At 29.9% G+C, this 144,179-nt stretch overlaps 2 protein-coding genes and 1 non-coding gene across 5 annotated transcripts; 1 reads left to right on the forward strand and 2 right to left on the reverse strand.

The window, feature by feature from the left end:
• Nucleotides 1-4,870: 4,870 nt before the first annotated feature.
• TRNAM-CAU (transfer RNA methionine (anticodon CAU)) lies at nucleotides 4,871-4,942 on the reverse strand. Its single transcript has one exon. It is a non-coding gene; the product is annotated as a tRNA-Met (tRNA).
• Nucleotides 4,943-16,602: 11,660 nt separating this feature from the next.
• LOC142330269 (uncharacterized) lies at nucleotides 16,603-58,429 on the reverse strand. Of its 2 annotated transcripts, XR_012757746.1 has the most exons (4): nucleotides 58,009-58,429; nucleotides 54,202-54,428; nucleotides 48,429-48,572; nucleotides 16,603-18,444 (listed from the first exon to the last, which is right to left on the reverse strand). XR_012757746.1 is itself a non-coding variant. In XM_075375458.1 (3 exons), the coding sequence occupies exons 1-3, from the start codon at nucleotides 58,285-58,287 to the stop codon at nucleotides 48,539-48,541; spliced, it is 540 nt and encodes a 179-aa protein (XP_075231573.1). In that variant the 5' UTR covers nucleotides 58,288-58,429; the 3' UTR covers nucleotides 45,878-48,538. The 2 variants fall into 2 exon arrangements, 1 of the variants encoding a protein (XP_075231573.1); XM_075375458.1 differs by lacking the exon at nucleotides 16,603-18,444 and having other exon boundaries at nucleotides 45,878-48,572.
• Nucleotides 58,430-58,605: 176 nt separating this feature from the next.
• LOC142330268 (uncharacterized) lies at nucleotides 58,606-90,612 on the forward strand. Of its 2 annotated transcripts, XR_012757745.1 has the most exons (9): nucleotides 58,606-58,809; nucleotides 61,650-61,813; nucleotides 62,345-62,486; nucleotides 68,423-69,115; nucleotides 69,606-69,896; nucleotides 73,676-73,784; nucleotides 77,162-77,365; nucleotides 77,831-78,001; nucleotides 80,374-90,612. XR_012757745.1 is itself a non-coding variant. In XM_075375457.1 (8 exons), the coding sequence occupies exons 1-7, from the start codon at nucleotides 58,758-58,760 to the stop codon at nucleotides 77,331-77,333; spliced, it is 1,623 nt and encodes a 540-aa protein (XP_075231572.1). In that variant the 5' UTR covers nucleotides 58,606-58,757; the 3' UTR covers nucleotides 77,334-77,365; nucleotides 80,374-90,612. The 2 variants fall into 2 exon arrangements, 1 of the variants encoding a protein (XP_075231572.1); XM_075375457.1 differs by lacking the exon at nucleotides 77,831-78,001.
• The last annotated feature ends 53,567 nt before the right edge of the window (nucleotides 90,613-144,179 follow it).

Consider the following 144,179-nt stretch of genomic DNA (forward strand, 5'->3'; position numbering starts at 1 on the left):
AAAAAAAACGTTACATTTTACGCGCAATAACTACACCAAAAATAATGCATTTATGTGTTAAACACTCTCCTCACCATTCGCGATTGTAATTCAACAGATGGTAAATTTGACGTCGGATTACACCGCAAGTCTTGGAACCTTCATCCAATAATGCCGATCGACTAAATTTTATTTCTAAAAAAATATTCTTACATTACTGTATGGGTGTTTAGTGTTGTTGCATTTCCACACCACCCAAGAGGTAGCAACCGCAACGGCGCGTTGAGATTTTTTTTAGAGTGAAATCTCTCCCCAGCAGGCCTACAAAACACTCTTAAAAAAAGCAAATGATTTAAAATATAAGCTAAAAATTAAGTATTTTAAGATTATTAAATTATTATTTATTGCATACATTTTTTTTTTCAATCAGAGGTTAATAATTATTAATAAATCAATATATTTAAATAAAAAGAAAAAAAAATGAAATCGGATTCGAACTGATGTGTCTTCCTCCTGTAAGATACAACTATTTCATTAATAAAAAATTTTATTTGGCTATAACTCTGCGGAACCAACGAAAATAAGTACCCCTTATGAAATATCGTTGAAAAGCTCTCAATGAGGGCATTTTACTGCGGTTAAGAAAAAATCCAAATGTTTTGTATTTTAGGCTTTTTTTTGACATTTTCCTCAAGTCGATTTCAACCAAAAAGGAAGGTGCACAACTAGACGTTACAATAATCCTAAATCCAAAATTTCAACATTCTACGGGTAATCGTTTTTAATCACTGGCGGCTGGTGTATAGGCACTGTGTAACTGCAGCACCCCCTATTTCCACTTGATATTATTGATAAAATTTAATATAATGCGTCCTTTTTTTCTTTAATCCTTTTTTTATACTTGTACAATATATAATCCTTAAGCTTTATGTCAGTAGCCTTCCCCCAGTATATGAAAAAGATACAGAAATCTTGGTGTGGAACTATGTGCTTCACAGTTCCATTGGTGTGGTATTTGGCTGTTGTGGGCATTCGCACACAGGAAGCTGCACGCAAGGCTATGACGTAGAGAGCATTGTCTCTCTTGCGGTACCGACCCTGACGTGCTGGTGTAAGAGCTTTTTTATTTACTTCGCGTGCGTATGGAAAGTTCCTTGTTCGTTCTGAATTTCTAGTTTAGTCGATGGAAGGAATATGAAAGCGGTTTAATTGTTTTTTCAGTAGTGATCTGTAGATGGTTCTTTGATCGCCAAATCTGTCCAAAAACATACTGGATGGGTGAAAGAGAAGGTAATTAGTAAAAGCTAATTATGTATTTGTTTCTGTGTACGTAGAAATTTAAATTAAGCATCGATGGACTACAGTGTTTTTAAACTGATATTTTATTAAGTTATTATCTAATGATACTAAAAAATATTATCTGTATTGACATTTTATTATTTATTCGGTTAAACCGAATACAGTTTTTAACCACAACTTCCTTAAAAACTGTGTACCCTTTAGGTAAGAATTAAGGTAAAAAAAAATTATTTTTACCTACGCTTGCTGACATCGACTAATTAACAATAATGTTTACATTACTTAAATAATAAATAATTGCCATAATTACTGAATTTATTATTTAAATACTCAAAACAATACAGTGTTAATTAGACAAGATTAGCGAGCGTAGGTTTGATTTTAAGTTAATATTGATTCCACAGTTTCATATATTTATTTCATGTAGACTGCATGAGCTACTTGAATGGATGCCTGTTTGTTACCATTATCCAATAAAACTGCTTTATTTTTTCTTTCTTAAGGATGTCTGCATATTGTTTAAAAGTAAAAATACAAAAACCACTCTGAACTGTAACGAGCAGTTCTTCAAAATGCTTGTTTACGCTCTTCTGACCACTTTGGTCTATACCGTTTTTGTTGCTTTGATGTAACTTCCCATTTGTTTACTTTGTATCTGAAGGTGTCTCTTTCTAAAATGTCTATTGGACTTATGTTGGTGTTTTTTAGGTCCTTTCGAAGTTTGTCCATCCAAGGTGTTGAGTTCTTGGGCGAGGTTACATATTCTATTACCCTTTTTGTCAATCGATTTTCTGGTGTCTACTGAGATGACCAAAGAATTTCATTCGTCTTTTCTTAATGTCAATTTCGATGTTTGAATACTTTTCTGTTGTTTTGACCGATTTTAGTCTGCAACCATCTTGGGTATATATTGCTCCTAGGATTTTCCGAATGATCTTCTTTCTACTTTTTTAATTTCTTCAAGTTCATGTTTTCTGTTAAGTGTCAAAGTTTCACTGACCCTGACTGCTGGTTTTATAACTATGTTGTAATGCCGGAGTTTGGTCTGTCTTGACATACATTTTTTGTTGTAGATGTTGTGAACTAACCCTAGTGCTTTTTTGACTTTTTGGAGACTATTTTGTTGTGAGATTGTTTCAAAGCCTGTTGGTTCGATGGATTCCCCGAGGTATTTAAAGTTATTTTTATTGTTATTATTAAATTATTATTTATCGTAATTTTTTTTTTACAATCGGTGGTTAGTAATTAATAAATCAATATACTTAAATTTAAAAAAAGGAGAGGAAGTTTGATTCGAACCGATATGCCTTCCCCTCATAACATCCAAATATTTCATTAATTAAAATTTTATTTGGCTATAACTCTGGAACCCATGAAAATAAGTACTACTTATGATATATCTTTGAAAACCTCTCAATGAGGACTTATTAAGAAATTTCCAAAATAGTTGGATTTTGGACATTTTTTGGTCTCTTTTGGTTCAGTCGATTGCAATCAAAAGGGTAGGGGGGGGGGTGCACAACTAGATGTTACAACAGTCCTAAATCCAAGATTTCAACATCTTACGGCTAATCGTTTTTAAATTATGCGAGATCCACACTTACGTACAAATGTCATGCCGAAACTAGTCAAAATAGATTCAGGGATGGTCAAAATGGATAATTCCGTTGAAATCTGAAAACCGAAATTTTTAGCTATCACAATACTTCCTTTATTTCGTACAAGTAAATAAAAAAAGGTCATGTAAATATGAATCCTGGAACGCTTTAATTTCGAGTTACAGCTTACGAAAAACTTCGTCCTGATTTCTGTTCTAAGGGTAAAATTAAGCCTTGATGAAATTCTAGGAACTTTAATTAAGTGGTAAATAGTAGAGTTTCGTGTAGTTTTTAACCTCTTTTCTTTTTCCTGTTTAGCCTCCAGTAATTACTTTTCACATAATACTGTAGAGGATGAATGAGGATGATATGTATGAGTGTAAAAGAAGTGTATGTAGTCTTGTACAGTCTCAGTTCGACCGTTCCTGAGATGTATGGTTAATTGAAACTCAACCACCAAAGAACGACGGTAACCACGATCTAATATTTACGTGTAAAAATAACTGACTTTACTAGCTTTTGTACGCTGGAACTTTAACCTGAAAATGAACTTTAACGCCAGTTTTTAACCTTAAAATTTTAATACAACAGATTTCAGAATTGTTTTATCTACTAATTTTTGAGAAAATGATTGAAAAACAAAAAAATTCGTGTCGCAAAACACAATTTTTTTTTGTTGATTTGACGTAAAATAAACAACATTGATAAATTCTCATTAAATTATGAGAAAATCTGTGTAACTAAAGTTAAATAAACATTAAAAAGATTTAAAGAAATTTGATTTTTATCAAGAACTGAACAGACTGAAACTTATCGCAAATATATTGTATTTTATTTTACAGCAAATCAACAATCATTTTAATATTGGAAAGTATATAGGAGGAAATTCAATTATTTTAAACTTAAATAAAAAAGTATCATAAACTTACCAGTACGGTAATTGTTTGAAGAGTTCTGATTCGCGTTACCCACAATTCCTCTATAATTAACGGCAGATATGTAATTTTAAATATTGAATTTATAAAGGAAATTTCGTTTGCCTACATTCATTTTTATTTATTAAAATCGTATCATTTTCTCTTTTGGTAATATTTCTATTATCATCGTTTGTTTTATATTGTTTTTTTGAGGGCGAAAACGCTTGTGCGTTATCATCGCCCGGATCCTTTTTTTTACATAGAAAATTAAATGTTTTAAAACTATTCTAACAGATGAATAAAACTTACAACTAATATGAAAGGTAAAAACTAATATAAGATCAAAGTAAATAGAATTTTATATTGTGGATTAAATTTGAAGCCTTCTCCTTTTTTTGAAGTTGGTTAATAAAACGAATTCCAGTTGATAGTTTTAAATAATTAAAAGTTAAGAAATTATACATTTCATAAATTACAATTTTTAAAGAGGTTGTGAGTACTTTAATTAATCATTGAAGATTTTTGAAAAACCAATTAAAAAAACATACAAGTATAATAAATGAAAGAAGTATATTTCTATCGAAATATAACGTACTTTTAATATTTCTTTAATAAACAATGATTTTCTCTTACCTGTAATAGAATCAGTTCTCATATGTTCAAATTACTACGACGAATTTCTGATTGTGTAGAATAAAACATAATAGAAGTCAAAGGCCGGCATACAACATACGCATACCTTCAATGTACGAGTATATGTAAAATTTTTTGACCAATATTTTAGTATTTTTAAACTCAAACTTAAAACGCAAGACAAATATTTAAAAAATCCTCGAAAAGGAATATTGCTTTCTCAATAAAAAAAATAAACATTTCCTCTGTTGCACTATAACAGGCGAGAGAAATGTTAATTAAATACTGATCTCATTTTAGGATGACAAAGTGCCTAAGACAACAATAAACTGCGGTCCAGTATAATTGTTTTTAATATTATTATTAAGTATTACGTCAGCTTAGTTTAATGTGAAATGGTTTAGGTATACAATTATATAATTCTAAGAATTAAAAAAAAAAAACTAGCAGAGCGTGGTTTCGATCCACGGACCTCTGGGTTATGGGCCCAGCACGCTTCCACTGCGCCACTCTGCTTCTACCTATTGGACAACATGTACAAATTTTTATTTTCTATGGTTCGAATTTACGTCGAGGTTTTCATTATCACCATGGTGATAATTTAATCGCCATTTGAAGTGAGGTCTGCTATTCTTCTGTACCCTGTTCAGAAATCTACACAGACTACTCTATGATGTTTGTGTTATCGGCATACTTTTCTGCACACAGTAAATATTCTGTTATATCTTATATTTTTATGGCATGTTGTGTGGTATGAACACGTTGTTCAGATTATGGGGAACTATAATTGTAACTAGTCCTGCCAAACCTGTTTGTTTTTTTCGTCGTTTTTCTTTGGACTGGCTCTATATTTGATATCTATTAAATATGTTTTCTTCTTTTTATTTGTTATAATATTTCTTTTCCCTATTGTTTCATTTATTAGTAGTGTTTCTGAGTTGGATTTCTATCATCATACGTCTGTTTGTATATCCGATTTAGATTACTCCGTCATGTCAGCAACCTTTTTGTTTCTGACTTTGTCCTTGTATTAACGAAAGCTAACATGCGTTTGATATTTACACGCTTTTTCAGGTGTCTGATTTTTTATTCCCATGTCTATATTTTTATGTTTCTATCTCCTTTTCTGCAAAGTAAGCTTGTTATGTTAAGAATATATAATAATTAACGATAAAGATAGTAATAAAATACAACCTGAGGACTTTTATTTACGGAAAATAGATCATAAAAATAGGTTGGCACTTATTTACATGCTGAAGTTATACTATCGTCACTGTAGGCAAGAGGATAAAAAACCGCGAAAAAAACACAAAATGTTAATAAAAAGAACACAGCACAAGTCAATTCTTTTTATTTCCATTCTGTATTTTTTTTCTTCGTGGTTATTTTATCATCTTCGGTTTCGGTTCATCCCGTCAGTAACCCACCGGGTTGGTCTACTGATGAACGCGACTTTGCATATCAGCTGATTTCGAAGTCGAGATCCAACGTTCAAATCCTATTAAAGGCAGTTACTTTTATATTGATTTGAATACTAGTTCATGGATACCGGTGTTCTTTGGTGATTGGGTTTCAATTAATCACACATCTCAAAAATGGTCGACTTGAGACTGTACAAGACAACACTTCAATTACATTCATACATATCATCCTCACAAGTAATACCTGACGGTGATTCCCGGTGACTAAACAGAAAAAAAAGAAAGTAAAACCCCGACGTAAAATGTTGAGAAAATGAAAATACTAAGCAAAGGGAAAATGAGAATGGCGCAGTGGAAGCGTGCTGGGCCCATAACCCAGAGGTCCGTGGATCGAAACCACGCTCTGCTAATTTTTTAAAAAACTAAAATCATAAACATCATTTATGATTAAACTAGCTGACTTAATACTCAATAATATTAAAAACACTTAAAATGTACTCCAGTTTATTTTGTTTTATGCATAATGTCATCACATCTAGATGAAATAAGATCAGAATTTAATTAATATTTACTCACTCGGCTGTTATAGTGTAATTGAAGAAATTTTTGTAATCGTTAAAAAAATACTCCTTTCAAGGATTTTTCCGACTTTTCGAAGAAAAATTATGGTTACTTATATATATATGTCTACGTTTAAAGTTTTGCGGCTCGAAAATCTCAAAAACTACAGAATCAATTTTACTGAAATTTGGTAATGCTGTAGTAGTTCTGAAGTCGTGAATGTGAAAATCTGATGATGATTGGTCGAGTCGTTTTTGAGTTACTCTAAATTTAAAGTCAAAAACATACAACAAAACTCAATTTTAGGTTATGTGGACTGTGTAGTGATGTATTTTTCAAAACGCTTTTGCAGTGAAACACAGTAGTGGTTGTTGAAACTTGATGATTGTGTAAAGTCTACTCGAACGTATCTAGTGCGCTGTTCTTTGAAAATCGGTGCGTTCTGAATCTGAAATAGTGAAGGTGTCGGTCTTCTTGCTCAAGAGTTTTTTTTATATTTAATAACTTTTAACTTTTATTAAGCTCAAAAATACTAAAATCTTGGTCACAAATTCTATATATAAATGCGTATGAGTTGGAATTTGGCTGCTACTTAGCTTTTTATCCCGCAAAATCATGAATTCGTTGTAGTAAATTAAATATTTGAGAAACTGTTTCTATTATAGGTAAGAAAGATTAATGATTTGGTTGTAGATACAAAAAAAAAATGTTTTATTTCAAAAGACATGAACTTTTGTGAACATTTTAGATGTGCGAGTATTTTTTTTTTAAGAAACTGCAGTCGATCTTTTATAATTGGTTTTTTATTTAAATTATTTTCAGTTATTAAAATACCTTAACTTCTTACAAATTTTAATTTATGAAATACATATTTCCCAACTCCGAATTAACTATCAACTTTTCTTTTTAGCCTCTGTAACTACCGTAAGGTATTACTTCAGAGGATAATATGCATGAACGTAAATGAAGTGTAAGTCTTGTAGAGTCTCAGGATGACCATTCCTGAGATGTGTGGTCAATTAAAGCCCAACCACCAAAGAACACCGGAATAAAACACTTAAATTTGTTTTAACTAACTTCAAAAAACGGAACAGGCTTTAAACCTAACTCACATGTTTATTTTTAATTATGTAAAAAACTTATTCTTCATAATATTTTGATGATTCTTATTAGGTAGATTTCATAAGAAAGCTATCAATTGTAATGGGTACTATGATTCGACTTCCGGAAAATTTCGACATATCTTCGCGTTTCACATACCCTAGACCCCAAAACCACGGTCAGCTCAAATGTTTTTACACACATTTATATATATATTTCACTTGCTTGTGGACACGAAACTGTCGTAATTTTGCGCCAATCACTTTCAAATTGTTCTTTAAAAATATAACTCGTCCCAAAATTTCGGTTGAGTTTGTTAACGGCCAAAATCGGACCATGGAGGTGGATATGAAGGGCTTTTTTGAAAAAAACAAAATATTGCTATAACTTTCTTATTAAGTAAAATATTGAATTCGTTTAAAGTCCCTACTATTCTTTAGATAAGCGCCTAAAACTTATGTGTTTTGATATCACCTACCACTGGCCTAAGGGATGGGAAAAATGGGGGTTTGAAGAAAAAAAAATCATACCTCCCTTAATAGGCACAGTAACGAATCAGTTTAAAATGGTCGTTAGTCCTGTAAACACCTAAATTTTTTTCTGAAACAATTTTTGATATGACCAACCCTTACGGCAAGGGATGGCCAAAATGTTGCTGGAATTGTAAGAAGATGGGGCTTGTTGTATGTTAAACGTTTTCACTTGCAACCATTGTCGTATCGAGTAAATTTGAAACTTTTCTTAACTTTAAGGAAATAAAGTTAAGAAAATCCCCCTACTTATCACCTGTGAAATCTACCTCCACCTTCCGGCATGCTGAAAGGGATTTTTTATTAGTTTTAAAAGTTTCCTGGTGGTCCATATTTCTAATTGTGGACCAGTTTTTTCAGATCATTGATGCAAGATTATTTTTAATTAAAAATGTTATCAAAAAAATATTTAAATATACTACAAATATTTCTGATTTCATTACATTTCAGTTTTTTATTATTATTACCTAATTAATATATTCTGACATTTAAAATATTTTCTTACGAAAAAATTAGATTAATTTATGATTCATATTTGTATTACCACATCAGGAGGCTTTATTTCACACTTGACTATTTTTAATAATTTTAGAATCATATAGGCTACGTGCTTTTAAAACGCAGTATTCTACATTTAAATAATAATTAAAAAATATATATATACATATATACATTACATATAAAATTATATAGTCATATGTTTAAGAATCAAACTTACTGTTTAAAAACCCGCCAGAAAAGAAAATCCCGCCAATAATGCTGGACTGCCCGAAGGAGTGGCCAGCATTGTCCCGTGATATAAAGTCAAGGATCGGGGGGCGCCTGGTTGCCAAGAGCACGGGGCTTTCAATCAGGCTGCAGCTGGGCAGCGAGGCGGATTACCGGGCGGTGCAGAGTTTCCTGCACTCGCCTTCCACTCCTTTCAGCTCCCGAAGGACAGGGAACTGAAGGTAGTAATACGGGGGATCCCCTATGGGGCTACCGCGGAGGAGATAAGGGAGGAACTGACCTCCCTTGGCTTTGAGGTGACTTCGGTCAAGAAGCTGCTCACAAAGGACGGTCGGGAAACCCCGACCTGCCTAGTGGCCCTAAAAAGGACCCCTAGCGCCCGCAAAATTTATGACCTCAGCGATATTTTTTATTGCAAGGTCGGAGTGACCGCTTTTGTGTCACGAGGGGGGCCGCCCCAGTGCCACAGATGCCAAAAATTTGGGCACTCTTCGAATTATTGCCGGAGAGCCCAGCAATGTGTCAAGTGTGGTGGGGACCACGACACTGCCACATGTGTTAAGCCGCGTGAGGAACCAGCCTCATGCGTTAACTGCAAGGGGCCTCATCCGGCCAATTACCGGGGCTGCCCCTATTATAAGGAGCAAGTCAACAGGGTCAAGGGTATTAAAAAGCCCGCAACTGTTGACGGCCGCAGCTGGGCCCGTGTTGCCGGTGGGGGAAAATCAGCCCCCAAACCGGAGGTGCCGGCACCTGTGGCCAAGGCGGTAGTGAAAAAAGGGGAGGTACCCTCCCCAACACCCGCCAAGCCAAAACCGGCGGCAACCACCAAGAAGGTGGTAAAACAAAAGGCCGCGCCAAAGCCGGCCCCGGCGAAGAAGGCCAAGGCTTCCTCGACGGGAAAGCCTGCTCCGGCTGGGAAGGCCAAGCAGGCTGTTAAAAACACCGCGGCCCCTGTGGCCCCGCGCCCCACCAAAAGGGCGGCCGCGTCAAAAGGCGCCCCCAGCGGCAAACCGAAACCGGCTACCCCGTTGGAGACCACGGGCATGGACTTCCTGTCACAGATGACAGTGAGGGATGTCCTCCCAGACATTATGATGGTTTTGCCACGCCTGCTCCAGGCAAAATTTCTCAAGGACTGTATTCAGTCCTTAATAGAGTGCCTCATGGCTGTACTGTCCAGGTATGGTTAGGCCCACCCTCAGACTCTTGCAGTGGAACGCCAACTCAGTAGTAGGCCGGACGGAGGAACTAAGCCGTCTGGCCGAAGATCTACTGATAGACGTGATACTGTTGTCTGAGACGTGCTTGAACCCAAACAGGCAACTGACCCTTCGGAACTATTTTACATATAGGACGGATAGGCCAGTTCGACCCGGAAATCGCACCTCTGGTGGAACGGCGGTTTTAGTCTACAGACGCCACATGCATACGCGCGTTGTTCTTCATACAAACGTGATGGAGCAAACGTATATACATGTGGAGCATCTAGGCACGGTGTATCGGCTGGTTTCGGCTTATAGCAAGCCGAACGATGCGGTAACCGGCGCAGATCTGGATGCCGTGCTGGAAAATTGGATGGGCCCATGATACTCATGGGCGACCTCAATACCAAACACGTGTCATGGAACAGCAATCTGACAAATCCGAATGGCAGATTGCTGTACGAAAGGGCGAGAGCCCGCCGCTTGGTCGTCGTAGGCCCTGAGGTGCCCACGTTCGTTCATCGCACAGGCAGATGTAGGCCTGACGTGCTGGATATCGCAGTCATGAAGGAGGGTACCCTCCCGTTCATGATTGAAATGATAGAAGACCTCAGCTCGGACCATTCCCCTATCCTGTTGGAACTAGGTCAGGCAGGGGGTGGCCGAGATCCCCCGCCTATACCCCGAAGGTCAGTTAACTGGAAAAGGTTCTACGAGACCCTCCAGCGGGAGTACAGGCCGGTAAATCCTGAGCTCCTGAACACCCCGGACGAAATCGACGACAATGTCGGGCGCGTCACGTCGTCAATGACCGAGGCCCTGGCAGGCAGCTCATCGGCCAAGACTCGAGCAGTTGTTCGAAACGACCTCCCTCCTCATATCTCCGAAGCCATAACGGAGAAACAACGACTGAGGAGGAGATATCGAATCACCCTGTCCCCCGCTGATAAGCGGGCCTTTTATAATCAAACGGACAGGGTAAAACAACTGCTGACAAGCCATCGAGAGGATTCGTGGAACGAATACCTCGCCTCGGTCTCTGACGACATCTCCTCGGTGTTCAGGTTGAACAGGAGACTGCGAGAAGGGAAGAAGCCTCGCCATCCGGTTGTGGGGCAGCGAGGTTTTCTTGCCTACTCGGAGGCGGAGAGGGCCGAGGTTTTCGCCGATACCTTGGAGGAGCAATTCACTCCAAACCCCCCCTCCCGCCGCGAACGACGAGCACACAACCGAGGTGGAATCCTTTCTTGTAGATTATTTCTCACAGGTGGAGGACGCCCCTCTAGAGATTGACCAAGTCACTGAAGCGGAAGTTTCCGCAGCCATTAAGGCCACAAGCCCCGACAAGTCCCCGGGTGTCAACGGGATCAGCGCCCGTGCATTCCGGAACATACCGGCCTACGTGATTACAGCAATTTCGGTGATATTCACGTCCATTTTGTACGTTGGATATTTCCCGAATTGTTGGAAAACGGCTAAAGTCGTATGTTTACCCAAACCGGAGAAAAGTTTACTTTTCCCACGGAATTATAGGCCAATCTCCCTGTTACCGGTATTGTCTAAGTTGTTCGAGAGAATTTTTCTCGAAAAACTGTGGCGATACATGGAGGGAGAAGTGCGGCCCGAGCAATTTGGGTTTAGGGAGGGTCACTCAACTACCCTCCAACTGGTAAAAATAATAGATGACCTTGTCGGAGGCCTGAACAGGAAAGCGGTGACTGCAGCCGTTTTTCTGGATGTGGCCAAGGCCTTTGACAAAGTTTGGCATAGCAGGCTGCTTTATAAGCTAGCGCGATCGGCGATCCCTTACCGCTATGTCAGACTGATGCGGTCATATCTGCTAGACCGACATTTTGTCGTGCGCGTAGGGGAAACGATTCCTCTACCAAAGAAATAGCCGCTGGGGTTTCCCAAGCAGCAGTGCTCTCCCTGTTCTTGTACACTTTGTACGTGAACGATATGCCGCTGTCGGAAGGGGTCAAAACGGCCCTTTACGCAGACGACACGGCATATTTCTACGAATCCGCAAATGTGGATTACGCGGTCCGGAGGCTCCAAAGGCAGCTGGACTTAGTGGAACCGTGGCTCGACATGTGGAGAATCAGGGTCAACGGTGAAAAATCGGTGGCCGTGATGTTCACATGCAAGACACGAAAACCAGCCAGACAGCTGGAAATCTCAGGGGAGAAAATCCCATTTTAGAAAATAGTTAAGTACCTGGGGGTGGTGTTGGACAGGCGGCTTACCTTCGGCGAACATGTAAATTATGCGACCCGGAGGGCTAAGGCCGCCAGAGCCTCGCTATACCCAGTGCTGAACAGTGCCAGCCCCTACCCACTGGCAACTAAGCTTCTCATTTTTCGGCTTTACGTACTGCCGATTCTAACATATGCTTATCCGGCATGGGGGGCAGTGTTGAGCTCCTCGCTTCAAAAGAAGATCGAGGCCGTCCAAAACATCGCGTTGCGGACGATCTTTGGAACTCCGTGGTTCGTCAGGAACGCCACTCTCCGATCTGATGCGAGATTTCAATCCGTGTCCGAGGTGGGGGTGGCGCAGGCGCGCAGACTGTTCGGGAGAGCGGCTGTGTCCGAACACAGTCATCTTCGGGACATCTGCCGAGAGGACCCAACCCCGACAGTTGTAAGGAAGCGGCCTCACGCCGTACTGGACGAACCACCGTGATGGTGCGGTGCGAGAGCCGAGAATCGACAAACCAGGCTTAGGGGCCTCCATATCGCATCAGCCATAAACGGAATAGCGCGTCGGACGCGTTTCCGGGGTCGCGAGTGAATAGCGAGGTATACAGTCTGAAGAAAATACAGCAAAATACGGTAAGTCGCGCATAAAACAAAAACGCGGTCAAAATTTTTTATTTTTTTCCGCGGGTGTTTTGTTGTGTTTCTCTTGTTTCAGAAACGGGAGAAACGTGGATGTGGAACGACTCGTCGTGCCGTCTTGGGAAACGGCCTTTCCTTCCTCTCATCCTGCCAGTCCAAAGGAAAGTAAAAATCAAATTTTTATTTTTTATTTGTATTTATTTATTTTTTATTTTTACTTCTTTTTCTTCGTGTGTGTGTGTTCTGCTTCTTTTGTTGCAGATACAAACAGCCACCACAAAAACAAATGGTTTCTTCACTGCGGCCACGCGCTCCCCCCAACCCCTTCTCGGACACACGTGTGTCTGAAGGTTAATAATTACGTGGAGTGAATAATTTCTGTTTACTTCTTCTAAGAAAATCGCCGCCCCAAAACTGCGATCGCGAATAGGTATCGCCATTTTGTAAGTTCCCTATTACCATCCTTTCCTTTCAAGAAAGAAGAAAGAGGGAACGAGCCCAGCAGCCATCAGCCACTGACAGCACGGAAGAACGAAGAAACCTGCACTTTCCCCCGTTCAGCCCCTCGGGAATTTCAAGGTTAATGGTATGTAACCTCGGTTACTACCAATTCTTGGAAAGTGCAGGCCAAAGAAGAACGAAGAGGTCTTCGGAAGAAGAAGAGGGAGAAGAAGATGAAGAAGAAGGAAGACCAACCACTCGTCTGAACATCACGGACTGGAGACCGGAACAGAGCCCAGCAGAGATGCGTCCTGAAGGGCAGCCATACCAGAAGCGGATGAAGAGCTTCTGCATAACCTCTCTTTTTCAAAACTTACAAGAAAGATAAAATAACCCAGCAATTGCGACTCCTCCGGAAAAGGGGACGCATTGCTCTTTCCTTATAGCTAGTGCCCCGTTGTGGCGTATTCCTGCTAGCCTATTAAGCGTTAGCACCGAAAGGACTTCAGTGGACGGTCTGAAGGGAATTACGTCAGGAGGACAGGCTTTATAAGCCTAGCCTTCCGCGTTCGGCCCATGAAATGGGTTCGATAACGCTGGTTGAACAACGGATTGGAATGCAATTAAATCCGTCTTAAAATAAATAATAATAAAGAAAACTTGAAAAAATTAGACCCGCTAACTAAAAATAAACCTCAAAAACACGCCCGATAGAATCACCCAGCAGCAAGGGACTCTGTCCAGGTTCTGCGATAAAGTAGGGAGTAATAAACTCCCGCCAACTTTGCATTCCATTCCATTCCACTATTATTATTTTTCAATGAATGAGACGTTATAGAAGGAAACATAATTTTTTATGTTTTAAACTGTTATTAGCTCATTTCAAGATAACTTAAAAAATAGTTTTTACTGTTATAACTTAATTAAAAGTGTTAAAATTTCTCCACATCCAAATTTTAAGCGCTTCAAATCTTCTTTCATCCTCCTTCCTCAGTGATCATGTTTCAGAACCATGAAGCTACACTTGTACATAATACTTTGCTGGTCTCTTCTTTAATTCTTTGCTTAATGGTGGTCTATTGAGTAACCTTTTCCTGTTGTTAAAACCTACCTTTACTATTGCAACTCTTATTCTTTCCTCTATTGTACAATACACATCCTCAGTTACTATACTTCTGAAATGCCTGAACCGTTCTATTTGATCTATCTTTTCACCAAGCTACTTTTTACTATCAAACTTTTGTCTAACTCTTATTTATTCTTGAACCATATTCTTCAAACTTCTGGGTGCTAGCATTATTATATTACAACAAATTTAAGACATCCACTCTCCTTTCATTTGCTCTCACTTGTTTCTCACCATTAAAGCATTTTCCAATTATTTCCTTTACATAAGGTTGAACGTAGGAGGTAATATACACTTGACTGACTCATTTCCAACTTCTTTACTTTTCTCCCCATCTTGCTCTCTGGTTCTGGTAAAAGTCTTCTGTTAGTCATGTCTCTCTCTCCCCAATTTATTCCATATTTTATCAACATTCATCAGCCTGTCCCGTCTAAGTGTAGCAAATGTTTTTCTGGGTCAATAAACACCATGTACACAAACTGTAATATAATATTTAACGACTGTAAATTGTATACTTTGGTCGAGTCCAAAACTTGTCAACTCGCCTCAACGTACGTCCTATCTTATAAGATATACAGTGCCCATTAAGTCTTTTCATTATGAAAAGACTTAATGGACATTATCAAGTTTGTTTTACATTGCTTTGTTGCAGATCTCTACCTGCATCAAACCACTGAATCAATGGCACTGTGATTAATTTTTTATAAAATGGCATCAATCAAGGAGAAAGCACAATGTGTGTTGTGATATCATGAGTCAAAATCGCAGAGAACTGTACAGCAAAATTTTAGAAGGGGATCTGGACAACCAGCACGATAGCAAGAGCATCATCGTGTGGTATGCAAAGTTTAAGGAGAGTGGAAGTGTAGTCAACCTTCTGCGAACAGGGCTGCCATCTGTTAGTGAAGAGAAGGTTGAGACTGTGCAGCAAGTGTTTCCACATAGCCCTTCCAAATCTACCCGTCATGCATCTCATGAACTAGGGATCCCCCGATCAACAGTGCACAAAATTTTACACAAAAAACCAAGGTTGCACGTGTATAAAATTCAGATATTGCATCATCTAGCGCCAGATGGGGGCCCTCATCGCACTACTTTACATAAAGCATTCTTGAAAAGTATTTTATAAAATAAGAAGTTTTGCCTTACTTTATATCTTAAAATCACAAGATTGGGATATTATGAGTTCTAAGAAATATTTTATGGAATGGAAGCAAGGGCAATTAAGAAAGGCATTAACAATTGATTGGAAGCATTACTAGTGTCTTGAAATCAATCTGGTTCTATAAAATTATAATGAAGTGCTCAGAAGAATGAAGAAAGAGAAAGAAGTGATCAATACAATTAGGTTAAGAAGATTGTAGTATCTGGAACATGGAATCAGAGGCCACAGGTATATCTTGCTGCAAATTACCATGTAAGGAAAAATACAAAGTAAAAGAAGATGTATTTTTTTGGTTGGACAATTTGATACAATGGTACAAAAATTGGCCAAGCGTAAACTTAACACAATACAAATAAACAGGAATAAAATATGAACGCCATGAAGTAAATAATAACAATATTAATGAATTAGAGTAATTAGAAAAATGTTACAATAACAATTTAAAAATAAACATAAGTTAACTGAAATAACAGACAAACTTTAAGATGATATTTTGTTTAAATTATTAGAGAAGATGCAGTAGAGCTTATACAGGGTTCATGGTTTATGAAAACTATTAGTACCTCAATTAAAGGAGAATTTGACAAAGCTTAAGTTTCATTTTCTTGGCACGTATAATTTAAAATATTTTTTATTTTTAGAAGAGCCCTGGTGTTACAAGTACCACCAACAATATATTATTTATTATAAAATAAAAATGATTCAATAAGGCTAAAATATTATTCTTTATTTTCTGCTTAGATGAATTCAGTTATTTGAATTATGTAAATGTTTAATAATAATAATATGTATAATCTTGTAAAATGGATATGTAATAATTTTTATTTATATATTCACTTTTCAAACAATTACACTGTTTCTACCTTTTTCTATATGAAAAATTAATTTTGTAAAACAAAAAAAATTGCCAAACTCATCCAGTAACTTCTGAATGAAAAGCAAAGATGCTATTATGCTACCATCCCATCTGAGACAATAGCTGAAAAATTGAATTTCTTTATGGCTAGATGTCCTTCCTGAACCCAATCTTAACACAGGTAATGGGGTACAGAAATATACATTAACAGTAGTTAATTTTATTTTGTATAACATTTTTTTAATAATTTATTATCTCTTTAATATTATTAATTTTAACAATACATTTTATTAGAAGAATTGATGATATAAAGTAAAATCATGAATAAACATAAAATTAAATAATGGAAAAAAAATAAAAAGCATATACCAATTGCACAAACATCATACATTGGGCAAACACGAACTACAAATAATAGCATACCAAATAAATATTGCTACTTGGTCATTTAGCAAACAAAAACTATTTTTAATACTAATAATTTGACTAATTTAGTATATATATATATATATATATATATATATATATATATATATATGTGTATATAACTAGAACTGTTCTTTTTAATCAAACTGAATATAGTAATTATTTTTAATTACATAATAAAAGATTTTTTTTTGGCAAATCAAATTAAATTTAATATAGATTTTTCACTAATGTCAAAATGTTTTCAACTGATGTAGAAATTATCTTCAGGAACATTAATGTTAATGTTTTTTGCCAGAAAGTGATGTTTATACCACACATTACTATGTTCCAAACATTAAAAAAATTGAAAAATACAGTACGAAAACAAAAAACAAATTAAATAATCGGCTGTCACCATAACAATTTATTAGCCACCTCCTTTTTATAATATGACATCCATGGCGATATCAATATTTTAACAGGTTATAAGAATCTGAACTGAAAAATATTAATTTTATGCATGCAAATACCTAAAGATGATAATCTGTAACATATACAAGATGTCACAATGTATGACTGACTACACAACAATGTCTGCCAAATCTATACAAAAATTACAGAGGTCATAAAATTGTAACTCTGTGCAGCAAATTATTTTATTTATTTTGTGTATAATTTTTCATCCATTAACAGGATATGTTTTATCTAAAAACAATATTAAAAATTACAAAAATGCGAGTATGATTATTATTTCCAAAATCTGAACAAATCTAAATACACCTGCATTGATTATAAAAACTTACAGATGAATCAAAATGTAAGAACTAGAAGTAATAATACTAGAAAACGGTAAACAAAAAATATTTTTTTACTAATATTGTTTCTACAAGAAAATTTAATTTTTAAGTAACATGAAGTCAAGTTTTAATAACAGCTATACATGTGTAATATTATAAATAAAATTAATTTAAATGATTTGTTAATTGCAAACAAAAATCATGTAGGTTAGCATTTGCTGGTACATAAATAATTTTAAAAACAAGTGATGGTGATCACTTGTTCAAAAAGTGTTCTGAATATTCAAATGTTGTACTGAAAATCTGAAATTCAAGATTGTAGTTGTTGGCGTAGGACTATTACTGGACTTAGCGTTATATTTCAAGGCTGTACGAATTACTACTACTAAAGAATACGTTCGTTGAACATTTTTTCCAGTCGTAAAGAATTGTAATTACATTAAAAAGAATTTTACTTTTTTTTTAATAATAATAATATAATTCTCATGTTATTTTCTATTTATCCCTTTCTTGTCATTTTAAGTTAAAAACAGAAAAATGTTTTTATTAGGTTTCATGTTTTTATGTTTAAATAAATATAAATGTTATTTAATTATGTATTTGATTTATAAAGTAAATAAAGCGTGCCAAATGAAACAAATTGTCATCACAAATATTAAAAAAAAAAAAAAAAACGTTGAACCAATGCTGGCTGAATACTGTTCAATACTTTTGAAAATGCTGGCTCAATACTGTTGCAAATACAGTAGTGGAACTAACTCTGTATAGGCTATTCAGCTTACATGTGGAATATTTAAGAGGCTCCATCTCTGGCAGTTACCATGCTAACAAAAGAGAACTGAAACGATAAATTTTAATTATAAACATAAATTATAAAAAAAAAAAAAAAATGTAAGAATTATAGCATAATAATTCTGCTAAGACTATGGATGTATAGATTAATTTGAACATTAATTTAAAAGTAACAGACAAGAATACTAACAGATGAGAAAATAGACAGTACATTGAAAGTCAGTTTTCTTAAAACTTGAATTGTCATTCAATCGTTCAGTTCATTTTTTAATCTGCATTGAGAATAATCGCATTTAAGCACACAAATTGAGAACAAGTTTTTACTTATTTTAGTGGAAAAATGACAATATTATTACTGTCATCCACGAAGAATCCCATTTGAAATTTCCTATTATTTAATACCTACCCATTAATACTTACATAAGCTCAGCATAAATTTGAAAATGTTGGAGACAAAGCAGGAGGGGTGTGATCAGGTAGCTAAAAACTTGTACTTATGAAAACAAATTACCTATTGCATAGATATTTAGAAAAGAGCACTACAAAATCAACCAAAAAGGTATACACTGGGTAGGAAATACCAGAAAGAGATTTTAATAGAATTTGAAATTTATTATAAGGACAAATGCTGTCCTTCCAAAATAACTTTATATGCTTCATGAAATAATTTTGAGAAGGGTGAAATTTTGTAATATTATTCTGATGAAACACACTCAAATTTAATGGCCTAGAATAATCATGTATATGGATCTAACTGAAATCATTGTATAATTATAAGAAGAAATTTAAATGTACTTTGGGTTCATGTTTAAGGTGGGATAACAAAAAAAGGTGATTGAGTCCATAAGCGATACTTTGAGATACCTTGTTATTCCTGAACTAATAATACTGTGTTTTGTAGCATAATACTCACAATGTTTAGTAAAATTATCTTTTAACTGTGCTCTTAAAGTTAAAGGCTACCTTGATCAAATGTTTCCTGAATAAGTAGGATGCCAAGGCTTGAGAACTTGTGATATTTTTTGCACTAGGGTGTCAAAGACATGATACCCAATTATTTCCTTCACATCCAAATGATCTGAACTGTTTCCAGCTGATGATTGAAAACATAGTTGATTTTATAAATTAGTACAAAGTTTATTGAAAAATATGTAACAGTGATTAAATGCTGTCATAATGTATAAGGGGAGAAGGATAACAATTTAAGCATTTTCTTTCTGTATTAAACATGTAATTATAAAAAAAACTTTTTATTTTTTTATTAATTATCCTCTTATTAGTAACTGGGGAAATTAACTTTAAGCCCACCCAGTACAATCAGGCTAAATAATACTTGGTAGACTACAAAATCTCCAGTCAAAACTTTTCTTTTTTGGCATAGTCAAGGCTTTGAATAAAAATAACATAGTAACTAAGTTTACAATACTTTATTTTAAAATTACCATACACAGTAGAGGCAGTATGTATAATGTACTATTTCACTTAATCTGTGGCTTTAAATGACCTGTATCATTACTACAGTTATATAGTAAACCAAGTATAATAAGAATAACAAAGTAGTAATAAGTAACAGTCACAGTTGCTTTCTTTGTACGCAATTATGTTCTCTACACAGCCAATCCCTATTGCAAACAAAATGAAAGCATCACATTAAAGAAGATTAGATGTAAACTGCATTTGACTAGTTTAAGTATGAGGTCCTATGCTACTGTGCATAGCCAAGAAGCAATAAAAAACAATTATTTTTCATCCTACCTTTTAATATATCTTACAAGGAATAATTGTTATTCTAATGGTACACAGTTCTAATAGTTTTGTTTCATGTTAGGTTATTCTACAAGATATTTGCTTTTAATCAAATAACAGAAGATTTACGATGTCTAAAATTTGAAATTTCCAATTTATGCCAAATGATATGCAATTCACTTCCCCTGAAATAATTTACAGACAAGTCTTTAAATCATACTGCATGGATTTTTTAAGAACAGTTCTGGTTAATTTAATATGATATATATATACTAAACATAAATTACTATAATTAATAAATGTTTTATGTAAAATAATTATAAATGATATTTACTGTTACTGTTAGGATTTTACAGCAACAGAAAACTTTAAATCTCCTTAAGCTAATACTGTTCAGGGATAACTACATGTGTTATTGTAATACTTAAACAATACATAATATTTTAATATTGTGTATTTTTTTAATAATAACAATTAATATATGATTTAAGAATGAATTGTAACCATCTTTAAAGTTATGTTTAGTACTTTTATGTAAATTACATAAAATCACTATTTCATAATTAACAGTTTGAATAATCATGTTGATATAGCATAAATTTAAAAAAAATTTTTACTATACAATATTTAGTATAACATTTTTTCACTAATAAAAAATCAGACAATAAATCTTTTTGACTAAAACGCTATAATAAATTAACTCACTGTAATAATAAGATGTAGATTATTAAAATGATGATAATAGTAAGGTTACGTTTCTGATTGTAAATTAGATTAAGTGTAATACAATCTTTAGGCCAGTTTTAACAATAATACTGTACAATAAATATTATACAAATACTACATTATTATCTAAAAACAAATAATTTCATCAATTATATTTATTTCAGTGGTAAATCCAAAAAAAGAACCAATAATATTATCCTTAAGAAAAATCTTATTGTGCTAAAAATAATTTATAGTAAATATATCAGTTCTAGATCAAGGAGGAATCAGCAGAAAAAATATGCAACCTGAATGCTAATTAATTCTACTTCATTAGGTGTGACATATTTTCTGCCAACTACCTTTTTAAAAGATGTGTCTGGTTATACACCAGACTTAAAACCAAAATTGTATACAAATAAATTCTTAAATTTATTATTATCATCGGAGATAAATTATTTTAAAATTACATTGTATTCTTGAATAATATATTAGTATAAATTTTTTTTTATATTACTTTTGATAATTCACTTTTTAAATTAGTAAGATTGTATGGTATCGGGCAATAATGCATACTAATCTGATATTTTGAAGGGATTACAGCCTCTTTAGGGTTGATTGGTACTCCTCTTCTACCAACAAATTTCTTTATCCTAATTTATTCTTCCCTGGTTAGGAGCAGAGAAAAAATTATTTTCAATTACAATACGATAAACATGCACACAAATTTATTATAATTATTATTTTTTAATTTGATACTGTAGATGACAAAATCTGGTTAAAATTAAAAAAAAAAGCTGCTAATAAAACAACTTGAAACCATTCAGGTCTGAATAAATCAGCCTGCCAGAACCTGATCTAAGCTGGATAGTAATTCAAGATATTAAAAATATTTTTTCCTTTGAAATAAATTTAACTGAACATGTAACATATATGAAATTAAAATTATATTTTAATGCAGAAAAACTTCCCTAATTCGTCACCAACCTGAAATTTTATACAAATGTGAATTTAGCCAAACTTATACATAGAAATGAAAAGAGAGTACATTTATTTTATTTCATTAGGCCTTAATTTTTTATACATTATTTCTTACATCTTTCACTGATAACAAACATTGCAAAGTAATGCTGACTAATTATCATTTGCATCTAAAACTGGGCTATTTATAACAATTTGTAAAAATTAACTATTTAAATATAACATCTGTTTTTTTATGATCTCATGGTGTATAGTTGTCTCCTGCACAGCTCTTGTGATTTACTACCGTAGTTGTGGTTTTTATTTATATCCTCGGTTTTTGTTGGTGTTAGTTTTGTTTATTTTGATTTGTTGTTTGTTTCGTTTTATTGATTACGTTTTGTCTTTGTTTTTTTTGTACTTTTACTGAGTGATATCTGATTTCGATGGGTTTCGGGGTATGACCTCACCCATGGGCAATGAATTTCTTGCTTCCACTGGGAGTGGGATGACTCGTAGACAAGGAAGGGCAGTCCAAGTACCCTGGGGAACACTTTTTGGGGAAAGTACGAGTGACCAGCCTGAGACTTTGGATGTAGAGTTGAACCGATTACTGGAAACTCTCCATACGGTGGCTAAGAGGAGGGAGGACAAATATACTGCACAGTTGCATTGGCAGAAGTGTTCATTGACTACCTCTTCATTGACAGATTGTGACAATTGTTGTGATATTGATGACCTTGGGAGTGATTTCCTTGAAATGTTGGGACCTGGTTTGGCTTCGGTTGTATCGGCCCCCTTGGCAGATCAATATGTGGATAGGGTGGATAGGAGTGAGGAGCAACCGCCGGCCAAGCAGTGGTTGTGTCTTTCTCCCCCCCCGGCTGTAAGGGATGAAAAGAGTGCAGGGGGGATAGCCTTGGCTCGTTAAGCCTCAATGGGAAGGGGGTGATAAGAGATATGTCTGATAGACAGCAACATGAGCCTCGGGACATGAATGATGTGGCCAGGATGGAGGACGTATCTACCGGACTGTAGGGGATGAATTCCTTACTGCCTTGCCAGAGTTGACTGAGCAAGTTCAGGTCCTGGGCCGCCTTGTTGCTGTGAATGTAAACACCAAGGTGGAGATAAAAGAGTATTCTTGGCACCTGAGTGCTTCCATTAGGTGTGTAGACAGTCTCAAAGTGGGTACTTCAGGTGGACAGGGTGGCAACACAAACAGTCATTGTGTATACCCGAGATGGTCAGCGCTCTTATCAGGTGGAGGATGTCGCTACTCGGCGCCTGTTGAGTGTGGCAGCTAAGGTATTCAACAGCCCTTCAGAATTAGCCGAAGGACATTTTTTGGTTTACAGAGATAGTGGAGGACTCAGATGGTCTTGAAGGAGTTTCACAGGCATGGGTCCTCAACCTAATGGCAGGTCGAGGTTACTGTCAGCAAGCGCGGGTTATGCAGAGGGTACTATGGATCAGGCTGTTGGTCCGCAATGACAAATTGAAGGTGAGGAAGGTGGTGATAGAATGGTCCAGTACTGGTTATTTGATGGGTGAATCTTTCGGTTACGGAAGGGATGGTTGCAAGCCTTTTGCAGTCCATCTCTCAGATCGTTGCAGCTGACAGTAAGATGTGTGTTTCTGCAGAGCTGCTTGTAGGGTTGGTTAGCGCATGTGCCAGTTGCAGGTACAGTTGGTGTGCATGTACAGTGGTTGCAGGTGTGCTGATCGATTCTGATTCTTTGTGCACCTCGACCGAATGACGGTGAACAAACACAGAAGGGAGGTGCCCTGGAGAGGAGGCCGGTGGGGCTGCCTACGGCTACCATGGTGGCGAAAGTGGAGGAGAGGTCCTATGCAGATCTCCTTAAGATGGTTAAGAACAGTGTGTTGCCGTATATGTGAGTGGGGTCCTCTTGTCTCATAAAGGTGTTGGCAAGGATCTTCTCATTAATGTATGAGCTGAGGGGAAAACTGTGGAATGGTTCTGACAGAAGAGAACTGAGAAAGATGCATGGTGTCACAGTGTCAGCAGGGAAAGGAAGCAGGCAGGTCCACGTTTTGGTGAAAGATGTGATTTCTTAACTACCAAGGAAGAAGATTTTGTTGGGGACTTCCGCCGAGTTGTGGGCGAGAGTATAATGGTCGAGGTGCTTTCGATGTGGCCGGCTTTAAGGGCCACTCAGGTGGTGACGGTGCTCATACCACCCATCATCCTTGCAAATAAATTGTTGAGGGAAGGTCGGGTCCAGATAGGGTGTTGCGGCAATCTGTGAAGGAGCATTGTTTTCACTGTTGACTGTTGAGGAGTGAGACATGGAAGTCCTGCAGTGGTCCAGATAGGATCGGGCGGTGAGGCAGGGCCCCTGAGGAAGGAGTGTGTGAAGGCAGCCAGATGTCCTGCTTGAAATGTGCGGGGGGCACTTGCTTGGAGGTCTAGACTGCAGGGCTTCGATGACAGCGGGAAGATCATGTGCTGTGACACTGTGGGCAGCCTGGGCAGTTTAGGGCTAGGACAGCCCTGTTCAGGAGGGATGGTATGCTCTGGCATCCCACCTTTGATGAGTGAATAGGGATTCCTTTGGGGGCCAAATGGGGATGTACAAGACCGTAGTCCCAGTGGGGGGATCCCTCTGGGGTCTCCTACTTGAGGCATGACAATTAAAGATCGAGTCCCGGCTCTTCAGGTGGTGATGCTGGTAATGGCTTTACTAGGCCTGGCAAAACCACATGAGAGGCTAAAGGCCATGGCACCTCCCAGGTCTGTGTAAATAGCTTGACTGTGGGTCTGGCCTTGGGAGGCGGGAAAAAAATATATATAGCATTTGTAACAACAGATAAACACATTCAATAGAATGATATTTATTATTAAATTTAAAAGAAATATGTCTAAATATAGGTGCAACTGAAAACTAAATGAAAAAAAAAGATGCTACTGTCATTTAATAATGACAAAATAAAACTACGTCCCTTAAAATCAAAATAAAAACATCTATTGAAGATAATACAGGGAAGAGAGAGTATAAGTCATTCTTGAGAATAAATAATATATGTAAGTAGATGAAATTCACATCTCAACCATCTGCAATAAAGAAAAAAAACCGAAATGATGACGTTTATACATTTAGTTAATTAATTCATTTATTATCACATCTATAGGCTACTGTCCAATTACACCTTTTTAAAACAAATAATTGCAAATACAGTAAACCTTACTTTTTGGGATGAGAGTTAAACTTTTTAGTGCATGAAAAATGCCTAGTCTGACTGGGATTTGAATTAATAACATCGATAGTAAGGTACCAGCTTCCTGTAGAAAATAAAAAAAGCTACTTAGTGGAAAATACAATAGTGACATTAAAAAAATAAAACTTTATAAATAAAAAAAGAATAAAAGAAAAAAAACATTATTTTATAAAAAGCATTCTTTTTTTAGTTATTTGCAAGCATTCTAATATTTTTAAGTACCTTATATTATTTTTAACAGGCTTAAACAAATTTTTTTTTAATCTTTTATACTTTGTATTTTGCCTTCAGTTAAATAAAAAAGTCATACAGTAACCCTGATTTCCTTTAATGTTAATGTAAAAATAACTAAATGTAAATAATACATTTTCTGTAAAATTATGATAATGTTAAATTACTGCACATGTATTTTTTTAATGAGAATTTATTATATACATGTATTTATCATATTCCCATTTTGTCACTCACATAATCCTAAAGCTGACAAAGTATGGTGGTTTTATAATACTTTTATATGCAGGAAATTAAAACCCTTTTTAAATGACATCCTATCAGTGCATATTGCCTGCTCTGGTGATTATAAAACTTCTTTACAGCAATGCTAAATACAATCTTCAGCTTTTTACTTTTTGTCAATAACTCAACATAAATATATATTTAGTGACTAAAATATTAATAGTAAAGTAAAATATATTCCTAGATATACACCGTTTAATAACTATTTTAATGAACCTATGATAGTCATATACAAAATATTAGAAAATATCATTAAGATTGTGCATTTGTTGTGCGACAAGTTTACAATCTTAACAATACCTTTAAACGTTACGAGTATTTTTTTTGACTAGAAGTTTGTCAACTAGTTAAACATAGAAAATTAGTCACAAAAGAGTCTGCCTTGTACTTTTATTATAAATGATCTGAGCTTTTTTTTCCATTAAATAAATTTCTGAAAACAAACAAAATATCTCATTTAAAATTTTTACTTTTAAATGTCAGTCTAACTGATTTAAGTTTTGGTAAAATAAATGTTATGATTTAAAAGCAACATGATGAACTGGAATTTCTCTTTTCATCTAAACTATAGAAATGTTTACATAATATAATTTTAAGAGTTCACACTTAGAAGTTTTTAAATAAAATCTATTTGTTACTGTTTTTAATTCTCAGTTTTTAAAATATGTTTAAGTTTTATGATTTTTTTACTATTTTTGTCAATAATTATTATTCCATGGTCAAATTCCTATTCTCATACTTCATAGATTACGCATTACCAATAATAACAAAATTTATTTTGGAAAAACAAATTCTGAATAAAACTGATTTGTCTTGTTTTTAGTATATTTTATTATTTTCCCAATTATTATTGATATTTCTCAAGTAAATTCAAGAAATTTACCCATTCATTTATTTTTAGATTAAAAAACAATAATGTACTTGAATTAACATTCACGAAAATCAAATATAAAGTGTTTTAGTACTTCCTATATTTATACTTATTGCTTTATTTTTTTTCATTTATTATATTAATAAATTTTTATGTTATAAAAACTATTTTTTTAAATAGATTTTGTTTTGTTTTCTTACATGTTTCCTAAAATTAAGCAAATTCCCATAAAATTATTCCATCATGATTTAACCCATTTTGTGTAACAATTATTCTTATCAGAAATTTGGTCAGATTGTGAAAGTGTTGCGTATGAGTTTTACTTTATTTATACTAAAGTCCTAAATAATCTATTTCAAAAGAAATGTAGGTGCCATAGATTTCACATTATATAAAAATCAGCAATTGTCTGTATTCAATCACGTCAATTTTTAAAAAAACTTTTCAAGAATTAAATAACTATTTTAGATCATTCTGTCATAAAGTTAATATTTGTATGCCAATTACTTGCTCTTTATACTAATAAATATTACCTAAAACACAATCTTATGAGTAAAAGTAAATTATCAAAAAAAAAAGAAAAAATGTAATGAAAGTAAAAAAAATTAATAACCTATTCATATGCACAAATATAAATACAAAGACAAACAAGTTTATTAATATTAGCCAATAACACCAATAAAGCACATTATTGGTATCTACATTTTGTATAAGAAAATTATCAAGACACTATAAAATTTGTGCTCTCCAGGCCCGATCACAAATATAATACAAAATCAATTGATTTTAATTATTACTATTATTATTATTATTAAAAATTGATATAAAGTACTTAGAACAAATATTAAAAAAAAATTAATTCATTATATTGTTCACTTATTTATACAAGTATATATGATAATTACAACTTACATTATATTAATTGTAACTAATTTCAAAAGTTAATCATTTACAACTAATTATTAATTACTCCTTATTAACAAAGAAAATCTAATAAATAATGAGGTTTATAATAAATGTTTTATTTGTATGTAAAAAAAATATATATAGAAAGAATGATGATCATATCAATCTCATAAATAAATATATCTATTTGCAAAACAAGTAGAATGATCTATTCATTACCAGAAACTTTATGAAAATAAGGAATGTAATATTAAAACTTTTTTTACATAATTACTGATGTGATAAATACCAGTTTTTTTTTTAAATTTAAATATTAATTAGATCTTAAATATTTAAATAAACTTTGTATTCAGATACCCAAATCATTGTGTAGAATCTTGTATATTTTTGATTTTATTGTTGAATTTATAATTTTTTTTTTTAGAACCTAAACAGCTGTTACAACAGCCAACAATGAAAACATCCCACTTCCTGCTGTAAAAATTTATTTAAAAAAATTTCATCTTAACAGTATGGCCTACTTTTCTCTGTTGAATGTTATATTCTATGGTAAAGGCAATGTGGTGTATATGGTATGATATTTAAATTTTACATAATGTATATTATTCTAAATTTTAAACATATTTTAGTATCAACAATTCACAAATAATATTTACCCGCTGCTAGTAAATTACCATTAGTACAGATAATTTTCACAAATTTGGTGGACATGTTATATTTGACAAGCCTGTAGATAAAATGTTAATTATAATATACATATTAATGCAAAAACATAAGCTTTTAAAACGTTTTGTAATCAATAATGATCACCTGCAAGAAATGCATAAAAAAATTATTTTTTCTTAAGTTCCAAACAAATTTCGTTGTTATTGAATATTAGATACAAGACGGAATATTAGATATCAACGGTATTGTAACAAACGCATTAAAAAAAAACTATTTCTTGATATAGTAATAGTCTTTATAAACAAATGGTAGTTCTTACTGTTTTATTTTTTGCAGTTAATAAATAATAAAACTAAATTGATATAAAATAAAACATTTTTGCAACTTTTATTATGGCCATTTGGATAAAGTTTAAAATAACAAAACATTTCTTATAAAAATTGATTCAAGTTACATTCAAGTTTCTAGTAAAATAAATTCTGAGAGAGTAAACATTATACTTTTAAAAGACTAGTAAATGAAAGAATTCCCTCCAAGTATTTTATTTAAAAAATATATTAGTCATGGCTTGTGCAAGTTTCAGTGAAATGATTATTGCTCCCATTATTACATGAAGAGAAAAAAAAACCCATACAAAATTGATACAAATGTGAGGGTTTACATCAATTTTTTTTTTTCAATAAAATTTTAATTACAAAATTTAATTTTATAGTTGTTTACAATAATAAATGTTATACTGACTCCAATACATTTTTATAAGCATTATTATTCCTACTTACTTTCAGAATTTGAAAAGTAAATTTGAATCATGCACATACATCTAACTATATAAAAACAGATAAATTTAAGTTAGACCAAAGAATAAAATATGGTAAAACAGCTGGTAGAACAATAACAAAATGTTTCTTACTCTTAAATTACAGTACAAAGTTAATACTTTTTAATGAATTAACATTTAATTAGAATAGAGAATTTTTGCTCATTCAAAATTTTATCAGTTGCACAAAAGTAGTTTCAATGACCAGCAGCTACATTGCTTTGAAATTTATTAAGTTGGTTTTTATGAATATACAATTTTAAAAATTCAGTAGATAAGTGCAATGAATGTATACTATGTCTGTTTTTAATATACTGATGCTTGATGTTATGTATTTTTATATGTTGTACATTGCTCAAGTATAATAATATGCAGTATTTTAAATTAATGTAATTTGATCAGTTTCTAAGAAAGTGTTGTCAAATACAAATTATCAGAATACATCAACAATAAAATTTAGGAAAAACTTCTTTAGTATTTATTTATCTTTATTTATTTATCAGACCAGCCAACTGATATGGTCTGGAATTTTCTACTTACCATTTCATCATCTACACTAACATATGTGTATGGTATGCCCGCATGGTTATAATACTAAAATAATTAATAAATTTTGCCCGCTTTTTACAGGGACTCATAAAAAATATTCTTCACGACTGGTACAGAAAAAAACCTTAAAAACGGTTTTAAATTTACATATAGATTCAAACTAAATATCTAGCTTGTATATTAAACTCATGAGTAACCTCACTACGATCCATTATTTTTTGAAGTGACAAAAAGTATTTTGTAATCACTTATATTACGTATATTTCTTGTAATCACTTTTTTCTCAATTGGAGTGATTATTGTTGCTTAAAAACTGACTATAAGAATGTCAGTGAATGACAAATATGATTTTTTTTTATTCTGAAAAATGAGCTTCATAATTATAAATGAATGATGAGTAGTTTTGATTTAATGTGCGTTCTGTAAACATAGTTTTATTAGTAATTAACCAAATGTTACTCCTATTTATTAATTTCCTCTTTCTATTTTAGTAAGAAGTCTACTGAAATATAACTTGTATAAAACAGATAATTAAAGTATAAGATTTTAGATCAATTCATAATTGTTAAACTTCTATTTCAATTATAAAAATATATTAAAACTAACTTTACAATTTAATACTAAGCAAATGAATATTTTTAAACTAAAATTTGTATGTGAAATACTGATTACCGGTTGAATGTAAATAACATTTCTAATTTTTTTTTTAACATGCTACATAGATTAAAAGCTAATTAAAGAATAACAAAAATAAAATTCTGTTATACCGTATAACAATTATTTTAAATTTAATTTAAAATAAAATCATTTTTTCAAGTAATTTTGATTAATTACAAAAGAATAATTCATAAATGCAATTAATCATCTTTTTTATAAAATAGACTTTGCAAAAAAATATTTTTTTAAATACATCTATGCAATACAATCATATTTTTTTCTGTCAATAGGCTAAATCATTTATTATACATTTAAGTTGCACTAACACTGAATTTCATTCATAAGATGTCAAGCTTAACATTATTTTCTAAGAATAAAAAAAATATTAAATGAAAAAATAAAAATATAACATACAAAAAATAAAAATACAAACAGGAAACTCAACAAAAAAATAAAGCTTTTTGCGTAAGGTTAAAATATTCTCAGTCTTAACATTGTTTAAGTACCATATTTAGATTGTACAACCTCTTTTTTAATTCTTAAAAAATTTCATATAACATTTTTTTTGCAAACAGCTGTGGAATAATCTTAATATGACTGAACCTAAACCTATTTGTCTATGTACATGGAGATAAATTAGTGATGCAGTAAAAAAAAAAAAATCACATTTCATCACTAATGATACATAACAGTGCACGTTTTTTATTGCAAATGGCCATTTTACAATTATACTTCAACTGGGAAAAAACTGTTAAGTTAGATTTTCACATCAGTTACTACAGTAATTAGCAACTACACTGGAGTTGTTTTTCAGGCCCTAGATGAAATCAGACTTAAGAACTTTTGAGTTAACAAAAAAAAGAAAGAGTTAATTTAATATATTTTCAAATCAATTAGACAGACTACCACTTCATTACAATATAGTGGAGAAATAATTACACTGAAAAATGATATACAAATGTGCATACTAACAGTAAATGCAACTAATCAGTGATGTAAGCTGTCAAGCTCTTTGACAGCCTGTATTCATGTCAGAGTTGTTACACAACTGAATGCTCAATGAAATCAGTCTTAGTATTCATAACATACTGTTGACCATCTAAAAAAATTGTACCGTAATAAAATATAAGAATAAATGGTGTATATAATCTATGCGTTATATTTTTATTACATAAATATGAATATGCAACTTCTTGTGAAGGTGATATTTTCATGCATTATAAAATGTTATTCCAACACAATTATACATTCACATTTATGTTCATTTTGAATATTTCATTTCCATTTTGAGATAAAAAAAAAACCGAAAGGGTGTTGTAGCTATAATCAAACTGACAACTGATCCAAGAGTATTATTCTCAGGCCAATACTCCTGACATGGTGTTATTAACTTAAAATACCTTAAAATCTAATAAAAATTAACTATACCTGAACCTAAGGTTCAGAAATATCACAGAACAGCTGAATGACAATTACCTTGTTTTGATGGAAAGCACAATTTCATCATAATAATGGGGCACAACAAAACAGTACTGTATAATGTGTTCAACAAAAATGAGTAACTTCTAAAATATCTTTTATTAATTATATTATTTATAAATAACTGAATTGATTAATTAAAAGGTATTTTTTTTTGATTGACTATATATATAAAACAGTTTCATTTCAGTGATTCTAAACCAGAAAGATTCTTTCTTTCTTTTTCCTGTCTAGCCTCCGGTAACTACCGTTTAGATAATTCTTCAGAGGATGAATGAGGATGATACGTATGAGTGTAAATGAAGTGTAGTCTTGTACATTCTCAGTTCGACCATTCCTGAGATGTGTGGTTAATTGAAAACCAACCCACCAAAGAACACCGGTATCCACGATCTAGTATTCAAATCAGTGTAAAAATAACTGGCTTTACTAGGAATTGAACGCTGGAACTCTCGACTTCCAAATCAGCTGATTTGGGAAGACGCGTTCACCACTAGACCAACCCGGTGGGTATAAACCAGAAAGATTGTCTCTCTGTACCTAATCTGAAATTGTTAATTCTCAAAGTACCTTATATTAATCCTATTCACAAAAAAAAAAATTATAAAAAAAAAACGTTTGTATTGCTTCTATAAGACAATAATTTAAATATAATTAAAGTGGCACAATTTTATGGCATGACTAGGTAACGCTTTTATACAAATTTATTCATTCAGTAATAATTTGACAATTTTTTTTTTGGTAATAATTTTTTAACTGTTTTTGTCATATAATGTAATAATAATTCTGACTTTTCTAATCATTTTTTTCAACCTTAAAACTTCTATACAAACAAGATCTGTGAATCCAATATTACTGTCAATTATCTTGTAAAAAAATTATTTAGAAATGATTTACAACACAAAGCTAGATTTGCTATATGAAATGCAATATTTATAAATAAATATATGCCAACCTCCATGGCTGATTGGTAACGTCTCTGCCTTTCAACTGGCAGGTTCTGGGTTCAAATCTGGTAAGGCATGGAATTTTTCATACACTACTAAATTTCAATTTCATATTCCTATACAGTAGCTTTGAGCTTGTGGTGAATAATAATAATAATAATGATAATAACAATAACAATAATAATAAAATACTAATTTACTACTAAAATATAGTAACTAAAAATAAGTACACTCATATGTAGAAGCAAGTTTGCATCACTGCTAGGTTAGTAATTATTAGCGTAGTGGGATTGCAGTTAAAAAAAAAATGATCAATATATATAAAAATATTAGACTGTTGGTAGTATAAAGGACTTAAAGTTGGCAAGGATAATTTTACAGGAGAATAAATTTTGTCATATTAGGTAAAATATATTATTATACCGATTTTTGACTCCCCCTACAACCCAGTTTTTTTGTTTCGTAATTATGTGAATAGAGCTCAATATTTTAAATTATTAATCTGACAGTACACAGTATGACAATTATATTTTGTAAAAGGTTCTTAAGTTATTTTAACAGTCGTTATAAAAGATCCTTTTCCTAAAATTTATTATATAAAAAAAAGAATTTTTTCCTGAAATATCTTATACTCTTTAAAGGTAATTCTATTACAATGAATTTATATAATAAGTTTTTACAATGATAATCAAATCACATGCCAATGGAAAAATTGTTTTTTTTTTTTGTCAGATGTATTCAATTTACTAGTGAAAGGGGAGGTATGTTTTTGTTTTAGATTCTTTTTCAAAGTAAAATTTATAAACAATGGTTTATAAAAAAAGTAAAAATTAGTTTGAACATATAAATGATTATTCAGGTGGATTATCACATGAACAACACACAAATTCTACTGTAACAGATTATTTACAGTATACGTAATAAAAAATATTTTTAAATAAGATTAAGGTTTTTTTTAAATTTGAAACTACTTTTTTACATATCATGAAATTCTGCAATTTGAAAATGTTCAAAATTTATACTTTGTTACTGCAAGAAAAACTGAAAATAATAACTGTTAAACTTTGTTTACCAGGTCATTTACACAAATTTTTTTCTTGTTTATTAAACATAATATTATACTGACTTTTTTTTAATGTTTAATACTTTGAGGAAGGCTCAGTAATGAAAGTAGAAATTAAATCAGACCAATTTAAATACTATCAAAACATATTTACATTTGTTTACAACTAACAATAAATATGAACAGTGGATTATACATTCTAATTTAAAAAATAAAATGTTCGTTTACATCAAAAAATTAAAACCTATTTTAAGCATTAATCTTTATTTTTTTTAGCCTATAAAATTTACATAACGGAAAACTGAACAATACTTATAATAAAAATAATAGGTAATTAAAAATGATAAAAAGTTACCATGGTCCTATTTTTAAAAAATAAATTACATAACATGAACATACTCTTTCAGAGTTTCATAATGTATTGTATCAAATCTGACAATATTACAAAATTGTATGTTAATATAAGAATCAATAACAATGAATTATATTATAAAATGACATCATTATATATAATTTTTATATGTACAATCTATACAATGTACAACTAATAATATAATAATTATAACAATTAATTCATTATTATAATTTTTACAGAATTATATAATACATTAATATTATGCAGATGAAACATAATTAGTAATCGTGATTCATGAAAACAAAAGTTTTTATCAAAAGAGTAATAATTTATGAACAAAGTATATTAAATGTGAATTTTAAATACACAATAGATTTTTTTTATTCATAATTTCAGTAGTGATTGTGATAATTTTTTCTTTTACCAATGACATTGAAGGTTACAAATTTAAAGTAAATTTAACTCACTTTGACATAAACTGTTTAAATTGACAACACTACAAATAATGAGTTTTTGGTATAAATTATTCAACAAGTACAAAAATTCTTATGTTATAACAAAATCTGACAGTTAAACAGTTGCCATACAATGTGTTTTATTTTACTTAGAACAGGTCAATTCTTATTGACAAATTTAAATGGTGAGTTTATAAATATATATTACTGTAGGACAGCAAATGCTTGGGCATTGAGAACAAATATTTATCTTGAAATTTTGTACACAGAATATCCCTTATTATTAAATAAAATTTAAAGTAAACTGAAGCAACTGTGCCTATACGTTGATTTTTTTTTTAATCTGCTACTGACTTCTAGACTATTATATTTTCAAAGAATAGAATTTAATCAACCTAAAAATGCTCCCATTAGGTCTTAAGTCATTCATTGTGTTTCATAAGTCTTTCTCTGACTACAGAATGATATAACATACTCTTGTAGATAAGCTATTATAAAACATTTAAGTTTGTAATATACTATAACTATATTTCCCAAATCTGTTTTAAGTTGGCACTAACCATGTAATGTATAGGTAATTCAGCATGAAAAGAGAGAAGGTTATTGACAAAGGACGTGTTTAGTAGTGCTTCCAACTGTGAGATTTAAGTGGTATAAAGTGAGAAATGTATACTCAATTAGTGTAAAAGTGTTAATAAACTACGAGATCTCTCTATACTGGCAACAGATTCAAATCGAACAAAGTGAGACTTAAGAAAATTTTCTTAGTCTCATTAGGGAATTTCATAGAGAAAAAATATTTCTCTATATCTAAGTACCAGGGTTCCCGGCCCCAAAACCCTTAGGGTCCCAGAGGAGAAGGGTTACCAGATAGAGCAGAAGCGCAACAAACATAATAGCTCTCACAGACATGCAAGAAATAAGAGAACACACTAGACACACTAGCGGCCAGACATCCACTGATGGCATGGATCGTAAACAAATCTGGAATTGAAACTGGAAAAGTGATTTTGGTCGCGCTAGAAGCCAGGCTGATTCCCGAGATAGCAGGGGAAGAAAAGCCAGTTACTAACACTATATATGTGGCATTTGTTGATAATACTGAAGGAGCTGAAGAAGTGTAGACACATTGTAGATATACAAGACATGATATACAAGATTGTAGACATTTTCACCAAGATGAAAACAGTCCACGGAGACTCCCTAGGAGCATTACAAACAGAATTTATTAATTGCATTTATGGAAAAAAGGTTACAACATACATTTTGCAAGATACAGGAATATGAAGGGAGGAAGAATGGACAACAATACCACCTCACTGTGCCAGGAGACTTCCGTCAGTGTGGAACAGTAACGAACAAAAAGAGGTCATGTATAAAACACAGGTGGTGGTGGTGGTGAAGTCTGAAATGCAGATCTGCTGAAATCTGAAAGAACAGAAGTAGTGGTCTATGAAACATCAGGGAAAAAACGGGGAATCCTTGGAGATCAAGGTTAAGGAAGAAAAACATACAGTGGGCGCACTCAAACAAGCATTAAGTACGGCTATATAAGTTGGAAGAATTGTCACCAAAGCTAAGACAGTCGCTATAAGAATAAGGGACTTAGGAGGTATAGAACCTGAGGAAATTCTGAACAGACTGAAGTTGGCAATTTTCAGGTTCTCCGGTAAGGCAATACTGGAGAACTTAAAAATATCAGTCAGGCCTGGATACAGAGGGTCTGATGTAGCAATGTGCTGGATACTGGTGGATCACGCTGCAGTAATAGCTCAAGAGAGCAGGATAAAAATTGGACTGATCTCCTATAGAATAGACATCATAAACTTGCCACAACGCTGTTTTCGATGCTTAGAAACAGGGCATATTACAAGATACTGCAAGGCCAAGAACAGAGCAGGTGCCTTTTTCAACTGCAGAGAAGCAGGACATTGTGCAGCTGAACAAGCTGAATGCAGAGGAAAAACAATGATTGACCTGCAACAAAGGACATTATACAGACAGTACTACATGTCCAAAAAGAGCAACTAAAAGACACAGCAAAGAGAAGTGGGGGAGGAGCGGACAAAATAAAGCTCACTTATGGAAATTGTAGTACAGGTCAACATGAGCCACTCGGCCCTAGCACAAGATAAGCTAAGCAGATATATCAGATGAGCGCAGACCTAGTGCTTATCTCAGAGCCATACGCCCCATGCCCAAGGCTGGGGTGGATCATGTTGAGAGACAGAAAAGCATCCATCTACGCACTCAGCTGCGGGTAAAGGAAGTATTACGAGGAAACAGCTATGTCAGGGCGAGGGTGGAGAAAAAAAAAGTATATATACTCCTGCTACTTTTCACCCAACTTAAGCACAGAAAGGTACATAGCAAGGATTACACACAATGATGTGTGAAGCAGCAGACTGACGGCTGGTGCTCCTGGTGGAAGACTTTAACGCATGGTCGACTGCTAGGGGTTCAGTCAGGACAAGTGCTTGCAGCAACATATTGGTGGACATGACTCCGGCATTAGACCTCATATGCCTAAACACAGACAGTTACATTCATCTTGGGAGGGACTACTAGCTCAGTAGTTGGTGTATCCTTTGCCACACCTGACTACAATGATGTGTGGGAAGGATACATGGCCAGTGACTATCAACTATAAGGATGATGAGGAATGAAGGCAAAAGAAGAGGAGGCGGCTAGCATAAAACTGAAGAGTGGACTACAAGGAGCATGGATCAGCCTGAGTTCATAGAGGGACTAAACTTCAGAGCAGTAGTGGAGACTCTTACAGCAGAGAAGGCCACATGGTTGGTGGATTGCCTAAGAGTGGTCTGTAACAGATCCCTCCCTAGAAGGCATAAGGTAAAGAAGCACCCTTCAGTGTATTGGTGCTGTCAGGACTCTACACTGTGCAATACAAAACGAGTAAGGAGCTAAACAAATTAATAAGGGAATCCAAAAAGAACTGCTGGAAAGGGCTTCTGGCAGAAGTGGAAAACGACCCAGGGGGGGGGGGGTGACCTTACAGGATTCTTGTTAAAAGCGGACTTAAACCTAGATCCACTCCATTACAAGAAGAATCAGAGATCAGAAACATCATAGATGGACTCTTCCCACATGGGAACGTGCTGATTGAAGACGAAGGAACAGACGCAGGACCCCTTAATCCATACATGAATGCTGAGCTTGAAATGGTAATAGCCCATATGTCAGCTGACAAATCTCCTGGCCCAGACCAAACATGGTGACCAAGGTAGTGGCATGGGCCTGGCCAGATAAGGTATTAGAAGTATACAACTCACGTCTAAAAGAGGGAGTATTCCCAGGTAAGTGGAAAAAGCAAAAAAACTAGTACTTGAACAAAAACTGGAAAAAGGCCCAGAACTACCCTCCTTGTATAGGCCTCTTGCTATCATAAACGCGCCAAAGTGTTAAGAGAGAATCGCAATCGAAAAAGGGGATGGCCTCTCTGTGAACTAATATGGTTTTCTGAGGAGCAGATCTGCTCTGGATGCAGTGGCAATTGTAAAGCAGATGGCAGATAGAATAATCCGAGGAGGGGAGACCAGGACTAAAGGCAACTTATACATATTTGTAACACGTGACGTGAGGAACATATTCAACAGTGCTTCTCACGCTGCAATAAGTAGTGCCTTATCAACATGCGGAATCCCTCGGTACATAAAGAAAATCATAATGTCATATATGACCGAGCGCAAATTATGTTAACATTGAAAATGGGATGATAAAACAAACTATTGAGAGGGGAGTACCACAAGGGTCAGTTCTCAGACTGATGCTATGGAATATCACATATGATGAAGTATTTTGGCTCCCTCTTCCCCCATAAATTTCTATAATAATCTATGCTGATGATCTGGCATTAGTAGTCGAAGCCAAAAGCAAAAGAGAAGCTGTGGAAAAGATCAGCAGCGCCTACAAGACAATAAGAGGATGGATGGATGAGGTCAGGCTGCAGATGGTACTAGACAAGATGGAAGCCATCGTGATCACCACTGCCTAGAGGAGATCTACCATGGTGATCCCTCTGGAACATCAAAGAATTATAACATGACTGGCAGTCAAGTACCTGGTCATCTGGATAGACGTCCAGCTACACTTCAGCACACATGTCAAAGAAGCGTATGAGAAGACCGAAAGGACCGAGGAAGCTAGTTGCTGCCCTACTCCCATCCACCAAGTGGACCTGTGGCAACTGCCGAGAACCAAGGCAACAAAGAAGGAAACTTCTGGTAAGCACAGTATACTCTACATTTTACAGAGCAAAGGTATGGGGAGGAGTAACTATATACAGAAAATACCAAGAGATGATGTAGTCTATACATAGAAGATGCTGCCTAAGAGTTGTAGCAGCATACAGGAATGTCTCAAAGGATGCAGTAGAGGAACTTACGAGACTCCTACCCGTAGATCTAGCAGTAGAAATATGGATTAGACTATGCGAGTTAGAGGTTCTCTCCTCCACAGATAGAAGTAGGCTGACCAAGACTCTGATGGAAGAAATGGAGAACAAATGGCAGGAACTGTGGGACGGCAGCACAAAAGGGGGATGGACGCACTGACTAGTGAAAGACATAAGGCGCTGGTGTGGGAGAACTCATGGCTCGCTGGCCTACTGCCTCACCCAGTTTCTAGTGGTCCAGGAGGGGGAGGGTGGTATAAAATATACCTGTATAAGTTTGGTCTCTATGAAAAACAAAACTGCTTAATGTGTGAAGAGGAAAAATCAGCATATCATGTATTCTTCCTTTGCCCAAGATATGAAGAACTCAGGACAAAGTTACTGGTGTCTTTGGGAAGAGAAGAGATTTTCAGCCGGGGGAACTGCTCTATATCATGCTGGGAAATGAAGAACATTGGAAGGTTACATTTATACGAGATAAAATGGGTGATTTCAAGGTGTGGGAAGAGACACCAAGACAACATGCAATGTTGGAGGGCAGGTTCCCAGCTGAGAATTTAGGAGGCCCCTGTACATGAGGGTCATCAGGGTGTGATGAGGCAGGGGCATTCTGGCAAACAAGTCAGACTTGTATGCTGGTCAAGTATATACCAGCAATGATGAGAAACATATTATACTTATCTGACTTGAGAATTAAATGAGCCATGCTAATTTAAGTGACCTTGGTTCCCTCTTAGAAATGTAATACTTGATTTATTAAATTAACCATTCCATATACTCCATATAACCATTATATGGAAGCTGTTCTATTATACATAATATACCTGTAGTAATTACAAAAAAAATTACATTGTTATAATATTATGCTTACTACATTGTTGTATATATACAAATATGCTGTACTCATTGTCAGTAATGTATTGATCTTGTATAAGTTTTTGTATTTCATGTTTTTGCACTTCACATGTGACACGTTGTATGTTAGATATCTGTATATTACATATATATTATATAATGGGATATATACTACATTTTATGATATATATTTAGAACTGAAATGTATTCATATGTATTGCTATGTAATAAGATATTATATGAAACATATTATATCAATTTGATATTGATACACGTATTTGCTATTGACATGCATATTGTAGTTATTGTATTTAGTATGTAACATGTATATACGTATTGTGTATTATATATTTTTATATTTATGAATATACTTGTAGTATGATGCGGTATATGACTATGTGTTTGGACAATATTCCCCTGCCTGATGGAATGCTTTATTAGTAAATATTAATATATTTATTATTTATACATAAAACCTAGCGGGACCTGTTAGCGACCTCGACACTGCTTCAGCATCTGTAAAATGGATTCCTCACCACTATTAAAAAAAAAAAAATTGGTAATTCAGCATTCTCCATGTTTTTGAATCCTGAAAAGATTCACTGGGTTTAGTGATACATGAAAGAAGATCTTCATAAAAATTTAATGAAACTTCCAGACAAAGGATTTTTAAAATATAGATAAATATTAGATTAATTATACCCAGTTTCGAATAGTTTTGTCAACAAAATAATCTTACAGAAAAACTAAGATTGAAAAAATTATGAAATTTTAAATGCTATAGCAGACCTAAATTTTTAATGCATTAGAAATAATTGTCTTTAATGTTTGGATGAAAATAGTGCAATCTTTTTGAAAAAATGTACATTTTTAAACAAATGTATTAAGTAGTTTCTTTACATTATTGTTATAAGACAAGTATATTAGCCAATATACTTATATTGGCTAATTAAGTTATTAAATTATATAAAAATTACAGTAATAAATACATAATTTAAAAAATAAAAATGTACTAATTTAAAAAGTCAAAAGTATGTAATGATTTAAGTAAAGTATTATTTTATTTTTTTTTTTAGTTATAAAAATGACCTGATAAGTTGTTTTTTCAAAACAGATACGACAAAAGCTTATCTAATTAGATATATAGCAACTGATGAGTTTATTGCTGGCCTTGTTCTGAAGGTAATCTAATCTAAATAAAGTAATAACATTATAAAACTTGAGACTAATTATATTGATAGATATTGAAAAATTACTTACCCAGAAGGAGAATATGATTTTACTAATAGTGAAAACTTTTCATTTCAACCCCATTATCCCTATGGTCTTAAATTAAAAATAAAACGTCTAGATTTTTTTAAAATTAGTCAAAACTTAGTAATGTTATTTTAGACACGAAAAAGCTTCATTATGGTGAGAAAGGTCTGTTTTGATTAATCACACACACAGACACAAATTGAGCAAACAACTACTTTGGTTTTTCTTTACTGTGCAGTTAAATTATTTTTCTTACTAAAAGAAATAATTTAAAGATAAATAGATACAGGGATATCCGTACTTTAGTTCAATTAGTCAAAACACACAGTATCTAATGTATACTCAAGACCTGGTACCAGTCAGCAAATTGGTCCTGTTCACACAAATCTAAGAATTAAAAAATTTGTTATTTAAAAATCTTTGTTAATATTTTGAATGCCATGCACATATACTACAGTTTCATCAAATTAAAACAAAAAGTGATGCACCTGAAACATTACAGGTCATCAAAATTTTAAAAACTGAAAACCTCAGTATATTAAATATTGCGGAATTCAATTAAGATAGCGTAATGTGAAATATCTATCTTAAAGACATATTAAATTTTTAGTATAAATAATTATTTAAAAAATAAATTGCAATAAAAGTAAAAAATGGTTGAATAAATAATTTTGATTTAATGAACAATCTCAGTAGTATAATCAAGTAATACTGATAGTTATAAAAATAAGTTATAACAGAGAAAACCAAAGCTTATTGGTTAGAAAAGTAATTTACAATAATTAAGTAGTATCTAAATAAGATAAAAAGTTTTAAATAACATGTAAAGAAACAAAACAAAATAATCTAAACCAGTCTAACAATCTTATCTAAAATTACAAAAAACCAACAGTTATCAGGTCTTACTTAAGCCACCAATATGAATATATTCAATATTCTGTATTATGTGGTTTATATTAATAGAATTTAAAATATAATTTAACACTACAGTGGAACAATATAATATTCTTAAAAAGATTAATTTCACTAAAATAATATACTCACTATATATACTCACTACAATGTAAAAATAATAGTAGTAACACAGTAACCACAGTTGCAACTAAAACATACATAAAATAATAATGCAAGAGATAAATTTAGAAATATGTTGTACCATAAAACTAAACTAATCAACAACATTTTGATATATTACAAACTGAATATTATAACATCATAAATCAGTTGATGGAAAGAAATTTGCTTTTTAAAATCTTGTTATCTACTTTATTATTATTTTTTGAGAACTTCAATTTACTTGAGAAACCTACAGAAATTATATCAAACTGCTTAAAAAGTAACTACCTGCTTTTTCACCTATTTTCTTGGTAGTGCAGTTTTATTCCTATAAATATCATTTAGTCATTAAGAAATTAGTGCACAAGTATATTTAAGAATAATTTCATCTCTCTCTGCCCCACCCACCACCAAGTTAAGTCTAGTATTTGTAAAGATAAGTTTCCATAACAAGAAGTATTTCACAGAGGAGTATTTGGTATAACCGACTATATATGTACATCTATAATAGAAGTTCGAGATGGCAAACCCATTTTAATAGGAATTCTTTTCTCAATTTTTTCATACTTATTCAAATTATGAAACTATGTACGTATCACAAACTAACATAAATACAATCTAGGTACCTGGTAAATACAATTTTGTTGAAAGGCATATTGTTCAATATAAAATAAAATCTTTACTGAAATTACTTTTATTTTAATGGCTGCTGTAATAGAAAAAACAATGGAAAATTTGTTTACATACTTAAACAGGAGACAAAACCTTCTTAACTACACTGCATACACTGATTTCATATAATCTGATATGAATAATGGAGTAAAAAAATACCAGGAAATCCGTTAAAAAAGGAATATTAATTTTTTTCCATCAAATGGTTAAGATACAACTTTACTAAAACAAGCTTTTTTTATTGCACACTAATCTAATAAGTAAATTTTTTTATATTTCAAAAAAAAAATTAAACATTTACGAATGCAAACGACATGTGTTGCTTTCTATTGTTCAGCGAAAAAAATACAATTTAATAATATGAGAGAATAAAAAATACAGTTAATTCTCACAAATAATTTAAAAAAATAACATTTCAAAAATAATAATTTCTTCTTAATGAGAACATTAAGAAGAAACTTCTTTTTGATATTTTTCAAATTACCTTAACAGAGTCTAATAACCAATATAATCATAAGAATAGGTTGATCTGTTTGTAGACATTATCCTGATATTCTTTACACCCAACCTTAACTCACAGATGGTTAAAATATAAACTATCATATGTGTACTTCTCAGGAACAAAAATAGTATCACAAGAATATTCAGCTGCTAACATTAGCTGCTAATTATCTATACTATTATTGCACTTACATTTTCTATCACATTTCTTTTCTTTTTTTTGAGAAAATGATGACAAACTATTTTAAAAGTACCATAAACGTGTTCAATTTTTTAAATTTCCCAGTATTTTAATAAATGTACGTAAGCTGAGAAAAAATTGTAAAAATGTATCAATTGCGAGAGTTAATTTAGAGAAATTTTTAAAGTACTGAAATATAAAGTGTTAGCAGGATAGATTAAATAAACACCAAGAGATGAAGTGAATATCAGTATAGTTATAAGAAAAGATACTGCATGTCACAATCACTACAATATAGATACGAAAAAGTTATCACAAGATAAAAAACTAGTAATAGTTGGAGGTGAAAATATAAATTGTGTGGACAGTTAAAACAATGGAAAGAACTGGTTCAGTAGGAAGGGATTTTGGACTGAAGGTTAATTTGGTAAAACATACGAATTGATATTTGACAGGAAGGAATGAAATTAGAACAGATAACCCAATTAGTTTCCTAGAAACCTTAAATAAGAGTGCTAAGGGTATAATAAAATACACAATTTACAAAAACAAAAACTGAAAAAGAAACATTTCCCTTAAGAAAAGACTACAAAATTACAAACGAACTTAGAAGTATAAGAAAATTTTGTTTAGAATAAGGATTTATATAGGCTGGACCATCAGGAAAAGTAAAAGAAAATATCAGTGAAGTATTAATATAGTGGGAAAATATAGCTGAATAGTAGAGCAGGAAATAATTTTAAGAAATTTTGGTAAAAAAAGATATTAGGTGAATTAGAATAAAAATGTATTAAGGAAGGATGAAAGAGAAGAAAAAAGAGGTGAAAAATATTGATTTTATTTAATATTAAATATTAGATTAAGAGGTAAAATAATTAGATTATAATAAATCACATGAGAAATGAGTAAGTACACAACTCCATGGGGAACACAGAAAGGAAGCAAGTAATTCCTAGCACAAAGAAAACAGTATGGATCCAGCAGTTATTTTCTTATACCAGCTATATAAGAAGATACAAGATATATGCATGGATACACACATATATATGCATATTTAGTAAACCTTTCTGAAGATTTTTAAATAAAAGCCCGAGATAATACCAAAAATGTTATTGTAAAACAAAATAAAATATTAATAAAATTATAAATGATTAATCGATAAATAAAATGCATTTTGTAAAGGAAAAATATAAAAATAATATCAGTAGTTATAACAATATTAATCTATGTTTTTATACAACTTTAAACTAAAAGCTCATCATTTAACACATCCTGAATTATAACAATAAAAAAATCATATCAATATATTGGTAATGAAGACACACCACATACAGAAATGTCAATATTTTTTACAAAATCAGAGCTAAACAAAATAAAAAATCTGTATCAGTTTGATTGCATTTTAAGTGTACTAGTCCCTACTGATCTATGTTAAAAATATAGCATATTACAATGCAGTTTTTGTTATTAAAAATAAACAATTTAAAATGTTGGATGTTACACAATAGGAAAAATATAGTATTTTTTTTTTCTATTTATTTTTCTATATGAACGTTAAACATCTGCCTTTTCAAGTAAATGGTTGTCAGGCTGAAGACTAGCTGTATGAACTAAAAGTTATTGACTCCTCAGCTCTGTCCCCATCATCTATATTTATTGCTCAAGTCATAATTTATAACACAACCTAGTCTTTAAAAGCTACAATTAATATAGTTACATGTACAAGAGATGAAGTTACATACAGTTTCTGAATAAAAACAACAGCAGCAAATATCCTAATATATTACAGATTATCATTTTTGGTTCAACAAAATTCTACAGAACTGCTTTATGAATTTTTTTTATACAATTGTAATAAATCTGTGAAATTTCAATTTTTTTTGGGGTATTAATTTTTCCTCCTATTTGTGTTAGTGTATATGCATATCGAAAAAGTTGATAAGTTTAACCTATCAATAATTTTGATAAGAATATAAATATTTAATTCCATTTATTAACTTTTGTATTTACAAAATGATTTTTATAAACTACTTGAATTTAAAAGGCAATCTAAAATATTATAAAAATGTATGTAATATATAAATATTCTTACGTTAGTTGAACCAATATGTTCAGTGACTTCTAGGATTTAACTTAAGATATTAGTATGTCTTGTTTTTTTCAATTACGACCTATTTTAACATTAGTCTTACAATCAGTTTCAATATATTTTAAATTATGAATGGATATGCTCTGGAAATATTTTAGGAAGGTATAATTACTTAATAATATGCTGCTCTACCTACATTTATTAATAAACAACTTTTATTACACATTTCTTAGATTACTGGAAGGAAAAATACCATTGTAAAAATTAATAAATTTTTAACACCCATATACTGATTATTTATAACAATGAATTTTATTGAATAATTAATGAATTAATAATTTTTATCTTGCTTTTCATTCATCTTTAAAATAAAACTATTCTAAATAAACCTCAAGCAATGCTTATATACATACAGATTTAAGACATGCATATATATATATATATATATATATATATATATATATATATATATATATATATAAAAACTAGCGAATTTATGTATAAATAATTGTAATGTAATTGTGACAGTGTAATGAATATTTTAATATTTACATACATAGGTGTGGACCTATAAATGAAAATGCTTTATAAATTATACAACATATCATTTTATACAATATAAGTAATTATACAAATAGGCCTCCATTGCCTTATATCACAAAAAATGTTATTTACTTATTACACTTGCAATTATTATAAAACACTATTATTAATATATACATATATATGTTTATACAAATTAATATTTTATTGTAATATTGTAAAACATTAATATAATAAAGTAATTCATGGCAAAATAAGATAAAACAGTTTAAAATTTGTATAACATTCAATATAATAAGCCAGTCATAAATTTTATTCATATCTAACATTTATATACCTTTTGATTTAATGATAACACCATTAAAATTTAAATAATTAAGCTTAAAAAATAAATCTATTATACAATTCAGTCAATATTTTGTTATTTTGGGTTTATGATTAAAACTTATTATGATTAAGTTATTTTTAAAATTATAATCACTTGAAAAATAGAGGGTACTTACGTAAAATAAAAGTGTATTAAAGAAAGTTTTTAACAACAGTATATATGTATCAAATACAACATCAATTTATTCTCCTTCTTAATAAAGGAAAATCTCACATGTAGAGTAATGCTGCAGTTGCTGGCATAAGAAAGTAACGTATGTGGTAATTTTTTTTATAATTTAGAGTAAGAGCCTTGTACACACTACAAAATAAGTATAATTAATACATTGTATTAATTTTGATTAGATAGGAAATGGTCCGTATGTATAGGTGGTGTTATACCAATTTATGTAAAGTGTAAATTACATGTAGTTTTTGAATGAATTTTTTAATTAAATAGTCACACCGTATTACTGCACAACAGTAATCAAAAAAGCAAGTTACACATTTTATTAATGATTTTTTTTTGCAATAATTTAATTCATATTTTGTTTTTGTAATATTATATATATATATATATTTTTTTTTATAAAACTTAGATTACTACTATATTTGTTAAAAGAGTTAAACTCATTAATCAACAAGTTTTTTTTGGAATACGGAATTATGTTGCATTATCTTATAAGAGAAATCATTATCATCATAAAGGAACTCATATCATCATTGGTGATGATATGATGAGCTTGCAATCATATTTGATAGTTCACAACTAACAATGGTTGGCAATTTTCTTCATACAAAATCAAAATTGAAGTTTAAAAAACCTAAAAAGTGTGTAAAAAACTTATCATAATACAATCAATTAGTTTTATGTATAAATATATATGTATATATACAAGCATGTGCGCGCCAGTTTTGGCTAAAATAAAACAGATTCTGCTATAAAACCTTTTATTCTTTACAATTTTAACATTATCCCCCTCAATATATTGCCCTCCACCGTTCCACATGAATTTTCCATTGGTCAAAGCAGTGTTGTAAGAAGTCATTTTCAGAAAGCATATAAGCATGTTCATGGTCTTCATTGCTTTGTTTTTTACTTAATCTCCATAGCATATTATAAATTATAAAAATTTAACAAAAATGAAATGGGAGTTAATAAAACCCTGATAAGCAATTATCATTACCACTCATAAATTATTAATAAATATTGTACTTTTTTTTAATATTATTGTAATTCTGGTAACATTTACAAACAGCACAAACAATAATTGTTTTTTCAGAACAATTCTGATTATATATATATAAAATATATTAGCTTCTTTCTATAATATTGTTATTTCAACTAAAATTATACTTTCATATATATTAAGAGTAACAAATTCTAAGAAATGCAGATGTAGAAAAGAATATCTAAGGTGAAGTTTCAATTTAGTAAAACTACATTAATTTGATGGTAAAGCCTTTAAGATAATACAATTAATTAAAAATAATTTATCAAAATAATATACATTCAGTCTTGAAATTTCATAATTCAAAATGTTCTGTTTTATTAGAAAAGAAAAAAGTATTCCTTATTTCTTTCCAAACTTGTAACCACTTTATAGATGGGTCTGATAAATAAGAATAACATAAGACTAACAGAATAATAAGTCTTAATAAGACTAACACATGCTGACTGAAATCAAATAATTTTAAGAACAGAAATTATAAATTACTTATCGATCTTAAAAATTTATTTTTAATACAGCATTAATTTTAAATTTCTTCCTTCATATTTCAGAATAGATTGAATTATTGACAGCACCATTAATCTACAACGAAACTAAAAATAAAAATTATTGGCCACTATATACAAAGTTTCAGTTAATTTGCATAAATTATATTCAAACATTTAAATACAATATACATTACATTTTAACTGCACTTGTTTTTACATTAGATGACAAACATTACTTAACTATTAAATAATTTCTTTTTGTTAAGTGCACCAACAATAATTTCATAATACTGAAATAATCAACTACTGCAACACTGAATATACTACATTTTTTTATAATATATACATAAAGTTTATTTTAATAAATTACTGTACAATTAATGTAAATGTATTAATATTTATTATTTATAGAGGATTTTAATAGATTAAAAAAAGTATCACCTGTCACACCATATAGTTTAAAATTAAATCAGAAGCAGCATGCAATCTTCACAAACAACTCATCTTGTTTTAATAGCAGAACTGTTTAAAAGAGAAGATGAATATTACAACTATTCATTTTCTTTATGTCTTAAATCTTCAGGACTGAAAAAATATATTACAGAAACATTAAACACAAAATATATATCAATAGACATGAAACCAAATTAGATAATTAAATTAAAAAATAAATACACACAGAACTATCAATACAGAGAATAAACAAATTTAATCATAAAGATGGGTCTTCCTGGGCTGTTTATTTTAAAATAAAAGTCCAAAGAATACTCTGACAATTTTTCCATCCATGAAAACTACTAGTAAATATCTTTAACATGCGGTACGATAAGTAAGGTTATTTCAACTTAGCCAAAGAGTTATACTAGAGACGGATAGCATTTGCATACCATATTTATTTGTATTAATAGTCCAGTCACATTCACAGTAGTTAAAAGGCATAATTTAATTGAAATTGAGTGCTAAAATAAACAGAACTACAAAGTATAAAGTCTGAGCAGTAATTTGTTTCTAAACGATGAAAAACAAATGCAGCGTTGTTTGTGTGAAGGTAGAGTTAAACAGTGGTGTAACTCCAAATGTTTTGAGTTCAGTGATTTACAAAATTTTAATGGAAATTAGGATAACAGAAACTTGTGCGACAAGTAGATATAAAAGATGATGACAAATGGGCACAAGGAAAAAGCCTTACTATAGCTCAAATTTTTGAAGTGTTACCAACATGAAAGTGATGGAACTGTTTAACAATGTTGTGGTAGATATGAGACTTTTACACTAATGCTGATACGACACTAAAGCATTTTCTTGATATTGTGTACTAATGTTGTACAGTAATCAGTACAGTGCAACATTAATCATCAGTTCAAGAAATTTAAGGAAGAACATTTAGTCAGGAAGCTTACGGGCAATGATTTTCAGAACAAAAATGGGTACTGCTAATTGAGTTTCTCAATCATGAGGTAAATGCCAATATATGTTATACCTTGTCTGATTTTGACAAGATGGAAATAATTTCTAGCAATAAGTTGCCAGTCACATGTGATGAAACATGGCCCATCACTGCACTCTTGAGATGAAATCTGCAAGTATGCAGTGGAATAGAAGTAGAGTGCCTTGCTCTGTAAAAGCGAAAACACAACCATCAGCTGGAATAGTCCTTATAACCTTCTTCTGGGATTGAAAAGGTGTATTGTTTGTTAATTCTTATTTTGCTTGATGAAATAATTTGTCACAGGAGCTTGTAAGTGGGAATATGGAAACTGAATTTTGTAGCATAGCAAAAATGCCATGCCAGACTGGGATTTGAACCTGGGATCTCCAGATGAAAGGCTGAGACACCACCACTCCATTGATTTGTTTTCTTCACAAACATTGCAGTGTGTATTCACATTTTGTCCAAGAACAGTGACCACAGGAACAAAGGATGCCATCAGCCAATCAAAGATATAAACTATTTCACAATGCCAGACCATTCAGATTCGAAACTAAGAAACCTTAAAATATTTCCCACACAGTCCAGAGATTTATCCCCTAGTTTCTTTCTGTTTGTCCTATTGAAAGAGGTGATGAAAGGTCATGGATTCCAGAGCAACAACAAAGAAAAGTTCATACATAATAGGCTTGTGACAAGTCCTTGAACTTTTTATGAAGGAATCCACAAGTTTCCCAGACGTTGGGGAAAATGTGTGAAACTTCAGGGAGACTACGTAGAAAAGCAATAAATATGTTTTGTATTTTTTAATCTGTACTAATAAACGATAAAAATAGAAATCCAGCTTATATTTGACTGAACTAGTAATGTACCATTCACTATTGTTTTTATATCAGAAGGGCATTACTCAAAAAAACATGCTTAGTTTTATTAATGCCTAATTATACTCAGTAGGCATTATGCCTTACTGCTTACTGCATGGTCACCAGATAAGTCAACAAACAATCTGTCTCTATTAGGTCACATCAAGGACGTACAAATGCCTTATCTTTGATAATGACCCAGGAAGAGCCTGAACCCCAGAAAATACCTCATCCGATGAACACCAGTGGTCTACTATCAAGTAAGTACTCATCACATCAAGGACGTACAAATGCCTTATCTTTGATAATGACCCAGGAAGAGCCTGAACCCCAGAAAATACCTCATCTGATGAACACCAGTGGTCTACTATCAAGTAAGTACTCATACTAACTAAATTGATGAGGAAATTGAAGCATTTTATAAAGTTGTAAGAAATGAATCTCTGAAAGATATTTTTGTATTGAAAAGCTATTCCTCGATCAGGATATTGAGAGGTTGACAATTTAGAATGTTTATATAATTACAGTTTATTGGTTTAAAATGTTCAAACTTACAACCAGACAAATTAATAATAATAACAATGGTGATAAATATAATAATAACAATAATACACAAATTAATAAAAAAGTAGTAAATACACACATATTAATATAGTAATTACAACCAATAATAGTAGTAAACTATAATAATATTACAATAACAAAATAAACCATCAATACATAACATAGTACATGACATAAAACCAGAGCGTAATAAAAAAACATTAACAATCAAAATATTACACATAAAATAGCGATAAATATCATTAGTAAATAATAAATACAGATTACACACAAGACAGAGTTCAAAATAAATAATCGTTTGGAATTTATTCCAGGTAGATAAGTAGAAAATTAGACCCATTAACAAAAGAAACTACTAGTCTTAAGCCTTTTTAATCACTAGTCTTGTATTAACAAACAATCTTATAGTATTCACTTGGAATAAATTGTATTAACTTTGCTACCTACCCTAACAGTATATGAATGAAGTTTATTGTATTAGTTCTTTCACTTAAAAATACACAGAAATACTATCGGTGAGTTACAGTAAAACTGTAACTCACCGATAGTATTTCTTGTTTACTGGAATTACTCATATCAAACTGGATTTAAGACTCTCCTCGCTGGACTGATATCTTGAAGACTCACACATGTGACTCTCCTCGCTGGACTAACGTAGTAACATCTCGTTGGGTTGGTTCACAGAACTCTGCTGAACCTACACAACTTGCAGCCTCTCCTCACTGATCTTCTCATAGAATTGCCCTTGCAGGACTGACGTCTAATGTCTCACAGACTGGTTCTAATAGAACTCTTTTTTGCTGGTCTTACTGGACTATTTATACTGTTAGCCTCTTTAACTGTTGGACAGGAGCCAAGTCAAAGCGTGAGAACAGTGACCAAGGCTTTTGTATCTGAGAATTCTAAACCTGGTCTCTTCTACCATACAACAGGTATTTATTGTTTGTCAGCAGGCAGTATAAAAAAGGATGATTGTTAAACGAACCTATTCTTTACAAAAAGGGTTCTCCTTTCTGGATTCCTCCTATTATTATACTTTATATTACTTTCATGATAATTTGTAGGAATCTGTTATTCAGGCCTGATATACTGGTCATGTTACAATATTAATTATTATTACATTAATGATGAATTCTTCTGTATATTCTCTCTTCTGAATTATTCAAACTTTCATTACCCGATATTCAATACGGCTTGACAGCATGGGGATCAGCTGCAGAATATCTCATAAATAAAATAAATTTAATACAAAATAGGGTCCTCAAAGATATTGCTCGTTATGATTCTGACAACAATTATGACACGAATTTAAATAATCTTACAAGGTTTCTGTCAGCTAGAGGTCTATTTAAATTCTTAATTATTTTTAAGAACTTTTACAACAGTGAATACAGGGTAAATGTAGAAAGTGGATACAATTTGAGAGCAATTAGCTTTATTACAGATAGATATAATAATACTAATGGTAAACGATTAAAGTAGTATGTTGCTCCTGCATTACTTAATTCTTTACCGAATCACCTCAATAATGTAAAAATGAAAAAAAAATGATTTAAAAAACTTCTCATTGAGTGGGCATTAACTATAACGTAATAGGTACTAACAGGATTCATGTTGGATTTATACTGGCAGTCCAGACAATTATAACAGGATTATAATTATTATTTTAATGTTAATAATTATTATAAATCAATAAATAATGTATTGTTGAATGGTTAAAGCTTAGTTATTTATTTTCTTTATGTAATTGTTGCAACAAGATATTAATTGTGTAATTAGTTGTTGTAATTAAGTATAGTTTTGTTTCTTGAATATAGTTATAGTCACTAAATCTAATACATAACAAATATTAAAGAAATAATTTGTTCATTAGTTTTTAAATATATAGTTTAATTTTGTTAAATTAATTTTTATAATTGTACTACTATTATAACTATTAGAAAAACTAATAATATCTTTAGTTGTTACATAAAATTGATTATTGCATTAACCACTTAATAATGTAATAATAATTCTTTAGTATATCTGTCGACAGACTTAGGTCTGGCGGATGATCACGTAAGTTTTAAATTGTAAATAAATAAATAAACCCCAATATCATACATATCTTCAAAATCATAAAATATCTTCCACTCTAAATGACTTTGTTGGTAAGTTTATTTAATAATATGAAAAAACACATTAACATAAACCATTCTGCTTTGAATACTCTAACTGCTTGTAATATTTTTAATACATAATAAATGGTAGTTTTCTTAATTATTAAAGAAATAGTGAATATGTTACAGTGAATTTCAGTTTATCTACAACTGTCCTTATAACTTCTCCTCACAAGAACAAAGAGAACTGATTCACTATGCGTTCAATGGTTTACCTACTAACCACGACTAATTGTTAATTGGTAATGACCAAACAATAAGTCATTAGCATTAGATGCTAATCTAATGAAAATGACATCCTACATTTAAAATTTGAAGTAGTCAAAAGACCACTGTGCATCTCAAAATTTATATTAGAGATGGAAATTTTTCAGTTTAAATTGTAATTTAAGAGGGAAGTAACCCCAGAAGAAAAGAATTATAACAGTAAAATTTCTCTGAATTTACATTAAGTGGGATGTTCATATAGATTACATAGCAAAGAAATAATCAATATCCAGAAACCAAACAGGTTTTAAGGGATCTGTATTCTGCTCATACTCAATAGCACATTGCGTATGGTACTTAATTTTGGAAAATGATACTTATTTCAAAAATCGTGTTTACTTACAAAACCAAGCAGTTCAATTTATTTTTTTTTTCATTGTAAACCCTATTTCAGAAATCTTAAGAATTTTATAAATCTTTCTAATACATATTACTTTTCACATTAAATAAGGGTGAAGAAATTCAGGTTTTTTTTAATTTATTAATTTAAAAATTCATTTTCATTTTGGCGAGCATATATTTTTTTCTTTAAATGAATGTTAGTTCTAATAAACTCATCAATAGATTACAATCTGTAAAACAATTGATGAGAAGATATCAACTGTCATCATTCTTAATAAATTAATAATTTACAGTAATTTAAAAGTAAAGCTCTTTGTTGTATGATTAAGTATTATCCTACATAATAAGTATTATCATAAAAATAGTTGTCCCATGTTCAGAAATATTTCTTTATGGCAGGATCTGTCCAGTTTTTTCTATAATGGTCATACAAAAATTAATAAACAGCAATGTAAACATAATATTCAATAATGTATATGATTGATAACAAAGCTTCTAGAAACTGATGACTTCTAGGGTTAAGCTCAACAGTATTACTAAGAGTAAATATGATTTCTAATCACTATTCATTATTAAAAAAGAATACATACTTGCTGAGAGAATGTGATGCATTACAATCTAAAACTGTTTTTAATTTTTCATCGATAAGGAACATAGCTTCTTCATAAGATGGAGGAGGTGCTTCAGATGGACCACCTAAACCCCCTACAGCACCCATTAAGAGATCATATGATGGAGGTAATGTCAATGTGCTTGAATTACGCACTATACAAGGGCCTGATTGAGAACGTGATTGATGAGCCATCTCTTGTAATCCCTTTGGGCAAACCAAATATTAAAAACAATTTAATATTATTCAACACAAATAAACCATATTATTTATTATTATGATATTAAAATAATATGCAAGTTATTATATAAACATGATTCAGAATTTGTTAAAAATTTATTCTGGAAATTTAATTGCCCAGTACGTTTTCATTTTACTGATACTTAATAAATTATAAGCATATTATCACTTCACTAAGTATAAATTATGAATGATGAGTTGTTACTACCAACACTACTCAAATATTTATATTCTATCTACATTTTATTTTTACTTCCTGTTAATTAATCAGAAATCATATTTTATTATTCTGTTCATTTAATAAAAATGTATTACCCTCAGTAGAAATATCAGACACACAAAATATAATAAGCCTCTATAATATAAAATAAAGATACTGTTGACATACAGATAACATGATGTGCACAATTATCCACACGCACAGTTGCATGTGTGACTTGGAGGGGATCGAATACACCAAACCCAAGCTATGATTCCTGCGCTTAGAACATATCCTGCAACCTTGTTTTGCAGACAAATGATAATGGTTTAATGGTATATGTGGCTGGCTGCCATTTTTAAAAAAGTGGCTTACAATCATATTGTAGGATTGGCAATAACACTCAAAATGATTGTGCTTCCATTGGAAAAGGAGAAATTATTATGAAAAAAAAGAAAATGGGGTTGCCCATCTACAAACAAGAAGGCACTGCTAGCATAATTAAATAGTTAAAGTTGAAAGTAAAATAATTTTATGACTTTTATGTGTTTTTTAATGAAACTATTTTAGTTACTGAAAATAGATTTTATGAACAGTAAATTAATAGTTCAAGTGATGTAATTTTTAAGTGACATAGTTTTAGTAAAGAATACTGTAAGAAATAAAAATAAAAGAATTTATAAAATCCCCGTTTCTTTAATTTACACAACTAGTTTTAATAGACCATGTTAGGTTACTGTATATGTACAATTGAATATATTATAAATTAAAATGTAGCTGGTTTCAAAGTGTCAATAGATTGGATGCTTGGCATGTGTTATATTTAATGTGTGCCCATCAGATCTACTGCATGTCCATTACTTTACTATGCATATATTTTGTCTATTATACATCAAGTATTTTTACATGGCAAAAATAATCACCAATTAATTAAGTAACACTATTATAAATTGTATTTTCAATTTTTATACTGATGTCTTTTGCTGTACACAATATATAATATATTAGGAAAATAATAATTTACGCTGTCCAGTTTACTACAAGCCAATATTTAAAGCGTATAGCTTAATGTTGTGAAGAACCACCACAACAGCAGTAGCATATTTATTTGAAGCAATTAACAGTTGTCATACAACACAATTAATATTAGACTTCTCTACCAGAATTTATGAAAGAGTGACCAACTAATTTTTACCCAAGAGGCACCATTATAAACAACCTGTTGGTCCATGTAGTCAGATACAAATACTCTCCAAATAATTTTAGAAAAATTGGATTTGGATCCACAGCTAAAAGGTGAATTTTAATAGTCTTTGTCAAACTGTCAGAGCTTCGTTCTACCCATACAGTGACATCTGTTGTATGCAGGTGGTGTAGCATCCATTGTATGAAGCACTCATTTGTTTACTGATTCTTATCTTTTCCTTCTGCATCATAAAAAGTGATTTTCTAGTATGTAAAAGAATGTTTTTTTTTTCTTCAATATGTAATATTTAATATAAACAAAAATAATTAAAAATGTTCACTTAACAAGTTTTTCCACTGATAATGCTTTGCCATATTTTTTATTTCATATGGTTATATTTTAAAAAACAAAAAAAAAACATTAAGAATATAACAATTTATACTCTACTATTTAAGACTGGTTTGTTACATATTACATATTTAGAATTCTTTGTGGGAATGGGAGTACTGGTGTATGTATTTTTTTTTATAGGGTAGTTAGTTGTCTTGTTGAAAAATTATTCTATTAAGCTAATATGACTAAATATTCCTATTTTAATAGTATACATAAATACAGCCAATTACAACGTAGCTATTATAATGATACCAGTTTTACAAAACATGAAATCATAAATGTTCACCAGTTACATATGGGGATTTAAAAAAGAAAATTATACTATAATCAAAAACATCTAATGTTTTTCCCCTTTATATTCCTGACAGTTATCATTTTTATTAAATAAATTAAATTAAACAGGAGATTCTGTAAGTCAGAAATTCTATTGACCAATGTGTTAAATGTAATTTTTTTAAAAATTATTAAACAACTTGTTTTCAAAATGACTCGGAAACTGAAAATTCCGTAAGTTTTTTATAGGGCTAATAGCTAATTATGCAGTTTCACTCCTTGAAATTACTGAAGGCATTATTTTTAAAGGCACTCAAAGTGATTGGGAGCCTGTACATAGTACAATATATTTGAACTACAGTGCAACAAATATGTTTCTGAGTGACTCTTATTACTGCCATAATATATGGAGGCTATCTATCAGAGATTGATACTTCACTTATAGAATATTAAATTTTATATAAAATTAGAGAAAAAAAGCAACCAAAACAACTGGAATGTTTAACATTTTTAATAAGGAAGAATTTTGTAGAAAAAATAGTTACATCTGAGTATCATTAATGATTGAAAATACATCATGAATTGGTACAGAATGATGGATGAATAGGAAGACTGTCTTTCAACTTCCTGAACTTAGTAAATTTTTTTTGAGTTATATAAACATCATACCAAAGCAGTATGATTAGTGAATTTTGAGTTGAGCTTTTGGTATGTAAGAAAGTACGAGTTTGTTTAAAACCGTTTTTAACTGTATATTTTGTTATTTATTAACAGTTTTATTTTTATTTGAAACTTTATTTTGGAATCTGATTTTACCTCAATTATAATGTTTTTGTTATTATTTATATATACATTGACAGCAGTCTGATATGATATTGTTACACAATATGTCATTATTTAGGACCCTTCTGATAGTATTTGTTTGATATGCACATAAAAACAAAAAAAAAAGGATATGGGTATGCAACTAAATATAAGTTACATCTAAAGGAAACAGATTTCAATGGATTTAATGAGTACATGTATGCATTAAAATGTGACAGTAGTCTGGTTACAATATACGTTGTGTTAATCATAACATAATAAATTGTGTAAATTATAAACACAATATACAGATAAATACAATTACTACAGTCTACAAAAAATGTTATTAACAATAACTTTAAAAAAAACACTACATAACATTTTTCTCAAGAAAAACAACATAATGTTATGAAACAAAACAATGTATATTTCAACCAGGCAAACAAATGGCATGAATACCAATGGTTAAATTAATATTTTCTACACCTTACAGCAGTATGCATTAGAAAATTTGATGTATTTAACAAGAAAAAATGCTAATATTAATAAAACTATAAAAAATTGGGGCTCATTAACACATCACTTAAATAGCAGTAATAAATGTTAATGAAAATAACTAAAATTATTCATATCACTAATCACATGGTTTAATTCTATCACCAAAATACAACATGAAAAAGATTTATAATTACCCTTAAAAGGGCTCGCTGACGTAATAACATCTGAATAACACTTTTCCTTCTCAAATACAGAACAGTTTTTATACCCATCATCATCCCCGAACATATAAATAACGGGCCAACTAACCACATATGTCCTAGATGAGAAAAAATATAGTCATCCGCACCACCTAAAGCTACGATAGTTATAAAAGAACCAAATATTGACAACACAACTGATAAAATAAGATATGAATAAGACGTAAAATCACAATCTCCAAAAGTAGTCGGTTCTGGATACAACTCATCCATTTGTCACTTTATTTTGAAATTATTAGTTACTTTCAACAATTATATTCATTTTAATACAAAACGAATCAAAATAAATTGTGTCAAGTATTTTAAAGTAATCAAAGTTAAAAACTAGTACACTATACAGGTTAAGTCAAACAGATGAAAGTTATCAGATTGTGCGACAATCTATTGTTCTTTTGTACTATGAAATTTTATAAACTCCGATTATATGTAAAACATTTTGCTGAAAAAATATGTAAGAAAATATTTGTATCAATAACGTAACAGATAAATTAAAGTTTAAGAAGACATGATGCAGAATTAAACATATAGTAGAATTTAGTTCCTTGAAATGAAGTAATGATATTGCTATGGCACTGAAATGCATCCAACTGATTTTGACATCATAAAGAGCAACTTATTCATGAAGGTATTGGGGTGCTGCTGAAATTGTTTTGATTATATGGATTTATCTTAAGTTAATAGTAATGGCGAAAACTATTCTGATTTTATTTGTATTTTATTGTTGCCTTAATTTAGGTAAGTAGAGTTAAATTGATTATTATATAATTTGTGTATATTTTATTACGTTTAATAGAAAAACTGGTACTTTATCTAATATTGTTAGTAATCTCATAAAATTTCCATCTATTTATTTAACTGTTTTGAAGTCCTACTAAAGAATGATAGATTGTTAATGTTGTAGTTGTTCGAAAGAACGTACTCTGATATTTCTTCTTTCTGTTTACTTATCAATTTTCATTTCTCTATAAATCCTGTTTGAGATTGGCGTGATATTCGCCTATAAAAACACTTCATTTTTGTTTTATTAAAAATAAACAAACCACTTCAACTTACTTTGCTGTTTAACATATTTGTTCTCTATGGTAGAAAATGCGGTACGGTACTCTGAGCTACTGAAGTATTTAAGGTTAACTATTAATTATCATCAGTTTTGTGTTTACGTATTTTCAAGGATTTTATACTTTTAAAATCGTTATGTTGATACATATAACATTGATTAAAATACATCCCACATAACATAATGTTTATATATTCCACATTCTTCCACACAATAATTTAAAACTTATAAAAATCATGTTAAAACTGGAGCAACTACAGTTCAGTAATAGTAATCTAATCTTTAGACTTTAAAGTAGTCTGTACACCCCAATCCAAATTTATTCATACAATATCCATATAGCATATATTAGCTTATTAAGAATATTTTACACTTAACTGTATTATTGGTATGTCAAAGAAAGGTATAGCAATTAAGATTTTATAACATGTACCATATATTAAAACTGATGTTTTGGTTTTTAGGATTTAAACAGTATTAAAAAGAAAAAAAAATGTTATGTTTTTCTTAAAGTAAATATGCATTTTTAATTGGTTAGTTTTTATTAGGTTAGGTTACAAAGTGATGTTTTAACATTATTGTATGATTAATGATAAACTTAAAAAACTATTGTAATTGACAAATAGGAAAGACTATCACTATACATGTACATTTAATTATATATATTGATAATCATGAAAATTAATCATGGACATATTTTTACTCAAATTTCAATATTTAGTTATTGGTGGGGGGGGGGGGGGTATCGATATATTCTGTTTAATTCTCCATATTTTTCACCTGCCTTTATGTAAACTTTAATAAAATACATGCATAACCTAGCAAAGAATTTAAATTGCCTCATTTTATAACCATGATTGGTATTGACTGAAAAGAGATGACTTTATATTCTGTTCACCAGTGTTTCAGTAAAACATATGTGTAAATACATTTTATGTGTTTTTGTTTATGAATAAATGAAAAGCACAAGCTTTGAGTTTATTTATGTTGTAAATAAATCACGTTTATATATACAGGAAACATTTTTTCCCCTCCCCTTTCTGGGACCACTCATGAAGAACATTATGGCTGGTAAAGGGGAGTGTCATGTCATCAGGCACCTAAATACAGAGTGCCTACCCATATATTGATTCTGCATTTGCCATTGCCCACTGCCTCATTGCGCAGAGGCGCAATTTTTACCCACATGGTCAGGGGCTCCCTAAGCACTCAGCCGCAGACCTTCCGGCACCCTCCAATGTATCATTTCCTGGCAGGACTCTTCATAAATATGTAGCTTATCCATCACCTTCTTAACATAGCTCTCAACCGTTTTAGTATAATGACAAGCACCAGCCGCTGGCGCTTCCATATCTGGGAGAATACACCTTCCATGAGGCAACTGTTGTAAACCTCAATAAAAACCTCCATCTCAGCCCAAATTGCCCTCTTGACCACTGAATTCAGCAGCCAGTCCAGATCTGGTGCCTTAGCCAGAGGTAATTGTGTTGCTGCCTCCAAAAGTTCAGTTAAAATGAAAGGAGGAGGGCTCTACAGAAAACATTCTTAGTCTAGCTTGTATTTCTTTAGCTTACCTCTTCTCCAGATTTTCAGCACTATTAATAATAACATATCACCTTTAACATAATAACCATGTGACATCCAATGGCAATTACTTTTTATTGGGTGCCCAAGAATTATCTGAACAACTTTGATGTCATATTAGAAAAAAGGTTATAGTCCTATTAATGATTAACTGGGTTAAATAGGCAAAATAATGGGTTTCCCCTAAGCAAGTACTAGATAGCACAGTGATTGCATTCACAACCACTTATGCCACTTTGATCCAATCCACAGATGAATATTGAAACAAAATCAGAAATGTTTGATGCAGTTTTAAATCGTGTTCCTACAAGTTGGAGCACCGCCAAATTGGGATTTATTAGTGCGTGAATAACAATGTATTGCCACCTTGATCACCTGATATGTGATTTTTGAACTCCATGTGATTTTTTCTTATGGGTATTTCATCAAGGATAATATATACAAAACTCATCGAGTGAATGTTGATGAGCTTAAAGAGAGGATTGTTAATGCATTCAAACTCATAAATGTGAATATGTTAGAACAGACATGGCATGAAATTGATTAACAGTTTGATATTTTGCGAATTACTTATGGTGCACACATTGAATGTCTTTGATTACAGGTAAAAAAAATTTTCAGTTTTAATGTTTTTAAATTAATACAACCTGTTTTTATCATAATAAATAGATTATTTATTCAATATCAAAGTTGTTCAGATAATTCTCAGACAATCAGTATATTTGTTTTATGACAAAATGTAATTTTTTAAAAAATAATTGAGTTACCAATAGTGTGATATATTGTAGTTTAGGAATATATAAGTCAATTGTAGGTAATTCTGTTTCTGTGGAAATTTTAATTTCTTAAAGAAGCAGTATGTTGTATTGATTATGTTATATTTAGCTACCAGGGATTGTTATTTGATTATAATTTTTTTTTTTCATTATTTCAGTAAAATGTTTATTTGTAGAACTTTCAAATGATGCACCAGTTGTCTTAGGAGCCACAGTTAATTTTAGAGCACAACTTCTTGATAGTTATGGACAGAACGTTAGTCCAGATTCATACTTTACTTTTCATTGGATAGATAATGCTATGCCACCTCACAAAGGACAGGTATATTATATAATAAAGTTAATAAATTATTTATTACAATATTACTTAAAAAATTGTTTAATACCCATAAACTTGTATGGCAACAAGGTGGGTAAAGATGATTCACTCATCTTGCAACATTGAGCTACAGATGTTTTTTATCTTTGTTGCTTTTATTTTTAGCAAATATTCATGCTGAGATTTGTTACAGCAGTGTAACAATATGGCTGTTTTCTGAAGTATTTTGTCATCTTGTAACTGCAGTTTTTAATATTCTGTTTTTTGAGATCTACATGCACGCGCGTGTGTGTGTATATGTCCACATGCATGTATGTGTGTTAAACACTACATTAGGTTTTTTTAAACTAAAATATATTAATTTAACAATATAGAGTTACTGTTATGTTATTATGTATTCATGTACAACACTCTCTTTACATTTTTTCTTTTTTTTAATTAGTTTCCATCTATTCAATTTTTTTTTAATGTACTTAATTATAGGTAGTTTTTTACTTAATGTTTAATACATTTAATATTTTATACATTTTATAGACTGCAGGCTACATTGCTTCGTCAAATTGGAATGCTAGCTATTCAAAACCTGGTATTTATGAAGTTGAGGTTACTGTTTATCTCTCTAATCTTTATAGAAAGAAGCTTATTGCTAGTGCTCGACAATTTTTTAATATTTCATGTAAGTATTCTAATCTATCACTTAATATATTATTTTCTATATTTTGAAGGAATTGTAACCTCTCATTATAAGGTACCTATTTCAGATACTTATGATGATAGGACGTTAATTGCAGATCTGAACTTCGTAAATTTGGCTGTTGTGATGCAGAAAACCTTCCATTAGTAATTTTTGTAAGATGTAACAGTATGCAAATTTTTCTACTACCTTTTAATTTTACTTCTGTTTTCTTTACATCTCAAAATGTTTGTAAAACAAAACTTGTTATCCTTTTTTATACCATTTTACTTATTTGTACAGATTGTAATTTACTATCAGTGTAATTGACATTTTTTTTCCTTGAAAAATATTTTGAATTTGCATTTTAATCTACGTTTGTATTTCATCGAAAGAAATGTTCATAACTATTTTTTTAATTCTTTAGCAAAGAAATTGAAAGGTTGAAAAAATAAAGCTTTAGATTTAATCTTAAAGCATATTTTCTAGTAAAAAAAAATAATTAACTTTTTTTTCTGCTTTATTTTCTTTACCTAAACATTTTCATGGCATAATTAGTTGGCTATGGTTGTACTTGGCAAAGTGTAACTATTATCTCATTCTATTTAAGTAGTTAACATAATCTTGAACATTTTTCTGTCTAAACTGAGTAGAGGTAATGACATTTGTTATGGTGAATTCAGGTATGTTTTTAGAATCTCTCTATAATGTAAGAATTTTGGGTAACACCTGCTTAACATTTATTAAATATTTAACTAACATACAGAACTAACTTACATAAAAAAATAGACGTTAGAATTTTCTGCCAGAGTTTGCCTCAAACATCTAACACTAGTTGACATATGTGTGGGACTCCACTTGCCCTATTATTGCTTTTACATATTAAATGTCCAAATTTAATTCTCTCCACGTTCATCACTGACTGTTTGTAGATCTAGTTGAAAGTAATTCCATTGTGAGCCGAAAAGATGGATTTTCAAAGCATGTTCTTGTAAAGTTTTAAAAGATCTTTTGCTATTTGTTCATAGTTATTTGGCTTGTAATTCCCTAAGATGAGTAGCAAACATTCTTAAAGGATTGGTATGGTATTTTTCAGACTTGTTCTATACACATCTTGTTGATGTTTTTATTTGCAATTAGATCTCTTTGAATCCTCCTGAAGGAAGGAAGGATCTCTTTAAGATCTTGGGGAGGTGGTTTGTATACTGATCTTAAGATCAATAGTTCCTTAGAAACTTTAAAAAAGTGCACATCCAGTTAACTATCGTTGTGAAGCAAATCTTCCTATAGATTATATTTAAGATCAGAATTTTTTTAGCATATCTCATTTCTGTTTGTTGCGAGTGTGTGTATTTTACTTTTTCAAACTATACGTACTACTGTATCAAATAAATTATTTTAAAAATAATTATTTAACTCCAAATACAGCTCAAATAAAAGGTAGAACACTCACTTAACTGTAGCATTTTCAGTTTTTTCTCCATCAACAGCAGGCCAATTTGTATATATGTTCTTCATTATGCATTAAAGAATTTTTGAAATTTCATATTTGTTAAGGAATTTATTTTATCTTAATTCTTTTAGGCCATACCTTTTGGGTTATCATGTCATTTTAATTTATAATATTATTTGTTTATCATAACCTACATGTTTCTTTTTCCATCAATAAAAGAATGAAAAGTGTTTTTAAAAAATTATCTTCTTAATGTAAAGAGGTCTGTATCTGTTATAATACAGAATGAACAATTGAAAATTGTGTGTCTGTATATAAAACGGAACTTATTGTGGTTAATCTTCAACAGATATACTTTATGTCAGTTCAATTTTTAATTGAAAAAAAAGAATAATTTTTTTAAATAATTTGTGATAAGTTAAGTGGTAATATGTTTAATATACATAATTTTATCTACCTTGTTCGAGATTTATGTTGAAAAATTGTTTTGTAGGTATCAGTAAAATTATGTGGTTTTGCCTTAAATTTGATATAACTAATGGCGTTTACATTTTTATGTTACATTGCTTTTGGAATATTTATAATACTGACTAGTAATTATACAGATTTAAAGAAAAAACAAATCAAAGTGAATTTAGTTTATATTAAAAGCCATTTTGATGTTAAAAATTTTAAGGATATGAAAATATTCAACACATAATAATTGAATCCTAATTTAGATCGAATTTTTAGTTATTAATATAAATAGTAGTGTGGGGCGGGTCCACTGCCAAATTAATATGGTGTCAATACATGTTGGGGCTGCACATTGCAGGTAACTGTTGCGTGTTATGAAAGATTGAATTGGTATGTGGTCATGTTACTGATGCAATCTTGTTGAAAGATTGAATTTCAACACTTTGTAGAGTGCAATGATGTTAAGGGTATCGCAGTAAAGTAAAAGATTGAATTGTGGAATTTTATGGTTAGTGGTTACTTGAGCTTAATGGGGGATAGTCCAGTGCCAATTTTATAACCATTGCAAATAATTGTTATAATAGAATTGCAAAGTGTTACCTGTACTGTAATAAAAGTAAAGTATTGAAATGATGTGATTTATGGTGTGGTTGGCGTTATTGGTACCATAATAAAAATAAATTTTTTTTAGATGGGTGGCGGCGGGGTTATGTGTATTGTAATAAAAGTAAAAGATCAAAATGGAATGCTTTATGGTGGGTGGTGACAGATTAATATGATCGACATCAGTATAATAAACAAATTGCCATATATATATATATATATATATATAAATAAATTAAAATCCTTAATGAAATTATTGTTTTTTGTTTGTTTTTTTTTCTGGTGTCTAAGGTTAACCATTGTTTTGCTATTATAAATTTACAATTAAATGTTACTCATGCATTCATCAAAATCACTGAATCGATGAATAACATCTATGTATATTTTTGAAGCTTTTAGTTTATATAAGTGAATTTATTTATACAAGCATTATATTTATTTAACATTGCTCAGTATTTTAGTAGGAATCAATTTAAGTTGTTAATGCATTATTTTTTGTAACACCTTCTGTATATATACTAATATATATTTATATATATAACTTAATGCTAATATCAGATTAAATATAACTTATAGTAGGAAGCAATTATGATCCATCCTGCTATAAAAGATAAGACAAGTCAAAATACATCTGTCAACTGTCCACAACACTCCAAGTGGAGTGTTGTGGACAATTTGTGCTCATAAAATCTGCCCAGTATATGTTTACCCAATCTATTGGTAAGTTCATAAGTGAAGAGTCCATGTTCAGTATGTACAATAACAAATATCTGGTTGCTCCAGTTGAACCGATTATGCTTCTCAAACACTCCTTTTAGTTTACTTTTGTGTATGTGATGGCCAAATTTGAATTTCACTGCTTTTATTGAAGCAGGTCTCTTAGTTTTCGTGTTTAATGCGTACAAGTTCTTCGTTCTTTTCGTTTACAACTTTAAGTTCCATTTCTGTAATGCTATGTTTTGTGTTGTATTCATTGATTAATTTATGTAGCAAGTCCAACCATTTATGAGAACCCAGTTCTGGGACTTTCTTCCATATCTTAGTTCTAATAGTGCCATTGAAGTGCTCTATTATAGAGGTTTTCCTCTTGTTGGAATAAGTAGAACAATAATTAATATTGTACTGTTTTAGCAAGTTTTTTGTTTTAGAGTTGTGCCATTCTTTTCTGTCATCTATCTGAAAATTATTCATCTTGTACTTTTTCAATATGGGTTTTCACGCTGCAACTTTATTTTGTGCAGTTTTCCTTTTGATGGGTATTATAAACCAAACTTTGAATAACAATTAATCATTGTCATGACATAGCAGTAGACTTTATTCTGTTTTGCATATGGTATCAACTCTGTACAAATCATCTACACTTTTCAGTTACACCCTTCTGGTCAGATAGTTCCTTCTGGCTGGGTGATATTTCTTTTGCTATCTCACTTCTGATTTTGGACATGTCTATAATTTGAGCTTGATGGATAAGTCTACATAAGATATTGGTGGACATGTTACAGTACTAATAAAGATCCACCTGTCATAAAGCAATCCATTTCGATCTTGTACTTTTATTACATTACAGCTAACTCTTTGCAATTCGATCTTCCATTCCTTTACAGAATTATTTGCAATGTGTTATAAAATTGGCACCAGATCTGCCCCACATTCAGTTCAACTCACCATAAAATAAAACAATTCAATCTTTTACTTTATTGCAGTACCACTTAACATCATCAGCCTCTGTAGCATTGAATTTCAATCTTTTGCAACACGTAACAGTTACCTACAGTGTATGACCATTATTGCATTATTAATTTGGCACCAGATCTGCCCCACACTACTACTGATATAAGTTGAATTCTTGTCTTAAGTACTTAAGTAACTTAAGTTTGAGTTACTCTCAAAAAGTAACTGCCACTTTTTCTTCTTCCTATTTTTCAAATCAACTTCTTATCAAGATATGGATCAGTAATGTCTATTTTGTCCTAATCAAATATTTTTTCATTGGTTTATGAACTTTTTATCCCTTCTTTGGACTCACCGTATAAATTCTGGTAATAGCTGACAATTTTCTCTAAAGAAGCCATTATTTACTATCTACAAAAAAATTTTTTACTGCAGCATAGTTGTGTATTAGCCAATCCAAAATGTTGAATAGTAATGTTTTCATATCATGTAAACAATCCTTGTTTCCTGAACAATTATAGCCTCCTTTCTACTTGTAAGAGGCCTTGAATCTTTGAATAGTGTTATTTGTCATATTTGTCTCTCTGTGGGTAGATCTAGTCATCCCTTTCTCAGTGTATACTATCACCCAATTCCCATGCAATGTTACTAAAATGTTGGTAGAGATAATTATAGTTATCAAATAATATTTTTAACTTTTGATAATGAATGAGAATTGTAGTAGCATTTTTATTGCCTGTAAATTTATTTATTTATTATCATCATCAACAATCCCTTCTTCTCTACCCTAAGTTTTGTGAGTTCCAGACACTCACTGGATTCACATGGTGATCTGTACAGTTATTGTATTCTTTAAATGGGTACTTTCTGGTGGGGATCACTCTAACTATTGCTATATCCAGGGACTGTTTCCCATCCAGTTGTAGTACAAATATTAGCCCTGTGTCTGAAGTGCTTATCAGTTAAGCCACTAGTAAAAAATCTTCTTATGATTAATAAATAAATTATTTTTGTACATGGTTTCTAATTTCTAATTTCATTATTTTTTGTTCAATATTTATTATTCTTTTCAAAAGCCAATTTATTAATTATAACACATTTTAAATATATTTATTATGTTGTTGGATGTAAAAAATTTTGCCAGTATATTTGCTTTAAGATTGTTGTTGTATTACAACATTTTTTATTACATTATTAAAATGGATAACTTGTTAATGTGTTTAATTATAACTTGCATGTTATAAATTGTATAATATTGACATTTAAGGTAGCGTAATCATAGATGTGGATAATATAATATTCCTGTGACAACTTTACTTTTCTTTTAAGATCCTCTTCTTTCACTTGTAAAATATCTTTCCCTCTTACACCACGAAAATATAGTTGGTACTGACATATCTAGCTAAAGTTTGCTTTGTAGTAATTAATACGTTATTTTACTTTTTCTACTACTCTTCCTTGGTTTATTTATTTTTTATCTTTCATCTTAGTCTGAAAGATAATTTGATCCTCTTTTTTTCCATCCTTTACAAAAATAGATGATTTTTGTTTTTCATTTATGCTTAAATATTTTATTTTATTTTCCTTTATTTTTCTCATTCATGAGTTCCTTTCTCAACCGTAAATGTGAAATTTGGTATAAAAGACAATTTGAATCACATCCCCTTATATTTTATTGGTAAAATATGATTACAATCAGAAGAAAATACCATTATATTGTACTTTTTAATTTATTTAATTGTTCTGTTTGTTTCAGTGATGTTGAATGGTGGCATGATTATTGAACAGAATAACAGTACTGTTGAATTAAGCAGGCCTTTTGTTTCAAGTGCTTCGGTTGTTGAGCACAATATCATATTATCAGAACCTGATGCAAGATATTTAAATACAAGTGCTACTTCTGTTCTTACTTATTGGTTTGTAGATTGTGTATATTATGGTGTGACCAGTAATATGAGTTTTAGTATGAACTACACTGGTCAGGTTGGACAAGAAAAAGCTATTGAAGCTTTTGTTATTGCATCTTATGTTGAACCTACTCTACCTCCAACTACTACTACCCCAATTCCAACAACCATTCCAGTCCCGACATCATCAACATCTACACCTATTACAGTAACGACTCAAATATCACCAAATTCTACTACTTCTGTTCCAGCGACTCAATCAACACCTGTTAAAGCAACAACAGTAGCTACTAATCAGACATCAACTATACCAGCTACAATTTTGAAAACTGATGACAATAAGTCTAATAGTACAAACTCTTCTACAACAGATGATCATCAACAGTTTATTCCTAATTTATTAAAAAATGTTACTCTTGTTCCTGGTAAAAATTATTCTAATGACCGTAACTTTCCATACATATGTTCAGTTAATTCCTCAATTATTCCTCCAGGAGGGGATGAAACGTATGGTTATTTTAAAAGAAAAATTCAAATTAGAGGTAAAGTACATACCATTCTTTTTTATTCTTAATTATAAAAATATAATTGTATTTCTAATCAGACTTCCATAAACTAAGTTTTATAGTACTCATGAATTTCAACAGGATCATTGAAAGATTTATTGTATATAACTTGATTATCCAGTTATAAGGTTTATCCAGATCATAAGACCAATGTTTAATTATATAGAGATAATATAATTTTAGGTACTTGTATATACGTATTAGTAGACAGGAATTATTCCTGTTGATGATACATTCTATGCTAATAAAAACAAAGTTCAGTAAATAGTGTTATTGCAGTCAAAATAATTTTTTTTTAGTTTTTTCAGCGTATGTTTTTCTTAATATTGTTTTAACTCTGGTTTTTAATATTTATGTAGTTTGGTATATCCTGTGCAGTAGATTAAAAATTGAGATAGTTTTGTGATTTAACATTTTTTTTATGATTCTTAACACTACTTATTTTTATGATTTCTTTCTATTTCAGATCCTGTCCAGAACGTATCTTTTATTGGGACAAATTGGTTAAAACAAGGTGATATGCTTAATTTGGGAGTTAGTTGTAATGGCTCAGGACCATTTTCAAAATGTGTACAAATGTATCCTGGTGAATATCATGTAATAGGCAATGAAACTTGTGATAATGAAAGATTTTTATCTGAGTGCAAGTTTTCTATTGTACATTATTTTAAAAAAGCAGAAACATATACACTTGTAATTATTGTTAGTAATGAAGTTTCAAAAACAATAACTCCAGTTGCTGTTAATATTTATGAAGGTAATTATCATGGTTTTAGTTTTTTGTGTATGATCATTGTCGTGCTGTATAGCATGACCCTTACTCCCCCATTGTCTGTCATTTTTTCCTATTCATATTGACTTGTATCCTATATTCTTGATATGTCTTTCAATCAGCCTCTTCCTTCTTTTTTCTTTTCCCCTTCAACTGTTTCTTCTAGAGGTGTTTTAATAAGCCCCTCCCTTTCAGAATGTTTCTCATCTTATTTCCTTTATTCATTAAACTGTGTAGTAGTGCTCTATTCTATTGATGTGACTGAAAATATCAAATGGTTTGACTAAAGTGATGGTTCACTTTGGTACAAACTGTTTTTTTTCCACCCAAAAGTAGTTCTGCGTAGCATACACATTGAATCACCAAAAAGAGTTGTCAGCTCCCTCTACAAAAGTTAGAAAACTAAACTGTTTTTTTTCCACCCAAAAGTAGTTCTGCGTAGCATACACATTGAATCACCAAAAAGAGTTGTCAGCTCCCTCTACAAAAGTTAGAAAACTTAAGTTAAATAAAATAGATAAACTGATTAAACTGTTTGCCACTTTTTGAGAACAAGTCATTTGCCCAGAAAACTGTTAATTTATCAATGTTAAATACGCTGTAAACTAACTGCTAAGATTGAACAGTTTCAAATATCAAATAATTCTTATTCATGAAAATATTGCAATATTAAAATGCAAGATAAAAAAATCATAAAAATTTAACTTGTGTTAAAATGATGTATGGTGTTCACTGGTGTCAACCAAAACAGCCTGCAGCCAGTGCATTGAGAAAAATATTAAAATGAAACTGTTGTTTTTAAATGTAAAAACAAGCAGTTTAGCAAAGTAACGGAAAAAATGAGTCGTACATATTAACAAATTAATAATTCAGCCTGTTTTTTTCCAATAGTTAGTACAAACTGTTGTTTTTTGTTTTTTCAGTGGACAGTTCATTTTCATTTACCAGAATCAACAGAAACTCTGATCTCTACTCTGTTAGAGATCAGAGTTTCATATTTTTTTATTTTTATCAGTTTCAAAAATTTCAATTAAATTGCTGTTTAATTGTTTAGCAATGTTTAACAATTGTAACTGTAACACTGTTTAGCAATTGTAACAGCAATTTTTTAGAAAATAAATAGTATTTTTAATGGTAGGGGTTGTAATCCGTTTCTAACCCTCTTGTAAATTTTGCAAATACAGTTCTTTCCTTAAAAAAAATAAAATTTTAATTAGCAATTAAAGAAAAATGATAAAACAATTCAATTTTATTGATCAGGATGATTTTCTAATTAGATGATTTATCGAAATAATCACAAAACTTAAAAAAAAATTAAGATAATATTTATAATATACTTCATTTTTACTTTCCTGTCTAGATAGCAGGTCTAGAAGGGAAAGTATTGTAATCCATCCAATTTGGGCGTATGCGGTTTTTACCAGATCTTGATATTTCGGCACCTAAGGAACCCAAAAAACCAGATGGAAATTTTCTGAATGTTAATAATGTTCATATGTATGTATGAACATTATTAACCTTTACCATGGCCACCCTATAGAACGGATACCATATAGCCAGCCTTCTAATCACAGTATGGCAATGGCGCAGACATCCTTGATCAACTTTCCTCTTTTACGTCCATGATACTTGAGAATGCTAACAGATATATTCCACAAACATCGAGTAACCCTAGACATCCTTTCATTCCGTGGTGGATGATTGCCAAAATGCTATTAGCAGTCGAAGGAAGGCACTACAAAAATTTAATCGCAGGCCTACAACTGAACATCTTAATTTATATCACAGAGCTAGAGCGGTATGCCATCAAGTATTCTTGAATGCTAAGAGGAAGTCATGGATGAAATACATGAACACTATCTCGTGCACTAATCCTAATTTACGAGGGTGTGAGGACCATCACGTTGTACTGTACCTGTAGGTGTTCATACCCGATGTTTACTGCACCTTATAAATGTCAACACACCTATTTTTCCAACATATCCATGCTCATATCCTCCATAGGGAATCAACCTTGTAAATTTTATGTTTAACCTTATGATATGCAATAAAGGTTCAACACCACCTACTGTTGAACCATTGCAACACACAAGTGAGTTTCTGATGGATTTCTAGCCACGTGGGAATTCCAGGTAATTAACGTGTAGATTCCGCTGCTAATGACACACATAATCCACCTTCTTTCACCACTGCTTCTAACTTTAATTGTATAAAACTGTCTCTTTGAGCAAAGTGGCAAGGTGACTGGACAGCTACTGTTGATAATAAATTCCAGCACATTAAAGATTCTGTGTTGCCTTGGGACTCCTCATGCAGAAAAACTCATCGTGAGGAAGTGGGTCTCTATCAGTTGCAGTTAGGACATACCACACAAGAGTTGCAGAGTCACACACAAGTACCTCATGTCAGCAGGACACGCATCACGTACTGTACACATAGTGATTACGCACAGTCAAGCAGCAGTTATATTGTACACATAAACTGCTGCTTGATTGTGGATTGCATATGATATGAGGCAGTGCGTCATAAAATTAAATTACACAGAAATATTCGTTAAATTCTGGGCAATAATAAGGAATGTTTAGACCAGGTGTTGTATTTTTATGAAGTGTGTTTACACAAAATTTAGAACTGTAGTATCATTTTTTGTTCTCATGTTGAATTATTTTAATTTGTTTGTTTTTCTTTTCGTTTAAGTGTTTTAATTTTTATTTGGTATTCAAGAAGGGATTTTTACACCCCTCTAGGACTTTATTGATGTTTTATTTACATTTTATTTTTTTAAGTTTTTTTAAAAATTTTATGTTAAGTTTCTCGCTGTAATACTAGTGTACATTTTTTAGTGATTCTAGTTTTAAGTTTTATTTCACTTTTAATATTTTAATTTTTAAGTCAATTATAGTTTTTTTTTTATTCTTTCTGTTATCCGAGAAGGGGCTCTTACACCCCTCTCACACTTTTTTAAATTCTGTTTATTATTAGTTAAATTTTAGTCTTTAGCTATGATAATTGTAAGTTTTTTGTTTTAATTTTATAAACTAGTTTTAGTTTCTATTATTTTTTATAAAAACACATTTTATACTGGGCGATGATAACGCCTTCCAAAAAAAGTTCCACCATACCCGCATGAATTAAATATGGTATGCACACACGCTTTAGTTAGAATCATTGAATTAAATTTAAAAAATATTACATCTAAATAAAATGATAAATATTTTTAATTAAGTTGTGTGAGTTATGCATCAGAACAACCTGCAGTTGTAGAACTTTGCTGGAACGGAGCTTAGCCGCATGACAGGAAAGTCCTACAGTGGTGTTGTCAGCTTATTTATTTAATTATAATCATTTAAATAGCATTAAATTATTCAATTGTTGTCATAAATTTTCAAATGACATCCCATTTCAAAAATTGTTTAAGCATTTATTTACAAATAACAGTATTTTTGTTAAACAAAAATACAAAATAACAGATAAACTAAAGTAACAAGAAATTACACGTGGTGGATTGTTCATAAAAAATATAAATTGAGAAAAACTACTGTGCAAAGAATTAAAATAATCTCACCCTTATGAAAAAATTACTAAAGTGTCATGGAATGTAATAAATCTAATTTTTCAATGCTGCTAGTTGAGCAAACGAGGGGATTTTGTCATCTACACAGAATCAATTGCTTGTATGATGGTAATTATTGTATATTTATAATTATTAAATTTTTTATTAATCGTAAATAAGTACTATATTTTATTATGTATTGTTTTTTCAGTTACCAAACATCCACAGCTTTCTGTAATAATAGTTCCAGTTGCTTGCAGTGCAGTTGCTGTTATTCTTATAGTATTTGGAATTGCATATTATATACAAAGTAGAAACAGGTATTTATTTTTATTGGTTGTTTTTATTTGCAGTATGATTAATCTGTATATATAATGTAATAAAACCAATTTGTCTGTATAGAAATTGATAAATAGTAATCAATTTAACTATTTGAATTAACATTTGAAGCCTACGGCATCAGGGCGTTAAGAAAAGTAATTGTGATACATTACATTAATAATGTAATTATCATTTCTTAGTTATTTTAGTTTCATTTAATTATAACTACAGTCATTGAGTGCATGTGTGTTTAAAGTAATGATTTTAACAGCTTTGGGAAAACAATTCGATTACAGTTTTTACTTCACTAATTTCTGAGACAGTTAAAGTAATTTTTTCAATAGTCATGCCTAACACCACAGTCACCTTAGTTCTAAATCCCTCTGCTTTAAAAAAAAAGAAAAACATATTTTAATCTTTACTGCAATAAAAAATGTTTTATTTAAGAACAATATAAAATTAGCTGAGTAAATCCAATTTACAGTAAAAGAAACATTTTTTATTAATATCTTTTGATATTTAGACAAAAAGCATTCAAAATTTTTTAACTCATAACTTCAAGCTGTCCAGTCTCATCCCTATAAATCTCCACTGAAAATGACCCCTCCTAAAATAAAAAAGAAATATTCATTCCATTATTGATTTTAACGTTTTAATATTAGCTTAATTATTAAACATACATTGGAATATTATCTACGTTTTTTAATTATCTTTTAATTTATTATTTATGAGTAAGTATAAAAATATTTCATAAAAATATGTCATATTTGAAAATACATTTAATTACTTATAGTTACGTTCTCACATTAAAGAGTTTCTGTTAATAAAAATTATTACTTTTTACTAATTGTTATTTAAAAAAAGCTATTTACTTTTAAACTAAATTTTTTAATGAGTTATAACTGGTATTTCCAATTGATAGGAAAACCTCTTAGTACTATTAAAGAAAGTTGATATTTCTATAATATATTTCTTCCAGTTTGTTTATTCAAATTTTTATTTAATTTAATGTGATATTTATTGATCTGTACACAATATATGAGTCACAATATATAAGTCATACAAAACTCTTCAATTTTGTTAATTGTCAAAAGATTTTGACAGTAATATTTAAAAGATAATGTGAATGAATAAATGTTGTAAAGTTAAATCTAGTACGAATAAAATTGAAGAATACTTTTGTTTATTTATTAGTAATTTACATCTGAGTCTGTTTTATTTTGAAAAACAAGGGCATCACTTATATTTTTTATTCATAAAAACTATAAAATAGACTTTATTATGTATCTTAATAGTTAACCAGGAAATGGTAACCTTATTTACTTTAGTAATATTAATGATTTATTTTTGTTTTCTTAAGTTTTTTCTTATTATGAAATGAAGGTAGTACGGTTGTTATTATTATTATAATATTAAGAAGGTTCATCCACTTGACCAGAAAATATTTATTTACATTTTTGTTAATAGGCTCAGTTGATGCCTTTTCGTCCATTCTATGGCCCCTCTAACCTAAATTGTATTGCTACTTTTTAGGAAATAGAATTGATTTCTTTGAGTTGTGTGTTTACAAAGTATTCAAAGAAGCAGAAATAAAAAATAGCATATATTCAAACAAAAATAAGATTTACTGAAAATTAGTTTACTATTATATTACAGTATATTTGATAAACTAATACACATTGTGAAGCAAAAATTTTATATACAGGTTAACAATAATTCAAACCTAAATTTATTACAATAAAAAAAAAAAGTTGTATTTTCAAGTGTTTCTTTCAATGCCTCAAAAAAAAACAAAATATTGCATACAAAACGTGTTATTTTTTTTAATACAAAATATTCAGTTCTGGAAAATAATAACATGACAGTTGACCGATTAACATGACTTTTACCCATATATTTAAAGAGAAAAATAACTGTCATTTTATAAGCCCATTATTTTCGTTATTATTGTATTTAATGAACATAATTACAAAAAAAAGCTGACAACACAGTTGTAGGACTTTCTGTCATGCGGCTTACACACACATACGCACACAACTTAATTTATCATGTCAGTGCTACACTAGCACTCCTTGTGGTGACAGGGCGGTACTATTGATGCAGTATACCCACTTAGCCACTAGTTTAGAGCATTTTTTGGGGTGTGATTTTTTAAAAAAACTTTTTGAAAATTTTATTATTTATAAAAAATTTTTTAAGTGTGCATAACAAAAACAAGACCTTAATTAGGCAAAATCTCGAGGTACTGAGGGTGAGATTGCTCTACAGCCTCAGCCGCTTGTCCTTTAAGTTGAAAATTTAATGGTATCAACACCTTATATATAGAAGTAATCTGACCAAGTTTGGTCAAAATCGGTCCAGTAGTTCTGGAGACATAAGATGATTTTGAGTGCGACACCAAACACAAACTGCATATATCCAAATTGGACAAATTACTATATTTTCCCTTCTAAAGTTGTAGCACTAGACTGGAAAGTAAAAGAAATAAAGTAATGTCTGGGGTAAGGAGAACATGCACATATAATCATGCTTACTGCTCAATAAACCTGAAGTATAATTTTATACAAGATGTTTTAGCCATACTACCTTACATTTTCTCTGTCAGTAGATTTGTTCATAAAACTGAATATACACATAAATTATGGAGTTGTCTGAATTAGAAAATAAATAAATGAACACATGAGATAAATTTACTAATATTGATGGAACAGCAAATATATTCAGTCATAAAAGTTGAACCTGCAGGTCGAAAAGTTGAACCTGTTTTACTGAATAAAATGTTGTAATAAATAACCTTAGGATGTAAATATCAAAATGTAGATGAGATACCAAATTACACTTTAAGTTTGTAAATCATGAATAAAGGACAAAGTATTTTGAAATGTGATGGAAAAATGTAATGAAATGTTAAAGCTAAAAATCTTAATATTTCAGTAATTATTTACTAATCAATAAAATATAAATATTAATTTATGTTACACCTGCTTATAGATCTAATAATCATATACTTATAGACTAAAACATTACATTTTTCTGTTATATTCTTCTTGAGGGTTTACTTCCGTAGATAGCCTGAAATAACAAAATGATGGCGGTCAAAATTAGAATCTAAAAATATAATTACAGATGTTTGTCAAAAGAAACTGGAGAATTATTATTATTTTTAGCAGGAAATTGAATCACTGATAGCCAGGGTTGTAGGTCACCAATATCTGCCATAAACGTGTGTACTTTGCCATGAAGAAATAATTACAATCTTGTAATCATCAAATTTAAATAAATTGGATATTATAGATTTGACTATATATTAAAAGACAAATATAACTTTTAAGTTCTCATTGTGTTCATATCTTATATTAAAAATTATTTTTTCCAGGTATACTGTGGAAGTTGCCGACTTTGATTTTGCTCAGACAACTGATATGGAGTATAAAACATTCAGTGAAAGATTAAAAGAAGCTATGAGTAATGCTGTTAATCGTACACAGGATTATGTAGAAGAGGGTAATGTATGGTCACCTAGTCGGAAGTATGGTAGCATGCAATAAAATATACAATACATTCATCTCTAATATTAAAAGTAAGTTATTATATGTAAAGTAAGTACACATACATACACACACTCACACACACACTTTTATTTATGTTTGTGTAAATTATATATATATATATATATATATATTTAAATCATTTCCACTTAAGAGAAAAGTATTTTTTATCAATCTACAATAAAGAATCAGAAGTAGATGTCAGAGAAGTATGGTTTTAGTGGATTGCATCTAATTGTTTAGATTCATCATATAATATTTATTATTTTGCATTGAAAAAACCATTGAATTAAATACATATTTTAGTTATTTTTCTTTAATATAGTTTTACTAATTTTTGTTATATTTAACTAATTTGTTATTTTTTATATGATTTTTTTATTTTCATTTTTTACCATTTTTGTATATTTGTACCGACCACTAACAAACTTATCTGTATAAGCTTTGATTAAGAATTAAATTATCAGTTAATTTTTTTAACCCTTCTTCTTTTCAAGTAAATGGAAAATGTACAAAATACCTCTATAACAGTTTGAGTGGTGTGGTACAGTACAGTATAATTTTGAAAAGAACTTCAGAAAATAAAATATGCATGACCTACTTCATTCATTCAGCATAATTCAGCGTGACTCAATACAGCAAAATAATGTTCATTTCGATTTCTGAAGGTATTAATATATCTTAATTGTTTTATAATTAACTGAAATTTAAAAATTATATTAAAACTTTGTGTTGAGAAAGAGTCCTCGAATCAAAATATTATTCTTTGAAATAAGATTTTAATGGTGATTGATATTTCTAAAAAAAAAAAAATGTCACTGGCTTCAAAAAAAGTTCATAAAATATATATATATATATATATATATATTTTTTTTTTTTAACGTAGAATTGATAACAAATAATCTGTCACCTTTCATTAAATCTGGAAGTCTTTTGCATCCTTTGTTAGCGCTGATGGTTGAACAATTTACTTACACATCAAAGATTTTTATAATTCATTTTATTTTGTTTGACATTTTCTTAACATTTGCCTTTTATAATCTTATATATTTTATTACCTTTATAGGATAATTCAGCAGAATTTGTTATCCTACTTCTTTTATAAAATGATTGTTCCCCAAACATACAATTTTCACAGCATTCAGTGTATAGTAGCTCAGCAATTTTACTCTTTGTGATTTTAGGACTAACTGTAACAGTTTTGGTCATTTATGACCATTAGCTGTTATTAACAAAACATATAAGCTATTGAAATTATTTCTACTGATATTTGGTATACTTTGGATCATTAAAATTGTTTTTCTCCTAACAGTTTTCTAGCTACTGCCAGACCATTTCTGAGATATGTGGTTAATTGAAACCCAATCACCAAAGAACAGCATATATCCACAGTCTTGCATTCAAATCCATATAAAACTGCCTTACAAGGTCGTGATTTATAAAGGCTGGTATCTTGATTCAAAAAATTTGATTATTCATACAGCCTTATCATTTGTGTATACCATTTGACCATATTAATTTGTTCTTTTAAGTTACCTTTTTTTTAATGTTTTTTTAACATATATCATTTACTCTTTCCATCAATGCTGTCTGTATTTTTATATTACTGTTTAGTTTTTTAATTGTATCTTCTAAATATTTACATGTTTACTATAAAAATATCATATCTGAGTGCTTTAATCTAGTTTTAGTTTTTGTTTTGTTGTATGTTTTTCCGAGCAATGATAACGTGAAAATATTTTTTGCCCCTCCCTCCCCCCCCCCCAAAAAAACAAGAAAAACAAGGGCTTTAACCTAACATAAAAAATCAGTTGATTTTGTGATGACAAGTTTAACCCCTAGGATTGTTACAATTATAGTTAAATAATTTAATGACTAGAGTATTAGTAATTTATTTTCATTTTTTATTAATATTTATTCTAATTGTTCCAGTAAACTATGTAACTGCTTTACTTTTATTTCCTGTTGCTGAACTATTGTAAAAGTGGCCCACTAATATATACACAAAAGCCCTATGTTTTATATGTGTTTATATCGTTTACATTAACAGTTATTAATTATGTCTGTTAACTCATTACTTGTATTTAAGAAACTAATTTTAAGATATTAATTTGTTGATTTCAATTTTAATCTAATAATTAAATATAAAAAAATTAAATTAAATATTTTAAAGAAATGTGTATTTGAATAATTTTATGTAATTGATTTTTTAAAATATTGGTGTTATTTAAATTTTATAATAGTCAGTGAAAAAATTGAGCACTTATATGAAACAGTAAGTTTATTAGTCAATTTTTTTATGACACTATTTACATTTTCAGCAATTCTGAAGTAGTCAGTAATCAGTTGGTGGTTATATGATTAATTCATGCTCTATTACATGGCCTAGTGCCATGGGAAAGTGGAAGAAAACAAAAAAAAATGTTGGCTATAAAATAAAATTTTTAATGAATATGGTTAGAGTAGGCTCAAAGTGTAAGCAATAATAAAAAATTAAAGATGATGTTTCATTTACAGTTTGTAAGAAAGAATAGAATTGTCTAATTTTATATTCTTATAAAAAATACAGAGTAGAAAAAATACTAAAGGATATTTTTATTCCTACCTTAATAGAAAGAAAACCTTGAGAATGACTAAGAACAAAGTAGATGAGAGGGTATTAGGTGGTTTGAAAAGTGAAAAATAGCAAAAAAGATTTATAATAAAGTAGGGATTCTTGATCTACTAACCAGTTAGGTGATCATTAAAAAAAGTATGATGTTGATGCCCACATTCATTTTATGTGATGTATTTACTTACTAACTTCATCAACAAGTATTACTGAACTGCCTAATTGTTTGGTGATCTGCCTCCTGAAGTTGTTTAAAAATCATCTTCGTTTTCATATCCGTGAAGATTGTACTGTAATAATAAAGGTTGTGTTAATTTATGAGCATAAAAAATTTTTATTGTTGATTGCCTCATAATCTTGCATTTTTTATGTATCTTTGTTTTTTTTTATTTTTCTGATTAATTTTGAATAATTTACTTGCTTTTACAGAGAGAAGACAACCACATTTTATTTATGTCTCACGGACATTAAATTTGTATCTTTACTTGTATACTCTAACTGAAATTCTTAAGAAGATGTAAACAGTGAAAACCAGTTTCTACATAAATTTATTTTTATGGGTCTATTTATTAATTAATATTATAAAATTAATAAAGAAATGTAAATTTTATCAGTAAATTTATATTTATATATATATATATATCTGTGTTAACAGATAATTTTGCATCCCTAGCAGATTTATTTACTAAACTAAAAGAAAAATAGAAATAAATATTAAATCATATCAAATTTAGAAACTCTACAGTCATATTTCCATGAGGATCTTGGGGAACAAGGTTAAACTCATGTTTAGAGGAAATCTAAATTTAATCTACTATGAGCGTACATTAAAAAAAAATTATTTTAAGTACAAATTTATTATAGAGATTATCATTGAAAGAATCTGTACTAGAAACTGTATATCATTAAGAGAGAACACATATGTAAAGTCATTTAACCAATGAAAATTCATTATCCCAGTTATTTTTTGTTAGCTGACTTTTGTCATCCATTGGGTCTATGAACTGATACCTTTATCTTCGTAATGCATTCAACTATGAAATTTTCCTTCTGGTTTCTGAAATTCTGAAAGTAATAAAAATTAAGCCTTTTAACACTTTTTACCTCATAATTTTTTTTCCATTAAAGGAATTATTTTTCTATCTATTTTCATATAGTAGCAAGCAAAAGATAATAACATAGTTTTTAAAATTGGAACGCTATAATTTACTGGTATGCAGTAACACAATAAAACTGTAATACAGATTAATTACTGAAATGTTATTTTAGGCTTGAATAAATAACAAAGTTTATATGTGTATAAACTATCATATATACATTATATCATTTATATTTAAAATATAAATGATATATTTATATCATTTAAATACAAATGAATTTTACTTAAAATACTTTTAATGAATGTTTATTTATTATTTGTAAAAGTTTTTCATAAATGAAATTTAAAAATAATTATAATAACAATTTTGGTTTTCTTTTTTTTTCATCGACACATTACAGTTATGAATCATAAGTTTTGTTATTGTAAACTTTAAATTATATTTACTAATGTTCAGGAGTATTTATTCATATAAATTGGCAACAGTTATTATTCATGTAGATAATTATAAAAAAATCCAACTTCTCCTTTCCCATGATGAATTATAAATATGTGCTGTAAACATCTCATTTAAACCAAATTTTATAAATAACACTTTTAATAACATAAAAGTATTCAAGTGCCCTTGCAAATCATTATAATTTTTAATAAAACAATAAAATAATGCCTCTTAAATGAACTAGTACTGCCTTTTATATGCATCTAAAACATAATCTATACAAAACACATTACTTAGATAATTTTAATATTGCTTCTAATGTTTTTGTTACATTTCTGTAGAATACATTTAAATGAACAGTTTCACATTTTTTCTTGAAAATGTTTCAGTATCATCTAATTAGTAATTTTTATTAATTATATTTTATTTTTAGTTTTATTACTTCAGTTAAGCTTTGTAAAGATATTCATGTTTTGTGTAGGGTATTTAAAAAAAATATTTTTTGTGTCTTTAAATATGATGGTAATTCATTGTCTAGTAATATTGTATTCTATTTTGTTTAAAAATTGAATAGTATTAAAAGAAGTTTTTAATGTTTTCAGAATTTTTTATGGGATAAAATTTGTTTATCATAATTTCTTTTAGGTTTTCTTTTATTTATTATTAATTTAATTAAATAAACTTTAATTATTAGAAAAGCAAAATTTATGTGTTGGGTTTGTTAACATGTTAGTCTAGTGGTGAGAATGAAATATTCAATTGTTTGAGATGTGCCAACATATTAGAGTACATAATTATATTTTTAGTTGGGATTCACTATAGTAAGCTCTCTCTAAAAATATATTTACTACTCAAATACTTTTTCTCTTACGTTTATTACAGTTTGCATATACTACTATAATTATTACCACTTGAGGAAAAATTTCCCCAGTGTTTTATTTTAATGCTTTTTTTATTTCTAAGATGTAACATCTCACTAATAAGTATTTAAACTGCTATTTTAATTGAAGGCGCTGTATGCATAATGTATACAGATCTCTTCCAGGTTTAAATTACAGTAATATTATGAAATGTTGCATATAATACTTTTGTTATTGGTCAATTTTGAAATATTTATCTTCTTTGGAATGTCATAATAGTAGTAACAAATGAATATTATTAATTCTCTGATACTTCTCAACAAAATCCATACCAATCTGTATGGTGCTTTTTTTCCTAGTAATATCTTTAATAGCGACATTGAAAAAATAATCATAAGGAGAATCACTTGATGTATTTTCCTTCTTAAGAAAGGAGGAGCATTGCTTTTATGGTCAGTATGCTTTCCGGTAAACAACATTAGTATTCTGTCTTGTTTTTTTCTAGTTACCTAAAAAAAGATGTAATAAACAACCAATATGTTACATCATCAGATTCTTTTCAAAATATATTGTAAAAGTATTATTTTTATTAATTATGTGAAGTAAAAAATCTATCAAAAATAAACATCAAATATATTTTTGATCCAAAAATGCAACAAATTTATTTTCATTTCCTTATTTGTTCAAGTTTAATAATAATTGTATATAAAAATTGCTCAGAAAGTATTTTTTGTACCCAGGTGGATGAAATTTGAATTTCTTGTCTATTACTAATTACTTCTACCAATTAAAATTTAATTAGTATGTACAAAAATAAAGATTTAATACTTACATTTGTAAATATTAGGTATTTATGTAGAATTCCTCTAACATGTATTATTATATTATTTTAATCTGTTCAATTTTAATTCCCCGATTAGAAGGAAGAAGAATATTGTAGAGACTGTAATGGATATTTTGAACATTAGTGTACTCTGTAAATGTATCTCTGCACATCATGTCAGAAATTTATTCCTCTTTTTCTGGTTTTTTCCTGAACAAAATTCCATCAACATTTTTTTTTTTTTTATAGTTACTGAAAGAAGTTTTAAGAGCTTTTGAATCATCTCACTATGCAGCTCAAGATCAGAAATAACTTTTCTTTATTTTCTATTAATCCTTTGTAACTTCTAATTAACTTGTATTGATTTATTAGCTTTAACTTTGCTGATGTATATAAAAAAAAGCATTAAAGGGAAATTTTTATGGTGAAGAAAAGTAAGCCTTATCTAAAATTATGGCTCCCTATATTATTTTGCTAGTCCATTTTATGTATTATGACAAGTATTACGTGAAATCACTAAATACGTAGCATTTAATGCGTAAGATAAATTTTTAATCTGTATAGCTAGCCTATTTCCATCTACGTTAAGTTTAAATTTTGCTGGTTCAGTAACTTAACAATCTGTTTACAATTGCATTATTATTTATCATATGTTTATATATATGTTTTTTCCGGTATAAAAATAACGTTGCATTATTCTTATTGTTCTCATGTAAATATATATTGTTTGAATTCCAAACATAATTGGGATTATGTCTTAGCATCTAGAGCTTACAGCCAGATATTTTACACTTACACTTGCAAACAAATTATTGTTTATGAAGTACGCTCAATGTGTTCCAGCACCTGTTCAACAGATCTCTTCAATAAAAATATTTTATTTTAATTTTTTTTTTTTAATAAAATATTTTGTTTATTAATTATAATGTGGTAGTCTAACATATTTTTTTAATATAATTAATATCATTGTTTATTGTTATTATATTTATAATGAGTGATAAATTGTAATGTTAAGTTACTATGATGTAAGTATATTTTTATTTTAAATAAGTTTTAATTTTAAATAATTTACCATTTTTTTAATTATATATTGAGCCAGATTTTATTTTAATTAATTATATTTAATATAAAGATATATATATATATATATAGTTTTTATTTTATTTATTGTGTGTGTGTGAGTTTGTGTATGTGCGTGTGCATGCGCACCCATGCGTATATTTACATACTAAATACACACAATTTATTTACATTTTTAGACGTAATTTATAGCAACTTTTATTTTAAAAATGATTTATTAAAAAAAATCTTTTTTTTTGCTATTTCTTCACTTTGTATCTGTTATACTAGCATAATTATTTAGCTAGTTTGCTTACTTATTAGGGAGGTTTTGGTTTATTGATAATTTTTTTTTTATGTATGTTTATAAAATAAAGAGATAATGAGAGTTTTTCTTTTTACAAATTATAATAATTTACTGGGTTTATCTTAGTTATCTTTCTTATCATCTTTATGGTAAATATATAAGTACATAAATTTTGATTTTGAAAATCAAAGTTTTGCATAATCTCATTTAAAAAAATATAATATATCATAAAAAAAAATACAGTTTGCACATTGAAAATAAGTTACCTTTGAGTCACAGACTTACCTGTCAGTGTATTAACTAGAAAATATACAATAAAGTAGTTGAGAAAAAACTTGGTCTATAGATTGACAATTAATAAAATTCAAAACGCATAATAAAATTATTTCATAAAAATAATAAAGGTACAACACCAAATACTGTAATTATATTTATGTGTATGTATTTTCCAGTGCAATAAAAACACAAATTTGGTACCTGTAAAAAATAGAATTTTTTAATTTGTTCTACTGCATTAAATATTTCTGAATTAGATTTAATAATAATAAAAAATAATTGTATTTGGTTATTTAGTTTTTTTATTTAGATTTGTTATTCATTTCTTTCAAAACTTTTAGCCAAGCTGCTAGTTACTTTTACATTATTAGAATTCAACTGATCCTGGCTGCAGATTTAATTGTACATTTACTGTTGAATATCAGTGTAAAATGATTTTTTGTATCTTAGACTAATGTATATGTAAATACAAATTAGTCTAGCCTTCCCCAATCCGATCTATATTTATACACATTATATTGTTTATTAAAATAAACTCGCCAGTTATATTTTGATTTAATTAGAAATATAATTAAGAGTTAACTAAATTATTAATTAAATAAATATTTAATAAAGTAATGTTTTTTAATTTAATATGAGTGAATTTAATTTATGCAACTTATTGGGTAATTTTGTCTTTTGACTGTACGTTTTGAGTAAACATACAGTGATTAAAATATAGTCTGTATTGGTGCTTTAATTTTTACATTTTATTATGTTATTTTAGTATCTTGTGTTTAACTTTTAAGTTTCTTTTATTTATATATATATATATATATATATATATAAAATGTAAAGACTTACAAGATTATTTTTGAAAATGTGTCAAATATTCATTACTTGTAAAAAATTCAGTAGTTTGTAGTTTTATTATAAGGTAGTGGATCATTCTTAATATTGTTCCATTAGTGTGTCATATAGTGTAGGTTTTAGTTTTATTTGTATTATTGTATAATTTTCATGTTACTTTATACTAGTAATAATTACAATTAATTTATATTATTGTATTGTATTACATCAAAATGATAACATTATACCAGTAATTCATTTAGTATGCTGAAAATGATAATTAACCTTCTCATTAGTTAAAAAAAGAAAATATACCATATCTAAGGTTTTTTTGTTTATTACTTTGCATTAATTAATTACTTATTCTAATCTTTTTCTTACTATTATCTCATCATAAAATAAATATATTAATTGATCCAGGGAGTGTTTGTTTATCACATGTTTTCTAATATTCTGCTAATTTTTATAAAATGTTAACAGAATTTGATATACCTATTGTTTATGAAACAACTCCTAGATTGCAATTTTATATATGATAAATATTAAATATTCACCTGAATAAATTGATACTATAAGAGACCGTATTTTTTTTTCTTTGCTTAATTGATTTTAATACACACTAGGATAAGTTTATTTTAGGTGTTTATGAAAGAACTCCACAACTTAAAATAATAATTAATATTATAATAAATATATAATTAAACAATAATAATTAATTACTTAAAAATTATTTTCTCCAGTAATATGGTTCAAAACTCCATTATTGCAAATGTGTTCATAATATGTTAAAAATAGGGATAGAAAGAAAATTGTCTACTCAAAGAACATTTCTAACTTGATCGTAAAGCAGAAAAGAACTAATCACAGCTGTAATAACTATCACAAACGACATGATGACAAGATTATAGAACAAAATTTAATGTGTTTCAATTTAATGTTTAATCCTACACATTTAATGTGTAGGATCACATTAGGATCATCATGATCCTACACATTAAATGGGATTAAATTTTGTTCTATAATCTTGTCATCATGTCGTTTGTGATAGTTATTACAGCTGTGATTAGTTCTTTTCTGCTTTACGATCAAGTTAGAAATGTTCTTTGAGTAGACAATTTTCTTTCTATCCCTATTTTTAACATATTATGAACACATTTGCAATAATGGAGTTTTGAACCATATTACTGGAGAAAATAATTTTTAAGTAATTAATTATTATTGTTTAATTGTATATTTATTATAATATTAATTATTATTTTACGTTGTGGAGTTCTTTCATAAACACCTAAAATACACTTATCCTATATAGAATAGTGTATATGTTGTATAGCTTAGAATAGAATTCTAAGCCTAAGACAATGAAACAGGTAAAAATCTAATTGGTATTTTACAAGACACAGAAAAGATAAAAAATTGGGTTTATTCTACTGTAAACTAAAAACTAAATCTAAACATTGTTTAAATGCCAGTAGCATATTTTTATACATACACCATAAAAGATTTTAAATATAAAAACGATCAGTCATTTGATTTATTGGTTACCAATGCAGGCCTTTTATAATCTCTTATGAGTTTAATTATTAGCAAGGATGTGATATTTTTTCCATCTATCATTTTATCTGTCTCATTCCTAAAAAAAAAAAGGTTTATTTGTAGCATGTCTGTGAATTTAAAAAAAATAGTAATAATTTTAATTGTTTATATAAAGTAAGATTCAACATTTAATACTGTAATAATATCATACTTGTAAAAAAAAACATAATGGAAATTATAATTTAACACATTTTGGACCAGGTTTAAATGACCTTCATTTACCCTACTTCCCGAGCATCTAAACCAGGATCTTTAAAAATTTATGCATGCATTTAGAAAAAAAATCATATCTTCACTCACCATTGACCAAATTCCACGAAACTTGCTTGAAAATCATGAGGCTTAGATATTTCGTCTCATGCTTTTCTGTCCCTTTTACCAGTTGTTTGCTGTTGACTACCATGGATTATTGAAATCATTCTGATCTCTGTTTTATCTTTCCATCCAACAAATAGCACATCACCCTTACGGACAAATATGGATTTCCCTTTTTTCAAGTTTTTCAATTTCTTTCAAAGTGCATGGTAAATCTCTATTCATTTTATTTACAGTCACAACTTTCCATTTGAGAGTATTAGGTGACTGTCTATGCACTCCTATCATTTTTTGGTGGTACCTGTTTGTTTCATTACACATCATAACAAAAAGATCTTCCCCAAAAATTAGTTCTATAATATCATTTATATTTTCATTATTAGTAGATAGAACCCTAACACCTGGAATACCATCAAAAGATTCTAAATTGTGTAAATTGTCCAATGGGTTTTTGTGTAACTTTCCATGGGTTACCTGAATTTGAGTCATCACTCGAAGTGGTTGATTCCGAATCCAAACTAATATTTAATGGCACTGGCCTTTTACAAGTACTTTGCTGTTGTATAACACTACCACTATTACTAGAATCCACATCATCATCATCTTCACTAGGACAGTCTGACAGTATATCATAAAGAAATTCGTATAATTCGTCTTTTTTGTCGCATTTATGATTTAAATCCATCAATTTGCATGATGCCGTTTTTAGACCGGCTGCAAATCCCCTCTTACACAGCTGATATGAACGATGTCCTCAAGGTCAAGTATGAATGGGAATTCATTAATGAAACACCTGTGTAAATGTTCAGAGAATATTCAGTCAAGGCTATAACCTTTAGAACTAATAAGAAGTTCATAAAAAATATAAGAGATGGCATGAGAGTTACTATATTACAAAACCTGGTGATTCTTATGAACGGTCTTTTGACAATACGAGACAAATCATGAGAATTCTCATGACTGGTCTCATGTCTTAACTTTTCTTGTTCTTTATATTGCATTTATATTGTTCTTTATACTACATTGTTTGTATTACATTTAATTTGTTTTCTATATTAATTGCATTATTTTCATCAGATAATTTATTCTTCCTTCACTTTTTAGACCTGGTATATTTTTTCTTAATTAAATAGGTATAAATTATTATTGTTATTACACCACCTTTTACTAATTGCATAATTTGGTTTGGCATCTAAATCATAAAACCTTATTCACTAATACCCTTTTTTGTTTCGTGCATTTTAAAGTCTTTAATAATAAAATAATTTCAGATTTTTATTAATGCAAAGATATATCACTAAACCTTTCGAAAATGGTCATAAGTCATCGAGTTTCATTGAGGGTAAAGAGCAGATAAATTTCCATCTTAATCTGTTATTCATTCTTAATTAAAATAATTGTATGAATAAAAATATCAATAAACTGAAATAACATAATATCAAAAATTAGAAAAAGGTGTAATATTTTTTTAGTGATTTCTTTACCTAGTTTTCATTCTCATGTGTTCAGCTACATAAGATCAATATAAAAGAATTTATTTCATCTGAAAATATTTTTTTGTTAATGGTATAACATTACTGTAAATAAAATTAATATCACATTAGAAATATATTAACTTTTTCTAAAAAATTTTAAACAAATTTTTTTGTGTTAATTATAATTATTAAACTGACGTGACAGTTGTACATTACTATGGAATATGTATTTTTCTTGAAGTAATGTATGACTAACTGTGTGGACCCTTTTTTTTGTAATATTTGATTGTAAAACAATTCTTCATTAGCTATTAATGTTGTTTGCAGCCCCCATACGTCATTCGCACTACATTCATCAGATTTGTAGTTTCAGCATATTGAACACAATAAAAATTATTGAATGTAAACTGTTTGTAAATAGAAAGTAATTAAATGTTTTTTTCTTTGAACTGACTGATCTCCTTTCATAGCTTTTTATAGTTAAATTTTCTTTTATGTTATTTATTGAAATCCATACATTTTCTCATATTAGACTGATTTTTGTTTACAGTAGAGATTAAAATATATAAAGAATGAGAAGAGTTAGTGCTATATGTTTCCTGATCTATAAAATTTACTACTGTAGCTTTATTTTTCTACCTCTAAATCTACTTCTAATTCTACATAATAAATATTATTTTCCACATATTTTTCTGTTTCATGCAATCTTAAAAATAAAAAGATAGTTTATTAATTGACAATAAATAGTCTACTAAAAAAAAAATACACTTTTTTCCCCTGTAATTATTGTTATCTAGCTAATGATTGGGAATTTCTGTTTCCATTGTCAGTCATACTGGTCACCTATGTAAATACATAATTCGTTAATATAAATATATATATATATATATTGTGGTATGTAGTGTGATAATGGAAAATAAATAAAAATTAATGTTTTGTTTAGCTTGGATAAGTGAAGATAAAGTTAGGATAGTATTTTATACAGTCATAGGTGTTAAATATATGTTACAATCGTAAGTGTTAAATTTATCTTTAAGTTTATAATTTTTTTATTTCATCACAGTGTATTTATCATATCATACTGTAGGTCTAATTTATCATATTTTGATCTATTTATTAATGTCTTTCATTATATAAAATCTGCATTATCCCTTCATGTGGAATTTCTCATATAACTTTATAGTTCCAGTGTATTTTTATTTCTTATAGATTTAAGGTCGTGATTTTAATCTCACTACTTTTTTTTAAGCATGATTTTTAATCGTGCTTTATATTTCGTTTTATTAATTTTTAATAGTTAATAATCCATAAATTTTTTTATCGGTTTTATTACAAACTGAGGGATATATTTTTTTTAATTATCTAATATAAATAATAAAAAGTAATTATTATCAGTTTGGCCTTTAAGAAATAAGATTGTTTGTAAATGTAATAATAAAATAATTTTTATGTAATTATATTGTTTATAAATTTTATATATAACTATATATTTTAATACTGCACAAGTAATTTATTATTAAAATATATAGTGTACATATATTGTTAATTTTAATTGTATCATTTACCAAATAAATATGAATTGTTATTTTTTGTATTTGTTTTGCTTGTTCATTTCTTTACTTTGTTTGATACCATTTTGTTGACATTGCACCATTATTTTGTGTTATTAGACTCTATAGGTTTTAGAGAGGTCTCCAGTGCTTTTTTCCCTAAAAAAGACTATTTGATAACACTATTCAATTAGATCCCCTAATTGAATAGAGACAGTGTGTTGTTTGATAATTGGAAACTGTATATTAATTTCCAGTTAACATTCAGTTATGAATATTTTAATTGAAATGAAAAAATTATTTCTAAATGTCTAATATAAAACCTGGATTAGTTGTGTTAATATTTAACCTTTTAATGACCATGCATCTTACAAGTCCAGGAATGTTATTTTTATTTTTTATTAATTACATATCTTACAGCATTAAAGTATATTCTGTACTTACATATTCAACTCTGTTTAGGTGGAATTTAATGGATTTGTATTATGATTTGCATAACTTCTCCAATCAGTCAATTAATCAAATGATACAAACATCATACTTTAATGAGCAAGTAATATAAGTAAATGACAAATTATTTGGTGCTAATTTTTAATTGAACTTGACGTTACTTGAAAGTTAAATGACATGCTCACTCTGGTAATATACAAACTTATTACTCGTTAAACTTTATTAAGCGACAAACTAATTTGAACCTTCTCAAAGCAACCTACATAGACGCAGGTGCTGTTTTCCATATGCACTAAGATTTTTCGACACATTTCTTTTGTAATTCCTTCTTTTCTAGGTATTATGTGTTTTGACAAGAGTCCTTTGAAGTAATATTTATTTTTTTCTTGAAGGTAATTTTTTTTTGAAGTAATTTTTTCAAACATATTTATGAATAAGCCAAGTTTAATAATTTATTAGTTATATAAAGAATGGAATATTGTAACTTTGGATTGGTTGTTGATGGGAAAAGAAACATAATTGTATTACCATTGGATTTATGTTAAAAACGTAATGAATTTTTGACAATTTGAAAGCTTTACTTTTTTATAAATTGTTCTTATTATTATTTAATAATTACGTGACAGAATAAAATGAAATTTGTAATAGTTAATCTTATATGACTATGTTGAAAGCGTGTGTTAGAGAAGATCAGTGCTGCTCCTTTCCATGTTCATATCATTCCTATGTTTGAAGGTTAGGTGCTGAACATATTGAGTGCCACTCGGTCTGACAAAACTTTCCTAAACACCCAACTTTAAATTTTTTTATTAGTAATAATAATTTGGATAAAACAGGAGGTGTTAGGTTTTACTAACATTTTTACTCTATCACCACTTATAAGGCTATATATGTGTACAATCATATATATTTTGTCGAGTGGTTTTTGGTACAGGTATATTTGTATCAATGTCATTTTCAGTTATCTAAATATCATTGTCATTGGTTTCAGTTTCTCTGTGTATAGGTTGCACAGTTAAATGTCAGTAAGATTTTCATGTTCACTCAAATCACTTTCACTGCCCGATTTGACATCAATGTCATATAAATATTCAGTCACTTTTGGCACTAAATTCACTGTTCCTACTCTCATTTTCTAAAATATGTTTTAGTTATTCTGCTAATAGTTTCTTTTTAACATTAAATTGTTGCCTCTTTTAGCGAGATGGACTTGGGATTTCACTATCAGTCATTATGAAAATAACAGAAAAACTTTGGGACCACAAACAATTTTATAAAACTATGTATTCAGTTAATACGCTACATTAAAATTAACAGCTGAACTGAAAAGCCACCATAAGTAAAATGCATTCTATATGATTTATGGATAGGCTGCCATATAGTGCTAATGGCCCCTGATATAACTGCCTAGTGGCACCAATTGGTGGCCATGGTGCTTAACATGTTAACTCTACCAGTTCCTCGATACTGTTCCCAGCCACCATTCTGCTATTGGGCTCTAACTAAGGACGCATTCAGGCCTGGCAATCCATAAATGTAATTAACTACAGGTATACTCATTTACAAACAAATGATTGTTGCTGACTACTTGTTCCTAACCAAGAAAATTGCACTAGGTATCTGGCGATGCCAGAATATTGTACAAATCTAATAAACAGAATAATGAAAACTGTTTAGTAATAAATTTTAAGGAATTATTATATACTCCAGTACATACAATTAATTTTTTATTTTTAAAATCGGTAAGTCATTTTCTGGTGTGCTAACATACCAGTAAGATATAATGTATGTGTGTATCTAAATACATGTACCATTCTGAGCCAAAATTCAACTGTACTTTTTCCAATGTAATTTATTATTTTTGTAATAATCATCAGAATTATATTTCAATCACATCAAATTATTTACTGAAATTTTTTCTTTATAGTTTAATATTTATCGCATGAAAATAAACAAGAACAAAACAAAAGTAATGAAATGTAGTAGAAATAACAAAGATGGTCCACTGAATGTGAAAATGGGAGGAGAAAAGATTATGGAGGTAGAAGAATTTTGTTATTTGGGAAGTAAAATTACTAAAGATGGACGAAGCAGGAGCGATATAAAATGCCGAATAGCACAAGCTAAACGAGCCTTCAGTAAGAAATATAATTTGTTTACATCAAAAATGAATTTAAATGTCAGGAAAAGATTTTTGAAAGTGTATGTTTGGAGTGTCGCTTTATATGGAAGTGAAACTTGGACAATCGGAGTATCTGAGAAGAAAATATTAGAAGCTTTTGAAATGTGGTGCTATAGGAGAATGTTAAAAATCAGATGGGTGGATAAAGTGACAAATGAAGAGGTATTGCGGCAAATAGATGAAGAAAGTAGCATTTGGAAAAATATAGTTAAAAGAAGAGACAGACTTATAGGCCACATACTAAGGCATCCTGGAATAGTCGCTTTAATATTGGAAGGACAGGTAGAAGGGAAAAATTGTGTAGGCAGGCCACGTTTGGAGTATGTAAAACAAATTGTTGGGGATGTAGGATGTAGAGGGTATACTGAAATGAAACGACTAGCACTAGATAGGGAATCTTGGAGAGCTGCATCAAACCAGTCAAATGACTGAAGACAAAAAAAAAAGTTGAATATTAATCTTTTAATAATAAATCTTTAATTTATAATAACAGTAATAAATTTGCTATGATATTTCAATTAATTGATGAAATATTCACAGATAAAGGTAAATAAAAGACCTCTAGCTACCTCTCAATCAAAATTGAAATTTGTGATATTTAAAATGTTCAATTTTCTTTTTAAAAACTTTTTCCCCGTGAATTCTATTCCTTCTTTCTATTCATAGATCTTTTATTCAAAACTGAAAACATATACAGTGCATTCTTGGAAGCCAGTAAATAATCTTTAATATTGAAATTTTGAGTTTTGTTACTTATCAAGGTATACTGTGCCAATCGAACATACAAACCAAGCACTTGCATGATATACATTACATAGCATTATATTGGTTTTTGATCTGATTCCTGGTAACTTTTGTATTACTTTTTATTCCAAGCACCCATTTTTGAGAAACATGTAACATACCAAAAATAATTCTCTACAGAAAAGGATACAATAATTTGTTGCTTTAAACAAACTCTTCCACTTTTTTTTATGGCTGTGACATTGATAAAAGACATGAGTTACAGGAAATACCAATCAGTACGGCTTTTTCTGGAAGTGATGATGTTAAATAAATAAATACGTTATCCAGATCAAAATACAATAATTCATTACATAGAGATGAGCATATAAATATGTGATGGATTTTACATATACATGCTAGAGGGATTGTGAAGAAAATCTTTTGATAAATTCAAAACAACCTTTATTAATGCAAGTAGCGGATTAAAAAAGTTACCTTGTTTCTTTCTGTAGTAAAAAACAACCTAACTAAAGAAAGAATATGCCTGAATTATGGTTTAATTAATAAAATGCCCAAACTAAAGCACTTTACTTTTTATATTATTTATTTTTAAGGACCTATTTAAATTACAAAAAACATACCATTATAACATTTTCCTTTTGCATTTTTATAAAAACACAAAAAAAGAAAGTTAACTTTTCTTTTATGGTTTGTGATATTTCTAATCCGCAATAAAACTATAAAAAAAATTATCTCATGAACATTCTTTTAGTATGAAAGCATTACCTGTACTCATACACTCATAAAACTTTTCTTTATGTTTTGTACATTGTATAGGAGAAGGTGAGCAAGTCGAGGTAATTTCTTATACTAGTAATAAAAGTTTTTGTCATGGGCTATCAAAGTATATTATCCCATGTAATCAAATAGATTGTCAAAAAAATGTAAAAAATAAATTTAAATTTTGTGTCTGGATTCCAAGATCTGTTTATATGTTGAGAGTGAATGAAGTTCTTTTAGCTAGTTTTATAAGGCCGGCCTCCATGGCACGAGTGGCAACATCCCTGCCTTTCATCTGGAGGTCCTGGGTTCGAATCCCGGTCGGACATGACATTTTCACACATGCTACAAATCATTTATCTCATCCTCTGAAGCAATACTTATAAGAGGGAGTCTAGTATAATATTTTTAAGTAATTTGTAATACTTTTATCATTGGACGGTGATTAAACGTTGTAAGGAAGTATGATAAGATGTTAATTAAAAATGTATAAGTGAATTTCTTTTTTCATTAACTTCTCTCTTTCTTTTCAGTTGTTATTCAAAACTAATGAATTTATTAATTATATTTTTAAATATTATTAAATATTTTTGGCTATTTTTTAATTATACTAGTAAAACTGTTATAGTTAACACTAATTCAATATGATACAATTGTGGGCAGGAGAGATACCATAGATTTTTGATGGCGTACTGTTACTGAATTTATATGTGAAACAACATTAAATTTGATGGGACAAAAGTTCATATTTTAAGATGAATTTTTTCAGTTTGTTTATCAGAATTATTGGGATTTGGGAATAGTATAAACTAAAAAGCGCACATATCTCGTGTTTTTTTGGGTTATAAAAATATAAATGACAAGTTTATAGTTGTTTATATGAGTTCTTTATAGTATAATATGGAAAAAAAAAGTTTCAATTTACTATACAATATGATTTTTAAAAAATCTTAGCAGCTCAAGCTTAGGTGTTTTCAGTTGTAATATGGAGAGTATAGTTTAATTTTATTTTAAAAACTATTATTGTCATCTTATCTTCATGTTCCCTAGTTTTATGCAGTGCTGGCCTCTTAGATATTCTCATTTGAATTTATTCCCTAGTTAGTTCTCTGGTCACTAAAACCAATACTATAATTTATGGAAGATTTATGCCTTTATGTTTTTATTTTCTTCCTCAGAATAGTTTGAGGTAAACTGGTCCATATTTCTTTGGTTTGAAAAAGGATTTTATTAGCTTTAAATTAACCATAAGAAAATGTATTTGGCAGAATAACTTGCATAATTGTTTTTGTTATTAAACCAGAGGAGAAATTCCTTTCTTATACTCTTTAATTTAAGTATGGTTATATGTATGAGATAGCTCACTCGTACATGCAAACATGTGCACAGCACATGCACGTACCCAAAAAATCTATTTCTTAGAATATTGAGCGATTTGACAACTATTTACTTTTATCTAAATGTATAAAACCTAAAAAAAATCATTAATAAGTTTAATTAATTGTGGTTTTGGTTGAGAAGAAACATTTATATAATTGATTAATCACTAAATTTTACTTCTTATGTAATTCATCAAAATAAAATAAACTATTATTTTTTTCCAATAAGAAAAAAAAATAATTTATATAAATTTTGTTGCTACAGAAACATTATCAATAAATTTTCATTTTTATCACAAGATTTTCAAATGTCAAATATATAATACTTTTGGAATTTTAATTTTTTTTTTTAATCTTTTAATTTAGTTGTTACATTGCCACATGTACAGAAATTTTCAGTCTATTATATTAAGAAAGAAAAAAAAATGTATTATTGCTAATTTGACCATTGCTTATTGTTTAGATGAAGTAAAATGAAAAGAGGTGATTTATCCATTTTTATATAACAAATTTTGACAATAGATAATGTTATAAATAAATATATCAATAATATATACAAATAATAGTAATATAAATATTATATTAGCACAAGTGTATAAAATATTATCTTTGTAAATACATATAGTTTGCAAGGAGTTAATTAATGTTAAGAAAATATATTTACATTTAATTCATTGTACAATTTGTATAAGAAGAGAATTGCGATTTTTTTTTCAATGAATAGCTCCGGAATAAGATTTGTTAAGTAGTTAACCAATGTAAGAAAATTATATTTTGCACAGTTAAATCAGTACAAAGAACAACATATAGTTACATAAAGAACGTAAATTGTATGTGGTATTATGAGTATTAAAGATGTGTCTCTCCTTTTTTGTTTTTTTTTTGTCTTCAGTCATTTGACTGGTTTGATGCAGCTCTCCAAGATTCCCTATCCAGTGCTAGTCGTTTCACTTCAGTATACCCTCTACATCCTACATTCCTAACAATTTGTTTTACATATTCCAAATGTGGCCTGCCTACACAATTTTTTCCTTCTACCTGTCCTTCCAATATAAAGCGACTATTCCAGGATGCCTTAGTATGTGGCCTATAAGTCTGTCTCTTCTTTTAACTATATTTTTCCAAATGCTTCTTTCTTCATCTATTTGCCGCAATACCTCTTCATTTGTCACTTTATCCACCCGTCTGATTTTTAACATTCTCCTACAGCACCACATTTCAAAGCTTCTAATCTTTTCTTCTCAGATACTCCGATCGTCCAAGTTTCTTGGACATCCTTTTTTGTATGTATATATATATATATATGTTATTAAATCTTTTACGTAGAATTGTTTGATAGTCATAACATTAAACTCTCATTAAAAACTTTCTGCTGCGATAAAGTCTTTGTCTACGAAGTACTGCTTTAATTATACTCTTTTGTATTATAAATATTTTATTGAGGTGCATGTAAAAACACCACCTGATACTCTTATTCCATATTTGAGCACAGACTGTGCATATGAAGAATAATTTTTTTTAATAATGTTTTTATCTTTCAGTCCAATGATTTTATAACATTTAAAATGTGATATTTTAAGTCTTGACACAAGTCTTTAATATGTACTCTACTTTAGATATGGGTCATTGAAAACTAAGTATTTGACTTTTTTGACTATCTCCAAAAAGGACACTTGCATGATATGTGTTTTTATAAATAAATATATTGATTAATTATTCTCTCATATGTGAATGAATGGATTCTTCTATCATTATGACAGTTGCAAGCAGTTGTCATTTTTTATTTGGAGAGAAGGTATTAATACAATTTTTTTGAAATTTAAAATAAAAATATGCTGATTAAGCCATGATTTCACTGTCATAAATTTCATTTCAGCATTATAAATAACATCGTTCAAAGAAGTACTGCTAAACTCCAAAGTGTTGTTATCAATGAATGAAATATTACATCCTAACAAGTTTAATTTAAGTAAATTATGTATGTAAATTAGAAGTAGTATTGGTGACAAAACAGTGCCAAATTTTGTTAAAATATTTTAGCTGGTTTTATTATTTAAGATAAGAAACTGAACTTTCTTAAATAGCTGGTGAACAACTTTAACGATATGCCACAAAAATCTATATCATCTAATTTTTCCAATAATATTGAGTGTGGATGGTCAAAGTTTCTTATTTTGTATAAAATTATTAACTACGATTTTCACAAGTTTGGTTATAGTGTCTTCAGTGCTACAATTTTTTTGGAATTCAAATTGGTTATTGTGTATCATTTTATATTTATTAGATATTTAATAATTTGATTTTTTCCCCATTATTTTTAATAGGTTACTTAGGGAGCTAATATAGAATCGTAATTTGAAGGAAATTTTTTGTCTTTAGATTTGAATAAATGAATCACATTTGCAACTTTAAAATCAGATGGAAAATAGCCAATTTCAAATATTTAATTACTATAAACATCAACGGTTTTATAAGAAAAGATGCTATTCTTTCAAACGTATATTATTTATTTTACCAACAGCAGAGGCTGAGTTGTGTTTTAATGAGTAAATTATTTGAATGATTTCATTTGTATCTGTAGGTTTTGTATAAAACTAGTGACCAATGTTAAACTATGGACATAAGTGGGTAGGATTTAAAAGAGTATTTAAATTTTCATTTGATAGTTTCTGAGCATATGCCTTTCTCACTTGTGAAAAAAATTATTTAAAACATCAGGATCAACTTTTATATGATATGTGGTGTATATTTAATATCTAGCATCTTATTTTTACAGTCCTAAAATTTTTATTTTGTTGTTCCCTTTGTATGATAAAAGTTTTTTGTCGTAATAATTTAATTTAGCTATTTTAATTAGTTTATTAGGAAGATGTCTAAATTTATTATATTTTTGTTTGAATGTAATATTTAAAGATTGACCGTTAAAAACTTTATGCATTTTCTCCCATTTCCTTATAAAATTTATTAAGCCAGAAGTAATCCACTTTATTAAAGGTTTGTTTTTATTAGACACAGTTATTACATTTGACAGTTTTTATATAGTTTTATTGATAAAAGAGGTTATAACCAATTCTAAATTTGAAATCTCATAATTCAAGTTACCTTACATTTTCTCATTTTTCAGTTTTTAATTTTTCACTTAGCTTATTGTAGTCTATTTTGTCAAAGAAAGACTTTATTGGTAGGCTGTCAAGGACTACATCTGTACATCCAATGTGAAAAGTAGCACAAAAATGATCAGTAACATTCATTTTAAGTATCAACCCCAGAATGTTTTCTGGCTGAAAGTTCATATTCTTCAAGAGTATATGATCAATATATGTACTTGTATTATCACTTTAATCTATTTAGGTATTCATTAGAAACCTTTCCACCCTGATTGATGGCAATATTTACATCCCCAATCAGAACTATATTTTCATTTCTATTTACACTTTGTAAGTAAACTTCTAAAATAGTAAAGTTTCAACTACAGTAGAAGGAAACCTGTACACTGCAATCAAAGTGAGATAAACATTTGACCTTTCTAGCTCTAAAACGATGAAATGAATTTTAAGTTATTTTTACAGAGGATACTTCCCCTCTGATCATCCTGTTATAAGTCAGAAATGTAACACAGTCAAGATAGGTTTTCAAAGATGGGTGGGGATTTACATTAATACTTTTTCTAAAAGGGAGTGAAAGAAAAAGGTGGAAAGGTACTATAGTTCTTGTACAATAATTTAGTTCTTCACCCGTTGCATGCACGTAGATTAACATATCTCTCAATACAAAGAAGTACTGCATTAAAAATAACTTAAATGCTATAGGCTCACATAGATGGATGATTAACATACATGCATAGTTTACACTTACATATACTGGGGGATACGATAACAGTTAAACAACAAGTGGGAACTTACACATAGGGGCTCACCTGTCAATTGAGTGTAGATACCAAGTGTGTTTTAACACACTTTTGTGTGTATTTCTGTATCATCACAGAAATATTAGTCTCTTTTCTTTCAAAACAGTAAAAACAAAAATATTAAAAAAATAATAATAATAAATGAATGAGTTATAAAAAATTTGAAAAGCACAGTTTTACTTCACTACCAAGAAAATTTTATGTAAAAAATACCCTGTTAAAAAAAATATTGTTTGAAAAATTATTACGTTTTACGTGAGAAAATGCTTTTACAAAGCATTACAAAGTTATTAAGAAAGGGCAGAAAAACAAATTCTCATTCAAGATGCACCTACCTATGCAATAATTATATTGAAAAACAGTAACCATACTGTTAATAGACTTAAACATTTAAAAGTGAGATTATATAAAGTGTTATTGTACTCTGATCTGAATAAAGTATCTATTTTTTATTCTCCTCTCTTCTAGAGAAAGCAAAACTGATTGATCTCCTCTAGCTCAGTCCTTTGCCACAAAGAGTAAGAAAACATGACACAGTTTGTGTAAAGCAACAAATTAGTGTGTGTACCCTTTTCTGTTGATGATCATTGGAATTTATATACAGAAATCCAGTAGATCTTTCTTTTTCCTGTTTAGCCTCTGGTAATACCCTTCAGATAATACTTCAGAGGATGATTTGTATGAGTGTAAATGAAGTGTACAGTCTCAGTTCAACCATTCCTGAGATGTGTGATTAATTGAAACCCAACCACCAAAGAACACCGATATACATGATCTAGTATTCAAATCCATGTAAAAATAACTGACTTTACTAGGACTTGAACAGAATCCAGTAGAACTAAAGCTAACACACTACACTATCATTCAATCCCTGCTATTGGTTGGAACTCACCAATTTAAAATTGATGCAGAAATATATGTTGCAGTTATGTGACTTTCAGCAAACAGATCCCACAGCTGCTTTTTTTACTTGTGTGAATGTTTAAAAACAAAACTTATGTGGAAAACTGAGGTCTGACAGAAGGTTGCAACAATTATTTCCGATCTCAACAGCTACAAAGTGAGGAAATAGTAAAAAAAAAAAAAAGTTTAATAAATCATTTTTAAAATAAATGTTGCTATAAATTGTCTAAAAATGTAAATAAATTCTATGTATTGGGTATGTGAATACACGTGCATGTGCACACTCGTACGTACAGAATAATTAAAACACGTTATTTAAATTGTATGAACCAACGCAGCATCTGTGAAAATATTATAACTTTCAGTGCTTTTTGTTAAAAAATTAACAATGTTCTAAAGAATAAAATATTTTATTAAAAATGAATGAAGTAAATATATAATCTTCTTTTGGGTCAAATTTTTGTAATTCAATTCATTTTATATGTGTATAACTGTATAACACACATGTATATATGTGTGTCTGTTTAGTTTTCTAATTTGATGTATTGAAACAAGTAGAATGGGAATTAGTGTAAAACTTGTATTTCTGTAGCTAACAAATCTACTGTTGGTAGTCAATTGTGTCATTATTCTAATCATTAGATATAGCCGTGCGGCTGCTACTTCATACAGAATAAATTTGCTATTCATCTAAATTATTGGATAACATTTAAAATATTTGTTAATTCAGTATTGAGTCAGTTAAAACATTCAAGGACTTTCATGTGTTAATTTGAATACATAAAACATTTACGTAAACAAAAGTTATGATTTCAGTAATTTCCATCGGTTACAAACATCAGATATACTTTATGTTAACTTCTTCTACGTTCTCATATTAATATTATAATTATCATAAATAACTGGAACAGGAAAAGTATTCTTTTTGTACTAACTACGTAGTACATTTGATTTTTACTTGCATATTTTACTTGTAGCCTATAGAAATGAGTTTAAATTGAATATTGTGCATTTTGCAAGCTAATTCCCCCCAAAAAGAGATTTCTGCATTTTTGCTACTTTCTGAAATAAAAATCAAATTGTTCATCAATGTTTAAATCAGATATATTTATGACTCAGAAGGTTTTTTCAATTCTTTTAACTACTAAATGAGAAAAAAAATCATATTTGTATACTTTCTGAAAAAGAAATTCTTAATATTTCTTTAATAATTGTGTCTGATAGTTTTCGCAATGTATCGATAAACTTACAATTTGTTTGAAAATTATTTTCTCATTTCATTAAAAAAACCTGTAAAAATTAACATTTATTTAAACAAAGAATTTGAAACTGTTTATTCATGTTTTGTTAATTTTCATTACTTATAGAAATTATTAGTAAAATAATTATCTGGTCATCATATCAAGTATCTGAAATCATTATGAAATAATTTGATTAAGGATGAAAACAAATTATTTTATCAATGATGTTATTTTATTGTTTAAACAAAAGTAAATGTCAAAATCCTAATATTGCTCAGGAACGGCTGAGTGCTAATAATTTCAAATGAATAGATTGTAGGCAGTTCTGTGATTCAATAGATAAAATTATTATTTATAGTTAAAATAAATTTTTCTTAGCGTTTTCATAAAAAGGTTGTCATTCATGCATAATTCCATACAAACAGTGGAACGGGCAAATCCAGTTAATCTGATAATATTAAAATCTGAGAGATTATTGAATCGAAAGCATTGTTGCATTTTTTAGTATAAAAACTAAAGATGGTATGAAACTATAAACCATTATTAGCATTTAACCTATTTACAGTCACTTAAGTTATACACCAAATACAAACATAGGACTCGCTAAGAAAAGTTACTGCTCTCTTGCCTTACAATAAAAAAATCAATCTCAGTGGAGAATATTTTCCATTAATAAATACACAAAATCATTCAAAATATACTGAAATTCTTCCAGGCTGAATATGTAATTAAGTTATTTTACAGACGTGTGTGCATGCGCATGCACACACACACACACATGCACACATAAAGAGAGATAGATAGAAAAACATGGAGAGACAGAAGGTGGTGGTTTAAGATCCATTGTGTGACCCAGAATATTGTATTTAAGGGAGAAAAAAGGTATAATGCGTTCAATCTACTAATCCTTATGCAGAATTATCTTATCTATTCCTGAACTTATCTTCTAATATAGATGCAAAGGTTTTATTTGAAAAGGGGTATTAAGAAATGGTCTAATATTCTAAAGAAGTTCATTTATAAATATTAATGTGAACAAGAGATTGAAGACATTTATCTAGGCATCTAAAATTCTATATTTTAAGTAAAAGCCAACATTTTTTTTTAGATTTCTCTTAGTGGTTAATTGAAACTCAACCACCAACAAACACCAGTATCCATGATCTAGTAATCAAATCTGTATAAAAGGCAATTTAATTTTTATATGGATTTGATTACTAGATCGCGGATACCGGTGTTCTTTGGTGGTTGGGTTTCAATTAATAACCACACATCTAAGGAATGGTCAACTTGACTGTACAAGACTACACTTCATTTATATTCATACATATTCATCCTCATTCATCCTCTGAAGTAATATCTTATGATGGTTCCAGAGGTTAAACAGAAAAAGAGAGAGGGTTCTTTTGCCAGAAATTAAAATTTCAATCGCTATTTGTAGATTGTTAAATATCTTTAAAAATCTATCTAAAAAAAATCTTTAACCTTTATTAACTACTCTTTAATTCCATAATGACTTTCTTTTTCATTGCCAAGAAGTGTAGAAATATTTAAAGGTAATATTTAAAGATACATTGCCTGTAGGTAAGTGTATCTTTATTTATAAAATTTTATCTTACGTGGATAAAAGATTTTCAGTATTCATGTTTTTAATAAACAACATTTATTGCATTATCATTCAACCTATGCGTTCATAATCAATAAAATAGACTTCCAACCCATAAAAAAGTGCTCTGTTTGCAAACATTTGTTTTAAGTTCCATGTGATATTTAGTCAAACAGCTATTTCTTATTTTCAAACAATATTTTGCACTCTTAAAGTTTTATTTTTCCATTCAATATTCTGCTTTCTAAGTATGTATCAGTTAAACCTTAACTTATTTACACAGTTAACTTATTTGCATTATTTATAAAATCTACTTTGTTTTTTGCATTATTTTTATAATTTATTAATTCAAAATAATGTATTTTTATATTTGTTTAAAATAAAGTTGTATTCTATACTGCAAAAATTGTTGTTTTATAAAAATTTATGTTATTGATTTTTAAAAATTAGTATGCATTAACTACTGGTTTTTAATGTGATTTTTTAACTGTGGTAATTTATTTTTTATATATATGATTTTTTAAACATTATTTCAATATTACAGTGATAATAATATAAAATAAGTCAAAGTGTCCCTTAGGTCCTTTGCATTCCTATAAAATGGAAAGTCTTCTTTTATACAAGCCAAAATCAGACACTATAAAAACCTTACATGAGTAGGAGCATCAATAACTAGAGGTACATTACATAATGTTTATGTATAATTTCTCAATTACATTCAGTTTATTTAATATCTTCAACTTTACTGCATGAATTATTTGAAAATTTAATCTCTTATGATTTATTAGTAATGCCATGAGTCTTTCTTCACATTTTTATGATTTATTATTATAATTAATTATTTTACTTACATTTACAGGTAAACATACATTTGAACTATCAGAAAAAATATACTGGAGGATTGTATTGAGAAATTAAAAAAAAACATTATTCATAAAACTCCGTTATTTAATGCAATTAAGTAAACAAGATTAAAAAAAAAAAAAAAAATTAATTTTCTGACTTCCATGATTGAGTGGTATTGTCTGTTCCTCTAAATGTTCTGTCTATATTTGAATTCTGATCAGACAAAGCTTCTGTTTTATGTCGGAAAAATTATTCATTTGTGTGTTATATAACGGGTATAAATTATTTTATTCTGTATTTTAATGACATAAAATTTAATGTTAGTCTTGGTTTTTCATTATTATAAATAGTAATACCGTTAATCTAGTTTGTCTTGTATAATACAGAATTAAAAATTAATAAATGTCTTAGTACTTTTAAAAGAATTTTTTCAAGACATTCATTTAAAATATTTTTTCTAGCAGAAAAAGATTGTAAGTAGTGCCATTTATAATGGACAAATTTTTTTAAAATAATAGTTTACTGAATTGATGACTATGTTACGCAAGGATTTTTTCTTTGTTAAAATTTTTCGTTATTTCTGTTTTTTTTTTCAGTTATACCAGTAACGGTCGCTGCAATCTGAAGATAATATACATCATCAGCAAGGGCTCCCAGTTGCACTCAATACACCGGAAATGATGGAAACTGGAAACGGTGATGACCGGAAAAGAGAGAGTGTGCACGAGTTAACTACCAGAGACTGGGAACGTACAAGAGATCAGGAATTAGAACAACAAAAACGAGAACGTACTGGAGAATATGAAGATCGTTACGATTATCAGAACCCGAAACGTCAACAGTCTGCTTCACCCCCTCGAGACAGACAACATAGGTTACGTGAACACGGTAAAGTAAATGAACCGCATCCGATTGAGGCTTTTAAGACATCTCCTGGAGATATTGAATACGATACTAAAGATGATACGAGAAGTCGTGCTCTGTTAGATATAAAGAAAGGACCGTCAATCAAGAAAGAGAAGAAAGAAGAAAAAGATACCGTTATTGATAATTTTCCAGTTAAGGAAAAGAAACGTGATGGAAAAAAGAAGATAAAAAAGAAAGAAAAGAGGAAAAGAATTGACAAAGCAAAATATGAAGAGAAATATGTTACACCTGTTACCAAATTAATTAATATAAATGCGATTGAAGAAAAGCAACCTGAAGGAATTGTAAAAGAAAATGTCATGCCGATTCCAGTACCTCAACTTTCAAAATGGGAATCGGATTATGACTTGCAGAGCACTGAAGAAAATACCGGCAGTGAAAGCGGATGCATTTCTGGTGATGAAAAAATCGTGACGTCAGAAGTTCTTAAACGGGCAGAAAATTTCATTTTACAGAAAGGTATGTTTGCAATCCGTCGTTATGATAGCGATTCGAGTTCCTATACCGGTTCCGAATCATCGGTAGAAGTGCGTAAGAAACGGAAGAAAAAATTTTCAAAGAAGAAAACGAGAAAAAGAAAGCTCAATGATTGTAGTAGCGAATTTAACACGAAAGAAACTAGTTCATTGGATTCTGATGCCGAAAAAAAATAAAAATAGGAAATAAAAGTAAGAAAGGTAAATGTAAAAAATGGATAAGAATAATCATAAATAAGTTACCGGTAGGGTAGTTAACATACTGTTGTACTAAAAGAAGTCACATAAATTTATAATTTTCCTCTTAATAAAATCGCTTAAGTTTTTTTTAATAAGAGAGAAGACAATTATTATGAAACGAATTAATAAATGTACTGTTTGCTCTATAACCATTGTATTAAAGTATGTTTATATTCCCTTCTGTAGGTTAATTTTTATTGTACAACTAGTGTTTCGTGACAAATTTTTGTCAAAATCGATAGATAATGCTTGGTCACAGCCCTTTTTAAAAAAATTAATTAGTGTTTAGATTATCTCCCAGAATTATTTAATTTTTTGTAAAATTTTTGTACTTCAGTAATCCACTTGTATTTCAATTTTGTATGTTTTGGTAAGTTTTTATCATTTTTGGATTGGATTGTCTTTTTATCGATTTAAACACTTGTTTTACAAGTTTTTCTCAGAAAAAATTTCTATTGTGCATAAAATTAAATGTTTTTTTTCAGTTCACGATGAGTAACGATACAGATTTGGATTTTAATAAAAAAAATTGTGGAATCGTCAGATTGTAAGGATGTATTTTATCTAGTATCTAAATTATTACATCTCATTGTTTATTTACTCTTTTTTATGATATGTTTAACAACTTATTATATTTTTAAAGGTAGTATTAGTTATTAATTTTTTATTGCTTTTTACTGTTTATCTTTATTTATTAAATAAAACAATTGAAGTCCTTAAAAGATCGTCTTAAAAATGATAAAATATAAATAATTATTATTATGCCTTACACTTCCATTGTTTGTTGCTTCTAGTAGTATGTTTTCCAGTGAGATTAAAAATGTAATAATTAGGCGTTTAGAAACCGCAGAGTTAGTTAGAATTGTATTTTGAATGAAAGAGTTTAATGGTTTATTTATTTATTATTTTTTTGTTTAGAAGGACAATAGAGCCTTAGTGCTTGTGTTTAGACCGTATAAAAATAATTATGTATTAATTTTATTAAATAAGAAGTTTCTTGTATGAAAAAATGAATGAAATTAATTCACGAGTTTTAGAGAGATTAGTTTTCTTTTCTTTATTAGGGTGCACAATGAAGATTCGTTATTAGCGCCAGCGATTCTATAATATAGTAGTACAGCTACATGTACGTCGTCAAGTGTTACGGACATATAAACTAACAGATCACAATAATTATTAATACACGACCTTAAGAAACAACAAGACATTGGATAAAATGGTGGTGTTATTCCCTAGAATATTTCGGATGTTACCACCTAATTTAAATTTCCGACGTAATTACGCATAATAGACACAGTCCACAAATATGTGGTGTACCGTCAGTTGGTTGTAGCGAACATAAACAGGTGGATCAGTCTGAGTCATGAGATATCCATGAGTGAGTCTAGAGTGCCTTATTTGCAGACGGCAAAACAAACCTCTTCTCAACGGATACTCCTGTTCAAAAGAGCTCTATGGTGACACAATGTTCTAAATTTATTGTTAACGGTAGCACTCCATTCACTTTGCCACTCATCACAAACCACCCTCTTAAGAAAACATGAAATGATCGTTGAAAATTTTCAAGATCGTCAGAAACAATGCGATTAGTGAAAGGAGGCTGCAAACAAGCCTCTTTTGCCGTACTATCAGCGCGCTCATTGCCTGAAATTGCAATATGGCTGAGAATCCAGCTGAAGCTCTAATTAATCATCTCCTTGGCGTGACGAAGATGCCATTGTTTTCCAATCCAATCGGCAGTGGAGATTGTCCACTGCCGATGGACAATTTTTATTTTGCCGAAAAAAAATAAAAATAAGAAAGGTAAATCTAAAAAATGGATAAGAATAAGCATAAATAAGTTACCGGTAGGGTAGTTAACATACTGTTGTACTAAAAGAAGTCACATAAATTCATAATTTTTATTTTTATACATATAAAATTTCATAATTACATTCATAGAAATAGTAATTTCATGCTGTTGGAATTTTCTGCTGTTCACATAATTCTTCCAAAATATTCCTAAATAAAGTTCAGTGTTATAATCTTTAAGAGTTATATTTCCATTGCTACAATTACTAGATATTTAATACTGTATTTAACGATTATTTCTTTTCATTAATTGGCTTAAGTACACATTGCAGACGAATTTATTTATTTGATAGATGATTTTTTACAACAAAGTATATGTTATTTCAACCATTAGCATTCACTTTTAATTATATTAAACCATCAGTTTTAATTTATTTCTGCCTAGCTCATTGATATTCTGCATATATCGACTGATAGTACACAAATTAGTATTTTTAATATTACGGTATTATTATTTTGTATTATGCCTTTATGATGACTCAGCCCGGGGTGAATTCACAACCTCGACCTCAACTTCATCTTTATTGTCTTCTATGAAAATGTGAGAGTCCACAGGTTGTGCATAGTAAATGTGAAAGCTAGGAAAATTTATATGCACTAAAAGTAGGTTATTGAAGAATTTTTATGATCACAGTAAGAATAAGAAAAAACTGAAATTTAATTTTGTTAATGTTAATGGGATTTCCCATCTCTTATATTTGCCTACAACAATATTTTTCCATGGAGTACATTGACTTAATTATTCAGATAAGAAAATACATGTTTAATTTTGGCTTATTTGTTAAGAAGTGATTTCAGATTTGTTTATTAAATAATCAGGAATATGGAAATAAAAAAAATGTTTAATAATATCTGGTGTAATTTATTAAGTTTGCAAAGTATGAAAATCTTCATTACTTAATCAAACTTACAAGTACTAGTGCTAAAAAATAAAGAATACTTGTTTAGTATTGTAGAGTATAAATGAATAATTTAAAATATGAAAAGGAAAGAGTGCTTATTAGTGGTATAGTTTTGAAGTTCATATTTATCAATTTGTAGTAAAGAAATTTGAATACCTTAAATACCTGCAGGCAGCAAAAGATTCAAATACCAGCATATTATTGGGTGTGGAATTAATGTATTCTGTTAGTATGAAAATAATCATAGTTGGCTACCACATTCTATACAAAAGAAACAAAAAAAAAATTGCTTATTAGTCAGATTGGTAAAGCTTAATCTTTGTTATAAAATGGATGTCAAGAAATAAATCTGGATGCATAGTCTAATTTGATTTAATACGTAAATAATTGTATTAATATGTTTTTTAGTACACTGGATGACTTCTAATGGCAGACATTACTTTGTAGAAGAGCTCATCATATCATCTGTGTTTTGTCTGAAATCCTAATTTTATCTCTATTGTAAATTGTATTACTTACTTAAACTAAAAATATTTACATGTAAAATTTTATGTAATATTTGATTTAATATTTAAATAATTGTATTAATATATTTTTTTGTAAATCATATGACTTCTAATGGTAGACATTACTTTTTAGAAGAGCTCATCGTATCATCTATGTTTTGTCTGAGGCAAGTCACTTATGCCATGGCTGTGTTATTCCTGTCCCAAGTCTACTCTTTATCACCTTGCAGATTCCAATCTTCATCTTGTCTGTTTGCTTCATCCTCAAACAGACGCACCACATTTGTGCTCACTGTGACTGCCGACTATCATCACATATGGTGTGGTGTCAGTGCACCACATCCTTGTGGATTGTATCTGTTATGCGGCATTGTGTCACAAGTTTAAACTAGGAGTTAACATGCAAACAATTCTAGGGGAAACTGAAGTGTTATTTTCTGTTTTATGATTTCTTGAAGCCGTTTGTTAATATTCAAATATTTAAATTAGTAGTAGTATGTTCCACCAAATAGTCATGGCATTTGCTGTAATGCAGATTGCAATTTTATTTTTTTTGAGATAAATAATGTGATATATCTTTAATATTTTGTTTTATTTTGCTTTTGGAATGTGTTACAGGCTTTTTACTTTGAGGGCTTATTTTTCTTGTTGGGGTTTTAGTTTTTAATTAATTTTTAACCATCTGTTTTTTTTGTAGAACAAATATTTACCCAGGCGATAACATGAAATTTTTTTTACCCTGAAAAAACAAAAAACCAAAAAAAAACTTTGCCTACTTTCTCGTTCTACATATCGTTCCCCCTATTCCAGTGCAGTTGTAAGTATTCTACTTCTTCTAACCACATGTCCTAACCAGTTTAATTTTCTTTTGTATAATTTCTATGTAAGTGTTCTTTCTTGTTTAATTCTACTCATTACTTCCTCATTCTTCACTTTAACCATCCATCTTACTTTCTCCATCCTTCTCCATATTTCAAAAGCCACATATCTCAAAAATACACACATTTTATATATGTACACACATATATATCTCAAAAGCCACAGTCCAGTCCTTCTTCCTCATTCTCATTGGTCATGCTTCAGTTCCATTCAACAAGACACTCCATATATAGGATGTGGGAGAACTAAATAGTAAGGGAGTTATATATCTTACCACATGTATGCCTAATTTAATATCGGCTGATGACAACAGTAGCAGCTCAGATGTTGGCTGGAGCACAGTATACGTACAAGCTGGTACAAGCATCATCCCCGCCATGCAGATAACTGCGCAGTTCTCCCACCATAGCGGCACTGCGGCTCCACCATTCTCAGGCTCCAATAAAAGAGTGTGTATGAGATTGAATTTTCAATTCATTGTCGACCATCACCTGGAGAAGACCAAGCAGAAGATGAAAGAAGACAGAAGAAGTTCCCTGGCCAACATGGGACCTCCCGGAGGATGTCAATATCCCCGTCGGAGCAGCAGGCCTGGCCAACCCGCCCAGGGAGCCGCTGGACGCGGACGCTAACTTCCCGCTCCAGCTCGCCGGGCTTCAATCGGCCTGACCGGCGGACTCAGCAGCAGGAGCCGGCCCAGCGTGGGATCGCTCGGGTAGAACCGCCTCGGCCGCGCCGGGGAAAGACGACCCCTACGCCGACCCGACACAGGGCTCTGGAGGCCACCACCACTGCCATGCTGAAGTGGAAACCCAACTGCCACTGAGGGGGAGCCCTGCTTAATTTCAATGGACGAGCCGCAACTCCACGACTTCGCTAGAGACCAACTTCTGGACCCAGCAGTTCTTCTCAGAGCTAACGCAAAAAACGGCCCTTTTCAGGGCCATCATAAGGTTATTAATTACGAGTCGTTGAAGCAAATCAACAACAACAGCCCCATCTCAGGGCTACTACAAGGTTATTAAGGCCACGTGCTGTCGAAGCCATTCGGCAACAATCTATAATTCACTTGGAATTTATACTTTTATTTTTGTTCTATCTCCTTCATATTAAGTTATAATTCTAATAATATCTGTATCATTAATCACATGAAATAGTAAATGCTGCTGTTTTTTTACTTGTATTTATATTATTACTACTAATTTTATTGTAGAAGTCACTCTTGGTTTAGACTGTTTTCATATATTAGATTTTATCCTGTATTATTATTAACACTTAAACTTAGAGGGATATGACACATTTGTAAATTAATTCTTATTTATTTTATTTATGTATAATATCATTATGAGCAAATTTAATAATTTTAAAGAAATTACTTAACATTTGTATTGCAGTAGGATTTAAGTGTTTGTTACTATTCAAATGTTTGTTTTAAAAATTTTGTTGGACATGATTTGATATAAGTATTATTATTACTACAATAAGTTTAAAACAAATAGTTAATAAGTGAAAACTAATGAGAAGCAATGAAAACTTGAGTTTTTAGAATAATGGTATGTGCGTTCTACTGTTATTGAAATAAACTTTTAGCAGAAGCAAGACATCGTACACATAATGTAGTTTTTAGTAATTTATAAATAATTTAGTTATTTATAAGTTTTTTTTTTTGTATTATACATTCTTTTGTAATAATGAATGTTTGTTTTTTTGGATTTACTGCATTAACATCTCTTTCATAAATGTGTAAACATTGTAAAATAAAGTTAGGAAATTTTAAACTTTGGCTTTTTAAATTTTTTATTTTCAATTATTTTGTCTCATGATTTTAAAATATTACATCTTTTAAGAAAGAATTGATGATACAGTATGTCTAAAAATATTTTTCAAAATAAAACTTGAACATTCATTAGTATTATTAGAATATCTTCCTCATAATTTTACCTCTTAGAAGTTCATTTACCTGTCATTTGAAGTTAATCTGCCAAATTTTGTATAAAATGCAATAGTTTTTGTAACAGAATCATAATTATTTATATATAAAAGAAGATATATATTTAATCTTTACACACAAAAATTAAGGTATATAGATATTTACTATTTAAGGTATGTTATCAAAAACTATTAATATAAAAGGACTGAAGGGCATAATATTAGGGTAGAATATTATATCATACTTGAAAGGTCTGACCGCATTATGGTTTAAAAGGGTTCACTGGATTATGTACAAGATATGCTTTAAACCCTGAGGCTGTTTTACCTAAAAACCTCTGTTTACAATGAAACTTCCTATATTTTCCCCCTTTATATTTATACTCATGTGTAGACTCTATTTCATAACTGTCTTATATTTAGAACCACAACATTATACTGTTATCAATCAGTGTTTTGATAAGGAAATTTCCTTAAAATATTTCTGAATTGTAAAACTTTAATTTTTTAATAGAAGTAGGTCATGGGCATTAAAAGCTTTTGTATGAATACTTTTACTCAAAAAATCAAAGTTTCATTATTTTACTTATGTTTCAATCCCCTTTTTCTTCTTTAATTTTTATTACAAGAGTGCTTTTATAGAGTACCTTTTCTTGAATCAAATTATAAAAATAGATATGTTTATTTAAATTATTTAATGTTTTTTTTTTAGAAAATAAGAGAAAACAGAAAAATTATATTTCTAGTGGAATCTATTTTCTAAATTAAAACTTATTACCTACCTGTTTGCATGTATCCCTATCCGTTCAAACAGATTACAGTATTGGAACCAGATGGCAGTTGTTTGAAGGAATCAATAATTTAAAGGAATCTGATAAAGCATTTTATTAGTTCTAATTATTGAAAAATTTTGTTCTTTAATCACCATATTAAGTTCTGAAATAAATAATTATATGATGAAATTAGCCAGTAGTCTCTACAATTTACGTGTAATGTGAAGTACAAGTAAATGAATATGAATATGTAGTAAAAAAGCCAAATGTGTACACCATATGAATATCACTTTCAGTCGCATTATATATATATATATATATATATATATGTTTATTATTTGCCAAAAATCAAACTTTTTTTTTTTGGGAGTGAAAAACGCTTGTGCGTTATCATCGCCCGGAATTTTTTTAATAAAAAGGTAAAATAACACTAAAATAATAAAACTAAATAAGGCTTAAAACTAATACAAATTATATAATAAAAAATTTAAAACTAACTTAAAACAAAAGTTAAAAAAGTGAAATAAAACTCAAAACTAATATCACAGATGGAGTCTTTAAAGTATAAAAGCTAAAATAATAGAAAGGAAACTATATAAAATTTAACTAATTCCGATAGGGAGTGCAAATGACTCCCTACTCCGGAATAAAATCAAACTGTAGATCTCTCAGTTAATATAATTTTTTAAATGTTATGTTTTTTTAAATTTCAGTTTTGATTAATGTATTAAGCATGTGTAATCCATTTTTTATTGTTATATTTTAATATCACAATAAAAAATGACTAAATATATATGTGATGACTATCATATATATGATATTTAGCCATCATATATATGATGACTAAATGTATCAATCAATTTATTTTAATTTATTATAAAACAAATTAAAATATAACAATAAAAAATGGATTACATATGCTTAACACATTAAAGAAAACTGAAATTTAAAAAAAAATTAATATTTTTTAAAACAAGTAACATTTTATAAATTATATTTATTGAGAGATCTACAGTTTCATTTTATTATGTGATTTTTTGAAAATAATAAACACATGGCATATTGAAGATCATTTCTTTCTAAGTTTCCCTAGTACGTATAGCAGTACTACACATGACTTCTGTCAAGTTGACTGCAATCATAACCATTACGGCACTTAATAAACTTAATATTAGTTCTATTTTATAATGTATAAAATAATAATTAGATACATATTATTTTGGGCAATACTCTCTCATTTGTTATTAAGTGTATCTGTTTTTTGCATCATAAGAAACTTTTTTACTTGAGAGTAAAGGAAGCTAAAACTGTCTGTTGTGCAGAAGAGCCATTGGTTGGAAAGAATCTATTATATAAATAATAGTGGGTTTCAATGTCATATAATTTCTGCATGGAAGCTTTGTCATTTAAAAATTGTAATTGTATATTATGTTAATATTGTACATTATTTTTTCAGCAGTATGGAATTTGAATTTATTAATTTATAATATTGACAATTGTTCTATTTTTTACAAGATATGTTTATTTTATTTAAAGCAATCCAGATAGATTTCATTTAAATACTGAAACTTTTTTTTTTTCAAATTTTAAGAACTCATTTCGTTGTCATTTTTTTTACTGTGTATTATATTATTTTATATGCACTTTTTAATTATAGATGTTATCTTTGGATTTATTTTTATTAATTGTTTTAATTTTTTATTATTATATTGCAATTTTGTATCTAATTGTTTTGTTAGTACCATCTAGCAGTGTCTCATTGCTAATAATGCAGTAGGTAAAAAATTTAGTCTTAAACCCATGACCTTACTTATTAATTAATTATAAGTTATTTAATATTAGAGAATTAAGAAGGGAATTAAAAAAAAATTAATTAAAAACTACTTCAGTCTTGTTTTAAACATTTTCTTTTTAGCACAGGTTGCAATAATCTCTCCATGAACTTTGGCCTTACATAAGATGGTTTATATTCAAATAACTTTGTTTGAGTTTATAAACCCACTTTTTCCACTTCTTTTTTCATAATTATAAGTGTTTAAATATCTTTTAAAATCTGATGCCTACAACTAATTATTGATTCATAAATAAATAACGATGTAACCAACCTTCTTCATTAATTTTAAATCTAAAAGACTGTAAACACATTTCATTTCTGTGAATTATTCCTACATATATCTGTGATTTATTCTTATGCATATGCAATGGCTTCCTTCTATAGCCTTAAACCATTTTTAAATTTATTTAATATTTATGCTGTTATGCTGCTCAGGTTGATATTAATATTTATGTTTCTTCATAATATTTACATTTTTTTTTTTAAATATTCAATTGGTATTTATAAGTCGTTGGTATTATAAAGTTTATTGTATGTTCAATGATGTATGTTTTTTATTTTTATGTTTGAAGTTTTTTTTTACAGTTTTATTTATTTATATCTTTTGCATTAAAAATTTTATTAAGTCAATGATATTTATTGTATAAATTATACCATGTTCTATTGTACTAAGTTACTTTATTTTTTTTGTAAGAATATAATTAATTCTTTTTGAAACTACAACTTTTCTACTTTTAAAAAAAATGTTTTTAAAATTGTTTGCTATTTTTATATTTTTTTGTTTTTCAAACAAAAAAATATAAAGATATCATTGTGATATCTTCACAATGATAAAAATTACTGGAATTTAAATTTTAGAATCATTTAAGCCCACACAACATTTTTATGGTAACAATGTTTAAACAAATCTATAATATTGAAGTTCAAAATGACAAATCAGCAATATGTAACAGTAGTTGAATGAAAAAAAAAATTAAAAACATGGCTTTTGTAATATATTCTGTTTCTTTTTAGTTATCACCCAATAATTTTTCTTTAAAAATTAGAATAGAATAATTTAATATTTAGTGTAAATTCTTTTGTTTTAATTTTCAAGATAACTATGATATGAATATGAACTAAATCTTTTTTCATAAGAATAACTTTTTGATTCATAAGAATTTTATTTAGATCACTCCATTAACCTGATTTTTAATCTCCTGGAAGATAGGATATTATTTTGCATTCTGATGGGAGCTTTTTAGGTCTTTTTTTCATGCATATTTCAGTAATGGTCTTTCAGTATTTCTTTATTTTAAAATGATAAAAAATTATAAACATCACTTTCAAACTACTGGAACTTGTTCTTCTGAAATACCTCCTTTCAGAGTTATTTAGTACTGTCTTAATAAGTAGTGTGGTTGGTGGTTCCTCATATATAATAGTACTACTGAAGAGTTGCTGCTGCTAACTAGTTCAGAAAAGTCCTTTGGAATAACAAGTTCCATTAATTTGAAAGTGAGTTTTCTTTTTTTTATTGATGATTAATTCACCACATAATGTAATAAAGTAAATGCTTAAGTGAGGGAATATGGAATGAAAAATGCCATGCCTGACTGGGATTCAACCTGAGACTTGTGTTTGAAAGACTGAGTCATTACCATTCCATTAAGGAGGTTGAAGGTTGAGGTTTATAATTTTAGATTTTATTTTATGCTGTTCAACAATTTTATTTTCCTATTTGTTGTATATATTTTTTATTCTATGAACTATTTTCAACTATGAATAGTATTTTTAATGATATTGATATTAAATGTTGACACTGGACTGGGTTTCATTACTTTCTTTTATAAAGGATAAATTTAGTTTGTATAATAATTTGAGACTTGTTTTCAGAGAGATTCCTTTATAGCCCTTTCTGTGTACGTTTTTGACTCTACTATAATTATTTTTACAAATTTTTTTATCTGAAACTTAGTCTTTTTATAGTCATGTTTGATATGATTTATTTTTTCATTTTTACTTTTTTTTAGAAGATTTAGATTTTTCTGATGGGGAGTCTTATTTTTTAAGACTTTGGGGGTTGGCGACCCCACGGCCCTAGCCTCTGCAACTTCTCTTCCCACTATACACAGAGCTGCAGAACACTTTACACTATACACAAACAATACACCAAGAACACTACAAATTACAACATTTACCTTTATACAACTACACAACATCCTACACTATTTCTTCTTACAATTACACTACCGGTGGAGTTGAGAGATCTTATGGAACACAACCATAACCCTAGGTGGAAATTATCATGCTGATGGTTGAATGGTTCTATGTAGTGAGTCTTGAATGAATTCCTCTGGGTACCTGGATGAACCCAGTTGTATTTAGTTCTAGTTCCAATCTGCGCTCTACTGAAGTGGTCTGTTATATTGCTGGTATTCATGGGACCAGAATTATTAGTCCACAAGAAAATCCTTTGATGGTTGGTTGTCCACCTGAAAAAACCACCAAAAACAGCCTTGTGAAAAGGTCCCGATCAGCTTTGTCTGATGAGAATATAAGTAACATGGAACACAAAGTAAACTGTGACGCACCATGTCCACAAATTAAAAATATTAGATTTGTTGTTATGCAAAATATTCAGGAAGGTGGCCCCCTTCACAAGGTCTCGCCCTTCCTGATCAACAAGGTAGTAACAAGATCATGTGGCTCACCGAAGAACATCAAAAAATTAAGAGATAGATCGATATTAATTGAAACTCATAATGATGAACATAGTCGATCTTTCTTACGTATTACTAATATGGGCAGTGTAAATGTAAGTATGATGTGCCACAAAACTTTAAGGACTAGCCGGGGAGTAATTTTTTGCAGGGATCTTATGAAGCTGGACGTAACAGAAATAGCTGATGAGCTACGAACCCAAGAAATTGTAAATAGCTGATAATTATGAACCCAAGAAATTGTAGATGTGAAATGTATAATGAAACGGCAGAATGGAAGGGAAGAACCAACACCTTCTCTTATACTAACATCTAATTTCCCGGTACCACCAGAGAAGATTAAAGTGGGTTACCCGTGGTTCAAGTATGTTCATTCATACCCAACCCAAGTCAGTGTTTCAAATTCCAAGGATGTGGTCACATTACAGTATCTTGCTCGAAAACGGAGATCTGTGCTCGATGTGCTAAGGAAGGCCACAATGACACTAACTGCCAAGAAGATGAAAAAGGTGCAAACTGCGATGTTACATACATACATACATATTACATACAGCCCGCTCCCAAGATTGCCCAACTTTTAAAGAAGAAAAGGCAATTCTCAGAATCTCTACTGAGCAGAAGCTATTTTTTCCGGCTGCACACAGAGAATATAAAAAGAAAATTAACTCATGAAACCTGGTTAAACCAGGTTCCGTGGTTACACTGCTACATCAAAACAAGCTCCTGTAAATGTAGGTAATCAGCAATGTGGATCCTGCAATGAGCCAAACAAACTTATTCAGATGTTATCTGACCAAGTTGCTTCACTTACAGCCACTATTTCAAGCTGACTAAAATGAACAGAAAGTTGTTAGCTGCAGTTAGTGAAGCCAACAGTGGGATCCCAAGTTTCTGTCCCCAAAGTTTTACCTGTATGGGCAGGAGTAAACACAGTTAGTGGTAAGCCATTTAATAAGCTCCCTGTTAATAGAGCACTCACAACCATCCCCCCTGTCTGGGATTTCATCTATGACATCCCATCTTTCAAAATCTCCTCTTCCATCGCCTCATTTACTGGAGGATATAGTTTGAGGAACTGCCTGATCCCAGAACTTCGGAGTTCTTTAAAATAAAAAGAACAATAAAGAATTAGTTGTAGGATCACCTACAACTAATTTTTTTCATATTTGCCTGCAATTGTATATCTATATCTACCTTTACTTATGAATATTATTCAGTGCTTCCAAGGAACAAATCTTCTACAACAAAATCCAGTAACACTCAGAGTTTATTATTGTGAGAAATACAACTGTCTAATAGACAGTATAGAGAGTGGTGGAGTTGCTAGTTTCTTGCGGAATGAGGTGTCGGCTACAAGGATACTACTAGCTACCCTTATTCCTGTTGTTGCTGTGAAGGTCTCTATCCCCTCCAAGTTCAGTATCTATCACCGAACTGAGTTCAATGCATTTGGGTTCAATGGGTCCTACACATTCATGTCCTTATCATCTGGTACATTGTCCAACATCGATCTCTCTGTATGCTCAGCAAGTTTACTTCTTCATCTTAATTGGACTGTCTGTGATGACTTTCATGGCAGTGATTGCAGGCCAATTATCGCTTTTCGTGTCATCTGTGAAGTGAAAAAATTGCCACAGAGATGGATTGTTAGAAAAGCGGATTGGAACGGATACCTTAAAGGCTTCCCATCACAGTATAACGATGACGCAGATGTCCTTGATCTACTTTCCTTTTTTACGTCCCTGGTAATTGAGAATGCTAATTAATATATCCCACAAACATCAGGAAACCCTAGATGTCCTTCCGTTCCTTGGTGGAATGATGATTGCCATCGAATGACAATGATGAAGAAATCGATGACAGGCATTACGCAAATTTAACTGCAGGACTGCAACTGAACATCTAAATTTGTACTGTAGGGATAAAGTGCTATTTCATCGAGTATTCTTGGATGCTAAGAGGAAGCCATGGATGAAATACATCAACACTATCTTGCACACTACTCCCACATCTACTGTGTGGAAAAAGATCTGTGCAATCTATTCTCAGACTTATTCATGAAGGAGAACTCCTTTCATCATCTTCTAGAGTGGCAACTACCTTAGCAAATTCTTTCTGCTCAGTGTATGTCACTTCATCATATAGTAATTAATATATTTCAGAGGTGCAAGATACAGATGTCAGTTTATCATTAAACATTAGTGATTCGATCGGTGAATTAAATGCTTCTCCATTCACTTTCAACCAGTTGTCACACACACTTAAAAACTCACATGACATCTCTCTGTACCTGATATCATTCGCCTCGGTATGCTGTCACACTTTCTTGATTCAGCCCTGCAGCATCTATTGAGCATTTATAATGGTTTATTCTCCAACAAGTCTTCCCACCTGTCTGGTCAGAAACCATTATTGTACCATTAAACCTTGTAAAGACAAAGTAAGCTATCACCCTATCTCCCTGACAAGCGATTTGAGAATGGTGAACCGCAGACTTACATGGCCTTTAGACAGACATTGCCTTTTAACTCCAGAGCAGTGTGGTTTCTGACAAGGATGATCTTCTATTGACCATTTAGTGTCATTGAAAACAGCTATTCAAAATGCTTTCCTACTACTCCTCCAGCACCGCGTTGCTATCTTCCTTGATAACAAACAGGTCCTGGAGAATGTGGTTTTCTAAACACCCTCAAAGAATGGGGAGTCAAGGGCGTTATGCTTGCTTTTATTAGGGGTTTTTTAAATGACTGAACTTTCCGTGTTCATAATGGAAATTCTTTATCGGGAGCATCACCATGAGGAATGGAATGCCTCAAGGAAATGAATTAAGTGCCACCTTGTTTGCTATAGCCGTTAACAGTGTTACTAAATGTGTACAGCCACCTGTTTCATGTTTTTTATTTTTTGATAATTTTGCTATGTATATTACGTACCATTCAACACCCACAACAAACTACTACAGAACACTATATCTCACCTTGAAGCTTGGTCCAAGGTTACTGGCTTCACCTTTTCACCTGAGAAAAGAAAATGTGTAATCTTTTTAAAAGGTCTTGCAAGACCCTTTTATTCCGCAAATTTTTCTCAATGGAGAGCTAATTTCTATCTCTCCTGATGTTAAGTTTTTAGGTTTATTTTTTATTAGCCATCTTACGTGGATCAAACTTATCAAACAATTAAAAATTAAATGTTCCAAACTTCTAGATATGCTGTGAGTCCTTAGTAACACCACTCGGGGGAGCCGATCAGTCATGTATGTTGTATTTTTATTATTCCTTTGTTCCCGTATTGATTATGGTTGATTATGGTATTGATTATGTCGCCCACTCTTCAGCGCATCATACTGCACTGAAGATGTTGGATGTTATGCATCATGCTTTTCTTCATCTTGTTACAGGTGCTTTTAGATCAAGCCCTGTCACTAGCTAACTTGTTGAGTGCGGTGAACCATCACTTTGGGATAGATGCGACCAACTTCTAGCATCTTACTTTGCCCCTCTTAAAGAGCAACCAAATCACCCAGTTTTTAACGCAGTTCTTGCGAATCCTAATTTACAAAGGTATGAAAACCATCCATGTTATACTGCATCTATGGGTGCAGTGTAACTTGGCACCAGCATTTACTACTACTAGTAGTAAATGTTGACTCGCCTTCTATCTTCTTTTTTTCCAACATTGTTCATATCCTTTGTTGAGAATTACCCTTATAAATTTTATATTTGACCTTACGATATACAACAAAGAATCAACACCACCTATCGTCTTTAAGCAAGTGTTTTTCCATATTCTCTCCGAGACAAACCCAGATCTAATAATATACACAGATGGATCGAAACAGAATAATACCATTGGATGCACATTTTTTGTTAATGGCAGAACCTAAATGTTTGGTTTACCTAATATTATAAGTGTATTTACAGCTGAACTGTATGCTATCAATAAGGCTTTAAATATGGTTAACTAAAAATATCACCATATCCTTATCTGCAGTACACGTGCTGTGCTCTCTAAGCTTTAGAAGATTTGTATTCTAAACATCCTCTCGTTACCAAGATCTATAATACAATTGCTGAGTTGAACCATCGCAACACACAAGTGAATTTCTGCTAGATCCCTAACTACATAGAAATTCTGCATAATGAATGTGCAGATTCTGCTGCTAATGATGCATGTAGTTAACTGTCCTTCACCGCTCGTAATACTACATCTGACTTTATTAATTGTATAAAACACACTATTTGTGCAAAGTTGCACGGTGACTGAATTGCTATAGTTGGTAACAAACATCAACGTATAAAAGACACTATGTTACTATGAGCCTCCTCATGTAGAACAGTTCAAGAAATACAAGTTATTACCAAAACTGGCATTCTGAGAGTGATTGATATATCTAGTATATTTTTCAAGCTAACAATTTCTTATTATTGACTGGGTTAACTGCAACAGTCATTCTACATTTCCATGAGAATCCAGACTCTTGCCAGGTCTCAAATTTGATTCCCAGCAATGAATTTTCATGGAAGGTAAAATATTTTTCAAAGTCACCCTATTAATAAGAACTTCAGAAAGGAAATTTTTCTTCTTTTGTTTTAACCAATTTTTTCATTTTATTAATAATTTTCTTCATTTTTACCTTGATTACATTTTTTAAACTTATTTTTTTTATACAGTTGTAAACTTTTGAAAGTAAATTACTATTTTTTTGTTATTATTTGATATGCCAGTAAGATAAATAAAGAGGGATATTCATTATTATTATTAATTGATATTTTGTATAACAAATTTATTTATTACAAAAAGGATTATGATTACTGTTATCAGTATGAAAAGAATTAATTTACTAAATATTAAAAAAGTTTAATGATTAAGCCATCCATATATTTAACAGTTTCATATTAAATTTTCATATATAGCAACTCATTATAAAGGTATTTCAATAGACGTTGAACTATAACAGTAAATTTTTTTCATCATAGATTTGTGCCCATGCTTAAAGTTTAAATACTGTACTGCTGTTGTTATCAGCACAGTCACAATATCTTTATTATAATAATTCAACAGAGAAATGTTTGACCTGTTTTACAGTTATGTTGCATTATTAAATTCCTTGAATACTGAGAGAGTGAGACAAAATTCTCACATCATATGGTTACTAAAAAGGGGATTCCTTCTGCTGTGAAATACATTATTTTACAACTACCTATTTTGTAGACTCTAGTTTTCCACAAAATATTTTGTTACGGAAACACACACACACACACACACACACACACACGCACACACAAAAGCATCCATTAGTTACTGACATTGGTAGGAGCTTCACTTTTTGGAAAAAACAGATAGAATTGATCTATCTGTTGTTAGCTTGGTTGCTGACAAAAAAAGCCTATGTAAATTTTTTTCACATTCAAAATGCTAATTCTGACCAAGATTTCAGTCCTGGTATGTCAATGATAACCATCCTTATATATAAATGGTAGAAATATTGACACTTTACCACAGACGTTGGTAGAAATGTGACCAAATTATACACTAGTTTTCATTTCAAATTTTCATTCATATTCTACATATCATATTTGAATTAATTTCCATAACTAGACACAGCCTTTTTAAACATAGAAAATATCATGGGATGACCATTTGTATAACACAAAAACCTATAATACTAAAATAAACATCTTAATTAATGCATTGTAAAATAACACAACAAAGTAATGCAATGTAGTAGAAATAATGAAGATGAACCACTGAATATAAAAATAGGTTGAGAAAAGATTATGGAGGTAGAAGAATTTTGTTATTTGGGAAGTAGAATTGCTAAAGATGGACAAAGCAGGAGCAATATAAAATTCCGAATAGCACAGGTGAAATGAGCCTTCATTCAGAAATATAATTTGTATATATCAAAAATTAATATAAACGTAAAGAAAACATTTTTAAAAGTATTTAAAGTGTAGCTTTATATAGAAGTGAAACTTGGACGATCAGAGTATCTGAGAAGAAAAGATTAGAAGCTTTTGAAATGTGGTGCTGTAGTAGAATGTTAAAAATCAGATGGGTGGATAAAGTGACAAATGAAAAGGTGTTGCGGCAAATTGGTGAAGAAAGAAGCATTTGGAAAAATATAGTTAAAAGAAGAGACAGACTTATAGGCCACATATTAAGGCATCCTGGAATAGTTGCTTTAATATTGGAGGGACAGGTAGAAGGGAAAAATTGTGCAGGCAGGCAACATTTGGAATATGTAAAAAAAAATTGTTAGATCTGTAGGAGGTATATCGAAATGAAACGACTGGCTCTAGATAGGGAATCTTGGAGAGCTGCATCAAATCAGTCAAATGACTGAAGACAAAAAAAATTTAATATTTATCATATATGTTGAATTATGTCAATAATGTCATTGTTTATTAAGATTACATAAGTCTTTAAGGGATTATTTTTATGTTTTAAAATTCCATTAGGTTTTATGACCATTACTTGGTATCCGATCAAATCGGTAATCACATATTATGTTTAATTTTCTTAACATGCATATATATATATATATATATATATATATATATATCAGTAACATATTATCTTACTCACAATTCATATTCTTACGTTATTGGTTCCTTTTCAGTGTCTGTTGAAATTAAAAAGTTGTACATTTTTCTAATTTTAAATTGAACATTTATTTTAAAAATCTGCAGATGACACAAATAAATTTTGTTATGGTTTTTAAGTTGTAGGACTCAACATTCTCACATTCTTAGTATAGGGAAGATCTTCCATAGATTCATTCAGGAATATTTTACATTTAGCTATTTCACAATAATTTATCTCATGTTTTGGCAGTTTTATGGCAAATTTAAAAAAAAAAAATTATTAAAAGTTAATTTTTCTACCATTTTGGGGTTACACTTGATTTACAAAATTGATATTTATATATTTTATGCATTTTAGTAAACCGTACAGTAGTGCTTTTGAACCAACTTGATAGCTAACACAGTTATTGAGTAATGATTTTACAAAATTTTAATTTTTCCAGCCATTTTGAGGTGAACCCGACAGCAAATCATGGGCATTCATGCACTTTTGTAATCCTCTAATGATACTTAATCTGAGTCTGAAATTGAAATCAAAATCTGGGACAAAAAGACATACACATACATTTTGAATCAATAACAAACTGTTCATTCACTGAGAATATAAATGATAAAAAAGGAACATTAAAATCATAAAATAAGCATATGATTTAAGAACAAAAGCGAAGTAAGAAAAAATAAAATTAAAAAGAAATTATATAAAAAGATACAAGATAAATGAAAGAGATTAGAAATAAGAGACAGAAGCATAATAAAAAGATTAAAATGTATCAACATACATAGAGCAAATGCAAAATAAAAATTATTAAGAAAAGAATGCTATTTAAAATATTATATACTCCACTGCATTCTGAATGCACAAGAAATTTACTGTTTACTAATTAAAAAAAAATAAAATTAATAGGTAAAGTGAATGACAAACTGATATAAAATATGAACCTTGGTTTTATATATACTCATATATTACAGTGTAAGTAAAATATATCATGTATATCACAGAGAGAGCTGATATATATTATATTACATCATGGTGTAGGGAAAGGTGGATTTGGAGTCATATTTCTACTCATCATGAGGACTCACTTTAGTCAATATGAGCATTTTATGCATTGAAAAAATTAACATTATTACAACAAAAAATAAATGATACACCTTTAAATTAAATTTAATTCTATTATATCATATAGATACTAAAATAAGATCTCATGAAAACTTCAATTTACAAAAGAAAATTGATAAATTTACATATAGAATATTTTAAAAGATGTCATAATGATTTCTTCTTTACTTCAATATAGCAGTCTTAGGTTCTATAACAAATTACACCAATTTTTTTTTTAGGTTAATCATAACAAATTAGATATATAAAAATACAAATACAGTTAATTATTGGAGAAAGATTAGTTAGATAATTTCCAGCCAGTTGCAAATCCTTACAGGTAAACTGACCAGAGGATCAAGTTTAACTGTCAGGACCTGTTAGAGGATCATCCTCTAACTTTGAAAATGAGTAAAATAATAATATGAGAAAAAATGGGTGAAATCTGTTCTCAGGTGGCTCTTACGTTTTGGAGGAAAAGTGATGCTATAGCCAACATTAAATTTGTTCAATACTGTTCAATGATTATTAATATCTGCTTCTATTCTGGATAAAAATGAACTGAAAATTATCATTACACAGAGATCTTGAAGTGTATTTTAGGAAGATTGCTTTGCTTGTACCATAATAATTGTTTTATGTGTAGATAGTCCTTTTTGGAAATTTATTCCTTCTCATTTTCATTGATTTGTTATTCCCCAGTTTCAGTTTTGTGTGTTAATCAATTATCAATTAATCAATAATTATTATATCAATCAATATGCTAAGAATGTGACGACCTCATATTCTCAGCATAGGGGGAGATCTTCCATAGGTTCATTCAGGAATGCTTTCTGTTTAGTTATTTCACAATAAGCCATAACTAAACTGGCTAATGGATAAAGCTAAGAGGCTACTGATAACTTTAAAGGTAAAAATTTTTATAAGGTAAAGCATATAAAGTAAAAGGCTTGTTTTATGTTTGGCAGTAAGTTAATAGTAATCACACCGGGTTTTGGTTACTGGAACTTTTTTTGGACAACTTGTCCAGAGACAGGAAGAAATAACTAAACTGTCAAAATGTGATTGATTTATGGTCTGTTGTAAGGCAGTATAAGATTGATAAAGTAAAAATCTTTTAAAGCAAAGCTAGAATGAAAATATAGAATAAGATTTTTCATAAAATTTACCTTTTAAATAAAGCAATACATTCATTTCTATTTATTTAAAATTCTTTATTTCTTATATCTTAGTTTGTTAAACAGAATTTTAAATTACACTAATACTTCTTGTTTTACAGTTACATAATTTATTTACATTACTTTATATTCTCTTTAGCCTTATTATTTATTTTATATATTTGGTTCGGTTACCTGAACAAAATTTAAATTAAGTTTATTATTCAATTTAGATTACACGTAACTAACTACCATATTTATGAATACAAAACCTTATTTAAACCTTCTGCTTTATTTTATTTTTAACAAACACATAGCCATAGCCAATCTGTTTTGAATTTTAAATTTAATGTAATAAAAAATTCCTGAACATACTAATCTGTGATTAAAAATTAACTTATTTATTTACTTTATTTATATTCTTCTATTCTGTCAGGAAGTTAATTTATATGTTTTATAATTGAAAAATTATTTGTTCTTTTTATAAGTAAATACTATACAAATAAAGATGTTTCATGAAGCAGATCCGTAATAATTACAGAAATAGAAATATTTAAACATAGTTATTTGTGGTTTTTAATATTGGTTTTATAGTATAGAAGTGATTTTTAGGCAGACACTATATTTTATTGCATCACTAACATTTAAGAAGTTTTTCTTGAATTTGAGACAGTTCATGTCGTCTATATATATATATATATATCCAAATTATACAAATATATGGAAAAAATAATTACACAGAGAAAACTATACAGTTGCTTTGCACAAAAGATTATTTAAACATCGATTTGTATTGCAAGACACTGGGGACAACACGCAAACTTTAGAGAGCAATATTAACCGCATCCCAACTCATCGCTGGTCTGATAGTAACTGAAATATAAAACAAAATAAATCCCAACAAATATTTCATACTTTAATTTAAATTTTAGTATTTTTGTATTCAAGGTGCCTCATTATATATGAGAAATAAAAAAAATCATTTGGGGGAGGAGGAGTTTAAATTTTTATTGATAGATATATTTTTCTCCTTTTAATTTTTGTAAAGTAAGTGACAAATGTCGGTTCTCCGATGATAGCTACTCTGATTTTTCATCCAGAAGGTTCTGGGGTTGAGTCCCGATCAGGCTTGGAATTTTTCATACACAAAAATTTAACTTCATCAGTTATTTTTAGATAACTGCCAATTGCTGTATGTGAAAGTAAAAACGAGAGAAAAGTATTATACGTGTAATAACGACAATGTTTAAACGGTTTCATAGTTGATAGAAATAAAATTATGAATTTTTATATTTTAATTGGTATTTAAGTTATTTATTATGAACAGTAGCAGTTGCTTTAACAAAAATAACTTACACGTTATATTACAACACAGGATGAAGTATCAGTTCTTACACAAGACTGTAGAAAACATTTAACATTGAATTAAATGTGTTTTAAAGCTATTGCTGACCGGATATGAACTACAAGACTTGTTTGATTCGGTTGCGACCTTTCCCAGCATACTTTAACTTGTTAAACATGTAACACTTTCTTTAATTCATTCATGATTATCGTTTTTATATCAATATGAAAACACGACTAAAGTAACGAATCAAAACCTTAATTCCCTTTTTAAATAAAATTGTGTTACGATAATGATAGTTTTAAAAAATCCGTTTTTTTAAATTCATTATAATTAAAAAATTAATATTCACACTTTATTTATACATATGAGGCCCAACAATGATTATATATCCAGTTTTTTTTACTAATTTTTCGAAGAAAACACGGTATTACTTTCGGTCACATACTTTGATGGTGGGTGGGAGGGAAAATGAAATTTTCTTTATGTTTTGAGATATGAGGAATAAGAAAATATCATTCACTTAAAATTTAATTTCCTTGTGTAAATATATATGTAGGCCTATGTATAAAATTTGCGGCTTGAAAATACAAAACTTCTAAAACAATTTCATTGAAATCTAGATATGGTGTAGTAGTGTATCTGAAGTTCTACATATGAGAATTTGATGAAGATTAGTTGTGTCGTTCTTGAGTTATGCTCAATTTTAGATCCACAACAGACATCATAACCTCAATCTTAGGTATTGATTTTGCCACCTGTTGTAATTGAGGGTAAAATTATATTTGCTTTACTTTTTGAGGTATTAAGATTACAAAAATACCATGCACGTATACATTTTTCTGACTCGAAAATCTTCAAAACTAGTAGATAAATTTCATTAAATTAAATTTTTAATGTCGACAGAAGACAACATAACCTGAATTTGAGCTTATGTTGTATTTTTCATACGCGCTTATGCAGTGAATCACAGTGGTGAGTTAGTTTAAACTTGATGCTTGCGTGTAGTAGGGTTTACTCGTTAATCAAACGTTTGCAGTCTGAAAATCAGTACGTTTTCGACTGCGAAATAGTGAGGGCATCAGAAATGATAAGTCGGTCTTCTTGCGCAGAACTGCGTAAAGCTTTTTTTATTTAAAAAATGTTGATATTTGTGGAAGCCCTAAGAGATGATATAATATTTAAGTATTAAAGACACATTGTATTATTAATCTATATAAACTAAAGGAGGAGATTCTCAATTCGATTCATGTATATTTTTACTTTCTTGTACGAAGTAAAGGAAGTATTGTAATCTTGAAACATTTCGGTTTTCAGATTTCAACGGAAATATCCATTTTGACCATCCCTGAACCTATTCAGACTAGTTTCGGCGTGAAGCTGTACGTACGTATATATATGTATGTACGTACAAACGTATCTCGCATAACTGAAAAACGATTTGCCGTAGGATATTGAAGTTTTGAATTTAGAACTGTTGTAACATCTAGTTGTGCACATTCCCTCTTGATTGTAATCGACTGAATGAAAAGTGGCCAAAAAAGCCCAGAATCCATGCAAATTTAGATTTTGTACTTTTTCTTAACTGCTGTAATAAGCCATAACGGAGAGCTTTTCAACGACATATCAAAAGTGGTACTTATTTTCATTGGTTCCAGAGTTATAGCCAAATGAAATTTTAATTAATGAAATATTAGGATCTTACAAGGGGAAGGCACATTGGTTTGAATCAGACTTCATCTCCTTTTTTTAAAGTTTTTTTTTAATTTAAATATATTGATTTGTTAATTTTTTTAATTAACCTCTAATTGTAAAAAAAAATTACAATAATAATTCACTAATAACAATTAAAAAAAAAAAAAAAATGAAAAAATATCAGAAGTTATTAATGAAATAAAATTTTATTCACTTTTCATTAAAAAAAAAAAAATGTGTATATATAATTTAATAGGCATACTAGTGGTGTCCACATCAGATTTGATGAAAATTCTGATTATTCGTTTTTGTTTTCATTTTGTTGATGGTTACATCGTAATAATATAAAAATATAGACTTTTTACACGGATTTGAATACTAGATCGTGGATACCGGTGTTCTTTGGTGGTTGGGTTTCAATTAACCATACATCTCAGGAATGGTCGAACTGAGACTATACAAGACTACATTTCATTGTCTTCATTTACACTTATACATAACATCCTCATTCATCCTCTGAAATAATTGAAAGGTAATTATCGGAGGCTAAACAGGAAAAAGAAAGTCTTAGATAGACATAAGACATACATTTATTTAAAGAGTAATAAAGGGACTTTTACTCTATCCTAATATTTCAGGTAAGATTGGTAAATTAATAATTGTATAAATATTTGATGTTAATAAAAACTAATATTTCAGCAATTGTGGAACTGTCCACTTCATTAAAGAATTGGAGGATCTTATCTCACTTTCAAATGAAATAAGTTTAATCGAAATGCAGCAAAAAATGTGCAAATGAAATTTAATAGGCGTACAAGAAAGCCATGTAGGGTCCACAACAGATTTTTTTAAATCATGTGTTTAAACCGTACTCTTTGCCATACTGCCGGTTCAGCGGTAAAATTTTTTTATATGAAATTTCAATGACTGTAATGTTGTAAGGTTCTTCTTCTACAATACTGAAACGGAAAATATTTTTATTGAAAAATGTTATTATCGACTGAACATTTTTTCTGGCTTGATGATATTACCGTGAAGCTTGTCCGGGGTATATGGATATGGAATTTTGTAGCGTGTGATAAATGCCATGCCTGACCAGGATTCGAACCCGGGACCTCCGTATGATAGACCAAGAAACTACCACTCTGCCACGGAGATTAGTGATGGTAAAGTTTGAAGGTACTTAAAATTGATTGTCGTCATAGTTATAGTATCATGATAAAATACGAAAGAATAACGTTTATTTACATTTATAAAAAAAATGTTTGTTATTTTGCATTAAATTTAATTGTACTTTCCCTAAATGTCCAACAAGTATCTACATAAACTCATTGACTAATTAGTAAGCATTTTGTCCCATTAAAGTTATATAGAATCAAATAGGTTCAAAATACAGATTTCGATATTTTTATTGGGCATAAAATCATTCTGTAAGAAGAAAACTTTTCTCATTCAAAGAAGGATGAAGCTTATGGCCTAAATTTCAAAAATTAGATTCGTGTGTGGCAATATATAAAAATAATAACTATATACTTAATATTTTACTTTTCCTGTCAAATAGGACTTTTCCTAGCTAGGATAGAATAACTATATTAAAGGGGAATCATGTCTCAAATGGGATATCGGGTTTTTGCAAATCTTACGTTTTAAGTCCAATTAGTTCATATACACGAATAAATCATTTACGTATGCACATAATATGTTCTCTCTGCTTTTGGGCTTATATCTCAGGACTGGCCCAGCTTATTTTATTCAAATATTTCTTCTACATATCAGGTACTACTGATCATATTAATTTTTTTCAAAATTCGTTTAAATTCGGGGTGGGGGATGTTGCAAAAAACCAATTTGCAAAACAAATTAAAAATCAACCCCCACCTCTTAAAATTGAATTATATGTTTTTTGTTCTTTTCCTCTATTTCCGTTTGGTTTAAATATTTTTCAAAAAAACGTTTTGAAAGTTTATACTTCATGTATAGAAATATCTACAATTTTTTTTTTTAATTGTAGACCCCGGATCAAAAATGCAGAAAAACTCTTTTGAAATATTTATTTTTCTTGTTTTAGCCTCTATTGAAGGGAGTATTAGGTTTAGAGAAAACTTTAATTTGTTAATTTTAACCTATATATAAATATTTTTAGAAGAGGTTTTTTAAAATTTATTCTCCACTTCTAAATATATATATATATATATATATATATATATATATATATATATAAAAAATTACGCGTATATATATATATATATATATATATATATACGCGTAATTTTTTGTTTGGCTCTAACTTTTAATTTTTAAAAAAACTATTATTAGTCGGGAAAGCCATGTAATTCTTGCCAGTTTCTTCATAAAGCTAAAAAAAAAATTCGAAGATTTTCTTGAAAACTACGTAACGAAATATTAAAAATATGAATAATTTGGGAAAGCATTGACTTAGTATTGAAATGTCATACATACTGACTTAAGCGAAACAAAGCGAACATAGAAATTAATGAACTATTGCTGAAAATTACATTTTGATCGATTTCATCTAACAAACATTTACAACACGTTAATAAAACATGTAAATGTTTTTTACATGCCCTGATGTAATACAAGCGACTCCCTTCGGAAAGGGAAATTCATTGCATTCTCGAAACACTAAGGCTCCCAAAAGACGCATTCCTGCTAGGCCGCAAGGCTCTAGCACCGAAAGGATTCAGGGGATGGACTGAAGGGGAATCACGCCGGGAGAACAAAGCTCATACCACGGCTAGTCTCCCGAGGTTAGTCCCGTTTAAATTATTCTTCTTTTCCTTTTTTCCTGTTTAGCCTCCGGAAATTACCGTCAGGTATTATTTCAGAGGATAATATGTATGAGTGTAAGTGAAGTATGTACAATCTCAGATCGACCGTTTCTGAGATGTGTGGTTAATTGAAAACCAACTACCAAAGAACACCGGTATCCTCGATCTAGTATTCAAATCCGTATAACTGACTTCACTAGGACTTAAACGCTGGAAATAACGACTTCCAAATCAGCTGATTTGCGAAGACGTGTTCACCTCTAGACCAACCCGGTGGATCAAATTATTCTTCTCGGGCTAAATAATCTGAAGACAGCAAATAATTCCGTCCATAAATAAAAACAAATAAATATAAAACCGTAACTAAATAAATAATTACCCGCCCGTTAAAAGAAAGACGCAGCAGCACTGTGATTAGTAGGGAGATATAAATTCTCCCGCTATCCTTGTATTCCGTTCCTTTCCTAAATAATGGCAATCAGTTTTAAGGCAACTTGTACCCCGTGTTCAACAAATTATGAAAAATAATGACGTGATTTCCGTTGCTTCCTTTACTGACCAAATACAATATTTCACGGAAGATTGTCAAGGCCACAAAGTTCAGTCTCCGTTCAATAAAAATCTTAGTATCAGAAAAAATAACACCGATTTGTTGCTCTAACACTTCACAGACATTTAAAATGCGTCACTGACATAAGATCTAGGAGAGAGAGAGAGAGAGAGAGAGAGAGAGAGAGAGAGAGAGAGAGAGAGAATGTAAAACAACGAATTATCGAAGGTTCCTTTAAGCCTAGATACAATTTTATTATATAACACTGCTTGCATTTAGAAAAAATATTTTCACTAATAATTAAAAATAAATTTTATGAAACGTGCTATTTATTCTGATTCAATAAATAATTTTTAAAATGGAAAACTTCCTTACGTGTCTTATTGCTCAGATTATACATTTGCAATTAAAATACAGGATGCACTCATTCTTATTTATTAACCTTCTCTTAACTGTTTAACAGAACTAATAAATGTGAACTGAATTATTAGAAATCAGAAGAATAATCTGATTTTATATATATATATATATATATACACGAGGTGTCTGAGAAAAGTAATGAGATTGGTAACACTGCGAGCTATCTGGCAACGCTGTGTCTACCGGTCTGTGCTAGACCTTTTTTTTCATCTCCCTTCCACATGCTCAGCACGAGTTTCAACTCCGTTCAGCCAGCACATTACTTTGAAGTTGTGTTTTTGTTGTGTGTTACGAAAATGGAGCAACGTTGTGCAATCAAGTTTTGTGTTAAACTTGGAGAATCCGCGAGTGTGACCTTTAAAAAGTTGAAACAGGACTATGGGGAACATTTCTTATCAAAAGCACAAGTTTTCCGCTCGCACAAATCATTTTTGTAAGGCCGAAAACACGTTGAAGATCAACCTCGCTCAGGGAGACCTTCAATTTCAAAATCCAACAAAAACGTTGAGCGTGTAAGGGTTCTTGTGAGATCAGACCGTCGTTTAACAATAAGGATGATGAGTGAACAGTTAAATTTAAACACTTTCACTGTACATAAAATTTTGACAGACGATTTGGACATGCAAAAGGTTTGTACAAAATTGGTGCCGAAAAACCTCACAACGGAGCAGAAGGACAATCGAAGAAACGTGTGCGTTGATCTTCTTGAGATGATTGACAATGACCAAGAATTCTTCAATCGTGTGATCACAGGTGATGAATCCTGTATATCTGAGTACGATCCTGAAACAAAGCGGCAGTGGCACACTCCGTCATCTTCTCGACCGAAAAAATGTCGAATGAGCAAATCAACGATCAATACCATGCTGATTTGCTTTTTTGACAGTAGGGGTATCGTTGATAAAAAATTTGTTCCTCCAGGACAAACTGTCAACCAAGTGTTTTACAAAGGTGTCCTTGAAAGGCTCAGGAAAAGAGTGATTCGCGTGAGACCAGACATTGCAGACAAGTGGATGCTTCATCATGACAATGCCCCGTGTCACACGGCCATTTCCATAAGGGAATTTTTGATCTCAAAACGCATTCCTACGGTTCCTCAACACCCCTATTCACCTGATTTGAGTCCTTGTGACTTCCTCCTTTTCCCGAAATTGAAACATGTTTTAAAAAAAAGTCATTTTGGAACTCTGGAGAACATTCAAAAGACTGTGACCGACCAGTTAAAAGCCCTATCAGTTGAAGTCTTCTAGCGCTGCTACCAGGAGTGGGAACAACGACTCCGCCGGTGTATAGCTGCCCAAGGGAACTACTTTGAAGGAGATAATATTGTTGTTTGAAAAAAATAAAAAACTTTGATAAGTAAAAAGTCAGTCTCATTACTTTTCTCACACACCTCGTGTATATACATATATATATATATGTTACCACTAAAGATTTTGTTATTCATTATTCAAACATATTCATTTCGTTTTCTTCTTATCCTATCCTAATTATTTCATTTTTCGAATGTAGCACCGTTTGTTGTAATAACTATTATATATGATTTTAAAACAGCTTATCAAATTCCAGTTTGATCTCCTCGAGCGCTTTCGGCTATTCTGCCATCTTCAAGAGGATAATTATGACTAATATATATAAAACTATAATCTTACATAATTATATATATATGTAACAATTGATCGTTATTTTGTTAAAATTAGTCAAAAGTTAAAGTCCATATTGTAATAGTTTCTCAATTATTATGAGTTAATTTGTTATGATCATAACAATTGAGAAACCATTACGATACGGACGTAGTGACAGACTTAAAACTTTAGTTTTTGACGTATTCTAACAAATGACGATCAATTGTTTTATATATATAATTTAATTATGTAAGATTATAGTTTTATTTATATTAGTCATAATTATCCTCTTGAAGATGGCAGAATAGCCGAAAGCGCTTGAGGAAATCAAATTGGAATTTCGTAAGCTGTTTTAAAATCATATATAAATACCTAATTATTTCATCTGATTTATAGAATTTTAAAGTTTGAATATTTTTTATTGTTTGATTTATTTCGATTATTAGCTCTTTTGAAGATTCAATCTATAAGGAGATGGTCATTTTGTGACTGTAAATATAACCATTTTAAATTTGAATATTGTTTAATCATCATGATTCATAATTCTCTATATGTATTTTACATGCTCTTAACAATACTTTTACGATGTTTCAAGTGTTATAAGATCGTCATTCTATTTTACCTTCTAAGGCACGTTTTTCAGGTTATGACCATTACTTCCTTTGACCATCCAAGGCGTGTCAAGGACCATCAAGTTGGATGATACGCAGTTTAATGTCAAGCTCGAGGCTCTTGACATAAACTTTTCTTTTGAATTCAGTGAAAATATTTATTTTTTTTATAATTTTATCTTTTTGAATAGATTATGGTTAAGAACAGTCCCTTTTAAATATTTATTTTATACTTTGTGTTCAATTTGTAACAATTTGTTATTGATTTTGTGCAGGTTATCTGATTGTCATAAAAAATTATTATACATGAATTGATGTTTAATAAATTTTTGTTTCCATATTTCAATTCTAAATCTTTTCAACGAGCTATAAGTTATTTGGTAATTTATTAAAATAAATAACAAGAAAATATTTTCATTTATTGAGCACATTCCGTTTATTCCTCTCAATTTCCCATAAATAATTTCTTACTTTGAGTATTTTATTTGTTTCTAAAAAGTTTTTTTTTAATATCATATTTTTTATGTTGTACTCATGCCAGTTACATGTTGTTTCAGTATTTAAAAATATTTTTAAGTTTGTGAACAAAATAAATTAAATAATTTTCCTCATTTTTACTACAAATAAAAAATTAATTGATGAAATGTAAAAAACGTAATCTTGACATTACCTCATGTTTGTTTCTAAATCACTAAAAGTTTTGTATTTTGATTCTAATTACCGTATTTGCTTGAATCTAAGATTCACTTTATTCTCTTTTTTATATCAAAAATCCTTGAGCTTAGATTCGAACTTTATTTTTAATTAAAAAAAAGATTTATTATATATTTTTTTAAATCCTCTTATTTTTTTGTTTTCCAACTCTTTGAGTACAATTTAATATTAACATTAAAAAAAAAATAACTATTAAAAATAAAATCATACTCTCTCCAGAGTTAATATAACTTTTCATTGAAATTGGCAGTTTTAATTATTTTCTTAGTCAGATAATTTTTCAGAATGTTCTTGGGATCATTAGTGTAAGATAGAGACAACAATGAGACCTTTCACTTTGTTTAGAGGTTAACAACTCTTTAATTTTTAATAATGAGCTGGAAAATGACATTGCTTGTGGTAAACTTCAGTACGTATTTAGTCTATCTTATAACTTCGTTGTGTGTACTTACCTATTTTCATTTTTACTTCCTTGAACGAAGTAAAGGAAGTATTGTGATCGCAAAAAATTTCGGTTTTCAGATTTCAACGAAAATATCAATTTGACCATCCCTGAATCCATTTTGACTAGTTTCGGCGTGACGTCTGTATGTACGTACGTATGTATTTATGTACGTATGGATCTCGCATAACTCAAAAACTATTAGCCGTAGTATGTTGAAATTTTGGATTTAGGACTGTTGTAACATCTAGTTGTGCAGCTCCCTTTTTGATTGCAATCGACTGAACCAAAAGTGTCCAAAAAAGCTCAAAATCCAAAAATTTTAATTAATAAAATATTTGAATCTTAAAAGGGGAAGGTTTTGTTAATCAGCAACTCACGAAGATATGAATAATACTGATCTAGTAATACGAGTAATAAATGGTCTTTTACTCTCATAATATTTATGTAAGATTGTTGAATTAATAATTGTTTAAATATTTGAAGTTAATAAAAACTAATATTTCAGCAATTGTGGAACTGTCCACTTTATTAAAGAATTGGAGGATCGTATCTCACTTTCAAATGAAATAAGTTTAAATCAAGTGCAGCAAAAAATGTGTATATAATTTAATAGGGGTACAAGGAAGTCATGTGGTGTCCACATCAGGTTTGTTGTAACATCTAGTTGTGCACCCCCCCTTTTGATTTCAATTGACTGAACCAAAAGTGTCCAAAAAAGCCCAAAATCCCCCCAAAAATGGATTTTTGATTTTTTTTCTTAACTGCAGTAATAAGCCCTCACTGAGAGCTTTTGAACGATGTATTTTAAGTGGTACTTATTTTCATTGGTTCCAAAGTTCTCGCCAAATAAAATTTTAATTAATGACATATTTTGATCTTACAAAGGGGAAGGCACATCGGTTTGAACACGACCTCATTCCTTTTTTAACTTTTTTTTAATTTAAATACATTGTAAAAAATGTTTTACAATAAATAATAATTCAATAATAACAATAAAAAAATATATATTACAACAAATCAGAAGTTGTTAGTGAAATAAAATTTTGTGTATTTTTCAAATGTATATGTAATTTAATAGGCGTACAAGGAAGTCATGTGGTGTCCACATCAGAATTTTTAATAAATTAAAGAAAAAAACTTGTGACTTAGTGATAACCCCGGGCGGTACGATCAGCCAACTTCAACCACTCGATGTCCGTATTTTAAAGCCTTTCAAATACCACGTAAGAAAAAAAAAATACGAAAACTGGTTACATTCAGCAAACTACCCTCTAACTGCTTCCGGGAAAATAAAAAAAAGGTAAGTTCTTCAACAGTAGCAAAATGGGTTTCTATCGCCTGTAATAAAATCCTGAATGAATTAATATCTCACTCCTTTTAAAAATGCAGCAATATAAAAGCCATGGATGGAACAAAAGACGATCTAATAAGGGATAATGATGTTGAAACTGCTTCTAAAATAATAATAATCATACTGAAATTAAGTTTATCTGATGTAAATTAATCACATATGTAGGTACATCTATATATACGTAATTTAAATTGAATAAATATTAATTTAAATTACCTATATTGAATATTTTTATGTATTGCGACTTTATATTATTTAAATTTTATTTTTATCAGGAATTAGCTTATCAAATTATCTATTTTTTATACGATCCTTTAAAGTAATTCTTTTTGTGTTTAAATTCTTTGTAAATGTATCTTATTATTATTCTTATTTTTATTTATCAACTTTTTTATCAAAAACGTTTTGAAAATTTATTGCGCGGCTTAGATTCGAGCAAATACGGTATATTACTTTAAAACATTCATAAACGTGTTACTTACTCAAAAATTAGTATGTAAATTTTATAACAAATATTTCATTTTAATAAATTATTATAAATAATATGATACGATTAGTGTGTTTTATAATATCCAAAGACAAAATTAAATTACTTAATATTGAATTACATTCGTACTTCAGGTAAATTCTCCAATTTGACTCTTGTAATAGTTAACTTAATCGCTTCTCATCGGAGATCAGGTTTGTTCACGGTAACTAAGTGAATGAGTAAAGGGGTTTGTAAGGTGTGGAAGAGACACTCGTGTGATAAGATGGGGAAGTAAAGGAGTAGATGTGATGAGCGAGTGAGAGAGAATTAGGCGGATAAGCGCTTTATCTTAGAGTTAGTGGTTAATAGGGAAAACAGAGAGAACGAGGGTACGAGTGAGAAAGAGAAAGACAGAGATATTTTAAATGAAGGAGAAGGTTCTAGGGATGAATCATAGCTGTCAGCACGGAATTCTCCAATTAGTATTCATACAGACTTCCTTCTCCATCGAAACTCAAAACCCGCTCGCACTTTTTCATAAAAATTACAGCAGCCACAACAACAAAAACAACAGCAGTTATAAAAACTTTTCGGATTTTAAATATCCAACCGAGTTATTCTAAGCTTATTAGGCTTACTACTTTTTTTCTTTCCTTAGACCTAGTCTTTTTTTGTTTAATTTTTTTAATATATATAACATAATACAGGATTCATATTACAGCACTTGAACTCCATAAAATCTTTAAAAAGACTTTAAAAAATAGCACAACAAAATATTATGGATCGCGTTATTTTAACGAAGCTAGAACTAAAAATATTTGTTTTAAAACAATATTTTTATGTAAATCGTATACAGATTTTTAAATTAAATATAAAATACTGACCTAGTATTTAATAAAATGAGTTTTTTTTTATTTATAAAACACAGTCCAGAAAAAAGTTGATCTATATAAACATATAAAATTTTACAAAGATACAGAATACCGTTGTAAAGCAAAAAAGCATTTCACCTTTCACATACATTGCAAACAACGAGTAGAATTATAGTCCAAATGAGATAATAATTGGGTGCAAGTGCTGTATCCACACGATTTGGAACATTGAGAATGGGAAAGAAAGTGAAGCAGTAGTGTGAATTATAATTCTTGTTGAAAACATTGAATACAATTCAACTCACCGTTATTAGAATGCTGTGTAATCCAAAGACTATATCTAGTCGAGTGATAAACATACATCGGCGTAGTAAACCCTACACCCCTATTACCAACAGGAAGTCTTAGATAATTTATATTATACTGTTATACTTCATACAATTATTAATTTTTTTGTGTTACTATTGTATCCGATGTAAACAGAACCGTAGTACGATAGTTAATTAATTACTACACTCCTACTACTGCGCTAACCCTCGAGCTTATAAGTTTATTAATAGGTATATTTATTTCACCTACCGCCAAAACGGAACGTTACATATAAGTCGGATTATAAATTATTTTAGCGGATTTTCAAAGAATTTTGAAATCGCTACTGCGCCCGGTTATACACATACATGTAAGATGTTTTCGTCCGCTCAACGGGACGAAAATCTTAACCGATTTTCACGAAACTTGATAAAATGATGTAAACTTATTGGAAATAGAGCCCTATTAATTTTCAAACAAATCGGTTTAAAAAAAACCGGAGTCAGACCTAAAAAAATTGGGTTTCTGGGTACATTTTCAAGGTTAATTAAAACCGGAAATCCGCCTTTCTGATGTACTTACTGCAACAAAATTTATTAAAGTTACATCTACCACGTTATCGTTGATTTTTTGTAAATTGTCTTGGCTCTACTCGGGAATCAAACCTGGAATATTCGGTATAATAAGCAAGCACATTACTGCGTGCACCACTGAGGCGGTGGTTTTTGTTCTAATTATTATTACCAAAAAATATGTTTCGAATTAAATTCTATTTGTTAATATTTCAATCATAAACATTACACAAAGTAGCTTAAATATTTTTAAAAAAAGTGGTTGGTCTATCGTATCGAAATGTCAAAAAAACCTAATAGAAAGTTCATAATTTTACAAAGTTGTAACCCGATTTTAATTCAGTATCTTTAAACGAATTACGAGTTGTATCTTAAAATGTCGTGTAATAATAATAAATAAAACCAACTGCCGGTCGTATCGAAATCTTAAAAACCGGAATCTTTGTTGTAAATATTTCAGTAAAGGAATTTTTTATACAGTGTCCCACAAAGAAACGGAGAAACATTCAGGACCCGTTCTACTCGCAAAAATAATGAAAAAAGGTCATATAAATATAAGTCTGGAAAGCTTATTTTAATGAGCGACTCTTCATTAGTATTAAATGTTTTTGGTGTACTACCGTCTTCTTATCGGCCCAAATGAAGAAATCTAGCGGCGTTAAGTCAGGTGATCGTTGTGGCCAATCGATTGGTCCACCACGTCCAATCCGGTTCAAGAAATTAGCGTTCAAGTGATTTCTAGCGTCTAAAGAAAAATGTGGCGTTGCACCATCGGGATGGAAAATCATTTTCAATCTATTTTGTAAAAGATACATCTTCCAAATAGCCGGAAAATTGTTTTTAGAGAAACGAACGAATGTATCTTCTGTAAGGTTTTCATTGAAAAGAACGATCCCAGAATTTTAACGTAAATAATGCCACAGCAAACATTAATGTGAAATATATGCTGGAAACTGGTTTCCATGGAACCATGCGGTTTTTCTTCGATTCATAAATGACTATTTTTAGAATTGAAGACTACGTTTCTCGTAAAAGTGGTTTCATCAGTAAATAAAATTGAATTTACCGTATCAGCTTTGTCTAGAAACCAATGACAAGTTTTACCGTTGGGGGTAATCTGTTGCAGGCGCAAATTTTGAATCTTCTGCAGGCGGAAAGGATAAAGATTTTCTTTCCGTAGGTTGCGCCACTCTTTGTTTTCTGACAAACCAGTGAGACATGTAATTCGCATTGTATTAGTGCCTGAGCTACAGACCCACGGGGTCGGTCTAGTGGTGAACGCGTCTTCCCAAATCAGCTGATTTGGAAGTCGAGAGTTCCAGCGTTCAAGTCCTAGTAAAGGCAATGCCTGGGCTACGCTGGATGTATTCTCAATCACATGATGATTTACTTGGCATTCAACGGAAACGAACTCGTAGGAAATGTTCTTTTAGTTCGTAATTACTGACACACCGAAGAGTATTTAAAAAGAATGATTATTAAATACAAAAATAATAATACGATTTTCTATCTATTTTTCATCTGTTTTACTTCAATGTTAAATTCAACCGATGTTTAAAAGGTCTTATTTATTTCTTATTGGCCGTATTTACATTAATTTTCTTAAAATTAATTTCTCTACAAGTTTTTTTTTTCTAAAACATCCGAATTTATTAATCATTTAACAAATATATTGTACTACAAACCTAAAAAAATTTGTTTTTTGAACCGAATTTTGTGTTTTAAATCAGATATCTTAAAAACTACTGGAGTTACAGGTATGGGACTTAATGTATCCTATTCCCCAGCTCATATTACATAAGAAACCACCAACGTTACTTCTTAATTTCGGTCTCAAAAATTACTTTAGGGCTTCTTTTTATTAGAAAAGCTAAAATCCTGGCGAAATCTTTCGCTAGCCGTAACTCGAAAAAACCGTTTCCAGATTTATGTTTATTTATATTAACTTTTTTCATTATTTTCTTTAGTAGAACATGTCCTGAAAGTTTCTCAGTTTCTTCGTAGGACACTCTATTTATTTAATTAATCAGATGTTTATTTTACAAATATTGTACAACTAAATTAAAGGCTTTTGAGAAATTCAATGTTACCAGATTTTATTTTTTTAATCCAACAATAATATATTAAAATGTTTTGAAAAAATGGTTCTTTTATCCGAGAGTTATGTATGCAATACATAATGCAAATTACTATAATTTGAAATTAATGTTAGTTGTGATAACTAATTATAGATAGATAACTGTTATAATAGTTATAGATAAATAGATCAGTACCTACGTACAGAATTAACATATTCAAATAAAAATGTTGAGATAAAAATACCTGAATACTAGAATTTTCTTTTCGATTGTGACAAAACTCGTTGTTAAAAAATATTAAATTATGCTATATTGACACTACAGGAAGTAGGTTAGGTTTTTGCCGTTAATACTGTGTAGCTTGAAGAATGCTAATGAATTCAATTGACTATTTTATCAGTAGACAACCGTATGCAACACTTATTAGGTTAGTTCTTCATTTCCAGATTTGAAATATATTTCCTGTGCCGCGATATATCACACGTAGAAATTACAGTAGCGGTCGAAATAGCGGTAGAAAATTCTTCGCATCTAAAATTAGATTTCCGGATTCCTTGACTTATTATATTATTTGGTTGTAATATACATCTATTTAATTCATATACGTTTTACCCTAGTTCGTTGGTAGAATATAAATTAAACATCAGTTACGCATAATTATTATTATTAATAACCTGATAAGAATACGTCTATTGTATTAAATTCGTTACTAAATTTGGGTTTCTATTAACAGGAGACATTACGCAACGTAATAAATGTATTCTTGGTTCTTTGTTACTATAATTTCAAAACTACTCTTTATATGAAAAGTATTTTTAGAAAGGTTAATAAATAAAATTTAATTATAAAATAGACCAATATTTTCTCATAGAAATCAACATAAACTTATTTAATATAGCAGCTAGGTTTCCCTACAATAAAGTTAATAAAACAACAATAGCATAATAAAAACATAGTTATATCCTATATTTTAATATATTCTATCAGCGGGGCGTTGGACCCACCGCTTAATCAAATAGGTTGCACCATGGATTGACGATAAATTTGGCCAACTCAATTTCCGGCTAACCCAGTTCCTAACGGGGCACGGGTTCTTCAGGTCATAGCTTTTCGGGAGGAGGAGGGCTATCACTTCCGAGTGCCTATATTGCGGAGACTATGACTCCCCTGAAGATGTTGTGTTCAGGTGTCGACGGTGGACGGTCGAAAGAGGCATCTGAGAACAAATAACTGGACCCCTCGATGCAGACACGATTGTACCGACAAAGCTATCTGGAGTCGACAAATTCGGGGCTGTGTCAGAATATATAACAACGATACTACAGCACAAAGGCAGGGATGACGAGGTAGCGATGGGGTGAGGGATAGCCTCCTGTGGAGTCGTCGTTCATCAGGGCTTGCCGGGATGGGCGGCGGCGGTTTTTGGTCTTAACAGCTCGAGGATTCCGTCATCCTCGAGCTGTTAAGACCACAAACTGGGGTCCCCTCGGGGGATCCGGTTAGACGTAGGTAACTCTTAAAATACAGAGAACCGGTGTGGGATACTAACATTGGAGGCATGACATCAAGACCGAGTCCCGGGCCCTAGAGTGGGGTTCAGGAACGACATAGTCGGGCCTGGATACCTTGCTCTAGGGGTAGAGGCAGGCACTGAAACAACCCGTTAGAATGGACAATTCCCTGGGTTGTGCTTACGCTTCACAGCGAATCTAGCCCAGGGGGGTTAGGGAAACAAGATAATAAAAAATATATATATTCTATAGTATATGTTTGCTCTGTTGATATTTTTCATTACACACTTTGAAGGGTTTTGTTTTTATTATTTGTTGATTCATATTATTATTTTTTTTAACAGTTTTTTTTGTATATTTTGTTAAATTATTC

The sequence above is a fragment of the Lycorma delicatula genome, chromosome 9, assembly GCF_047948215.1.
Source record: "Lycorma delicatula isolate Av1 chromosome 9, ASM4794821v1, whole genome shotgun sequence".
NCBI classification, from domain to species: Eukaryota; Metazoa; Arthropoda; class Insecta; order Hemiptera; family Fulgoridae; genus Lycorma; species Lycorma delicatula.

What these genes read in the sequence shown, in the direction of transcription:
- LOC142330268 (XM_075375457.1), top strand. Translation starts at nt 58,758, where the DNA reads ATGGCGAAAACTATTCTGATTTTATTTGTATTTTATTGTTGCCTTAAT. An exon ending in TTATTGTTGCCTTAATTTAG is followed by an intron (nt 58,810 to 61,649) that starts GTAAGTAGAGTT and finishes TCATTATTTCAG; the next exon opens with TAAAATGTTTATTTGTAGAA. An exon ending in TGCCACCTCACAAAGGACAG is followed by an intron (nt 61,814 to 62,344) that starts GTATATTATATA and finishes TACATTTTATAG; the next exon opens with ACTGCAGGCTACATTGCTTC.
- LOC142330269 (XM_075375458.1), bottom strand. Translation starts at nt 58,287, where the DNA reads ATGGATGAGTTGTATCCAGAACCGACTACTTTTGGAGATTGTGATTTT. An exon ending in GTCAGCGAGCCCTTTTAAGG is followed by an intron (nt 54,429 to 58,008) that starts GTAATTATAAAT and finishes GTTTGCCCAAAG; the next exon opens with GGATTACAAGAGATGGCTCA. An exon ending in GCATCACATTCTCTCAGCAA is followed by an intron (nt 48,573 to 54,201) that starts GTATGTATTCTT and finishes ATATTTTTTCAG; the next exon opens with TCCTGAAGATTTAAGACATA.